This window comes from Salmo salar, chromosome 02 (genome assembly GCF_965601325.2).
Source record: "Salmo salar chromosome 02, fSalSal1, whole genome shotgun sequence".
NCBI classification, from domain to species: Eukaryota; Metazoa; Chordata; class Actinopteri; order Salmoniformes; family Salmonidae; genus Salmo; species Salmo salar.
The window spans coordinates 36,134,151-36,256,046 of record NC_138292.1 but is presented as its reverse complement, the minus strand read 5'-3'; the positions used below and the strand labels follow the sequence as shown (position 1 = coordinate 36,256,046).

At 42.4% G+C, this 121,896-nt stretch overlaps 1 protein-coding gene and 1 long non-coding RNA gene across 11 annotated transcripts in view; one reads left to right on the top strand and one right to left on the bottom strand.

The window, feature by feature from the left end:
* Positions 1-6,147: 6,147 nt before the first annotated feature.
* Positions 6,148-83,901, bottom strand: LOC106580711 (myocyte enhancer factor 2d). 10 transcript variants are annotated; one of them, XM_014162045.3, is made up of 13 exons: positions 83,669-83,901; positions 45,614-45,957; positions 43,498-43,701; positions 28,426-28,563; positions 24,278-24,485; positions 22,102-22,158; positions 18,144-18,316; positions 17,211-17,240; positions 15,091-15,202; positions 14,586-14,766; positions 13,322-13,390; positions 10,767-10,817; positions 6,148-7,868 (listed from the first exon to the last, which is right to left on the bottom strand). In XM_014162045.3, exons 2-13 carry the CDS (start codon positions 45,665-45,667, stop codon positions 7,445-7,447), a joined length of 1,701 nt encoding a protein of 566 aa, XP_014017520.1. In that variant the 5' UTR covers positions 45,668-45,957; positions 83,669-83,901; the 3' UTR covers positions 6,148-7,444. The 10 variants fall into 10 exon arrangements, with proteins under 10 accessions (XP_014017520.1, XP_014017532.1, XP_014017526.1 ...); XM_014162057.3 differs by having other exon boundaries at positions 17,220-17,240; XM_014162051.3 differs by lacking the exon at positions 83,669-83,901 and adding an exon at positions 61,788-62,087.
* Positions 83,902-115,720: 31,819 nt separating this feature from the next.
* LOC106580741 (uncharacterized) overlaps positions 115,721-121,896 on the top strand; it is a 14,908-nt gene continuing 8,732 nt past the window's right edge. The window contains exon 1 of the long non-coding RNA XR_001322961.3: positions 115,721-116,000. This is a non-coding gene — a long non-coding RNA (uncharacterized LOC106580741). The remainder of the gene's footprint in view (positions 116,001-121,896) is intronic.

The window sequence follows — 121,896 nt, the reverse complement described above, 5'->3', positions numbered from 1 at the left end:
ATCCCATGGGAAGACCGAGGGAAAAAATAGGCAACAAGGAACAATGGATGACCTCCCCTCACCTCCTCCTCTTCCCGCCTCACGGCCTTCTTTCCCCCTTTTTTGTCATTCATTAGTCAGTTTTCAGAACAATGGTGTCTATTTTAGCTGCCGGTTGCCTGCTCACTGCCCAAATCTGTGCAATGACTGATTGAATAAAGGGGGGAAACCACAGCCATTCACAGAGAGAAGGGCTGGGTGCTGGAATGGCATTACGGCAGCTGTCTGGCATGCTCTTATTCTCTAACGTCTATGGCTCCTACTCAGCCTTGTAACTAGCTATGACAACACAACTTTATCTATTCAGTTCGGGGAATAAGAATAAACTAACTAGGTTACTAACTAGGTTATATAGGCACAAGATGATCTACAGTATATGAAATAACAATACTTATATAAAGAGATGTTGTGGATGGACAAGCTATGTCTATCCCAGGAACACATGCCCAGTGCTGTTAATAGATGAATAGTTTCCTGACAAACAGCCAGGATGACCACATCTGATGCAAGAGGCTGAAAGTGCTTGGTCACTATGTCCGGCTGCGACCAGACGCTCCATTTCAGCTGGGCCATTCTGGCTACCCTGGGGGGAGGGGCTCAGCTGGAGGGCTGGGGTGTGTGTGTGTGTGACTTTGACACAGGAGGGATGTAAAACTATACCAGCTCTCTACAGGGAGTGTGTTTGCTCTCCTTCGACAACCATCTGTCATCCATTATTCCCTTTCTATTGATTTACTCCATGTGATGGAAGACCTGTAAAATCAGACAGAGGAACGGGTGGCTCCTTGACTGGCCTTCATTTTCTCTTTTGTTCTAAATTTACGACTGGTCCAGCCCAAGTAAACAATGGGCTATAAGGAAGAGAAATATGTTATACGTGCTATGTTGTAAACAGAATATAAAAATATATTCAATCAGTGCAACCTGATGCATATACAGTATGTACTCGTTCTATTAGACTCAAATAATTGTATGAATATATCACTAAGGACAAGTGCCACTTACAGTACCAAGGACAGACAAATGACAAAGCACTTTAGACAGAGTCGCTTCTGACAGGGTTTCAGCTGCTATCTCACAACCACATCAGCTGCTCCAAAGAATGTGTGAATCATTCTCACAAAGAAGGTCCCCTTATGATGAGATAAGGTCATGTCTGGCAATCAGCAACAGGGTAACAGAAATAATCACACGCGCGCAGCCAATGACCTTGATTGTAAATAGAGTATAAGTTGTTCTAAAATGTGCAGTGGTCTAATGGTAATGCTGATATGTAGGAAAGAGACAGTCAGGCTCTTCAGGGTGTATTTATTATGGTTATTATGGCCTCACTGACAAGAATCTGAATAATGACAAATATGTTTTCATATTGAACAGAAATGTAAACGCAACATGCAACAATTTCAAAGATTTTACTGAGTCACAGTTCATACAAGGAAATCAGTCAATTTAAATAAAAGTCTATGGATTTCACATGACTAGGAATACAGATACGCATCTGTTGGATCAGAAAACCAGTCAGTATCTGGTGTTTCCACCATTTGCCTCATGCAGCGCGACACATCTCCTTCGCATAGAGTTGATCAGGCTGTTCATTGTGGCCTGTTGAATGTTGTCCCACTCCTCTTAAATGGCTGTGCGAAGTTGCTGGATATCGTACATGTTGATCCAGAGAATCCCAAACATGCAGTGGTGGAAAAAGTACCCAATTGTTATACTTGAGTAAAAGTAAACATACCTTAATAGAAAATGACTCAAGTAAAAGTGAAAGTCACCCAGTAAAATCCTACTTGAGTATAAGTCTAAAAGTATTTTGTTTTAAATATACTTAAGTATCAAAATTAAAAGTATAGATCGTTTCACATTCTTTATATTAAGCAAACCAGACGGCACCGTACATTTTTTTTTTTTTACGGCTAGCCAGGAGAACACACCAACACTCAGACATTTACAAATTACGCATATGTGTTTAGTGAGTCTGCCAGATAAGAGGCAGTAGGGATGACCAGGGAAGTTCTCTTGATAAGTGCGTGAATGGACCATTTCCCTGTCCTGCTAAGCATTCAAAATGTAACAAGTACTTTTTGGGTTTCAGCGAAAATGTATGGAGTAAAAAGTACATCATATTTTTAGGAATGTAGTGAAGTAAAAGTAAAAGCTGTCAAGAATATAAATAGCAAAGTAAAGTACTGATACCCCAAAAAACGACTTAAGTAAAAATACTTTAAAGTACTACTTAAGTACTATATACCAATGCAAACATGCTCAATGGTTGACATGTCTGGTGAGTATGCGGGCCATGGAAGAACTGGGACATTTTCAGCTTCAGCGATATGGGGTTGTGCTTTATCATGCTGAAACATGGATGAATGACAAGACCAGACAAGACAAGCCTCAGGATCTCGTCACGGTATCTCTGTGCATTCAAATTGCCATCGATAAAATGCAATTGTGTTTGTTGTCCGTAGCTTATGCCTGCCCATACCATAACTCCACCACCATGTGGCACTCTGTTCACAACTTTGACATCATCAAAACGCTCGCCTACACAATGCCAGACAGAGGAAACAGAGGAGCCTGTGGTTGTGAGGCTGGTTGGACGTACTGCCAAATTCTCTAACACGACATTGGAAGTGGCTTATGGTAGAGAAATGGACATTCAATTATCTGGCAACAGCTCTGGTGGACGTTCCTGCAGTCAGCATGCCAATTGCATGCTCCCTCAAAACCACAATCTGTGGCATTGTGCTGTGTGACAAAACTGCACATTTTAGAGTGGCCTTTTATTGTCCCCAGCACAAGGTGCAGCTCTGCAATGATAATGCTGTTTAATCAGCTTTTTGATATGCCACACCTGTCTGGTAGATGGATTATCTTAGCAAAGGAGAAATGCTCACTAACAGGGATGTAAATACATTTGTGCACAAAATGAGAGAAATAAGCTTTTTGTGCGTATACAACATTTCTGGGATCTTTTCTTTCAGCCCATGAAACATGAAACCAACATTTCACGTTGCATTTATATTTTTGTTCAGTGTACATATTCGGATGCATATTTTGTCCACACTGTGATGCAGGAGCCAGTGGATTATTTTATCTTGCCTCGAGACAGCCGGATTGTACCAGATGCCCACTCTAATCCAATCAAAGATGGCCCCCTGTGAATTCACTCCATCAGTTATATACAAGCAAATGTGGCCATGCATAATAGTAGAGCCACACCCTGGCTCATCCCTGGCCACGTGATAGGCATTAGGGTTAGCAGTGTGGTTAAGGTTAGGTTTCAAATCAGATTGTATGACTGTGGTTGTCCAAGCTAGTGACCACTCTGCAGAGCTGCCTCCAGAATAAGATTCATGACAAAAAACGCTAACCTGCGAGGTATACTGCCACAGACTGAGTGGTCTCGATTATACATTTTTACTAGTTGGCCATTGTCACTGGAGACAGAAGTGTGTGTCTGTCTGAGACATGAGCTACACAGGACAGAACAGCTGCCACTATGGTCAACTGTCTGGAGGAGGGGACAATACACCCCCACCTCATCGCTCCAATCCTCTTGGTTTTATTAGTATTAATCTCTGTCGTTATGTCATTCAAATACCGTGGCATAGTCTCACATAACATGCAGTTTATGTCAATTAAGTTGATCACTTTGCTTCCGAAAAATGTAATGCTTTAAATGTGATTTGATATAGTAAATTATTTCTAGAAACATTTCCATTTTTGAAAACTAAAGAAAAACCAAAACATATTTGGCTTAGGTTTATGGGCTGTAAAATAATTCAGTAGATCTGAACATATGATAATGATGCCCAAAACATTACCAGCACATGTGGTGACATCTTATGGTAAAAATAGATCACTCCACTTCACATATCTCTGGCAATTAATGAGCAACTCTCTCAACAGTCCCATATTTTATGTCACTTACCAAACATAGCTGATACATCATGTTTCAGAAAACTTTTTTCAGAAAACAAGTTTGTATTGATAAATTATCAAACTGTTTTGATAGTTAACACAAATCCACATTCTAATGTAAATCATAATAATAACAAACCAAAACCTCTTAGTAGGTCAACTTGTCTATTTAATATATAAAATACGATAAAACATACGCAAAAAGGGAAGGGTAAGAAGGGACAAATGGATACTTTGGTACAATAACAAACACTTTTTTTGTAAAAGCAGTATAGAATTTGTAATAACATATCAGTGCATACTTTATTTATGAAAATATACACAAATTGTATATCATTCTCCAAAAACAACCAAAAAGTTTTTTTTCGTTTTTTTTTTTACAACAAAAATCAGACTAGCCGAACACAATATATTAACTATAATTTATTAACTTTTTTCTTCATTTCTATTTTATTTCTGTGTGATGTATATTCTTATTGATATTACATTTCATATTTATTTCCTATAACATGATTAATTCTTTTGTGTGTGTTATGCCCATGCATTGACATCTTTGTGTCTGGTCAGAAATAAATTAAATGTGTCTTGTCCCCACTTTACTATGTGTAGACTAAGTTTTATACATTTGAAAAAAAATTGCAGCATTGAACTGGTCATTATATTAAACTTGTTCACCACCTTCCATGATCTCACATGTACTAATATTACTACAGCCGTTTTGTGTTATGTCATAAATCGTGCAATATTTGTACACCCTTTGAAGAAAAAACTAAACAAAAAATGAAAACAAAAACAAAAATATATTTATATAATATTTATATATAATAAAATAAAATTCAAATAAAACAAGATTCCTAACCTACACAAAACCGCAAAAAATAAAATTGTCTTTTCTATATCATCATTACAATTACCATCGATGGTCACAATAATGATAATATTAACAGTAATAATAGCAATTATCATAGAACAATTATAATAAAAACAGACAATAGAACTGTCACCAGCACAAATTAACACTGGAAAGTGAGATTCTCTAAACATCATTCATTATACATGGGGAATATGGGGGCGCAGCTTAACTATTGTCATGACGATTGTCTTTTCATTTGTGATTACAGTGACCCTTAGTGTTGTTCTGAGATAATGTCAGGGCTTTATGCAACACCTCGATTGGCCAACGTCCAGAGTACTAACCAACCATCTCCCCATAGTCTGCTTCCACTAGTCACCATTTAGTCTAGGTATGAAACATTGCTTCATGGCGTGTGGCCCTATTCAAGACATAGCTACCATTTTTATGAAGAAAAACATCAGGGTCAACGTTTTGTTCAAAACTTAGAACACAACAGTCTTACAGTCTAAGGGTGTGCGAACATGCCGGCAGGCGTGATCGCTCTCTCTCTGCCATCCGTCTCTAGACGATCGTCTAGACTCCTGAAGAGTCAGACTGCACAATCCCTACGGCAACAACTACAACGATATAAAACAATAAAGAGCCAATGGGAGGTCATTTGAACCTGTTCTGGAGTACAGAGTATATGTGAGTATGGTGTTTGATTGTGTGGAGCAATGAGCCGTTTTGGCAGAAAATTGATAGTGGTGGAGGTCAAATGAGAGTGAGATGGACTTGTCTTTTAAGTCACTGGTAGGGAGCGAGTGAAATGCTGTAATTAATTCATGTGGCCAGGGAGGAACTCTCGACTAACAGAAAGCACAAGGGATACTTGTCTGGCTAATGTGTGTGAATGTGTTTGTATGTGTGTGTTGGATGAGTTTGATGTGCCTGAGGACATGCAGACATGACTGTCCCATTCTGGAGGACACCTGGCTTTTAAAGAGAGGGGGCATTTTGGGGGCGGAAGGGGTTAAAGTGCGCTCCGTCAGAGTACTAACCACTGCTCACTCAAACAGTCCAATCCACTGCTACTTCCCTTTCTGTCCCTCTAGCACCGTCACTTGGCTTTGCAACGTAGTACACTTATGTACACACAAATAGAAAGACAGATCCACTTAGAATCAACACATTGGCTTTTAGGGATATCCTGCTGAACATATGTGAACATATATTTCTATATACAATCCCTGTCGTCTATCGTTTTCTCTGCATCGTATGCAGTTCATCACTTACTCTCAAAATCTACTATCGCTATATATATATATATATATATATATATATATATATATATATATATATATATATATATATATATATGGTCTATATATTTACCCACAAAAAACAATATCCCTGCTATACAAAAGCCATACAGAAGGAAACAGAACAAATTACTTATATACACAGTTCTTTGCTTTTTCTCCCAGTTTACATCTCTTATTCAGAGCCTTCTGAAACACTGGCATTGTTTAACAAAAATACTTTTCGTGTGTGAGTGCGGATGGATTTGAGCGTGGGGAGAATCGAAAAGTCAAGAAGGTAGTAACAAAAAAACTTAACACAAAAAGAGCATTTGAAATAAATATCAAAAACAGGAACACACACGTAGCATCTGAAGTTGATCTGTAGGTATCTGTAGCATGTGTCATAGAGCTAGTGCAGCCCATCCCTGATAAAACAGTATTTGACCTAGATAAGGTATCGATGTTTCAGATTAAACAGCTATTTGCATGGTTCTGATTAAATACCTGGCTAAAAATAAACAAATCAAGGATCGTCCACTTTAGAACAGTGAATCCTGTCTTATAAAATGGATAGCTAGTAAGTTTGTCTTGGTGAATTTTGGGTTCTTAAATCTAAATTAGAAATGTTTATAGAAATGTAAAGATGGCTGATGGACAAGTCAGACAGAGAGAGGACGTAATAGTCCAAGAAAACAGTTTAAATCTCATTCACCAATCTCATACTCTTTACAAAAACACCAAAAGCTGGATATAACGGTGCCACTGGGCAGATACAAAGAAGTGGATTCATTTTGGTTGTCGTACTGTTTCTCAACAGAGCAGTGCAGCTGGACTAGAGACCTACTGTGGATAAAAGACAGGAGCATACCAGATGTGTATTATGTGATGTAGAGGGTAAACAGAAAACCCAGCAAAGCCAATAGTCAGTCAGTTTTCTAGCTGCTCTCTCTCTCCCTTTAAAACAAAAAGGAGACAGAGCCAGCTTGAACAAAAGAGAACTCATTCATTCCAATCCTAATCTTGTCCAACACACTATGTTGACATGTAATCCCTGGTTCGGTTACTCTGCCCCTATAGAGGGTGCTTGTGTGAGAATATGTGTGTGTGTGTAGTACAATATAGGGTAAAACAGTATGCAGCTTGTGTGTCAACGCATACATTTGTGAGAGAAAATGTGTAAGAGCATGCGCAAATGGGCGTGTCCGGTGCATGTGTGTGTGTTTGTGTGTGGTGGAGGCATGTGTGGAGGTCAGCATTTACTGTACATACGGTAAATAGGTGTGGGGTGGGGGGGTGAGAGAGAGGGGGGCATCTCTCCCCTTCACTCCCTTGTTCTACACATCTATGTGACCCAAGTGTCCAGTCTCATTCTCTTCACATTGGCCCCCTCCTGCTCCTGCTGCTCTTGCGTGGACGAGGGCCTCAGGAGCCCCATGCCCGAGGAGGCCCCTACCTGGTGGTGGAAGTCCTGGGCCCGCCCCTGGGCCCCATCGTCCCGGTCCCCCTCGTAGGAGCTGCCGTTGCTGCTCAGGCTGCCGACGGGCGAGCGGCCCTGCAGGGTAGACGGCTCCAGGCGCAGGGCCCCTGGGTACTGGCCTGACATAGGGGCCCCTGTGATGGTCACTAGGCCCCCTCCTCCGCCACCCCCGGCTGTGGAGCACGGGGTGCTGCGGTCGCGGTTGGGCGACACGGGCTCCGACTTGATGCTGATGTTGGGGTTGGTGTTAATTGTCAGCATGGTGCCCTGAGGTAAGTGGCCAACCGGCCTGGAGGGACCGAGAAAAGAGAGAGAAATGGTGAGACGTGTGCTGACATCTGCTGGTCAGCCAGGGTAACTGCAACACTCCTTACGAACACACATATCAACATCACCATGAACATCACTTTTAACACAGGAGCCCAGACAGGGACCTGCTCAACAGCACACAGTGCAGTAAGCGCTGATGGAACATAGAGTCAACACCTCCACACACTAGGTGGAGGGGGGGATCCTAGAAAACAAATGTGTCAGCAAATTGAGTAGCGGAAAAACAAACAGAACCTTGCAGAGAGAAAGAATATAATTGTTTATGGGAGTGGTAGATAAGTGTCCCTTCTATGAACTGCGTAGGTCTTAATTTCTATGTGCAGTGCTCTGTGTTCCACCCTACTGTTCATACACACCCTGGACTGACAGCTCATGTTTGGCTAATTGCTAACGACAGGTAATGTTTCACTGCTAATGTTTTAGGGAACAAAGTGTCATGACGAAGCTTTTACAAGAGACTACAGGTTGATGGACTGAGGTTAGACACATGAACAGATACGCAAACAGACTGGATGAAAAGGCCACACGGAAGCGCACGGTCCACAAGCCATGCAGACTGACTCTGGATTCCGAAAGACCATGCCTTGTGCCATGTGTCCACAGTCACTTTTATCTTTCGCATTTAGTAACTCATGCAATTGTACCCAGACACCTCCAACTACACACCCCTCCAACAAGTCCCATCTGTAAATTCACACAGCCCTCAGCACCCTCCCCCTCTCTCCCACACCACCCCCCTCGATTGGAAAAACCAACAATCACTTCAATCAGGTCACCCTTAAAAAGGTCCAACGCAGCCGTTTTTATCTCAATATCAAATCATTTCTGGCTAACAATTAAGTACCTTCCTGTGATTGTTTTCAATTAAAATATTCAAAAAGAAACAAAAATAGCTTCTTAGCAAAGATACATTTCTCATGAGTGTGGAGGGGAAAACTGAAAACTAGCTGTTATTGGCAGAGAGGTTTGGAACTCTTTTATTGGTCTATTCACTAATTTACAGCCTGGTGATGACACCAGGCAGGCCAAAACTCCAACCCACAAAAACAGGCTGCCATTTTCTTCCAAAGGTATTTTCAAACAGCTCTTACACTAAAAGGGCATATCATAATTTTCACAGTATAATTTTCACAGTATTATTCCAACCTCAGTGTTGAAATATTCAGTGAGCTCCAAAAGTATTGGGACAGTGACTCATTGTGTGTTGTTTCGGCTCTGTACACCAGCACTTTGGATTTGAAATGATACCATGAGGTTAAACTGTCAAGCTTTAATTTGAGGGTATTTTCATCCATATCGGGTGAACCGTTTAGAAATTACAGCACTTTTTGTCCCCCCATTTTAGGGGACCAAAAGTACTGGGACAAATAAGAATAGAATGTATTTGTAAACACTTCTACATTCATGTGAATGCTACCATGATTACGGATAGTCCTGAATGAATCGTGAATAATGATGAGTGAGAAAGTTACAAACATCATATCCCCAAGACCTGCTAACCTCTCACCATTACAATAACAGGGGAGGTTAGCATTCTTGGGTATGATATGTGTGTCTCAGTGATAATTATTCACGATTCATTCAGGATTAACCATAATCATGGTAGCATCCCCATTAATGTAGAAGTGTTTAGAAACGTATTCTATTCTTATTTACAATAAAAGTGACTCAAATTATTGGTCACATAATAATGTGAAACACAACCAAAACAATGATGTAATCATTGCATGCTAGGAATATGGGACCAAATACTAAACTTTTGACTTCTTTAATACACATAAATTAATTTGTCCCAATACCTTTGGTCCCCTAAAATGGGGGGACTATGTACAAATAGTGCTTTAGTTTCTAAACGGTTTACCAGATATGGATGAAAATGCCCTCAAATTAATGCTGACAGTCTGCATTTTGTCACTGTATCATTTCAAATCCAAAGTGCTGGAGTAAAGGGCCAAAACAACAAACAAAAAAAATCACTGTCCCAATACTTTTTTTGCTCACTGAACATAAAACATGTTTTTGACTGCACTGGGCCTTTAAGCTAGTGTACTTATAGAGCACAATGACCCATTCATATTATTTTATATTATCACAATTGTACAACAAAAGATGCAAGAACGTGATTCTTTACCCTACAACACACACACATACTCTCGCTCATGTGCACACTCACTCCCTAAACCCTTGACTGTGTTACTCTGCCTCTATGTGCCACTTTATCAAGTGTAAGCCCGGCCTTATGGACTTGTACAGGTAGATGGATTATAGTGCCACATTATAGTGCTATGGAGAACAAAACGGGCAGAGTCAGCAGGCCGGTGACAGTGATGAAGGCTCGCTCTTCAGGCTAGCTCAGGGCGCTAACACAGCTAGCGTAGTCAGCACATGGTTACAATACAGTACAGTATAGCGCCGTTTCCCAAAACCTAGTCCAGAAGGACCATTGTGTGCACAGTTTTCACATTAAACCAATCTCTCAATAAATTTGCTTAAACTGAGTTGATAGTGAGTTTCCTGGATGACTATTACCAGTAGCTTCTGTCAAATAATGATTGGATCTGGTTTTAAATGAAAACCAGCATGCATGGGGGTCCTCAAAGACCAGGTTTGGGAAACAGTGCCATGCTGTGTGGCTAGTTATACACTGAAGATAGAAGAGGCTGGTGGGAGGAGCTATGGGAAGATGGGCTCATTGTAATGTCTGGAATGGAATGAATGGAACGGTATCAAATACATCAAACATTTGGAAACCACATGTTAGACGCAGTTCCATTTATTCCATTCCAGCCATTACGATGAGCTCATCCTCCTATAGCTTCTCCCACCAGCCTCCTCTGACTGAGGAGATATACAGTACCAGCAGAGACCCTCTTCCCTGCCAAATAGCAAGTTTGATTGAGAGGCCATGCTGTAAAAGGAGGGTAAAAAAAGAAAGTTTGAGAAACTAACACAGGGAGGGTGATTCAGAAACCTGCTCTCCATTGATGTACATAACAGACAGCCCAACAACTTGGCTAAATCATTTTACATTCAAAATTAGTCAAACATTGGGTATTCATTTACTAAATAAAATGTAATTATAGACTTATCATTTTGAATGTACTGACCAAGACATCAATCTAGTCCCTAAATAAATGTTATTTTATCGATTCTATTATTTTTCCCTTTCCTGCAATGTAGTGTAATCAAGCTGGAGTGGATGTGTTGACACAATGATTCCCTATCCGGTTGTCTATGCAAACAAACTATTCCTTGAGGATAAAGGAGCTTTTTCTGAACTAAATAGGATATTATGTGCACAGCACACAAATCAGCAGTGTGTACATAAACAACTATTCGTTACTGTGTACATTGTAAAACATGCGTAAGGTAGAGACATAAAGGTAAGCCTTTCTCTGAACAAAACAGCTGGAGACAGACAGACGGACGGACGGACGGACGGACGGACGGAGGGAGGGAGGGAGGGAGGGAGGGAGAGAGACACAGAGAGAGCTAGAGAGAGAGAGACACAGAGATAGACACAGAGAGAGAGAGTGAGACAGAGAGAGAGGGAGATATTGAAAGGAAGAGACAGACAGAGTGAGTTAATAGTGAGACAGATAGCAAGGTAATGGCAATAACTGCCACCTGTAAACTTACTGAGGTAGCGAGTTGTGTGTGTGCACCATTTCTCCAATGCAAAAGGACATGTCCTTAATGCAAGGACAGACTGACTGACAGACAGACAGACATGTTCCCTAAACAGGAACCATTTCTCCAATGCAAAAGGACATGTCCTTAATGCAAGGACAGACAGACAGACAGACAGACAGACAGACAGACAGACAGACAGACAGACAGACAGACAGACAGACAGACAGACAGACAGACAGACAGACAGACAGACAGACAGACAGACAGACAGACAGACAGACAGACATGTTCCCTAAACAGGAACCATTTCTCCAATGCAAAAGGACATGTCCTTAATGCAAGGACAGACAGACAGACAGACAGACAGACAGACAGACAGACAGACAGACAGACAGACAGACAGACAGACAGACAGACAGACAGACAGACAGACAGACAGACATGTTCCCTAAACAGGAACTATTTCTCCAAAACCCCTTAAAACTCCTCAACTCAGACCCTTTCTCTCCTGAATGCATCAGCTGGGTTCTTCAAACACAGAGACCAACACATCCTGCAAGATTGAAGGCAGCAATTGACGTGTGGAAAACTATTCAATAAACAAGTAAACAAGTCAACGCGGGAAGGCTAGCGGGACACCCTTGACACAGCATTAACATTTAGATTGGTGTGCTAGTCAACAGGTGCACGCTAGTTGCAGTGAGTCTTTACAGGAGGCTCTGGAATGACTGGCCACTCAGTGCAAGAGAAGGAAGGGGAGGAAAAAAACTGCAGAAATCATTTCCCCGTCGCTTCTCACGGTGAGTAACCAGGGCTGACAGGGAACACGAGGCTCGCAGTGCAAAACCGTCAATCACCTTTGATTGGAAGTGTCTGCTCACTGCGGCTACCGTGCAAGGGAATAAATAACAAAAACAGTGGGACTGTACGCATAGCCTATGTAATCAAACGCTTGTGTGAGAGAACAAATCGTGGGAGGAACGTGCTCTTCAGGGCAAAATGAGAACGGTTTGTTCAAGTGCCTTACTTTGAAGTAGCAGTTTCACTGATCTATATGAAGTATGGATGGGTGAAATCTGACTATTGATCTTACTGTCAGGCCATCCAGGTGATATAGAGATAAATAGACCTGTGCTTCAAGACAAAAAAGGAGGACTACATTACTCATTCTTGGTGTGTGTTTGTGTGTGTGTGGGTCAGTGCTGTCCTGTGAGACTGACACACACAGCGCGGGGCGACTGCCATATTCCTGCATATTTCTCTCTTTGGTTCCAACACTCAAAGCCTCAGAAACAAGATATAAAAGGGTTTGGCTGGCCGGGATGTCCTTGTCCTATCGCACCCTAGCGATTCCTGTGATGGGCCGGGCGCATACACGCTGACACGGTCGCCAGGTGTATGGTGTTTCCTGCGACACATTGGTGCGGCTGGCTTCCGGGTTAAGCGAGCAGTGTGTCAAGAAGCAGTGCGGCTTGGCGGGTCGTGTTTCGGAGGACGCATGGTTCTCGAACTTCGCAACTCCCGAGTCCGTACGGCAGTTGCAGCGACGGGACAAGACTGTAACTACCAATTGGATACCACCAAATTGGGGAGAAAAAGGGCTAAATATTTCAAATGTAAATGTACAGTGTAAGTTACATGAAATCTAAACTGTTATACCTTCATTATGTTCTTAAGAATTGAACCCAACCTGAGAGCCGCACAAACTTAATTTGATACGACAGACAGGAAAAGCATGACGATAACCACACATGTAGCGCTAGATGCTAATTCGTTCACCTCAGGTTAGCAGCGAAATTGGAGATGCAGTTAGCCATCTCCCCGTTCTGTTTCTCTGCGCCCCACATGCTGTGGACAAGAGGGGGAGAACAAACAGGCGGTTACATACAGCTACCCCACGGCTAGCCTAGCCGCCATGATCACAGAAACCTGCACTTAGCTCTAACAATGCCAGTAACGAGACAAAGCTGACGGCTAATGAGGATCACTAGCTAGCATTAGCCTTCAGCAGGTGGTCAATGCACACCTAAACCTAAAGTGCTCTTGGATTCACGTGGGGAGATGGGAGTTATTTAGGTCAGCCTGTCAGACATACTCAAACTCGAAGTGGAGGTACATGCATACCAGAGGAGGCTGGTGGGAGGAGCTATAGGAGTACGGGCTCATTGTAATGTCTAGAATGGAATCAATGGAACGGAGTCAAACGTGGTTTCCATATGTTTGATATGTTGGATACCGTTCCATATATTCCATTCTAGCCATTACAATGAGCCTGTCCTCCTATAGCGCCCCCCACCAGCCTCCTCTGATGCATACTATACTATAGCTAGCGGATACCAGTGACGGTCGGAGGTGTTCACAGTTTGGGTCTTTATTGTAGCTAGCAACCATGCTAAGCTGCTCTCGAGCAAAAAATCCCTCATTTCATGTCAAATGCCATTGATGCACGGCTTTGGTGAGTCAGAATTGCTGATGAAATTGTGTGCATACAGTAAGTGGATGTGTGTTTAAGGGATATAGAATAGGTAGGTACAGAGGGATGGCATGGGAGAGGAGTTACTACTAGATTGGTCACATAGTTTTGGGAAAGGGTTTTGGGTTAATTTTCTGAATCTCACTGCCCTAAACGCAGATATCGGTTTAGGGCAGTGGGGACCCAATTTTTTCAGCTAGAATTTCTGGGGATCTCATTTTTAACCCAAGAATTCCCCCCATCCCACCTCAAATCTAGCGACACAATGTTAAAATCTAACGACACAACCTTCAATGAATTGCATTTTCATCTCTTATCAAAATGAAAAGAAACTAATAAATACATTTACTCAATAATAGTTTTTTTGTATATTGTTACACACAATAATTTGTACTCTTAATTGTATTATTATTATTTACATTTTTTGGGGGCGAACCCACTACAGTACCCCCGTGAGCCCACAAGGGGTCGCGACCCCGACTTTGAATACCACTGGTTTAGGGTGCAGCTAGCCACACTTATGTAGCTAGCTACACTCATACAATAGAGTGACCGGTGAAGTGTACTTACACCAAGTTACTGAGTGACGCCAAGCTAATCTGTTGTTGTTGTTGATGCTGCTGTTGTTGTTGCTGCTGTTGCTGCTGAGACACTGCTGGTTGCTGTTGCCAGGTGGACATGTTGCTAGGCAGCAGCCCTGATGGTGTGAATGTCTGGAGCGCTGTGAGATCCGCACTTGTCAGCTGGTACTCTGAGATGGAGGGAGGGGGAGGGAGGGGGAGAGAGAGAGAGAGAGAGAGAGAGAGAGAGAGGGAGAGAAATACTCACACATTGTTTAAAGTGAATATGCATAGGATTCACTTATAGTGGTAAATTGTGCTCCTTTCTGCCTTTGCCAATTAGGGCAATTACAGAGCAGACTGACAAAAAGAGAATAACTGAATAAACTAATCAAAAGTATTCACCCTTGTGTTTCTATCATCCACTGGTCCTAATACACTTGCTTCAAGACACACTACATACAGTGTGTGCCCAATTGCCCATGAGCAGAGTACCCTTGTCCTCTTTTACTCACCAGTGTTGTAGGTCGTCTGCATGGCGGAGAAGGGGGCTAGGAGACTGGGCGTCGCCACGGAAACCACTGGCGTGGACAGGTTCCCTTGAGAACCACCTAACCGCTGAGCATTCTGGGAAGACAGAGGACACAGGAAAGACGCTTGAACATCAGGAAGTAAAGACTTATCTTAAAGCAAAAATGTTGTGTCCACGCAGTACCATGACATTCACTAACAGTATCAAATACAAACAAAGGTGGGAACATCCTGGCCTGTACGGTTCTTGACTTCTCTATGACACGGAAACACCAACATTCACGGCCATGTGAAAGAATAGTTGGTAGAGGTGTTAGGAAGTGTTCCACTCAATGGAGAGTCATGCGGATTGAATGAGAGGCATGCATCGAGCAGAACAACCAGAGTGAGCGATAAAGTGATTGTGTTTATGTGTGTGTTGGTGCGTGGTGTTAAGTGTGTGAGTCGGGGCTCAGACGCTCCAGGGGTGGAGGTCATTGTGCCATTGGTGTCACCTTGTAACAGTTTGTCCTAGTCAATGGATACACACACTCCAGAGAATACTGTAGACTACACACAATGACCTCCTCCTGCCCAATCCGACATGGATTACACACACATGGAGTTGAACCATGCACGTGCCAAGATACATACAATGCATTCACAGAGAGCTTTTGCTCCATTTTGGATTTACCACACATAGTATGTATACATGGCTACACACTATTCTATAACATACAGTACCAGTCAAAAGTTTGGACACACCTACTCCAGGGTTTCTTTATTTTTTCTATTTTCTACATTGTAGATTAATAGTGAAGACATCAAAACTATGAAATAACACACATATCAAAATATATTTGTGATTCTTCAAAGTAGCCACCCTTTGCCTTCATGACAGCTTTGCACAATCTTGGCATTCTCTCAACCAGCTTCATGAGGTAGTTGCCTGGAATGTATTTCAATTAACATGTATGCCTTGTTAAAAGTTAATTTGTGGAATTTCTTTCCTTCTTAATGCGTTTGAGCCAATCAGTTGTGTTGCGACAAGGTAGGGGGGGGTATACAGAAGATAGCCCTAATTGGTAAAAGACCAAGTCCATATTATGGCAAGAACAAATCAAATAAGCAAAGAGAAAAGACAGTCCATCATTACTTTAAGACATGAAGGTCAGTTAATCCGGAAAATGCAGTCGCAAAAACCATCAAGCGCTATGATGAAACTGGCTGCCACAGGAATGGAAGACCCAGAGTTCTCTGCTGCAGAGGATACATTCATTACAGTTAACTGCACCTCAGATTGTAGCCCAAATAAATGCTTCAGAGTTCAAGTAACAGACATCTCAACATCAACTGTTCAGAGGAGACTGTGTGAATCAGGCCTTCGTAGTTGAATTGCTGCAAAGAAATCACTACTAAAGGACACCAATAAGAAGAAGAGACTTGTTTGGGCCAATAAACACGAGCAATGGACATTAGACTGGTGGAAATCTGTCCTTTGGTCTGATGAGTCTAAATGTGAGATTTTTGGTTCCAACCGCCGTGTCTTTTTGATACACAAGAGTAGGTGAACGGATGATCTCCGCATGTGTGGTTCCAACCGTTAAGCATCGAGGAGGAGGTGTGATGGTGTGGGGGTGCCTTTCTGGTGACACTGTCAATGATTTATTTAGAATTCAAGGCACACTTAACCATCATGGCTACCACAGCATTCTGCAGCGGGACGCCATCCCATCTGGTTTGCGCTTAGTGGGACTATCATTTGTTTTTCAACAGGACAATGACCCAAAACACACTTCTAGGCTGTGTAAGGGCTATTTGACACTTTTTGGTTACCACATGATTCCATGTGTGTTATTTCATAGTTTTGATGTCTTCACTATTATTCTACAATGTAGAAAATAGTAAAAATAAAGAAAACCCCTGGAATGAGTAGGTGTGTCCAAACTTTTGACTGGTACTGTACATTGTACTGTGCTCCTATTCGATACTACACTGTAAGTACTGTATACTAATGATTTACTAATATACCAGTATGACAGTATATCAGTATGACACTCATGCCTGTGAGACCACAGTGTTGACACAGCAACCACAGTCAAGTCTAGGAGGAGTTTCTATTCACCTCACTCACCAACTCCAGCTCCTCATCGGTCTGCAGGGGGCAGTAGGACAGAGAACACGGGTTACAGCTCTGTACTAACCTGCTGATCCAGGATCAGCCCCCAATCCTAACCTTAACCATTGGGCTCATTAAGGGGAAATGCAAAACTGAACTCAGATCAGCATCCAGGGGGCTATTTCCTCACGCACTCCCGAAAATATCAAATTCAGAACAGTAATTATGATGAGATGCATGGATGCATTTTGACGTCAATCCTTCTTTAGCACAGTCTAAAGCCACACTCAGTTTGAGTGCCAAAATCAACCTTTGAATTTAATCTTACTATAATTGCTGTCCTATTAATTGTTCAATTACTTTATAAACTAATAATGACTCAGCATCTGTTTTGTAGACAAATATGTGAACTTCCGAGTGACACCACTCTGAGAAACAAAACTTTGTTGTTACTGTAGACATCCCAACCTCCTAAAATGTGTTGAGTTCAGTCACAAGACACAATAATAAATAAATACATCTCATATTTCAACCGTTTACAGATCAAACAGCGTACGCTTCGTTTAGGTATTAAATGTTTATCTCAGAAGGAACAGAGATTTGACCTAGATAGTTTGTGTGTATGCATTGATATGTAGACTGTGTGCCCTTTTAAAAAAAATGTATGTAGTTCTGTCTTTGAGCTGTTCTTGTCTATTGATGTTCAGTATTATGTCATTCTGTATTATGTTTCATGTTGTGTGTGGACCACAGGAAGAGTAGCTGCTGCTTTTGCAACAGCTAATGGGGATCTTAATAAAATACCAAATATTCATAAAGATTCAGCACCCCATTGTTTTGTGACTGGCGGGACACCAATGAAGCATTTATCAATGTGAGAAAACAACAGACTCAGTTTGGGCCAGTAGGGCTCCCGTAGTGGATCTCTCTGTGGCTCACCAGCTGCATCAGGCTCTTGCCGCTCTGGGAGGTGATGACCCGGAGATCAGGCTTGCGGCTGTTCACCATCTGAGGGCTGGGCGGAGGTGGAGACTTGGCTACTTTCCCCAGGCTGTTGCCGTTGGAGACGGAGAGGAGGCCGGGGGAGGCCCTGGCACTGATGTAGCCGTTCGCTGGTTGAGAGGGAGACGGAGAGGAGATATTAATATGGTGTTAAGGAATGTATGGAGTGTTTGTGTGGTGTGTGTATACCTCTCACTTAATGTAGGACAAATGTAACACTGTGAATAATAGCATGAATCTGTAAACATTACTCGTTTGACCCTTTCACGCATTACACTGTAACACTACAAAACGTCATAGCTTTTCTCTACAGGAGCAATGTCAAACCTATGTCAACCCTACGGGATGTCAACATTCAGACAGTCCTCTTTAGTTCATGTCAGGTGACACACCCCTAAGAGAAACAACCTTTTGTTATTACTCAAGACATTCCAACCTCCTAATGTGTTGTTGTCTCATAAGACACAATAAAAAACAAATAAATACCTCTAATATTTGTATCGTTTACAAATCAAACTGCGTATGCTTCGTTTTGGTTTCACTCATTATGAAGGTCTATCCATCAACGGCTCAATGGTGAGCAGTGTTAATCTGGGACAGCATCAAGCTACTCAGACAACAGCATTCCTTCTTGCCATGGGACAGACCGTCAGACTGATTTCCCCTTACTTGGTTAAAAGGAGCCGTTGACTCAAAGAAAGACAGGCTCACTGTGTGGATGGGGGAGCTGGGGACTTTCCCAGCACTGTCAGGAACACAACCAGGCAAACACAGACAGACACACACACACAGACAGAGAGAGAGATACAAAGAGACATACGCACATACTGTGGGCAGACGCACAGTCAGACGCACAACTACGCACGCATGCTCACACACTCCCTAGAGCTGGGCAGGGTTCTGCGACAGCAGATAAAAGTTGCTCCATGACGTGTCCCAGATGCTACCAGAATGTGACACCGTTTCATCTCAGTCACACATACTTCAGTTCACACATACAGACAGACAGACAGACAGACAGACAGACAGACAGACAGACAGACAGACAGACAGACAGACAGACAGACAGACAGACAGACAGACAGACAGACAGACAGACAGACAGACAGACAGACAGACAGACAGACAGACAGACAGACGGCAAGGAGAGAATGATGTTTGTTCCAGACTCATTTGTGGCAGCAGTATCAATAACACACTACCTCCATCAAACATAAAAATGCGTAACAGTTATCATAAGTTTGCTCACGCCAATCACAACTGGATAGAGAACTCTGGGCAGCCAGTGAAGGTTACTTTGTACTGAGGTGTTTAGGGATGGGAATATGGGAATTTAGGTGAGTGTGAGCCACAGCCGAGGGAAAAGTGGAACAGGGCGATGGTGGCTTTTTGTGTTGTACCCAACCTAGCAGACACAGACACTCGCTCAGTCCTTCCTCTAAGAAACTGGACACTCACTCATCTACCCCAGCAACAGAGGGAGAAGAAGGAGGAGAAATAACGTGTGTTAGTCAGATGTTGGCCCCAGGCCCTGGGCTCTTTGAACAACAGGGCTCTAGTGTGTAAGAATTCACACTCATTATGTGTCTATGTGAATGTTTATCCATGCATGCGTTTGTGTAAGTATACAGTTGAAGTCAGAAGTTTACATACACATTAGCCAAATACACTTAAACTCAGTTTTTCACAATTCCTGACATTTAATCCTAGTAAAAATTCCCTGTCTTAGGTCAGTTAAGATCACAACTTTATTTTAAGAATGTGAAATGTCAGAATAATGTTAGAGAAAGTTATTTACTTCAGCTTTTATTTCTTTCATAACATTCCCAGTGGGTCAGAAGTCTACATACAGTCAATTAGTATTTGGTAGCATTGCCTTTAAATTGCTTAACTTGGGTCAAACGTTTCGGGTAGCCTTCCAACAAGCTTCCCACATATTCACAAGGTCCTTTTCTGTTGTTCTGGGATTGATTTGCACTTTTCGCACCAAAGTACGTTAATCTCTAGAAGACAGAATGCGTCTCCTTCCTGAGCGGTATGACGGCTGCGTGGTCCCATGGTGTTTATACTTGCGTACTATTGTATGTACAGATGAACGTGGTACCTTCAGGCGTTTGGAAATTGCTCCCAAGAATGAACCAGACTTGTGGAGGTCTACAATTTTTTTCCTGAGGCCTCCAATTGACTCAAATGATGTCAATTAGCCTATCAGAAGCTTCTAAAGCCATGACATCATTTTCTGGAATTTTCCAAGCTGTTTAAAGGCACAGTCAACTTAGTGTATGTAAACTTCTGACCCACTGGAATTGTGATACAGTGAATTATAAGTGAAATAATCTGTCTGTAAACAATTGTTGGAAAAATGACTTGTGTCATGCACAAAGTAGATGTCCTAACCTACTTGCCAAAACTATAGTTTGTTAACAAGAAATTTGTGGAGTGGTTGAAAAACGTGTTTTAATGACTCCAACCTAAGTGTATGTAAACTTCCGACTTCAACTGTATGTTCATGTATGTTTCTAACTGTTTATATGTTGTATGTATGCATCACCATATGTGTTTTAGTGTATACCTTTGTGAGTGTGAGTGTGTGTGTTCTCTCTCCCAGGTTCTACTCCTATTACACCCAGTGCCGGGTGTGGGAATCTCAGGAATGCCGGGTGACGTCAATGGTGACATTCCCTGAGCCCAGAGCCTGGTTCTGTGTTCAACAGCTGAGAACGACAGAGCGAGGGGGAGGAGGACGGGATGTGGAGGGAGGAGGGGGAAGAGAGAGAGAGAGACAGTGGGCTAGCAGGGTGAGTCACTTGAGCTGCGTCTTGGGACCACTGCACTGTTTACTGCACTGGAAGGTTACTGAGACAACCCCAGTTTAGAGCGAGAAAGGCATCGTGACTACTGTGGTCCCTGTTCCATGACTTTGTGACTTGGGTCTGATTCTGAAACTTCAGATATGAGTGTGTAACTCATTGTCGTACAAGTCTTTCATTGATATCAATGTGAAAGCCGAACCTATGCTCACAAAATGTAAATTAAGATTTGGTGCTTAGTGCCTTAAGTCACAAATTGAAAAACATATTCTTCTCAATACAATAATACAGTCATTCAGTTTTGGGGAAGATATTGTAGCACAATATCTGATAATATTGTCATCTACCTATGACTGTATGCCGAGAGGAATTAGATTAGAAGTGAGGCTCTGGCTGGTGTCAAAGTCACCTCTGAGGAGATGGCTCTGCCAAGACAAGGTACAGTTTGAACCAGGAGGGATTGGAGTGTGTGTGTGTGTGGAAGGGTGGGGGACATGGGGGAACAGCTGTGATATAGAGGGAGAAGGACAGAGAGAGGGAGGGTGAAAACAGGGTCAGAGTAGACAGAAGAAGGGGGGTGAGGAGACGGTGGAGATGCTAGGCCAGAGTGTTCATGTCATTCATGTCTCTCTCTACCCCTCTTTCTCCCTTTTTTCCTCAGTCTTTCATTCTCTCTCGTTCTCTTTCCTCAACCCCCTGGGCTTTTTTACAAGTGGCTTTCCTGTGACCCTCAGCTGTCGCTGGCCAACAGGTGTGTGTGTGTGTGTGTGTATGTGTTTGAGTACATAAGTGTCAGTGTTTGTGGCGGTTGCCATCGACCAGCTATCCTGACATCTTTTTCTCTTCCACCAAACAGTGGAGTCTGTCCCAAAATGTAATCCATACACCTTTTATGCTTTACTATAACCCACAACTCCATTCACGTCAAGGAAAGTCATGAAGGGTAAAAACTAACAAGCTAATAATCTATTGTCACAACTACAACAGAGAGACGCAGTTCACTGTGTATACGGTATCATCTTATTTGCTAAGTAAAAACTACTCAAACACAACTAGGTATTTTAGCAGAAGTAGACGTCACTTACGAACTGGGCTCGGGCATCCTCCGTTGGAGTTGTTCAGTTCACCTCCTAATAGAGCACCTGTGGAGGGAAGAACAGAAGACGGTGGCCATGTTGAAAAGGACAAGTTGCACATACGAGTGGATGTGAATGGTAACAATTGCTAAGAAAACATGAAGAACATGAACAATGCTGAATCCATAACATTGATGCTGTTCATCGACTACAGCTCAGACTTCAACACCATAGTGCCCGCCAAGCTCGTCACCAAGTTCAGGAACCTGGGACTGAACACCTCCCTAGATCCTGGACTTCCTGACGGGTAAACTTCAGGTGGTAAGAGTAGGCAACAATACCTAAGCCACGCTGATCCTTAACAGGGGGCCCCCAGGGGTGTGTGCTTAGCCCCATCTTGTACTCCCTGTTCACCCATGACTGTGTGGCCACGCACAACTAACTCCATCATTAAGTTTGCTGATGACACGACGATGGTAGGCCTGATCACTAACGGCGATGAGACAGCCTACAGGGAGGAGGTCAGAGACCTGGCAGTGTGGTGCCAAGACAACAACCTCTCCCTCAACGTCAGCAAGACCAAGGAGCTGATTGTGGACTACAGGAAACCGGAGCAGGTGCACACCCCAATCCATATCGACGGGGCCGCAGTGGAGAGGGTCAAGAGCTTCAAGTTCCTCAGTGTTCACATTACTGAGGACTTAACATGGTCCTCTGACACCAGCACAGATGTGGGTGAAACGATTTGGCAGAGCCCCTCAGATCCTTAGGAACATTTACAGCTGCACCATCGAGAGCATCCCGTCTGGTATGGCAACTGCACCACCCTCGACAGGAAGACCCTACAGAGGGCGGTGCAGACAGCCAAGTGCATCATTAGGGTTGAGCTCCCAGCCATCCAGGACGTACATGCTAGGCGGTGTCTGAGAAAGGCCTGAAAGATTACCAAAGCTTATATCCCTTGGCCATAAGACTGTTCAATGGCTAACAACTACTGCTCCCCCTCACACCTCCCCTGCTGCTAAAATGATTATTGATTAGGTCTATTACTACCACTACGCTGCTGCTCATTGATTATTGATTGTCATTACCATTTATCCAGTTTACATGTATATATTACCATTAGTATATTACCATAAGTATTTATATATTCCTGCTACCAGTCACTTTTCAGCCCTGTTTACATGTACACTGAGTATACCAAACATTATAAACACCTTCCTAATATTGAGTTGCACCCCCTGTTGCCCTCAGAACAGCTTCAACTCATCGGGGCATGGACTCTACAAGGTGTCGAAAGCTGGCCCATGTTGACTCTAACGCTTACCCCAGTTGTGTCAAGTTGGCTGGATGTCCTTTGGGTGGTGGACCGTTTTTGATACACACGGGAAACTGTTGAGCGTGAAAAACCCAGCAGCGTTGCAGTTCTTGACACAAACCAGTGCGCCTGCCACCTACCGGACCCCGTTCAAAGGTACTTAAATATTTTGTCTTGTCCTTTCACCCTCTGAATTGCATATATAAACACTCCGTGTCTCAAGGCTTAAAAATCCTTCTTTAACCTGTCTCCTTCCCTTCATCTACACTGATCGAAGTGGATTTAACAAGTGACATCAATAAGGGATCATAGCCTTCACCTGGATTCACCTGGTCAGGCTGTCCTAGAAAGGGCAGGTGTTCTTAATGTTTTGTATAATCCGCCTATCACGCCTTCATTTACACTCTTGAGTGTGTGCACACACACACACACACACACACACACACACACACACACACACACACACACACACACACACACACACACACACACACACACACACAAACTTATGCTGCTGCCATACTGTTTACTATTATTATTATCATCATCATCATCATCATCATCATCTATCCTGCTACCAGACACTTTCTCCTAATCCCTGCCTACATATACAGTACATCTCAAATACTCCAGTATTCCTGCACATGTTGTATTGGCACTGCCCCCGTATATAGCTTACTCTCTTATTTCTCCTGTTTTTATTTAGTATTATTAGTTATACTATTTTGATAATGCATTTTTTCAAAATTACTGCACTGTTGTGTATGGCTTGCAAGTTAAGCATGTCACTGTACTTGTGCATGTGACAAATAAAACGTGAACTTGTGATGAAGTCAACCATTAACCACCGTCCACTCTGTTCCTTACCTGCGCTGGCCGGTCGCTGTGGTAACCCTGGAGACCCAGTGTTCCTCTGGAGAGATGGTTGTTGTGGCGACAGCAGGCGGGGGTCTGTGAGGGTGGAGGTGACGAAGGAGGTTGTGACCAGACCGCCAGAGTTACTGAACTGGAGAGCGTTTTGATTGGACACTGGCACCGTGACGGGCATGGAGAAGGTGGGCTGTGGGACGGCTGACTGGAGGAGAGACAGGAAGAGGAGGGGCTTAGAAATGTAACCGCACGATGGGCACATGTATAATGTTAAAGACACTAACACACTCTCAGAAGCATGTGCACGCACAAGCACACACACATACTAATGCACAGGATTTGTTAGCATGCAAGTGACTTGTGGAAACAAGAAGCTGAAAAAGTGTTTGCTTTCAGATCACATGCAAGGTTATGTGTACATCATAAAAGCTACATGGGATTGTTATTGCATTGGTTATTGGTGACATGTCATATTATACATCTCATGACCCCACATAGTATCTTTAATTGCAGGGAAAATTGAAGAGAAACTATGGGGGGGAAAAGTCTTTGTTTTGTTTTTTGTTTTTGTTTTTTTGCATGGAAATTTGAGTATCTGATGTGTAGCCTCTACCTGAGAAGTTGACTGCTAATTTTCTTACTTTTACCTTGAAGTAAACGTTTACCCTTAAAAATGTATATAACTAGTCCCTAAAACGTTCTCTAAAGTATCAAGGACTGCTTTCTCAAAGTATAAGAAGTGTAGTTAGCAAATAGCTTTGAACAGGTCCTGAGTCAGCTAAATAATACTAGCCGTGTGACCCAGCCCAACACCTGGTCCTAATCAGAGACAGGACCCAGGCCAGGGTTGTCCACTCTTCTGCCTATAACCCATTTCACCCTGTTTTCCTCATCATGGCAGAAAGCCGGCAGGGCCTCTATATATAGAATATGGGCCAAGCGTGGCCTGGTACTGTATGTGCTGAGTGGGACCCAGTTTAAAAAGAGAGAAAGAAGATGCTCTACTCTGTCCATCATATCGACCTTCCTTCCCGTTAGCCTATAGCGTATTCCACAAGTTTACATCTGGGATGTATGTGTGATGCTATACAGGGGAAGAAAGGAGAGCAGAGGAGACTAAGTTCTTTTGATATTGTGTGTTTTGTATTGTATCTGTCATAATCTGATAAGAGTCCTGTCATTCTTGTGACAAACTATTTGTCAATGTGGCGAGACTGAGTGTAACCTTTTCCTTTCTTTATAGCATTTTAGTAGACTGAGTATTAGTCTGTGTCTGCATTATCCTGTTCTAGTTACGAACAACAACAGTGCTAGGTAACGTAAAGACAGAAAGGCATCCTTGCTGTCACTAGTGCTGTAGCTCCTCTGACCCATAAGACCTGCGAGGGTGTCATGTCGCGTACACAACTTCACTCAATATGCTGTATATGGCAAGAATGTTCAGGGGACTATGGTGACAAAACCAATCTGCCTTGGACTCCACAGTGATAGAGATGTCTCAAATCCCAGAGCACCAGAAACTGAGAGAGAAAGAGGCAGAGAAAGAAAGAAAGCGCAAGTGAGGGTAGGGGAGAGAAGAAAGAAAAAAGAGAAAATAGAAATAAAGAGAAAGACAAAGACAGAGAGAGAGAGAGAGAGAGAGAGACAGAGAAAGCCCAAATGGGTAAGCCTACTGGGCATGCTGGTGGGCAGGTCTGGCGTCTGGAGAGGTAGTCTACAATATAAGGCAGAAGGTTAAAGCACTGCAGAACTGCACACTGGCCAGGCAGAGAGGAGGGAGGGATGGATGGATGGATGGGTGGAGGGATGGAAGTGGGGTTAGTGTGAGGGGGCAGAGGTGTGGAAACGTGGAGCATACAACACTGGGACAGCACTTCCTACATACACTTATCGTACACTCATTAAAATACTGTTTAGTACTACACTGATGTACACTAAACTGTGCTGTGCCATTTGGACAGATATCTCTTGGATAACAAGTTATTCAGTGGTATTGCTAAGTTAGGTCAGATAACTGTCAGTGTGCATAATGTTAATACTAGAGTAGAGTGACTCTTCATTGTGTCAAGTACAAGGCATTATAAAGGCCCTAAAATGAATCATATTGGATAAATAATAGTCTTTCAGCTTTTCCTTGGGCTAAGTGGGTTCATTGAAGGCAGCTCAAGGCCTTCAACAGCATAATAAAAAACAAACCTATTTTTCTCAGCGGCGCGCTACATTGGTGTATTTCCTAGATGCGAGGGTATCAGAATGAATTAAACTCATGCCCTACTTTCCTTCCCTCCCTCTTGTCCTAGAAGCCTTTGAAAGTTTCCCTTTCAACTTTAGGGAACGTCTCATCCTATTTGTTAGCAGTGATGGATTAAAACCACAAAAACAACTTTCAAACAACATTCGGTTGACCTTTAAAGGTCCTTGATATTTGACTACAATGTTGATCTCACCAGTGAATACTCTGTATAATGCAATTAGATCGAATCGTTTCACAAAAATAATGCTCAGCTTTTATCTTAGTATTGTTGGAATACAGGAGGGAAAACAAGTGCTTTAAAGATTTCTAAAATAACTTCAAATGACAGAGAAATCAGGAAAATTTGTCTCTCTTTTTAGTACAAATTTTCTGACAGTCACAGTCAATTTCAAACAAACACAACACATAACATTGCAAACAATATTAAGGAACATCACTTAAATCTGAAAAGCTAAATCAGCTGTGTCACCAATTGGCAAGTTCCAGTCTTGCCTTAAAATCCTGTACATGCCTATAGCCTGCCTAGCCTCCCTATGCTCCCTAGCACTTTCTACTCGACTCCGGGGATTGCAGTACGAGTGGGATTAAGCGTGTATATCCCAGCCCCCTAGCTGTCATGTTGGTAGATTATGATGCTGTTGAGGGAGATTGGTGCTGTATGCTTCCGTTTGCTACAGTAGGCCCTGTGAAAGGTGTGCCGGGCAAGGTGGGGGATGGGGGGCCAAAGCCAGTGCAAACTTGCTTCCAATCGTCTGGGGTGGGAGCTACACGCTCCAGGGGGTGTCAGATAGAAGAAGAATAGAATTCATTCTAATCAGAAATGCTTTTAGGAGCTATTTCAGCTCACCACAAACACCAAAGTGTTGGAGATACGGCTTAGGTTAAATGCAGGATAAGTGGTATTCACTGAATTCATTCAATAGAGAGAAACGTTTTTTGCTGAACCGCTGCTTTAATGTAAGTGAGTGGTTGGGTGTGTGATAATATTATCAGTTTTGGAGAACAAAACCTTTCCATCACCATTGGGTTTTTTGTCTTAGTGACAATATTCTGCATAATACAGATTACGCAATACATTGTAGTACATGTTGTATAATACATTCTAAAAAACCAGGGTTTAAGTCAGGGATAGGTGTGTATATCTTCAGTTCAGCTCATCGTGTGAGCAGTAAAGTCCTTCACATTGGCCCGACGGGAACTCGATAGACAAAGTCCCATTCCTCGTGACCAATAGGGAGGCCAGATCAGACAGGAAGCCTGGTTGAAATTGAGTGCTCCTCATTAAACTGACGTTAATGGCATTATTGAGCCCTGGTGGAAAATAATGAATCATAAAAAAATTGGCACCGTAGAGAGGAATAAAAGAGGCAATGAACCGTGGCAGCGTGCCAATTACGAGGCAGCCCTGGAGAGTGTCTGACAAACACCCTGGAAAATGAGGAACAGCCTATCCGAACCTAGATGGTCACACTTTATCTGTAAAACTAACGCCCTTGAAAAGCATTCATTTGTACGATTCTTCTCACACTAACAATGGGGTGACAATGAATAATGAGAAGTATTGCTTTGAATGTGTTATGCCCCGTTTACCATGGCATCCTCATATGCCACTTTTATGTAGTCTTTATGAAATCTGTCAATAGCTTATGAATGATTCCTGAGACCTGTGACCACTCTCCATTCAGACTGTTGAGCTCCGCGCCCCGACATCCTTGCCCGGGCACACACGATCAGAGGGGGATTGTTTGTACAGAGGTGGGTGAGAGATGGAGAGGAGTGGGGGGTGGTGGGGTGCTCTGTGAGTATTTGGGTTGCTGTCTGCAACCGGATCTGGGTAAAATCCAGTCCGGTCCGGTAACACAGCAGTTCTGGTACAGCTCACGGTACTCACTGACAGCCTATAGCTCTGCATCATTTTATCAAACTCCTCGTCAATTTTTTTGTATTTCTCCTCAGTGTGGGGGGTGAGGGAGAAGGGCTCCTCGGGGTCTGGGCTCTCTGAGTCCCGGTGCTCTTTCTTGTTCAGAGCCTTGGTCCGTTCGTTCCCACAACAGAGAGAGGAGAGGGGAGAGAGAGGGAGGTTAGAGAACGTGACAAGAGGACGATGGTACTCACGCCATAGCGCTTGAACAGGATATCCAGGTCCTCGTTCTTGCGGTACTTGTCATCGTTTAACGGGCTTTGGTCGATGGAGTCGTCCCCTTCCGGCTCGGGGCTGTTGCAACCGTTAAAGCCTTTCTTTCGCAACGTCTGAAGCGGTTAGAGGAGGAAGAAGAAGAGGAAGGAGGAAAACATTTCATTTTCATGCACAATTATGTCAACAACACCCATTAACCAGACTGTACCACCATTTAAATTCTAATAATGATAAGGAAAAGAACAGCAATGGCATTCGAACAAAACCAGTAACATGATTCTGAGCCTCAGATAATATTTAAAGTCGATCCATTCCAGGAAGGTCAATGTTCACAACATCTATGACCGTTTCGAAGCTAACCACCTTTAAAGGTCTACTCTACACAAATCAACAAAGATGTCTGAAATAAGGAGTTATCACTGGACAATGACTAACATTTTCAACAACAATTTTCATCCACACACACACACACACACACACACACACACACACACACACACACACACACACACACACACCACACACACACACACACACACACACACACACACACACACATTTCAAAAGTTGAGGTCAATTAGAAAATTATGAAAGAAAAGCACATTTTTTGTCCATTAAAATAACACCAAAATGATCAGACACTTTATTTTAAGAATGTGAAATGCCAGAATAATAGTAGAGATAATGATTTATTTCAGCTTTTATTTCTTTCACCACATTCCCAGTGGGTCAGATTTTACATACACTCAATTAGTATTTGGTAGCATTGCCTTTAAATTGTTTAACTTGGGTCAAATGTTTCGGGTACCCTTCCACAAGCTTCCCACAATAAGTTGGGTGAATTTTGGCCCATTCCTCCTGACAGAGCTGGTATAATGGAGTCAGGTTTGTAGGCCTCCTTGCTCTCACACGCTTTATCAGTTCTGCCCACAAATTTTCCATAGGATTGAGGTCAGGGCTTTGTGATGGTGTTACATTCCCCAGTTTCTGTGTTTTGTGTTTGTATGTGTTTGGATGTGTATATGTTTCAGGATGGCTTCCTGGATTCCAAGCAGCTGATTGGTCGGCCCCATTTAACATTTTTTATTTCACCTTTATTTAACCAGGTAGGCTAGTTGAGAACAAGTTCTCATTTACAACTGCGACCTGGCCAAGATAAAGCAAAGCAGTGTGACACAGACAACAACACAGAGTTACACATGGAGTAAACAATAAACAAGCCAATAACACAATAAACAAGTCAATGACACAGTAGAAAAAAAGAAAGTCTATATACAGTGTGTGCAAAAGGCATGAGGAGGTAGGCAATAAATAGGCCATAGGAGCGAATAATTATAATTTAGCAGATTAACACTGGAGTGATAAATTAGCATATGATGATGTGCAAGTAGAAATACTGGTGTGCAAAAGAGAAGAAAAGTAAATAAAATAAAAACAGTATGGGGATGAGGTAGGTAGATTGGGTGGGCAATTTACAGATGGACTATGTACAGCTGCAGCGATCGGTTAGCAGCTCAGGTAGCTGATGTTTAAAGTTGGTGAGGGAAATAAAAGTCTCCAACTTCAGCGATTTTTGCAATCGTTCGAGTCACTGGCAGCAGAGAACTGGAAGGAAAGGCAGCCAAATGAGCTGTTGGCTTTGGGGATGATCAGTGAGGTATTCCTTGCTGGAATGTGTGCTACGGGTGGGTGTTGTTATCGTGACCAGTGAACTGAGATAAGGCGGAGCTTTACCTAGCATAGACTTATAGATGACCTGGAGCCAGTGGGTCTGGCGACGAATATGTAGCGAGGGCCAGCCGACTAGAGCATACAGGTTGCAGTGGTGGGTGGTATAAGGTGATTTGGTGACAAAACGGATGGCACTGTGATAGACTGCATCCAGTTTGCTGAGTAGAGTAATGGAAGCTATTTTGTAGATGACATCGCCGAAGTCGAGGATCGGTAGGATAGTCAGTTTTACTAGGGTAAGTTTGGCGGCGTGAGTGAAGGAGGCTTTGTTGCGAAATAGAAAGCCGATTCTAGATTTGATTTTGGATTGGAGATGTTTAATATGAGTCTGGAAGGAGAGTTTACAGTCTAACCAGACACCTAGGTATTTATAGTTGTCCACATATTCTAGGTCGGAACCGTACAGGGTGGTGATGGTAGTCAGGCGGGCAGATGCGGGCAGCGAACGGTTGAAAAGCATGCATTTGGTTTTACTAGCAGTTGGAGATTGGAGCTCTGACCTCACCCTCTCGTCAAGAGATACAGCTGTCTGCAATTACCAACTCCTTCTGCAGCTTGAAAAGCCAGTGTTCCTTTGTTAGGAGAGAGAGCTTCTTGGTATGTGCTGTGTTGGTGTTTTGTAGCCGGTCCTGCAGAGGTATGTGTATGCCAAAGGAACTCAGTGTTTTTGATTATTGAAATTGTTCACTTTACGTTAGTAATTATTCTGTTTTTGTTCCCAGGGGGGAAGGGGAAGGCACCTTGGGAGTGTTTAGGCAAGAGGCCTGCGGGCATACATATATACCCGTAGTATGTACTCTGTCTATGCACACTAGGTAAGACCTGGGCGGACCACCCCCTGTATTTTGGTTAGCACGCCAGGTGGCGTTAAGAATAAGTAAGTAGGGGGTAGGTAAGGTAGGAGAGGGGGCTCTTTAACTTTTACTTTCTTTGCTTTGGTTCCGTCCAGCCCCTTTTCCCCAAATTACCATGTGAAGGAAGAATAAATTCCCTGTAAACTGTAATATTCTCTGCCTCTGTCATCCTTACCCGCACCTACAGTCACATACTTCTTTCACTCCACGGGGAGTTGAGTGTAGCAGGGTGTTGCGTTCCCTCTTCCAAGAGGCGTACGTAACATAATGGGGGCTCATCCGGGATCATTAAACCCACCGGACCCTGCTGCTCTGAGCTCTCTGTGATTGAGGTGTGCTGGTAGGTTGTGAGTTTGGATGACTTGTTTAGTTACGCGTGTTCAGTAGGCTGCTGTGTACCATGGCTGCCTCAGCAGTCTCCCAGTTTATTGAAGCGCCCTCTGTTGATCGGTTGGTGGGGTTGCGTAAAGTGGACCTTTGCACCATAGCTGATCATTATGGACTCTTCGTCCCTGAGAAAGCCCGAAAGGCTGAGCTTTTGGTGCTAGTCAGGGAGGGTTTAGTGAGAACTAATTTTCTCGTTGAAAGATGAGGAGAGGGAGGCTTCAGGAGAGGAGACGGTTAAACCTTCCGATGCCAAGTCGGAGGACGGCGCGGAGGAAGGAGTTGCTCGTACCCCCTTTACATTGCCCCGATATGACCCTTTATCTTCTGCTTCGGGTCGTTCAGACAGGACTGCAAGGCTAAAGGTGAGGCTGGCCTGTTTGGAAATGGAGCAAAAAGATAGACAGATGAAGTTTGATTTAGAAATTAGGAAAATGAAAATCAACAAGGAGGTGAGGATCCGACAACTGGAGCTAGACGCTGGCTCCAGCGCGATTCCACAACCTGCCTGTCATCAAGCCCACTTCGATGTGAGCAAAAATATTGCTTTAGTCCCTCCATTCCGGGAGTCGGAAGTTGATTAGTATTTCTCTGCGTTTGAGCGTGTGGCCATTGCGCTGCATTGGCCACTCGAGGTTTGGCCGCTCCTGTTACAATGTAAATTGTCTGGGAAAGCCCAGGAAGTAGTAGCTGCTCTCTCCCTGGAAGACAGTTTACAGTCCGATATAGTTAAAACAACCATGTTGCATGCTTATGAGTTGGTGCCTGAAGCATATAGGCAGTGCTTCAGGAACCACAAAAAACCCTCACCGTATGTTTGTTGAGTTTGCTAGGGACAAAGAGTCTCTGTTTTAATCGCTGGTGTTCTCCAATACCTTGACTTTGTCCTTAAGCCATTTTGCCACAACTTTGGAAGTATGCTTGGGGTCATTGTCCATTAGGAAGACCCATTTTCGAGCAAGCTTTAACTTCCTGACTGATGTCTTGATGTTGCTTCAAAATATCCAAATAATATTCCTTCCTCATAATGCCATCCTTTTTGTGAAGTGCACCAGTCCCTCCTGCAGCAAAGCACCCCCACAACATGATGCTGCCACCCCCGTGCTCCACGGTTGGGATGATGTACTTCGGCTTGCAAGCCTCCCCTTTTTCCTCCAAACATAACGATGGTCTTTATGGTCAAACAGTTCTATTTTTGTTTCATCAGACCAGAGGACATTTCTCCAAAAGGTATGATCTTTGTCCCCATGTGCAGTTGCAAACTGGAGTCTGGTTTTGGAGCAGTGGCTTCTTCCTTGCTGAGCGGCCTTTCAGGTTACGTCGATATAGGACTCGTTTTACTGTGGATATAGATACTTTTGTACCTGTTTCCTCCAGCAGGTCCTTTTCTGTTGTTCTGGGATTGATTTGCACTTTTCGTACGTTCATCTCTAGGAGACAGAACACGTCTCCTTCCTGAGCGGTATGACGGCTGAGTGGTCCCATGGTGTTTATACTTGCGTACTATTGTTTGTACAGATGGACGTGGTACCTTCAGGCGTTTGGAAATTGCTCCCAAGGAGGAACCAGACTTGTGGAGGTCTACAATATTGTGGAGGTCTGGCTTTTATTTTGATTTTCCCATGATGTCAAGGAAAGAGGCACTGAGTTTGAAGGTAGGCCTTGAAATACATCCACAGGTATACCTCCAATTGACTCAAATTATGTCAATTAGCCTATCAGAAGCTTCTAAAGCCATGACATCATTTTCTGGAATTTTCCAAGCTGTTTAAAGTCACAGTCAACTTAGTGTATGTAAACTTCTGACCCACTGGAATTGTGACACAGTGAAATAATCTGTCTGTAAACAATTGTTGGAAAAATTACTTGTCATGCACAAAGTAAATGTCCTAACCAACTTGCCAAAACTATACTTTGTTAACAAGAAATTTGTGGAGTGGTTGAAAAATGAGTTTTAATGACTCCAACCTAAGTGTATGTAAACTTCCGACTTCAACTGTACGTAGGCGTACCAAGGCCCATTTTCAGCAACCATCACTCTTGTGTTCCAATGGCACGTTGTGTTAGCTAATCCAAGTTTATCATTTTAAAAGGCAAATTGATCATTAGAAAACCCTTTTGCAATTATGTTAGCACAGCTGAAAACTGTTGTTCTGATTTAAGAAGCAATACAACTGGCCTTCTTTAGACTAGTTGAGTATCTGGAGCATCAGAATTTGTGTGTTCGATTACAGGCTCAAAATGGCCAGAAACAAAGACCTTTCTTCTGAAACTCGTCACTCTATTCTTGTTCTGAGAAATGAAGGCTATTCCATGTGAGAAATTGCCAAGAAACTGAAGATCTTGTACAACGCTGTGTACTACTCACTTCATAGAACAGCGCAAACTGTCTCTAACCAGAATAGAAAGATGAGTGGGAGGCCCCAGGGCACAACTGAGCAAGAGGACCAGTACATTAGTGTCTAGTTTGAGAAACCGACGCCTCACAAGTCCCCAACTGGCAGCTTCATTAAATAGTACCTGCAAAACACGAGTCTCAAAGTCAACAGTGAAGAGGCTACTCCGGGATGCTGGCCTTCTAGACAGAGTTCCTCTGTCCAGTAACTGTTCTTTTGCCCATCTTAATCTTTTCTTTTTATTGGCCAGTCTGAGATATGGCTTTCTCTTTGCAACTATGCCTAGAAGGCCAGCATCCCGGAGTCGCCTCTTCACTGTTGATGTTGAGACTGGTGTTTTGCGGATACTATTTAATGAAGCTGCATCAAATGACCTGGCTCCAATCACCCGACCTCAACCCAATTGAGATGGTTTGGGATGAGTTGGACCGCAGAGTGAAAGAAAAGCAGCCAACAAATGCTCAGCATGTGTGGGAACTCCTTCAAGACTGTTGGAAAAGCATTCCAGGTGACTACCTCTTGAAGCTGGTTGAGAGAATGCCAAGAGTATGCAAAGCTGTCATCAAGGCAAAGGGTGGCTACTTTGAAGAGGGTGGCTACTGTTTAACACTTATTTGGTATGTTATTTCATAGTTTTGATGTCTTCACTATTATTCTACAATGTACAAAATAGTAAAAATAGAGAGACCCTGGAATGAGTGGGAATCCAAACTTTTGACTGGTACTGTATATAGTAGTAATATGGCGCTCCTGGAGCAAATTAAGATGAAGTGCCTTGCTTAAGGGCACATCAACATATATTTTTTTCCTCTGTCGGCTCGGATATTCGAGCACCTCTAAATTGGTGTGAAGCTCCACGCCAACAAAAGCCATTGAGCAAAGGTAAAGGGTAGGGGGTGAAACAGAAGCACACCGCGGTGTTAGCCAGCCACAGAGTTGGGCAGTCAGGCCATTTCAGCTCTAATGCACAGTGGAAAGGGTCTTATTTTGACATGATTCTGGAAACAAGCTTAACTGTAAGTAGCTTTGCCAGTGGGATCTGGACCAAACAGCAAACCAGATCCCTACACTAGCAAAATGGATTCCCACCTAGAGTGTGGCAAATTCTTCCACATGACAGATGTACTATTCAGTTCTATTGTATATGGAAAAGGGGAATGTGTATTTAAGTAAAGCAACATAAATAAATGGGTATCTACAGTATTGTGTGGCAGAGAGATGACTGTATTATCCGCCATACAGTGAGTGCTGCCTGATGGAGATTTGATTAGTAGATAAGTGGATGTTCTCTAGGACACCCACTAGGGACGATCACTGTTCTCTGTGTAGTGAGGATGACTCAATAACATGAAATTCAATGCCAAGCTGAGAGGCAGAGAGAATAAAAGACGTAAAAAGACTAATGCAGTCATTAGCTACCCAACTGTGAAGTTAAATCCAGGTTTACTGAGCTAAACCCCCCAATACAGATCAAATTCACTCTAAATATTATTATCCATAATGTATAGTGTGATATCCATAATATATAGTATATCCATATTATTACACACAGTGTGAAATACATTCCACCCACATAGAGATTATTCTTTCATCTGCACCCGGTTTCTCTGTTCAGGCATATCAATTCAAATCAGTGCACTGATCAAATTAGAGACTTCCTGACACTGTTTAGCCACCATGCTGTTTATTCTGCACCGTTCATGGAAAACATGATCCGTGTGTCTGTGCTGACCTAAAAAACTAAACTGACAATGACAACATCTGACAAAAGTCTGTGCAGGGACGTGGTAGAGTCATGGACATATGCAGCCGACTGTCAACAAAAACAAAATCGCTACATACAAAACTGCCCTGACAATAGGACATGGCAGTCCTATATAATGGTACACACACACACGCAGAAGTCGGTCAGCTGATCAGCTTGTCTCAGTCAGCTCAATCTGTTCACCGGTCCCTCCGCACCTCTCCCCCGCTGGCACACTCTTTCAAGTGCTGCCCTCTATTGTGTTGCCAGGGTAAGATTCCCCTGCAGAGCAGCACACAGTCTGACTGGCTGGGCTGTGAGCTTCCCTGCCCCTCCCCCTCCCCCTCTGGCACTCTCGTGCTCTCTCTTTCATTCTCTCGTGGTCGCTCGGTCCTTGTCTTTCTCTCTCCAGCTGTATCTCTCGCTTTCCTTCACCTTTCACCTTCTTCTCTTTCATTCTATCCATTTATATTCATTTCTCTATCTTTTTCTCTCAGGATCTCAGAATCGATCCATACAGTCCTCTCACGTCATCCTCCTACATGTTCTCCTGTGCTGCTCTCCTTTATCCTCTTATCCGGTCGGCCTTCACTTTTCCTCCATCTCCTGTCTATCCATCTCTCACTTCTGTCTTCTTTTGACCTGCTCTCCCCCTTCCTCTCTTGACCTATTCCCACAGCTTCTCATCCTACTTTTTGCTCTCAAAATGCCATCCATCTCTCCTTTTCTCCAATTCTACCTTCTCTCTTTAGAATGCAAGTATGTGGTGAGCAGTACAGGCCGGGGCCCAGGACCACAAAGGCAGAATGTAATGTCACGTCCCATTTGCAGTTACCCGCATTCAGGTACATTGTGCCCTCCCAGGGCATCCTGTAAGCCTCTGCTTACTACACTACAGGGCTGCCAAAGAACACTAACGTGGCAGCATCGGGGAAACTGAGTGGCCATAGAGGCTCTGTCCGGCTCTATCCTCATTCATTCAACTAGTAGTACATCCCTGAAGAATGTCTCCACCATTACTACAATGGCCAGCGGTGGGTGTTATTACTTATACATGTGGTTAATGGACCCCTCTATCACACCATCTCAGGAGGAGATGGCTTGCTTCCTCACAGAGTACAGAGGTAGTGCACCATGCCCTCATTGGATATGGATGGTCTGGAATCTGCCGGATGACAGTGTACTTATCCCTATGAGGAGGCCCATATGATCTGTATCACAGACCGAGCAATCGTATCCTGTTGTATTTTTATTTTAACTTTATTTAACTAGGCAAGTCAGTTGGTGGGTGTTATTACTTATACATGTGGTTAATGGACCCCTCTATCACACCATCTCAGGAGTCAGTCTAAAAATTCTTATTTTCAATGACGGCCTAGGAACAGTGGGTTAACTGCCTTGTTCAGGGGCAGAATGACAGATTTGTACCTTGTCAGCTCGGGGGATTCGATCTTGTAACCTTTCGGTTACTAGTCCAACGCTCTAACCACTAAGCTACCTGCCGCCCCATTTAACAGTCTGTCTAAAATGGGAATAATGCTGCATAAACTCTTAAAAAAAATAGAGATTTATTTTAACTTAGGCATCAAATCACACTATTTATTTAGCTTGCCGTGATGAATAAATAAATGCAGCTTTCATTTGCTCTTAAATAATCAATCATGCCCCATTAATGTTCCTGGCAGTAACAACAACAAACATGATGCAGACTAAGTGCCTGTTTAACAAAAACAAAAAACTGAATCTGATTAGATGCCATTTACCATCACACCCTGATGCATCATAATAAAACCTATTACCGTCTCCATAGCGATCAAGTCACCTCCATGACCTTTGGAGGTGACTTGATAAGGAGAAGCCCCCATTGACCCTGTCCTGTCCCGATTAGGATATTGGAATATGACAGGTCTTAGGGCATGTCCCAGGAATTTGGCTGACATGGCAAAACGGGATTATTCTGATGGAGGGAGCATCGTCGGAGCAACAGAGGGAGGCCCGTCTCACGAGGAACCATCAGCGTCATGATAGGACAGTTCCGAAGGGCCCTGGCCTCTACCCATAACTCTTTTTGGTGGTGGGTCTCCATATTGGAAAGTGATGGGCAATTATATGTTCTAATTAGAATCAATTACTTATGGGGAATCTTGTCAAGTGCTGTTTTGTGGTGCGTGTCATGAGGAGCTCCTCTCACCGTGACCTTGAATCAGGACAGTGACAAAGTCTTTAAGCCATGCTATGGTAAGATCTTCCTCTTTGAGCTGCTTAAGAAAAAGGGCATCCCCTCTTCTTCCTCTCTCATCTCCCTGGCTATTCATCTCCCTCCTCATTCAGAGCTCATTCTCCATCACTTTTCCTTCCCTCGCCCCTGATTGGGATCTGCAGTGAAGCGGATTAACACGTTCTGGCAGGAGAGGCAGGCTGCCCACACACACACACACACACACTACACGTGCAGCACAGAGAGAAGCTGTGTGTGTACATATGCATCACTTCCCAGCTGTGTACTAGTGTGAAGGAATGCCCAACTGTGTGAAGAAAATGTTGTGTGTGTACGTACAGTACCAGTCAAATGTTTGGACACAACTCATTCCAGTGTTTTTCTTTATTTTTACTATTTTCTACATTGTAGAAAAATAGTGAAGACATCAAAACTGAAATAACACATATGGAATAAGGTAGTAACAAATGTTAAACAAATCAAAATATTTTAGATTCTTCAAAGTAGCCAGCCTTTGCCTTGATGACAGCTTTGCACACTCTTGGCATTCTCTCCACCAGCTTCACCTGGAATGCTTTTCCAACAGTCTTGAAGGAGTTCCCACATTGTTGGCTGCTTTTCCTTCACTCTGCGGTCCAACTCATCCCAAACCATCTCAATTGGGTTTAGGTCGGGTGATTGTGGAGGCCAGGTCATCTGATGCAGCACTCAATCACTCTCCTTCTTGGTCAAATAGCCCTTACATAGCCTGGAGGTGTGTTGGGTCATTGTCCTGTTGAAAAGCAAATGATAGTCCCACTAAGCGCAAACCAGATGGAATGGGGTATCGCTGCAGAATGCTGTAGTAGCTATGCTGGTTAAGTGTGCCATGAATTCTAAATAAATCACAGACAGTGTCACCAGCAAAGCACGCCCACACCATCACACCTCCATGCTTCACGGTGGGAACCACACATGCAGAGATCATCCGTTCACCGACTCTGCATCTCACAAAGACACGGTGGTTAGAACCAGAAATCTCAAATTTGGACTTATCAGACCAAAGGACAGATTTCCATCGGTCTAATGTCCATTGCTCGTGTTTCTTGGCCCAAGCAAGTCTCTTCTTCTTATTGCTGTCCTTTAGTAGTTGTTTCTTTGCAGCAATTTGACCATGAAGGCCTGATTCACACAGTCTCCTCTGAACAGTTACTTGAACTCTGTGAAGCATTTATTTGGGCTGCCGATTTCTGAGACTGGTTACTCTAATGAACTTATCTTCTGCAGCAGAGGTAACTCTGGGTCTTCCTTTCCAGTGGCGGTCCTCATGAGAGCCAGTTTCATCATAGCGCTTGATGGCTTTTGCGACTTGTGACGGCCCTGAATGTTTCTGAACCGTCTCAGTGCTTCTCCTTCCAATAGGGCACTTTCCCTTTTATTCCCAATTAAATAGCCAGCATCAGCTGCGCAAAAGTGGGGTTGTGATGGAAACGTGAATGAGGATGTGTTCAACCCTCAGTTCTGAAGCTTCTCTCGTCCGTTTGTTGTGTTGCTTATAAAAGTGTGCTTTGTGTAGCCTAATAGCAAGTCTACCCAGGATCGGATCCACTCTTTGCGTCCGTGGACTACACCTCTCCGTTGTTTTTCGTGGCCTTTCTCCGCTGGAGATCTGTCAGCGGATTGGCTTGTCTGACCGACCACAACCTTTTTGTATACGGTATTTCATTTGTTTTGGTGTGATGTATACCGTGATGATTTATGTAGTTAGTGGTGAGGACGTATTAAGATTTGATATGCTTTATAAGTGTGTGTGGTAAAATATTTGTTATTTTGATTGTATGATTGACACTGGGTTTACGCTACACTGGGATGAACGGACAAACATTGCGTGACTAAGGTCACTTGAGTTCCCTGAACTTGTTTACCGGGCTGGACTCTTTTTAGGTCCGAGGTATAGGACATTTCTGGAGGAATCAGAGCTGTTTAAAGCTCATTATTGTTATATTGTTGTGTGTGTGTGATCATTTATGTTGTTAATACAACCCACGCAAAAGAATACAGTTGTTTTTGAAGTTCTTTCCAATGTTTTAAGGGTTTATGAAAAGTGTATTTCCATCCTGACTTTTACATGAGTCCTTTGTATTGGTGTAGACTTGACGGACCAGATGGGACTCATTCCCTCCCAAACCAAAAGGAGAAACCAATATTTTCTCTGGTAGGCACAACCTACCTGGCACCCCTATACACGATAACCTCAAGTCAAAACCGTTACAGACTGCACTTGAAGAAACTTTCAAAGTTCTTTACATTTTCCGGATTGACTGACCTTCATGTCTTAAAGTAATGGACTGTTGTTTCTCTTTGCTTATTTGAGCTTGGACTTGGTCTTTTACCAATTAGGGCTATCTTCTGTATACCACCCCTACCTTGTCACAACACAACTGATTGGCTCAAATGCATTAAGAAATTCCACAAATGAACTTTTAACAAGGCACACCTGTTAATTGAAATGCATTCCAGGTGACTACCTCGTGAAGCTGGTTGAGAGAATGCCAAGAGTGTGCAAAGCTGTCATCGAGGCAAAGGGGCTGGCTACTTTAAAGAATCTAAAATATAACATATATTTTTATTTGTTGAACACTTTTGGTTACTACATGATTCCATGTGTTATTTTAGTGTTGATGTCTTCACTATTATTCTACAACGTAGAAATAAAGAAAAACCCTTGAATGAGTAGGTGCCCAAACTTTTGACTGGTACTGTATGTATGCACATTTCAGTGTTAGTATAAGTGCTTTTGAGCATTGGGTCTGTATATTTGTGTGTTTGTATATTAATGTTCTGTATATTTATGTGTGTGCATATTAATGTACTGTGTGTGCGTGTGTGTGTGCGCGTGCGAATAGGGTACATAATAAGCATAACGTATGACTAAGTGTGTGTGCGTGACTGCATCCAACTCCATAATTCATACACCAAAGCACTTGCTTGGAGAGACGCGGGGAGGCAGAGCGGCAAATGGACACATTTTGTGCCTATCCGCTCAACCCCTCTTCTCTCTCTCCCTCTGTCTTTCTCCTCCTCTTTCCCCACTCACCAGTGCCAACCGATTCATCTCAACTCTGCCCCTCTCCCTCGCTACACAATACAGATCAAACTAAACAAGCTAGAAGGAGCCTCTCGGTCTGAGGAATGGCAGTAGAACAGTGGTTCTCCTCTGGGCCTGAGGCTTGCTGAAGGAGATGGAGATGCATGGGGGAACCCTCATATGGATTCAGGCAGTGACACACTCCCGCGCCGATGCATCTGGCCTGAATATTGTATGAGGCATTCTCACGGGCCACTGCAGAGCGGGCGCATGCACACAAACATGAAGGCTTACACACAAATACAGGCAGACACACACACACACACACACACACACATAGCCAGTGGAGCTTAAGCTAATGTGGCCTGGAGCGGCCCAAATCCCTGCCACAGCACACACACTTAAGAGCCATCTGCAACTGGAGCTCCATGTAGCTCTCCCACTGAAAGCCCTCACCTCTGCCATCCACAGACAGAAAGACATAGGAGACAGAGGAGAGAGAAACAGCGAGAGAGACACTCTGAATGCCATCTCAGTTATTCCACGTGGTAATGGACAGCTGCAACGGCTGTACCACGATTTTCATGATCCAGTGACATGGTCTTTATAGAGCGAAAAGGCTTCACTGTATATGAAGTATAAGTGGTAAGTTACATTTTAACTGGCTATTTAAATATTATCTGCCCATTTGTTATGAATCCATGAGAAGACCCTTTTATACACAGGTTAAGGCAGATAAATGATACCGCACATCCATGTTGGTGAAAAAAAGATACCACTTGAGCGCACATTCGCTCAATGTAACCTCATTCACACTCCCTATCTAGAAACTCTCTCTATGCTCCTCCTCCTTCGTGCAACCCTCCATTTTGTGATAGCGTGGTTCCAGGGGGACTGGAGGCTTTTTGTTGGAGTGGCCTTGGAACCCCGGCCAAGGCTAGGGGGTGGTGACAGCAGGTCCAGCTGTCCCTACCTCTGCCCTCCCACCATGATCCCAGGCACCAGGCAGCCGGCCAGGCCTGGATGGATGGATACTGGAACAGGCCCCACACAAGCCTGTAATCTGGCCACAGCACACTGGTGTACATTTAGGGCCTTCTAGAGCCAGCCTATGTTAGTTAGGGGCAGCCATGCTAGGCTAACTGCCCTCAGTCTCTCTCTCTCTCTCTCTCTCTAAACTGTTTCCTTCTTGGTGTCTCTGAGGTAATGTCATGGAAGTTACTGTACCTGCCCTCTCACTCCCTCTCACTAGACATTTGCTTTAAGAGGAATTAAGGCTTGTAGCTTGTGTTTATATTTGTCTACTCTGGCTATGACAAACACAACATCCAAACAACTCTGGATTCAACCAAGGATTCAGAAAAGCACACACAAAAAAATGAAAGCGATCTTGAATACTTTAAAAAAGAAAAGAGAAAGAAAAAAACATACCTTTCTCTTGCTACATAAATAAAGACCTGATGGCTTTGGATTGAAAGCACTCATCCAGACCAGAGTGGTGGTAGTCAAAAATAAAACAGCTCTTGATATCAAGAAAACATAACACCAGGCCACGTGGGCCTATTATCAAATATAAATCATGAACAGAAATACTGCCTACTTAATTTATCAACAAAATGTTAAAAAAATATAATACAAAATAAAACAATCAACAGGTTATAGGCAAACCCTAAAATAAAGTGTTATCAAATGTAAATGACCTTCTAAACAAGCATATTATGACCATATTACGACCAAATTACAACTATATTACAACCACGGATGTAAAAACTAAATGAAACACAGCAAGCCATTTCATTACCGCCTCTCCTCCATGGCACTGTACTAAAATACCATATTGTAACACCTCTCCCCTCCCCCATCTCCCCCTCTACCTCAGAACACACAACCACCCTGTTCACCCTCTCCTGCAGGGAACTACACAGTAACACCTCTCCTCCTCCTCCTCTCCCCCATCTCCCCCTCTACCTCAGAACACATAACCACCCTGTTCACCCTCTCCTGCAGGGAACTACACAGTAACACCTCTCCTCCTCCTCCTCTCCCCCATCTCCCCCTCTACCTCAGAACACATAACCACCCTGTTCACCCTCTCCTGCAGGGAACTACACAGTAACACCTCTCCTCCTCCTCCACTCCCCCTCTACCTCAGAACACATAACCACCCTGTTCACCCTCTCCTGCAGGGAACTACACAGTAACACCTCTCCTCCTCCTCCTCCTCCTCTCCCCCATCTCCCCCTCTACCTCAAAACACATAACCACCCTGTTCACCCTCTCCTGCAGGGAACTACACAGTAACACCTCTCCTCCTCCTCCTCCTCCTCATCTCCCCCTCTACCTCAAAACACATAACCACCCTGTTCACCCTCTCCTGCAGGGAACTACACAGTAACACCTCTCCTCCTCCTCCTCTCTCCCTCCTCCATTACCTCCATGATGTCGACGTTGGTACGGCTCTCGTGGGGCTCGTTGTACTCGGTGTATTTGAGCAGGACCTTGTCCATGTCGGTGCTGGCGTACTGGAACAGCTTGTTGGAGTGGTTGAAGATGATGAGGGCGATCTCACAGTCGCACAGCACGCTCAGCTCATATGCCTTCTTCATCAGGCCAAACTTCCTCTTGGTGAACGTCACCTGTGAGGGGAGGGATGGTGTGTGTGTATTGGGGGGTATATTAGAGGGTGGTAGGGAAGGGATGTTGTGGGGGAGGGTATTGGGAAGGAGAAGGGGGGATTGGCAGGTGATATTGGGAAGGGGAGGGGGATATTTGGCATAGAAGGGAAGAGGAAGAACAATAACATTAGCGATACTGTAAAAGTGAAGGAATTTGTAGTACTGTATAATAATAGGTTAAACGTAATAAAAGTGGGAGGGACTATATCAATAACAGTAAATAATAGTCTCTTAGAGAACAGCCAATGTGTGAACAAACAACACATTACAGACAGCTAATTAAAGGTGACAACAGGGATGAGGTCCTGCAGTGTGTTGTGGTTGTGTTTAATACCACTCCCTTGGTTTTGAGGCATTTATGCAATGGGGGAATTTGAGTTTGTTTGTTTTGTTGTAGACAGGATCAGAGAGGAGCGCGAGGAAGCAGACGCACAGAAAGGAACCACACAGGCATATTCTACAACTGCCATGTGAGACCTTCAATTGCTCGCTCTCTCTTTCTCGCTCTCTCCATCTCCCCTCTCTCTCTATAATTGCTTGAGCACCCCCATGTTACACTGATTCCTCTCTGTGGGGCAGGAGCCAGCTTGTGCTCTCTCCTTGTTCTCCCCACGGTCTCCGTCTCCCTCTCTCACTGTCTCCGTCTCTCTCATTTCCTCGCCCTCATTTTCTTTTCTCTCCCCTTTCCTCTCTGCGTCGTTCTTGCTCACTCATTGCTTCCCGCTGCCACAAATCAAATTATATCGGGGTCGTATCCATGGGCAACCGCCTACCACCTCCTCCCTCAAACCCCATCACACACACTCCCACAATCATCTCCTCAGACAAACACACACACACACACACACACACACACACACACACACACACACACACACACACACACACACACACACACACACACACACACACACACAGGGGAAGAAAGTTCAGCGAGGACAATGGCAAGCCAGGCTCACAGAGCTGATAAACAATACTATTACAATGATTCTCATAACCAATTACAAGATGGTTTATCATGAAGAGAAATGCTCTGAATTGTTGGAGGCGTGAGGTACACCGAGTCTTCAACAATAATTAGTCTTGATCCTTCCTTCGACATGAATGCCAAGATAAACAAGCTGAACATAACTGACATTAAGAATAGAATTGCAAGTAACCAATGGCAACAAACGACAGAACAAGACATCCGCCATGAGAGGGATGAGTTGTTTCATGGCCGTGTCCTGATGAGTGTGGTTGTGTGGCGAGGAGGAGGAGGAAGCCACAGTGACAACCACAACCTCCCCAGCTGCTCTACTTTCTGCACCTGCAATGTTTCAGGAGTGTTCATGGTCTCTGTAGCATTCGGCGTTCAGTTAATAATCCATTACTATGTCAACTATTTGTGGTTCTCAAGCTCTCTTTTCACAACATGTATTTCACATGCTGTTGAATTTCCGTCAGAGTCTATAGCCTTGGGGACGGGGCCAATCCATTAGTGCTAATGACAGTATCTTGTGATCAACATCTAGTAGGATGATGGTTCACCAATATTTCTATCAACTTTTGATGAATCAACTTAATGCTTGAATGCCTGAAGCATTTTGAGTCTGTGTGTGCTGCTCTATGAAAATGGGCACCTATAAAGAAATGATTTCAGGACCTTGGGCCACCTAGTGTCTAAAACACTCTGGTTCTACTCAGCTAGGGGCATTTTGGGGATGGCAGACGCATCACATCCATTACTCAATAAGTTCAATGAACCAAAGCCCATTAACCAGTTGACTCATTTTAGAAGGATCATTTAGCCTTTCATCGTCTTGGAAAAATACCGGTGTAGTCATAGGCATGATAGAGTTTTTACATACAAAGAAACATTATCCACACACACCTGTCTGTTCCGTTCATCTGTGATCCTCTGTATTTGGATCTTTTTCCTTCCCATGGTTCCGGTCTGGCGGTGGGAGGGGCAGGGGGCGTGGCGGGGTCGGAGGGCACGGCTGTCCTGTGGAGGTGGTTGGTGGGCACTGTTGCCGACTAGGCACTTGGCTGTCACACTCTATCTCCCTCCGCTCCACCTGTCTGAGGCAGCTGGTCTAGGAGCTCTTACCCCTGCAGGAAATAAGGAAGAAGAATGGGGCCACGTGGCGGGGCCTTCAGATCATGGTCTGTACAGCAGGCAGGTCATCCACTGGTCCTCTGAATCGTCCCCTCTTTACTGCAGGCGTGTTACTCCTGGAAAACAGAGAGCATCGGATCAGTATGAAATTCAGGAGAGGTAGAGGTATCGTTCATGTACCATTCCTGCCAACATCCTTCAGAATCAACAATTGTCTTAGCCTTTTAACCTCCACAGTACTCGACAGAGAAACCAAAGCGATGCATTTAAGTCAGGGTTCCTTTCGGACAAATTAGAAGCACGCTTCGAAAGAGCAGCCGCAGCAGCAGCGGGGGGAACTGAAGGATGGGGAACCCTTCTCTTGGGGTTAGTGTTTCCATGGGGGCAAGTGTGCCTGGCGCACTGCGGAGCGGGAGCCCCTCAGGGGGGCCACGGGGAGGGAGGCTGTGCTGTGTCAGCTTTATTAGAGGCATCACCGCCACATAACTGATCTTTTGGTTGTCCGCAGCAACTCGCTGCCTGCCCGACCTGACGTGCTGCATGTGATTCCCAATCGAAGGCAGAGCCCGGCCCCATGGCCCAGTGAGGCAGCTCGCCATGTGTGGGCGGGATGCTAGTGCTCAGAGCTTCTGTTGCGTTTTGAAGTAGGCTCTAGGATTCTGTCACTGAACTCGTAATGTTATCATTACCACTAGGTTTTGTTATCTAAACTGTGGTAATTTGGCACAGTTCCATGTTAGATAACACACTGTGTTCCTTTAATATAAGGAAAATACGTGTATTTAAAAATTAATATTTAATTGAAGACAGAAAAGTCAAGGTCAACTCTGCAGTTGAATTAATAACAAAGCTGGCCACCCCATCTCTGTTTTGGTAAAAAGCTGAGGGATGGGACTGGAAAAATGTAACCACTCTCAAATTCATAGAAAGAGCTATGGACCGACCATCTATAAGAATCTAAATTATCGTTTTAACTATGTTTTGAGGCTATATAGTGTTTGTTTATATTTATAATGTTTACAAACATTGGAGTAAAAACAAGCTTTTATTTTGGGGTGTGACAGTTGAACTAAGCTCATGAGGCATTTCTAAAGTTATATTCTTTTAAGAATCATTAAGTAAATATCATTATTTTAATTAGTTCAAAAGTGGGTACAGCAACTGCAGATTGCCCCTTTAACTAAACAGGGTTTAATTATTTATTTTTTGCAATGTACAGCAATTTCTAACAACAAAAAGAGAGGGGGCAAATGAGAGAGTGCAGAGTACATGTGAACATATGAATTCATGAATGAATGAACGAACGAGCAGACAGCAACCCGGGAATGGCAACAGAGGCATGGACCATTTTAATTAAGCCCCACTACTACTACTATTTGTGGTTCAGCCTTAAAAATAGCTCTCTATATATACATCCAGACTGTGTACTGTTCACACACACACACCAGCATTACAGTGGGAGCCGAGTCATTGCATTAGAGAGAGTGCATCTGGAAAGCCTTGAGTGCAGTTTCAACACTACATCACCCATTGTTTACCTGAGAGAATAGTAAAACCACCCCCTGATTAATGCCTGCTCTGCTTCCATTACCATAAAAAACAAAACAATGACGTAATAGAATGGGTTCTGTGTGTCGGTGTGTGCACGTACCACACATTTGCTTTTAGTTGATGCAATTGCCTTCACTATGGCAATGCATTCTCCATGAATTATTCACTACGTATTTGGCTTGGAGGCAGGACAATGGGAGAAGTCTGAGAAAAGGGTGTTATGCATGTCATAGTTGTTCTCTTAAAAATAAAGCCCTAACAGAAGAACTAGAGGTAGCGTCAGCTCTCCTTTTACATGGAAAATATGGAGGGGGTTGTATTAGGGCATTTCCGCGGCAATGGAATTACGCTTTGACGCTTTTTAACTTTGACATACATTTTCAACAAAAACAATTGATTTCAAAGTTTAACAAAGCATACAACTCAATGCACAAGGACTACTTTGAACAATTTACACAGAACATTTCACAAAAACACATTTACTGGAAGAACTGTGCAGATGCAAATTTGGTAACATAATTACTGTAAAATCTCCCTCAGTTTTTTATATGACCACATTTTAGAAAAACGTAAATATCTGCTCTAATTAAGATTAAAATATGTCTGCAGAAAGAACATTCGACACCTTTAGTTTGAAAAATAATATTTTGGTTATTGAACTACAGTAGGTGAAGTGAATTTACATCTGGTAACAGAGTTACGGTAACAGAATTACATCATGAGTCCCTGATCTGTACTATATAGAAATGCATAATTATGGCTATTAATATAATTCTCTTCATGGTGATGTATCCTGAATAGGTACACAAAAAAACGTAGAAATATGCAACATCCTTCTTTTGGGTATTATTCTACACACTGGGTATTATTGTAATGAGCTCCGCCCCCAAACAAGACCACATTTGGTTGGTCCGGACCAGACCAAATCTGAAACAATCATAGACGTCTATGTTTCACAAGATTGGACATCACAGTAGAGTCGAGTACAGTACAGCAGAGCACAGTAAAGTAGATATGTTCAGTATAGTACATTCAATTATACTGTACTTTACTAGTGTACTGTACTACTTTACTCTACTGTCCAAACTTGTGAAACATAGACTTCTATCATTGGTACAAATTTGGTCCGGCCAGGGCGGACTGACCAAATTTCAACCTACATGGATGTGCGATGTTGGTCAGTGCCCAGTGGGTGAGGATGCTTGTTACAGTAAATGGAAAGAGGGTTGGTGTCAGTAAGAACCGGGAGAGGTGACATTAACGAGAGAGAGAGGAGAGAGAGGCAAGAAGAGCCTTCTATGCCATCAAAAGGAACATAAAATTCGACATACCAATTAGGATCTGTAAAAAAAACACTTGAATCAGTTCTAGAACTCATTGCCCTTTATGTTAGTGAGGTCTGGGATCCACTTACCAACCAAGAATTCACAAAATGGGACAAACACCAAATTGAGACTGCATGCAGAATTCTGCAAAAATATCCTCCATGTACAACGTAAAACAACAAATAATGCATGCAGAGCAGAATTAGGTCAATACCCGCTAATTATCAAAAACCAGAAAAGAGACGTTCAATACTACAACCACCTAAAAGGAAGCGATTCCCAAACATTCCATAACAAAGCCATCACCTACAGAGAGATGAACCTGGAGAAGAGTCCCCTAAGCACTGCTGGTCCAGCAACACAATTAGGCCCAACCAAATCATAAGAAAACAAAAAGATAATTACTTGACACATTGGAAAGAATTAACAAAAAAACAGAGCAAACTAGAATGCTATTTGGCCCTAAACAGAGAGTACACAGTGACAGAATACCTGACCACAGTGACTGACACAAAATTAAGGGAATCTTTGACTATGTACAGACTCAGTGAGCATAGCCTTGCTATTGAGAAAGGCCGCTGAAGGCAGACCTGGCTCTCAAGAGAAGACAGGGTATGTGCACACTGCCCACAAAATTAGGTGGAAACTGAGCTGCACTTCCTAACCTCCTGCCAAATGTATGACCATATTAGAGACACATATTTCCCTCAGATTACACAGACCCACAAAGAATCCGAAAACACACAATTTTGATAAACTCCCATATCTATTAAGTGAAATACCAGTGTGCAATCACAGTAGCAAGATTTGTGACTTGTTGCCACATGAAAAGGGAAACCAGTGAAGAACAAACACCATTGTAAATACAACCTATATTTATGTTTATTTATTTTCCCTTTTGTACATCATTACAACACTGTATATAGACATAATATGATATTTGAAATGCCTTTATTCTTTTGGAACTTTTGTGAGTGTAATGTTTACTGTTAATATTTTATTGTTTATTTCACTTTTGTTTATTTCACTTGCTTTGGCAATGTAAACATATGTTTCCCATGCCAATAAAGCCCCTTAAATTGAAATTGAATTGAATTGGAGAGTGAGGAGGTAGAGGTTGTCGAGACTGTTTTTACAGCGTTGCTTTGACCACCAGATGACAGAAAGAGAAAAAGCAGTTATGAGCTGAACATAACAGTATACCAGTGGAAGGGAGGACAGTAGCAGGTGACCCAACTGTGGTTTGTGACTACTATGATTTCCCATTGTCGGCAATTCAATTGCAGCAATTCCCTTACAGATTTTTCAGTAATTCGATTAATGATTTGGTAACAGAATTACGAGTTTCAATCACTTAATAATTAATTAACAAACTTGATATTAGTAAAAACACTACAACTATTTGGTTGGTCTTCCTTTACTTGTTACTTTTGTGAACTTTCATTATCCTCCCTCCTCATGAGGGAGATAAATAAGAACATATCTTCAAGATACGAGGGTTTTTGGTAACGGAATTTCAAGGCACAAGTAGGGCTGTTGCGGTAACCGTGTTACCGCCACACCGGTGGTCACGAGTCATGAAGGCAGGCAAATTCCATGTGACCGTTTAGTCACGGTAATTAGGCTTCTCCAAGCTCTGATTGTGCTAATGGTCATTAGTAGCCTACCAAACTTGCTAACTGCCTGGTACTCAGTACTCTATTGTCCCTCTAATCACACTGTCATCAATGATGGCCTCTACTAAAAAAGAGGAGGATCAGCTTTCTATAGGCTAGGTTTACTATACTTATTTCTCAACTTTCTTAATATTAAGCACATTGCTTATATTTACAACAGGATTATAGCCCACCTGGCTGGCATGAAAATAAACCACGGAGAAAAGCGCCCTCCATTCGCTATTTAAGTGCATAGATATAATTTTTCCCACTGCCCCCGGTTCGATACAGGTGCATGATAATAGTCCATTCTAAATCAAAACAAATTTCACACATATATTATTTAGTATATGTAAAGACAAGATTAAATCAAGAATAGCCTGATGGGTGACAATATTAGCCTATCACTTGTGAATTATATATTAACACTTGTGAATGATGCCGAGCATAAGAAACAATAGCTTTTTTTTGTGCCATTTTCGAATCATAGTCGCACACCTCATGTAGCCTAGCACATGGACCTATATGTTTTAATAAGGTTTGAATCACAAGGGGTGTAGAGCCTAACTGGCATACATAAGCAGCACGTGAGTTTCAAATGTGGGGAAGATCATTTTCACCATAAAACTCACCTTTATAATAAAAGCATTACATGCATAATTGCATTTGCAATCAGTTTTGATAATGGTGCTTTCCGCTAATTGAACATATGCGCTTATAGCCTACTACCATGTGCGCATTGCTGCGCTTATAATGTGAAGAAATAGCCTAATAGTTGAGCAACATTTTAAGCTAAACGTTCTGATCTGTTGCGTCAGACACATCGCGTAAAAGGTTTTTGGGATGAAAGCGAAGGTAACCTGCCTAAGAAAGCGAAGGTAACCTGCCTAAAAGATTTCCGCCCTGTTGCACTCACGTCGGTAGCCATGAAGTACTTTGAAAGGCTGGTCATGGCTCACATCAACACCATCATGCCGGAAACCCCAGACGAACTCCATTTTGCATACCACCCCAACAGATCCACAGATGACGCAATCTCAATCGCACGCCACACTGCCCTTTCCCATCTGGACAAAAGGAACACCTATGTGAGTTCATTGACTAAAGCTCAGCGTTCAACACCATAGTGCCCACAAAGCTAAGGACCCTGGGACTAAACACCTCCCTCTGCAACTGGATCCTGGACTTCATGACGGGTCACCCCCAGCTGGTAAGGGTAGGCAACAACGCATCTGCCATGCTGATCCTCAACACTGGGGCCTCTCAGGGGTGTGTGCTTAGTCCCCTCCTTCACTCCCAGTTCACCCACGACTGTGTGGCCAAGCACAACCCCAACACCATCATTAAGTTTGCTTACAGTGGTAGACCTGATCACCGACAACAATGAGACAGCCTATAGGGAGGAGGTCAGAGACCTGGCAGTGTGGTGCCAGGACAACAACCGCTCCCTCAATGTGAGCAAAACAAAGGAGCTGATCGTGGACTATAGGACTACAGGCCCCCATTCACATCGACAGGGCTGAAGTGGAGCGGGTCGAGATGTTTCAAGTTCCTTGTTGTCCACATCACCAACAAACTATTATAGTCCAAACACACCAAGACAGTTGTGAAGAGGGCACGACAACACCTTTTCCCCTTCAGGAGACTGAGAAGATTTGGCATTGGTCCCCAGGTCATCAAAAGGTTCTACAGCTGCACCGTCGAGAGCACCCTGACCGGTTGCATCACCGCCTGGTATGGCAACTGCTTGGCATCTTACCTTAAGGCGCTACAGAGGGTATTGCGTATGGCCCAGTACATCACTGGGGCCAAGCTACCTGACATCCAGGACCTATATAATAGGAGGTGTCAGAGGAAGGCCCAAAGAAATTGTCAAAGACTCCAGACACCCAAGTCATAGACTGTTCTCTCTGCTACTGCACGATAAGCCGTACCGGAGCGCCAAGTCTAGGACCAAAAGGCTCCTTAACCGCTTCTACCCCCAAGCCATAAGACTGAAGCAGGTTTTCCTCTAGGATTTTGTTTGTGCTTAGCTCTATATGTTTATTTTTATCATAAAAAACTCCTTAGCCTTGCCAATGACAAGTATACCCATAAAATGATGCAGCCACCACTATGCTTGAAAGTATGAAGAGTGGTACTCAGTGATTTTTGTGTTGGATTTGCCCCAAACATAACGCTTTGTATGCAGGACATAAAGTTCATTTCTTTGCAATATGGCACTGTCTTCCTTCTTTTCACTCTGTAATTTAGGTTAGTATTGCGGAGTAACTACAACGTTGTTGATCCATCCTCAGTTTTCTCCTACCACAGCCATTAAAACAAACTGTTTTAAAGTCACCATTTGCCTCATGGTGAAATCCCTGAGTGGTTTCCTTCCTCTCCGGCAACAGAGTTAGGAAGGACGCCTGTATCTTTGTAGTGATTGGGTGTATTGATACACGATCCAAAGTGTAATTAATAACTTCGCCATGCTCAAAGGGATATTCAATGGTCGGCTTTACTTTTTTCCATCTAACAATAGGTGCCCTTCTTTACGGGGCATTGGAAAACGTCCCTGGTCTTTGTGGTTGAATCTGTGTCTGAAATTCACTGCTCGACTGAGGGACCTTACAGTATGTGTGGGGTATGTGTGGGGTAATCATGTTAAAAAACATTATTTTTAATCATCTTAAAACACTATTATTGCACAAAGAGTGAGTCCATGCAACTTAAGCTAATCTTTACTTCTGAATTAATTTAGGCGTGCCATAACAAAGGGATTAAACATTTCTAAGACATAATTCCACTTTGCCATTATGGGGTATTGTGTGTAGGCCAGTGACACACAATCCACATTTAATACATTTAAAATTCAGGCCGTAACAAATGTGTAAAAAGTCAATGGGTGTGAAGACTTTCTCAAGTGTTGATATTAGTTGGCAGGGGTCTTTACTTCAACATTATTGTGTTTTGATGTAAATCTAATACCTTTCAATCATTTTTCTGGTCAATGTTGTCCAAGACCCTTTTTTCCATATGTTTGACCAGAAATGAAAGCCTTTCCTTATTCCACATTTTTTGGATGGAAAATCGTTGCAAAATGTATATATGCCTTCATTTGTAAAACATTTCATTTGACACCCAATTTGACATGCTCCTATGAACTTCACATGTGTGTGCTCATGGGTCCTTTTAGATGTAAATGCCCATTATATACTAGCAAAGAAGAGAAACTCTGGAGGGGGTTGTTATATTTGCCAAAGACTGTAGAAGTAACAGGTTTATACTGAAAATACTCAAACTAAAACAGAAAACACTTTTGAGTTTTATGTTATACACTCAAATAGTAGAGGACTAGTGAGTGAGCAGAGCACTACTCCTGCCATAGGAACATTGGTCTACAGTTCAAAGGCAGCGGTCAGTGGGATTTGTTTTGGGCTGCGGGCCGGTCACACATGAAAAGGCTGCTTTATCTGCCCGGGTGTTCAAACCTCGACCTTTTACCCTTCATGCTGCGGGAGTCAGCCTCCCATGTCTGATGTCAGGTAGAATCTCTCTTCTCACATTGAAGGCAGAGGGCCTGGAGAGTGTCTACTGACTGACTGAACTAGGGAGTGTGAGACACTTTTACAAGGAACAGATTAACACTGATAAAAGCAATTCTGCAGTGGTCCTTGCATTGAGCCCTGAGGAAACCCCTAAAATATATGCAATTTTTATCTGTATTGTTGAAGATATTTTAGTGTGCAGTATACCATCAACAGCTACACTACATGGGGAAGATCTTTGATCTTTGCATGTAAGGTCAGAACCGTAAGGCACTCACGACAGAATAATCCATAAAAGAATGGTGCATCATTTATGTGTAAATTCAGAACATCTGTTGCTGTTCTTTCAACCATTTCAGAGGACCACCTCCTATTCAGCCTATGAGGGAGCAGAGTCATTGGCTACAAGGTGGTGCAACACAGTAGGAGCCACAGTGTCGCATAGAGTTGCCACCACCTTATCCATCCTGCATCATTTGTCATAGCCTACAGTGCAGAGGCACAGGGGTCACGACTGAGTCATAACATATAGCACAAACGACAATTGCATGCCACAGCAGCAGAGCACATTTGTGTTGGAGAGGTTTTGTGTATGTCCTTCTGTCAATGCATACTGTATATACGTGTATGTATGACTGTGTGTCAGCCTGTCTGTGTAGTCGGCTATACGTGTCAAGCTGTCAATTGTGTATGTATGCATGCATGTATGCATGCATGCATGCATGCATGTATGTACGCACGCACTGTCACACACACACACACACACACACACACACACACACACACACACACACACACACACACACACACACACACACACACACACACACACACACACACACACACACACATATCTCTTTGTAAGTTGGATCAGAGCACCCTGGGGTGCAGAGACAACAGTCAGAGGTGGAGGCTGCTGGAGTCAGGCCAAAGCACTGCTGAGAAATCCATCACCTTTCCCACTCAGCAACAGAGCCTACCAGGACTGACAACAGTCTGCTCATAACAAACACAGCTATACCATAGTTAGGAAACTGTTACTTACACCAATATCAGGAGAAAACTAACATTTACAATTAAATTACCTCTCATTGGCAGCTAATTCATGGTTTTGTTTTATGTATCCAGATTTGTTTGAGAGCAGTTACAAGCTTCGCTGTGTATATGCTTACGCTGCCTTGTTGGCAGACATCACCAATATCAGGGGAGTCACCTACAGCTCTGCTGAGGACTCAGGTTTCATTGGGAGCAGCCAGAATCTCCCCTCTCTGGTTGCATGGGACTACGGGCTCTGGGGAGGCTATCAACAAGACAGATCTCTCTCTCAGTTTGTGGTCCAGGCAAATCAATACTTATATTCAGTATCACCATGGTCACCCTAGCTAGGGTAAAGGTAAAATCCCTTCTCCCTGTATGAACGCTGACAGTCTGGCTGCTCCATACAAATGAAATTGCTACTCAGAATCGAATTTAATTCAATCAAACCAGAGTGCCACCACGGTATTGCGTATAATCATTGCAATCCACACCTGAGGCATGGAAGCCACCTGAACAGAGGGGCAGGAGTCTGATTAGTTAGCCTTTCATTGGGGAAGACGTATCTGCAAACACAGGCAGTAACTAGCTACTGATCTCTCTCTCATCCTGCCCAGTGGGACTCTGTGCTTTCACCCCAACCTTAGGCTGTAGTCCCAGCACCAGCTGTGGGATATTTACAGCCTGTTGCCTCATGTTCCAGCACAGCCATTCCGCTCGGCTGGCCCGCTCCACTCTGCCTGTTGACTGACCGCTTGTTTGGTTAGACGGGTGTGCATTGTGCCTTATTAACCGAAGTATTCAGTGTGAAGGTGAATCTGTGTGAGTGATATGGTGGAGAAATGTATGGTGGTGGGCTTGGATTCTTTTGAGGAGAGGAAGGAAGGATGGGGGCTGGACCTGGGTTTGCTGTTTGGCTTGTGACTGGGCTTGTGCCTGTGTGCATGCTGCCAACACTGGCAGTGGAATATGATCCAACCCCCCTCCTCCTCTTCACCAATCGTAGAGTGGGTTTTTGGTGAGGGGGTAGCTGCAGTGCAAGAGCAGCACTTCTAGAAAGGGTTGGGAAATTGGAGGAGGTTGGACAGGTTTGGGATGGGCGGTAAATAGATCTGCGCTACTCGGCTCGTGAATCACGCCCCCGCTGCCAGTCTTGTCAATACTGCAGTCTACCCCAACAACACACACACACACACACACACACACACACACACACACACACACACACACACACACACACACACACACACACACACACACACACACACACACACACACACACACACACACAAAGACATCGTCAAAGCACCCAACTGCCACGGAACTACCGTCACTACACATACACTGCCGGTCAAAAGTTTTCAAACACCTACTCATTCCAGGGTTTTTATTTATTTGTACTATTTTCTACATTGTAGAATAATAGTGAAGACATCAAAACTATGAAATAACACATATGGAATAATGTAATAACCAAAAAAAGTGTTAAACAAATCAAAATATCTTTTTGATTCTTCAAAGCAGTCAGTCACCCTTTGACACACTCTTGGTATTCTCTCAACCAGCTTCACCTGGAATTATTTTCCAACAGTCTTTAAAGTAGTTCCCACATATTCTGAGCACTTGTTGGCTGCTTTTCCTTCACTCTGCGGTCCAACTCATCCCAAACCATCTTGTGGAGGCCGGGTCATCTGATGCAGCACTCCATCACTCTCCTTCTTGGTCAAATAGCCCTTACACAGCCTGGAGGTGTGTTGGGTCATTGTCCTGTTGAAAAGCAAATGATAGTCCCACTAAGCCCAAACCAGATGAGATGGCGTATCACTTCAGAATGATGTGGTAGCCATGCTGGTTAAGTGTGCCTTGAATTCTAAATAAATCAGACAATGTCACCAGAAAAGCACCCCCACATCATAACACCTCCTCCTCCATGCTTTACGGTGGAAAATACACATGCGGAGATCCTCCGTTCACCTAAACTGCGTCTCACAAAGACACAGCGGTTGGAAACAAAAATCTTGAATTTGGACTCCAGACCAAAGGACAAATTTCCACCGGTCTAAATGACCATTGCTCGTATTTCTTGGCCCAAGCAAGTCCCTTCTTATTGGTGTCCTTTAGTAGTGGTTTCTTTGCAGCAATTCGACCATGAAGGCCTGATTTACACAGTCTCCTCTGAACAGTTGATGTTGAGATGTGTCTGTTACTTGAACTCTGTGAAGCATTTATTTGGGCTGCAATTTCTGAGGCTGGTAACTAATGAACTTATCCTCTGCAGCAGAGGTAACTCTGGGTCTTCTTTTCCTGTGGCGGTCTTAATGAGAGACAGTTTCATCATAGCACTTGATGGTTTTTGCGACTGCACTTGAAGAAACGTTCAAAGTTCTTGAAATGTTCCGCATTGACTGACCTTTATGTCTTAAAGTATTGATGGACTGTTGTTTCTCTTTGCTTATTTGAGCTGTTCTTGCCATAATATGGACTTGGTCTTTTACCAAATATGACCATCTTCTGTATACCACCCCTACCTTGTCACAACACAACTGATTGGCTCAAACGCATTAAGAAGGAAAGAAATTCCACAAATTAATTTTTAAGAAGGCACACCTGTTAATTGAAATGCATTCCATGTGACTACCTCATGAAGTTGGCTGAGGTGAGGGCACTCAGAGTGTGGTGTCAGGAAAACAACCTCTCATTTAACAACAAAACAAAGGAGATGATCGTGGACTTCAGGAAACAGCAGAGTGAGCACCCCCCTATCCACATCGATGGGACAGCAGCGGAGAAGGTGGAAAGTTTTAAGTTCCTGGGCGTACACATCACAAACTGAAATGGTCCACACACACAGAGTGTGGTGAAGGCGGCGCAACAGCGCCTCTTCAACCTCAGAAGGCTGAAGAAATTTGGCTTGTCACCCAAAACCCTGACAAACTTTTACAGACGCACAATCGAGAGCATCCTGTCGGGCTGTATCAGAGCCTGGTATGGCAACTGCACCGCCCTCAACCACAAGGCTCTCCAGAGGGTGGTGCGGTCTGCACAACGCATCACCGGGGGCAAACTACCTGCCCTCCATAACACCTAAAGCACCCGATGTCACAGGAAGGCCAAAAAGATCATCAAGGACAACAACCACCCGAGCCACAGCTTGTTCACACCGCTATCATCCAGAAGGCGAGGTCAGTACAGGTGCATCAAAGCTGGGACTGAGACATAGAAGCTGTTTTTCAATCTCAAGGCCATCAGACTGCTTAACAGCAATCACTAACTCAGAGAGGCTGCTGCCTACTCATATTACATGTATATAGTGTATTTTATACCATCTATTGCACCTTGCCTATGCCGCTCGGGCCATCGCTCATCCATATACTTATATGTACATATTCTCATTCACCCCTTTAGATTTGTGTATATTAGATAGTTGTTGGGGAATTGTTAGATTACTTGTTAAATATTACTGCACTGTCGGAACTAAACTCAGCAAAAAAAGAAATGTCCCTTTTTCAGGACCGTCCTTCAAAGATAATTCGTAAAAATCCAAATAACTTCACAGATCTTCATTGTAAAGGGTTTAATCACTGTTTCCCAAGCTTGTTCAATGAACCATAAACAATTAATGAACATACACCTGTGGAACGGTCGTTAAGACACTAACAGCTTACAAACGGTAGGCAATTAAGGTCACAGTTACGAAAACTTGAGACACTAAAAAAGAGGCCTTTCTGCTGACTCTGAAAAACATCAAAAGAAAGATGCCCAGATTCCCTGCTCATCTGTGTGAACATGCCTTAGGCATGCTGCAAGGAGGCATGAAGACTGCAGATGTGGCCAGGGCAATAAATTGCAATGTCCGTACTGTAAGACGCCTAAGACAGCGCTACAGGGAGACAGGACCGACAGCTGATCGTCCTCGCAGTGTAACAACACCTGCACAGGATCGGTACATCTGAACATCACACCTGCGGGACAGATACAGGATGGCAACAACAACTGCCCGAGTTACACCAGGAACGCACAATCCCTCCATCAGTGCTCAGACTGTCCACAATAGACTGAGAGGCTGGATTGAGGGCTTGTAGGCCTGTTGTAAGGCAGGTCCTCACCTGACGTCACCGGCAACAACGTCGCCTATGGGCACAAACCCACCGTTGCTGGACCAGACAGGACTGGCAAAAAGTGCTCTTCACTGACGAGTTGCAGTTTTGTCTCACCAGGGGTGATGGTCGGATTCGCGTTTATCGTTGAAGGAATGAGTGTTACACCGAGGCCTGTACTCTGGAGCGGGATCGATTTGGAGGTGGAGGGTCCGTCATGGTCTGGGGCGGTGTGTCATAGCATCATCGGCCTGAGCTTGTTGTCATTGCAGGCAATCTCAACACTGTGCGTTACAGGGAAGACATCCTCCTCCCTCATGTGGTACCCTTCCTGCAGGCTCATCCTGACATGACCCTCTTGACAGTTTTTGTTCAGTTTATGTCTCGGTTGTTGAATCTTGTTATGTTCATACAAATATTTACACATGTTAAGTTTGCTGACACGCAGTTGTCAGTGAGAGGACGTTTCTTTTTTTGCTGAGTTTAGAAGCAAAAGCATTTCGTTACACTCGCATTAACATCTGCTAACCATGTGTATGTGACCAATAAAATTTGATTCGAGAGAATGCCAAGAGTGTGTAAAGCTGTTATCAAGTCAAAAGGTGGCTATTTGAAGAATCTCAAATATATTTTGATTTCTTTAACTCTTTTTTGGTTACTACATGATTCCATATGCGTTATTTCATAGTTTTGATGTCTTCACTATTATTCCACAATGTATAAAATAGTAAAAATAAAGAAAAACCCTTGAATGAGTAGGTGTTCTAAAACTTTTGACCGGTAGTGCACAACGAATCACAAACACAAGTCTGTCGCAGAAGGCACTCTCACTTAACTGTGCACAAACACACACATTCATATGCACAAAGAGGGCCACAAGACTGGTGTAGTCAGGTTTGTTGTTGACAGAGGCTCGTCTCCGTCACGCCATTCCTGTGGCGATGTGGTTTGACCTGTCAGGTGACATCACAGACAAACAGGACCACACCCACTCACCCAGCCCTGGGAGTTGGCAACTGCTCCCATTCACCTGGAACGCTCGTGGGGCCATGCCAGAACAAAATAATAATAGGTGCCTAGGTTAAAGTATCCCTTGCTGCTTTCCACAGGTTCTTCCCCCAATATGTCTAATGGGAACACTCAACCCATCCTCTTTCTCTTTATTTTCAGCCTTTCGGTTAGAGAAACCTAATGGATGCCCCTCCCCCAAACATCCCTTTTTTCACCTCGCATCAGATGAGGGCCAACCAGTGCTGAAGGTCTGACAGAAAAACACCCTCTAGACAAAACACTGATGACATCAATGTGACATTAGAGGAGAGGGTGTGTGTGCACAGGTCTGTGTGTGCAAACGTTGGTTGTCACCAGTCGAACATGTTCTGTCAATGAGGCCTCACAAAAGAGCTAGCCAGACAAGATCAAGATAGTTGACTGGCACTTAAGTACCGCCATCTATCATTATATAATATCACATTTGTTTATTTTTAAGACTACAGTCATTAGTGAATTAAAGCTAATGTACATAAAACCGTACCATGTTTCTATGACATAAACATGATAATGAGTCTGAAAATACTCAACGGCGCAACAAACCTTGTGATGTTGTTTTCAGGAGATTACCCGTGTTTTGCACAACTCTAAGTATAGAAGGAGCTTGCAATGCGTTTGCCAAACGTGTAATAATTGTACATTTTTGGTTAGACAACCAAGGTTCTTTCACTAACCTCATTTGAAGAGTTCAACCTACTTCCATTGTATCCTGCACATCTTCTATGCACCTGCAGTGACTCTCACAAGATTTCTCATCATGCTGTTATTCTTTGTAGGAGCATTTATTGAGGCTGTATGATCATTAGCAAGGCCTTTTGCTCAAAAGTATATGATCAGTGACTTTATTAAGCGTGCTACATGAATATAATTAAAGGAAGTAGAATTGACATGTCTTGAAAAACTCAACTCCTTCTCAGTTTGAGACACTAACGCCTACTGAAAACACAGCCTTGCAGTGAGCAGCAAATTGCAATGGAAATGTTGAAAATTGGAGTTAACTAACCATACTTCACAGATCAGTAGCTTGAAAGAGTTATTCGTCTCACAGTTATGCGAGTCACGAAAGAACAGACAAAAATAAACAATCATGTAAGGCCATATTTAATAGCATATTAGCACAATGCTAACATTTAAAAACTCTCAAAGTGAAAAAGCATACCCTTAGGCTATTACTGTATGTAGATGGCACTTGGATGAAAACTGGCTACCAAAACTCTATCAAATAAACCATATGTCACTTAGGCCTACTGAGCCACATGAGCTGATGTAGAAGAAGTGGGGAACTCAAAGTTGGCTTTACCAAACCACCAGTGTGGAAACTGTTAGTGAAACTGACAGTGAAGCACAAGCCACACAGTAAGTCACCTCACAGTCTTTGACATCTGCCATCACTAGCTTCCTATACTGATTACTAAACCACAAAAGCAAAACATAAAAACACAGTAACTACCCTGAACGTGTGGCTGTTCTGTGAAAGAATATGCTGAAAGCACAGTCTTACAGTAATATTATTCCACCAAGACAACTTTTTTTCATTTGAACTTAAGCTAGAGCGGCCTCAGACTATGCTCAGGAGGGACATTTTTCTGTTAAAATTCATTAGGCATTTAGCTGGAGCAACATTTGAGTTAATGCACAAGTCACGTTGTAAGGAAGTAACAAATCTTATATGAAAATGCAATGCCAGTATTGGTTGCCCTTACCCTTGGCTGATCAGTGGGCCGCAGTCAAAAAACAGAAGCGCAAGTTTAAAACGACTCTTTAAAAAGCAGAAAGCACCAGCAAGCACTCTGAATTGAATCCAAAAGACTCTCAGTTACAGTGGCACCCAGAGCATTCTAAGTCAAAGTTCAGGGATATTCCCAGTGACAGGGGTCCAAACAAAGTGTGGTGTGTCCATCCTGCACACAACTGGTAGAAATGACAACTGCAGCAGAGCCCCTCACGCTGGAGACCCACTCCCCAGGCTCGCTTTCCCTCTGGACAACCAACTCCCCTTCTATCCCCTGGTCAACCCCCCCCCCCGGCCCCCCCCCCCCTCGGTCAAACCCTTATCATACTCTTCCCAGGTCACCCTTTGCCCTAATATGCAGTCAGGCTGTGTAGTTTATCAGATCCTCTATACCCCCCCTCTATTCCCTGGCCTGTACACGTGTGTGTACATTCTCCCTTCAGATTCACAAGCTGCTGTAAGTGCAGTGGCAGCTGCCCCTACATACCTTTTGTTCCAACAGCCCCTCTCCCCCTACCATCTCCTCACACATGCTCAGCTGTTGAAAGGTTGGGCACACCGGACTAGTGCTTATCTATGCAGCCCCAAATCTGTAGATGTTCTGAAATGGTCTTTTGACCTATCGTTTCTTTTACACATGTTGCGTGTAGTCACATATTTTGCCTCTAAAATTGCTATTGTGTCATGCAAGAAGGCAAAACTTTCAAGGGTACAACTGGCTCTGACTTGATTAGGCTCTGACTTGATTAGCTATAATCTCACAATCAAGCCCAATTAAAAGCTGGAAAACGGAGTCTACACGAGAGTTGAGAAGTAATGCCTATATGTACAAGTTGTCATTTGTGTCTGTTTTCAAGAATGACTCCGCTTCCCAAGGAGTAAATCTCAGGCTGTGCCCTATCATGACCTTCAAATCTCTGAGGGGTTCGAGAGGGTGTGGGAAATGGGAGGCCAGGAGTCTGTTGGACAGTTGTGTCATTGAGTTTCCACAAAATACAGCAAATATCTTTATTGGTAAAGGCACGTCTATGTCCAGAACCCAACTGGTTAACAAAGGGTTGAAATTCCGAGGAGCAATCTCATCTTGAAGCAATAACTCATATGGATACATCTGAGGGAGGGAAAAGAAATGGCTCCCTTTGAGTATCAGAGAAGAAATGTGAACATGGATGGGAAAAATGCACAACAGCCCTAAACACAACACGACACTTTGAGGACACAATTACTTCCACAACAAACACCAGTGATTGGTAATGGCCTTATCTCGCTGCCCCTCTCCAGGTTTTTCCCTTCCTCTCCTCTTATCATCTATGTGCTAGCAAGGCAGACTGGGGCTCTCCATGTTAAACACATTGTGTTGGCCCAAAGCCTAATAAGGGGATCCATGTGACTGCCTCCTCTCTTCCGGTGACTAATGTGAACGCTGCCCAGGACTATGTGGTGCTGCTGGCCCACGTGTGGTGGTGGAGTATGGGCATCAAGAAGGGAGAGGGATGGTGGTAACGCTGCAGTATGGAGAGTATGGAGAGAATTAAAGAACGAAGGCATTTATTTTTTTTCCCTGAATAAAGTCACATACCAAATGTATCATTTAATTATTATGCTCGAAGATAGTGATGGGGGAAAAATAGAGTTACATATCGTGATATTATTTTTGGCGACATATTGTATTGTCTTGACAATATCGCAATATTATTTTTGCGCTAGTTGGCTGTACCTGCACCAAAACTCCAGTATTTTTCCTTTTTCCAAAACTCTCTCTTGTCCCTAGGTCGAAGACATCTGGTGAGCAATATGTTTGGAACATCGAATCTCAATAAAGTCACAGAATGAAATAGCAATACATAAAGAATTGTGAGAATCAAAATACATATTGTATCGGAACCTAAGTATCGTGATAATATCGTATCGTAAGGTCCCGTGAGAACGGCAGAATGGTGAACTTACTAAATGAAATGAGAGTTTGACTGTGTGATAATAGGTTGCTTCTTGTGTAAATATTTTCTGTCTGGATTTTAATGATTTGTATGTATACTGGAAGTATACTGATATACTGGAAGGGACATTTTGTTTTAGAAAAGGACATGCAAATAAACATCCATAGAGCTCTTCCACCTCTCTGTGCTGCTTACCCTAGGAGTCCAGATTCACTTCGTTCAGGGTCTACCTGAACGATGATTGAAAGGATCAAGTCTGTCTATCAGCGCACTGAGCGCAGCCCCTGTAATAAAGCAGGTTCTTTGCTCTTTGCGCTATGGCTTTAGAGCACGCAGAGTAAAGCACCTGCTCCACTTATTCATTGCTAGAGCTGTCTGGGCTGCATTAGCTCCCCACTCATGTTGCACAGAAGTTAACACACTTGAAAAATGCAACACAGCATGTAGAAATGTTGAAACTGTTCATTACTGTTCATAAAACAATGTCCATACAGGCTAGAATACCTTTACAATGCAAGAAGACACCAGTAGAATCCAGCTTTAAATTGTAGGTTAACTTTCCTTGCTAGCTTAGGCTACAGCTGAATTCAGTACCCTAGTAATTTGTTTGTGATAACCATAATGCAAAATATGCTGATTTCAAAGCTGATTGTCACCAAAAAAAAAACTTTATTAATTCACTTCGTCTACCTCGCCACCAAAAACTCATTCACTTCTTCGTCTCCCTTGCCTCCCGTCTGGTTTACACTAGACTCCATAGCTATAAAGTCAGATTCCACAGCCACATTCTGCCTCAGCAAATGACCTCATTACATTTCTTAAAGAGGCAGCGCACACATTTATAAAAGGTTAGATTGCTTCTATGCAAATGTTTGTTTTTTTCACCCCTTTTTCGTGGTATACTAATTAGGCTTTGTGTCAAGAAGCAGTGCGGCTTGGCTGGGTTGTGTTTTGGAGGACGCATGGCTCTCGACCGTCGCCTCTCTCTCTCTCTCTCGTCTGTACCGGAGTTGCAGCGACAGGACAGGATTGTAACTACCAATTAATGTGTTGGAGGAAACACCATACACCTGGTGACCGTGTCAGCGTGCATTGCGCCTGGACCACCACAGGAGTCGCTAGTGCACGATGGGACAGGAACATCCCTGCCGGCCAAACCCTCCCCTAACCTGGATGATGAAACCCAAATCCTCCCCTAACCCGGATGAGGCCGTCTGCGGCAGAGCCTGGACTCGAACCAGGTTCTCTAGTGGCACAGCTAGCAATGCAATGCAGTGCAGTGCCTTAGACCACTGCATCGCAGAGCCCATATGCAAATATGGATGATCAGTACAATAAAGTAATGTTCTCCTAGCAGTTGCCAAGAAAATAAGTCTGTAGCCCCATGAAATCAGCTAAAACAAGCTCAATAACTCAATGCATGCACACAGTATTGAATAATATGCATTCACCTGTATAGTGAAGATCTATGCTACATGTTGATTTACCCTGTTGTTTTGTAGTTAGATTGGTTTTACCAAAGTCAAATTGATTGTGTTTACCAAAGTCAAATTGATTGTATCATTGTATAATTGATTCAATTAATGAATACATGGCAAAAAAAATGTTTACAAACATTTGCAAATATAATGATACTGAACTCAAAAGATGCCCAACAATTGAACAGAACAGTAGCTGAGTTTATCTGTCTGAATCAAGTGCCATTCTGTGACTTGCTAATATGCAATATTGTTTTTGCAATGGTACCGTTTTGGTATTTAGTATCATGATGGTATCGAGAATTGTGATACTAAACCTGGTATCGGTATCAAAGTCAAAATTCTGGTATCTTGACAACACTAACTTACAAAGTACACTTTTAAAATAAAATAAAGGAATAGAAAATTAACCATGAAAGGTGTGTCTTTAGAAGGAACTCTCTGCTCTAACAGTATAACAGGAAATTCACAGATGCTTTGTTCAATACAAGCCCATTTGGTACTCTCTTTGTAAGTGACTAAAAGATTTGTGAACAAACATCATATGCTTTCAAGTGTTTGACAATGAATACCCTAATTATGCAAATCTGCTTCCTTCTCAGGGACCGCACAAAAAAAAAAAAATGCAGTACAGCATTTTAATTTCGTGACAATTGATATTACAATTGTGTCAACTATAACAATAAGTAACATGTGAAAACAATGTACTCTAATGCATTATTATAGGGGAATAATCTGCAGGGTAAAAGTAGTAAACCCTGAAACTCTGACCTGAGGTGAGACTTGACAGACATTCCTTCAAGGTTTGACCATTCAGAACAATTTTCAGTGCTAGGCGGCAACAGCTGCCACCAAGATATTTATGGATTTTCAAAAGAAAGACGCCAACACATCCGACCCACTTTACCCTAAACAGCCTTCCAACATCATTAACATTTAGTAACTAATATGATCTCATTCATGAATATCAACAGTGCTTGGAGAGACAACCAAAGGACTTGACCCAAATTCTCTGAACAAGACTACTGTCCAACAACAACAACATGGATTTCTGTTAGTGTCCCTCCCTGAGAGCCTTGCCTCATTCTCCTAATCAGGGGAAATTTGGTATCTCCCAGCCCTGGGAGCAGTCACAGCTAAAGGGTAGAGGTCAAGAGCAGCGAGACGAGTCCTAACAGACATGTCAACCTGTTCCCTTCAGCCACGCCTCGCTCAGCTGCCACCACAAAGGTCCCCTGCCTTCACACACTGAGGCAGTCGCCAGCCATGACATTCGGAGACTACCACACACCAGAATGACCAACCTGGGAGGTGACAGACATTTAGTCTAGGCTGAGACAGAATGAGACATAACATTTATACGCAAAGGTTTATCAACCGCGTCCTCAAGAAGTTGTTTTGATTGTGAACAGAGTAGGATATTTCAATAAAACCAATGCCTGTGGTCTCATTCTTTTGTAAAGACAAATAATGGAATCAATGTAAAAATAGAATCATGATATCGGCTTAAATTGAGCATATGTTGAAATCCAATTTCAGTATACTTGATGTTGAATATCTGTATGAATCTACTACAGCCTTCAGATTATACATGATCACTGGATAAAAAAATAAAAAGTGCCGAAAACAAGAAAGGATACAGAGTCCACATTCTAATCTGTGGTGATGGGTATTAGGCTTGGGTGGTATACCTTATACCGGGGTATTTGCAAATAGCCACAAGGTGGTTTTTCAATACCGTTGAAAAATGATTTATTTTAAGTGTTTTAATACTTTTTAATATTTGTAGCCATTTTTGTTTTGTAAATACCTGCGGTCAACTTGTGCAATGCGTTAGGAAATAAAGCAGATTGCGTTCTTCATTTCACCTTATTTTATATTATGAAGCTTACCTTAAGTTCCCCAGAACAGTTGAGACAGTCATGTGTGTGTTTGTAAATAGCACGGGAGAAAGCGGGAGCAGGTGAGTCCAGCTGTGCATTGACAGGGGTCGCGTTTTATATTGAAAGTCAGTGTTTTTTTACTTCACATTTTTACTAAATACATTAGTGCAACACATTCAGCAGAAAATAGCATCATTTTCATCAGATGACAAAAGAAGTGCAAAGCTATTTGGCTGGCAGCCACACAAGTAAATGAGCTTACAATGAAAAAGCAAGGTTTTTTCTCCAAAACAATGCATGGCCATTATATTTCTAATGTTTAGGCCTATCATAGAAAGAATGTACACAGCTACATTTCTTAATGTTTTGCTTAAAGATAATCTTGCATTTTACCAGAGAAAAATTGGTTGGCTACACTGGGAAAATTATGGAGAAAAGTAGCTACACATCAGTCAGGGTGCTGTCTGCTGATAAAATGCCCGTCCGTGAATTGTCATCCGAGTTTAGAAATGGAACTGAAGCACAAAATTTGTCTGATGCCGAACAGAAATTACAATAAGAAACATTTTAGATCAGCGTTTACAAAACACAGCAAAATATTTATGCGTTTTATATTTTTTCCCTGCGTGAAAAATGCATAATTATGTTTTAGCAAGTTAAAATTTAGGGTCCTGTTATCTAAGTAAGTGGCTGAATTAATAAGGTGACGGGTCATCATATTGTGTTAGCTTTCTGCCATGTTCGAGAAGTCAAAGCCCTTTGGATGAGGTATTTGTACATCTGCCACTGCCATCTTCATTTCCTTTGCCCTAGCAACTCCAGACAGACACAGTGTATAGACATGCTGCTGGAGAGCCAGTACTGTTCTTCCTTCAGACAAGCATGCATCAAAACTTTGTTCATTTTGCAATGTCTCTCGTTCACATTCACTTGTAAAATGCCCAAACTCGCCAAAAACAACATGTGGTAGCTCCTACATATATATGTATAACTTTATGAGCCATTTTGCTTGTCTTTGCAATTCGTTTATTTTCATTTTTCGCTCATTATCAAATTTAGCTAGCAGCCTTCATGGAAATTCGCCATTACTTGTTAGCATTCTGGGAATAGACACCCAATGTGCTTTTTGGTGCCCTCTTGTGTACTAAGCCTGTAATACCATAAATCTCAGTGAGAGAAGGACGGTATGAAGATATGACAATTTGGATACCGCCCAACCCTAATGGATATTTCTAGCCATTAGATTCAAGGGGAAAGTATTGTCCTAGAAGATTCAAAATAGGATTTAACAGAAGAGGAAACCAGTGTAAACCTTTTTCATATTGGGTCCAGAAGTCTGTCCTTCAGAGCACCATGGACTGGTATGGACCACAAGAGCTGTGCTAGATGACTACTTCGGTATTTAAGATGGAGGCAGCTGACCCCAAGGGAAAATAAGACTGGGGGGTATATGAGCTGCTCGGCATGGCACGGCGAGACACGTCCCAACTGTCATTGCACACAATGCAGATGAGGCGCTGTGTTGTGCACAAACAAATCACACAGGCAACGAGACGTTTGATGTACACACTGGGACGGAGAGGCCTCCACACAAACACCTCCCATCCTTATCCCCCATCTAGCACGACACACACACACACACACACACACACACACACACACACCCCCCCCCCCCCCCCCCCCCCTTCTCCTCAGAAACAGCTGACGTTTTAACAGACTTCTAACAGCTGACAGGCTACAGGTGGGTCAGAGGGGACCCTTTATAACCCCCCTACCTCTCCTCTTCTCTTAGTCCCCAGCTCCATAATTCTTCTGAGCCGCACACACACACACACGCACACACACACGCACACAGAGTCCCAATTCCACACCTGTTGTGACTCCATAGGAATTGTACTGCATGAAAAACCCAGCTTTACCAGTAACCACCCGTCCAACTCAGTTGACCTCTCCATTTCTAACCCACCTATTCTCTGGAACTTTAAGACCTGACAGCATGTGTTGGAGAGGCTTGGTTTGACCATGCGGCTCAGTGTGTGGGCACTGTGTACAGTATGTGAGAGCAGCAACACATGCTACTCTGGTGTCGACTATAACTATGGTACAAGCAAACCCGCTAAGCTCCTTTTCTGCTTCCCTTACGGATGTCCTCAGTGGTATTACCAAACAGCAAGACTACAATGGAAATAAATCATTGACTACGGTTTTAATCCACAATCATTTCTCAATGTTTTTATGTAATCTGTAGACATAATGTTACATGACGTCCAATTTTGTATTACATTTTTGCTTTCAATTATGAAATAATACATGAATTACAGGTATACAAGCAAGATGTTCTTAACCTTCTCAGGAGCATATTAGACTGACACACAATGAAGTTCACATTCAAAAGAGAATGGACAACAGTGGCCTTATGAGAAAAGAATGTCCAAAATGAATTGCAGCAAGATGCCAGTTTTACAGGTAGTGGTAGGTCAAAGCAGCTGAAGAGGCCTTTGGCTGCAGTTAAACTACCAGTGGTTGCAGTGCTCTTCTTACAGGGAGCTGTGATCACAGAGTATCTAGGGTGACAGACTGACTGAAAGACTCGTGAAAGGTTGAATTGTGAGGGAATGCTGTCTTCATATTTAGGACAAGTAGACAGTTTGTAAAGGGGTAAAGCTCTAGAAGAGGGGGGATTTGAAAGCACAGCACTTCTTTGGATTGGATGGGAAAACCAGCCATGGGGTGAAAAAATAATTTAGGATTTAGGCATTCTTGCTGTGTGTGCAAAACGGAGCAGAAAACTCTCTCACTCGTCACTTACCTTCTCACCCTCCAATTTCTCTATCTATCCTTGCTGAATCTCTTCCATCTTCCCACTATTTTTCTTCCTCTCGATACTTCTCTATTTCTCTTTCTTTCTGAAGGAAATGAGTCTGTTGGCTTTTAGCTGTAATGTGATAACCATTTCAATTATATAAACAATAGCCAGACTCCTCCAGAGGAAGGAGTGGTTAAGATTCACTTGGAGTGTCGAGGCCAAAGCGCATATGGAAGCTGACTTGTAAACACATAGTGTGTGTGTGTTAGAGAGTGAGTGAGTGTGTGTGTGTCTCAGTGGATAGATGTCTCTGTGTGTGAACATATGACTGTGTGTGGGATGAAGAGCATAAAGAGGCCTGGGAGAGAGAGAGGTGAGGGCGATTCAGTCAGCAAACACGCTGAAATGAAATGTTATCTAATACATGGAGAGGAACGGTGAGGCTGACGGTTAAAAATAGTGTATTTTTCTCACCATCTATAACGTCACTGCATTTGCCCCATGGCAAACTAACTGACCACCTGCATTGCTATAGTCTGGATGCCTGTCGAATTAGAATTCAATGGATTTCCTGTGGGATTACATTGTGGTGAATAGGGGAAAGGTTTTGAGAGTCATAAGCTAGGTTTCCATCGAACTGGAAAAAGATTTTCATAAGAATATTTTTTTTAAAGTCTGCATAAAAACAATATGCACCAGAGATGTGTTTCCATCAAATTGACTATTTGTGGATAAAAGACTGTGTGATGACGTAGCGCACATAAAAATTACTTTTGCGGTTATACTCCCATGTACCGGATTTAAAAAAAAAGTTAAATGGGTTTCCATCGCATTTTCTACTCTACTGACGGTTTTGTCACAACAAATGTAGCGTTATATAGTGAATGTGCCAACTCTGGTATTGGCATGTGCGCCTAAACCAACAGCTCGCAAATACAGTGTGGGTATAGCCAACATGATGAGATTATTATGGACAAAAGAGCAAGATTATTGTATTTGTCAAACGGCAGCCAAACATCAAACTTTATTTGTCACTGTCACGCCCTGGCCATAGAGAGGTTTTTGTTCTACATTTTGTTTAGGCCAGGGTGTGACTAGGGTGGGCATTCTATGTTCCGTTTTCTATGTTTTGCGTATTTCTTTGTTTTGGCCGGGTATGGCTCAATCAGGGACAGCTGTCTATCGTTGTCTCTGATTGGGAGCCATACTTAGGTAGCCTTTTCCCACAGGGTTTTTGTGGGTAGTTGATTTCTGTCTTGTGTTTTTCACCTGACAGAGCTGTGCGTTTTGTTCCACTTTGTTTTTGATTCAGTGTTCAGATAAAATAAATACCATCATGAACACGTACCACGCTGCACCTTGGTCCTCTCCTTGCAACAGCCGTTACAGTCACATGTGACGAATACAGTGGAGACCTTAATTAAAAATGCTTACTTACAAGCCATTAACCAACAGTGCAGTTCATGATGAGTTAAGAAAATATTTACCAAATAAACAAAAGTAAAAAATAATTTAAAAAAGTAACAAAATAACAATAACGAGGCTGTATACAGGGGTACCGGTACTGAGTCAGTGTGCGGGGGTACAGGTAGCGGTGAAGTATTAAACATCATAATAAACATTCATAAAACATACAAGTGTTATACATCGGCTTAAATATTAATTTCTTGTTAATCCAGCCGCTGTGTCAGATTTCAAAAAGGCTTTACGGCGAAAGCATACCATGCGATTATCTGAGGACAGCGCCCCGCTTACAAAAACATACAAACATTTTCCAGCCAAGTAGATTAGTCACGAAAGTCAGAAATAGCGATAAAATTAATCACTTACCTTTGATGATCTTCATATGATTGCACTCACAAGACTCCATGTTACACAATAAATGTTCGTTTTGTTCGATAAAGTCCATCTTTATATACAAAAAACCTCTGTTTTGTTGGCACGTTTTGTTCAGTAATCCACTGGCTCAAAGGCGGTCACAACAAGCAGACGAATAGATCCAAATAGTACCGGTAAAGTTCGTCAAAACATGTCAAACGATGTTTTTTATTAATCCTCAGGTTGTCTATTGTCTTTATAAATCGATAATATTTCAACTGGACAATAGCGTATTCAATACAAAGGAAAAAGAACGGAGGGCGCGCTCCCGGTCGTGCGGGCAAAAAGCTCTGGTTCATTCGACCGACCACTCAGAAAATGTTGTCATTTTTACTCATTTTTCAGAATAAAAGTCTGAAATAATGTCTAAAGACTTGACATCTAGTGGAAGCCATAGGAACTGCAATCTAGGTCCCATCCATTTATATGGATTCAATGGAAAAACATTAAATTCAAAAGAATGCCACTTCCTGGATGGATTTCTCTCAGGTTTTCGCCTGCCATATCAGATCTGTTATACTCACAGACATTATTTTAACAGTTTTGGAAACTTTAGAGTGTTTTCTATCCAATACTACCATGCATATGCATATCCTAGCTTCTGGGCATGAGTAAGAGGCAGTTTACATTGGGCACCTCATTTATCCAAAATTCTAAATACTGCCCCCTACCCAAGAGAGGTTAATCCTGTATTGACGTTTTGCTTGTTTGATGGTTCGTCTGAGGGCATAGCAGAATTCCTTATAAGTGTCTCGCTTCTTGAAAGCGGCAGCTCTAGCCTTTAGCTCGATGTGGATGTTGCCTGTAATCAATGGCTTCTGGTTGTGATATGTAAAAAAATGTTCACCTTTATTTAACCTGGTAGGCTAGTTGAGAACAAGTTCTCATTTACAACTGCAACCTGGCCAAGATAAAGCAAAGCAGTGCGACACAAACAACAACACAGAGTTACACATGGAATAAAGAAGCGTACAGTCAATAACACGGTCACTGTGGGGACGACATCGTCGATGCACTTATTGATGAAGCCAATGACTGAGGTGGTATACTCCTCAATGCCATTGGATGGATCCTGGAACATATTACAGTCTGTGTTAGCAAAACAGTCCTGTAGCGTAGCATCCGCGTCATCTGACCACTTTCGTATTGAGCGAGTCACTGGTACTTCCTGCTTTACTTTTTGCTTGTAAGCAGGAATCAAGAGGATTGAATTATGGTACATTTGCCAAATGGAGGGCAGGGGAGAGCTTTGTATGCATCTCTGTGTGTGGAGTAAAGGTGGTCTAGAGTTTTTTGGTTGCACATGTGACATGCTGGTAAAAATGTTGTCAAAGTGATTTAAGTTTGCCTGCATTAAAGTCCCCGGCCAGTAGGAGCGCCGCTTCTGGAAGAGCATTTTCTTGTTTGCTTATGGCCTTATAGAGTTGGTTGAGTGTGGTCTTAGTGCCAGCATCGGTCTGTGGTGGTAAATAGACAGCTAAGAATAATATATATAAGAACTCTCTTGGTAGATAGTGTGGTCTACAGCTTATCATAAGGTACTCTACCTCAGGCGAGCAATACCTTGAGACTTCTTTAATATTAGACAGCTGTTATTGACAAATAGACACACACCTCCACCAGTCGTCTTACCAGACGTAGCTTCTTCTCTGTTCTGCCGGTGCATGGAAAATCCCACCAGCTCTATATTATCCGTGTCCACAACTCGGTGAAACATAAGATATTACAGTTTTTAATATCCCGTTAGTAAGATAATCGTAAGTCATCAATTTTATTTTCCATTGATTGCATGTTAGCCAGTAGAACAGATCGCAGTGGGAGTTTACTCGCTCGCCTACGGATTCTCAGAGGGCAGCCTGACCTGTGCCCCCTTTTCCTCCATCTTTTCTTTACGCAAATGACGGGGATTTGGGCCTGTTCCCGGGAAAGCAGTATATCCTTCTCATCGGACTTGTTAAAAAAAAGCTTCTTCCAGTTTGTGGTGAGTAATCACTGTTCTGATGTCCAGAGGTTATTTTCGGTCATAAGAGACGGTAGCAGCAAAACTATGTACAAAATAAATACAAAAATAAGTTACAAACACAGCAAAAACAACAACAAAATAGCACAGTTGGTTAGGAGCATGTAAAACGTCAGCCATCCTCTTCGGCGCCATCTTTCAACAGAATAAGACCCTAGATATTTATTGGAAAGGAGCATCAAGCTCATCACTGTGCACCATCCTGTGAAATTCATCATCATTTATTTCATCTGTAGAGTAATAAACTGCATGCTTTCCCAAGTCGTAGTTGGAGGACCACACAGACTTGCCACCGCCATTTCACACATATTTAATTTTATAGACAAACAGATCCCACCTTATTAAAGGTTTGGTCTACATTTGGAAAGTTGACCAACAAATTAGCTGTTTCCATCAGGCATGTCATGACATGTACTTTACTCGCATAAAAAGGTTGGATGTAAATCTGATTGTAGACTGTATTTCAGTGTTCCAAAGGCTGTATTATGACAAGTCGTCTGCCATTTCAACACTTGTTCCATGGTAACATCAGATTGGCCTTCCCAGTTGTTGTCCACACTACTCAGATTGCTGCTGGGGATCAGTACCAGACCAGCATACTCTCACACACACACACACACAAAATGGGAAGTGTGTCACTTTGGAAGGGTGGAGAGGGGATTTTTTACTCTCCCTCTATCTCTGACTCACTGGAACCATTCCCAGCTCTGGGTAATGGCTGCTTCACAAGAGAAAAGGAATAAGCCAGTCATCTTCCCTCCCAACGTATCCTAACACACCCTGCATGGAGCGCACAGCTAACTCAATGAGCCCTGTGCAGATGGCCCCATTATTGTACAACCATAAAACTATACCACGCCCCAGTGAGGAAAGGGTGATATACATTCAATTGAGGGCACAACTTACAGCATATGCTGTAAATCAGTGACATGAGAAATGTAAGACACAGGTTTGGGAGGAATAAGATGGGAGGGGAGTTTGGAAAAGATGAAGACCAAGTAATGGCAGGACTTGAGATCAAAGGGAAAGAGGGAGAGAAGAAGGAGAGAGGTGTGTGAGAGGCGGAGGTGTAGTGTTTCAGCTCCTGGGCCGGGCGCTTGCCGTTTCAGCTGTGCCGAAGTGATGGCCAGCCCCTGCTCTCGCACCACGGTAACCCCGTCAGCACAGCAGCATAGCTGGCGCTTGGTCTCACTTGCTCTTTTTCTCTTTCAGTCTCAAAATTGGGATTATTATAGTTCTCTACAGCTGTGGAAGTCTCTTCTCTCCCTTTCTACTTTTGTCTCTCTCCTGGATGCTTTTGAACTCTCGTAACAATGACAGACCTTCCCACTGTGCTTTACGTTTTCACATTGTCCAATGGATTCAGCTGTATTTTCCAAAGAACACAGGTTGGTTTTCCCAAAGGCTTCATCCTATACTCTGATTAAATACAGTTCACTGGTGGTCACTGATCCTGATCCACCGTCCTGTCCCCTTACATTACATCTAACATTACCTGAACACACTGGTTCAGGTTAGTTATGAACCATGTTTGTTAGGGAGCCGCAGTGAATAAAGGGGACAAGACCATCACCATAATTACTCTGCATTGAGGGAAGATGGCCTCTTTCTGATTCCTCTAAAAAGCTCCTCCATTTGTGCACAACTCAATAGATTTTCTAAATACTATTCTCATTACCTTGTTTCTTTGACATCTTTTATGTAGAAAATAACAGATAAAAGGCTTGCCTGATTTGAACTGAATGAACACAAATGTAATTACATTGACACCAGTCAAGGTCACGCTGGCCCCAGTGTGGTGTAGTGTAACACTTTGAGTTCCAAATCCTTGCTCATCTCAGACTCATTTGTTAATGATAATCTTGGATATGTGTACAGCTAAGTTGCATTTAGCCTACATAGGTTGTGATGTCTTGATCCCACCGCCCCTTGATCCCACCAAAGACCCCCAAAAAAGCCCATTCGGTTGGCTTTATGCAAGATTACCCTTTCTATTCGCAAAGAGTATATTAAGAGGGAAATTTGACTTAATCTGGATAAAGCCTCTGGCAAAACAACTGAGTGATAGAGAAGAAGAATGAAAACAAAAGGATATGGACACCGTCATGAAACGGAATGAGGGAGTTTTAATATACTCCTACAGATTCCATAATCCCAGATAAAAATACATGTTACGTGCATTCACCATTTTGATTTATTCATCTGTTTCTACCTACTAGCCAAAAGGAGGTCAACCCAGATTTCAATGTTTTGCTCCAAAGCTGTATATTTCAAGCAATGTCTTTAGAGGCAGATTGGATAAATGTAGTGCCCTGAGCAGAGTATTTTTGTTTTGAGAAAAGCAACAACTGGGTGTAAGGATTTACCATTCATTTTTTTCACTTCAGCTATATTTTTACGAAACAGATCCTCATGGATTGATCACTGTAAGCTATAACCTAATGCATGATTGACATACATATAGAAACATGGTGCGCAAACCAATCACAAGACAATGGTATCTGATAATAAACCAACTTTTGAAGACCTGTTGAGATGGGTCATTTCAGTGAATTTAGCTGCCCTTACAAGAACCACGGAAGATCTCTTCATCTTTAGGAGTCCATCTAATCAATGCGAGATGTTAACATGCTAACTAATGCCATTACCGCAATAAGGATCAAGAGTGACCATTTAGAGCAGAGACATACATAAAAAAAACATGTTATTTTAGCTATGGCTCCAGTGAGAATTTATGAATGCTACAGTATATCAAATGAATAGGGAATCATTGGTATGCTTTTATGACCGGCAGTTCAATGGAACGCTAATTGCTATACCATTTATGGCTTTAAGTCTATGGTTGAATTATAACAAGCAGAGATGTGGAACCTAACTTCCCCTTCAAGAGGCGAGCAGCTGCTATTTTTGCTGTAAGCTGACACCGGTGGTCGCACAAAAGCAACCACCTCGTTTCAGGGAACTAGTTTTTCAGAGTGACACCAGTCAGTTCTCATAGTTTTTCAGTTTGGAGAACGGATGTAACAGATTCAAATGCTCATGAGATTACTCTTTGGTGTGTTGGAGCCGTTTGATACATTGCGTCCTTGTACCCAATTAACTGGTGCGAAGTTCTACATGCTCAGGTCGAAGGTGTTTGAACCTCCGCTAGAGAGCAAGCAGCCGTTTCAAGTCAAATAAAATGTCAGGTATTTCTAAATAATATGAGAGGATTTCAGATGTTTCTCACTGCTATTCAGATTATTTTATAACATTCAATCACCTCTGCTTATTCGAAATGACCAAGAAAGGTGGGTGGGAATCAAATCTGAAGGGTAGTAAAAGATGCTTAATGGGAGCATCAAATATGCTACCTACAATCGTGTTGAGAATATGGCAATCCTCTCTACTTCACCTTTAGATTGGGGGTACGCCAAGAACCACCCTTGGGTACTTAAAATAACACTCTACTCCATCAGACCTCAACTCTACCAGGCCGTTACCAGAATTTTGACTTCGATACCAATACCAGGTTTAGAATCACAATACTCGATTCCCAAATGATATGTCAAAGAAATAAGGCGTATTAGCCAAAGTCACAGAATGGCACTTGATCCAGACCTTTGAGTTCAATATCATTACATTTGATTATTATAATTTTTTTACTTTGTTAACCACATAATTTGAACACATTTATTTGAATGGTAAATCTCTAGTCTATCGATAAACTGGATAAATCAAGATGTAGCCTAGGCCTATTCACAATATGGGCTAATCATATTCAATAGGAGTGTGTGTATGCATTGAATTATTGAGCTTGTTTGGCTGATTTCATGGGGTTACAGAAAAGAAAAAAAATATGTTCACCTTCCATTTGGAACTTATAAATCACTGATCTGGCTTTCAAGTCTGTCTATGAAAATGCAATTTTTGTTAGATTTAACTAGAACCACACATAATGCACATTCACTAATAATGACTAACTTCTTGTAGCAGGCATTATAGATTAACACAGGTCTCATAAACAATCTCTCAAGCACAAGCCCAGGTGCTAGTAAGTTAGTGATGGGGTGGAGACAAATCGATAGTTACATATCGGGATATTATTTGACAATATATTGTATCGTTTTGACAATATAGCAATATTATTTTACGCTAGTTGGCTGTACCTGCACCAAAACACAAGTATTTTCCCTTCATAGCTCGTTCTCCATCTTATTTCTAAATAGGAAGCCAATTTGTTTCCAGCACTTTTATTTATATAACTGATCAAAACAACATGTTTGGAACATCGAATCGCAATAAAATCACAACATTAAATCGCAATAAATATTAAAATTGTGAGTCGCAATACATATCGTATCGCCACCTAAGTATCGTGATAAAATCTTAAGGTCCCTGGCAATTCCCAGCCCTATATATAGTGAGTAGCCATCTAATCTTTATACTTTAAGTTTAGCCAACTTGGATCTATTTGCTAGCTAACAAGGTAGAACAGTTGAATTGTTATGAACACACCGTTCTGTCTGTCTCCAACTGTTTGGACAGCATGCTAGCCCGTCCACTTTGTTCAGAAGTTGAAATCAAGTGACCTACCCTTTTCTCATAATGAGAACGAGTTGCCAATTCCTTACATAAATTGTGCTTTTTATGGTTATTGCACATTTATAAAAAACAGACTAGACAGCTAGCATAACAGTCATTGCTTAAAATGCTGCTAGCAGTACGTGTTACCGTAATGCCGCATGCGACAAACTGAGCATACATTTTCCTGAATCAATGTTCATTGATACTCCCATTTGAGTAGTGTCTGCTCTGCATGCAAGGAATTGAGACATACAAATGGTATCGTTAGAAAAGTTCACTTCTCCTCTATTACAGTACAATAATCTCTCAATGTGTTTCGGTGTACATATGACCAATTCTGTTGACCAAACCTCAAATGCAAATAGCGAGTTGAAACCGCTTGTCAGAGAGGAAGAAGTGATCTCTCATTTTTGTTGTTGTGAGTGGCAGGGGCTTGGTATGTAAGTAAAAGGTGCACACAGCACAGAAGGAGCAGAGGAGGCTAGGCCAAAAAGACAACATGAGAACAAGCAGACAAACACTCATCAAAATAAAAACTTGATTCTTGCGATATAGGCATTTGAAATATTTCACTAAAACCTAAATTAGAATTAATCTAAGCCCAGCCCTAACTGATCAACAACATTTGAATAGAAGAAGCAATCTCTTCTTCTATAAAAATAAAAGTGTGCGCTGTCTCTGTAGTTAAGACCCATGACGTCACACACAGTCAGTTCAAGGCTCCAGCAAAGACGATATTGACTGGGAGAGACACGAAATGAATTAATAAAGTTTTTGGTGAAAATCTGCTTTCTGCGTTATGGTTTGCATATTACCACAAACAAGGCACTAGGTAAGTGAATTGATGTTAGCTTCAACTGTAAGCCGGCAAGGAAAGATAGTCTACAAAACTGGAAGCTACTGATATCATCTTCTTGCATTGTAAAGTGTTCTCACCTGTAATGGACATTGTTTTGCGAACAGTAATTAACAGTTTGAACATTTCTAAGTGTGTAAACTTCTGTGCAGCATAAGTGGAGATGCAGCCCACACTACCAGTGAGAACAGTGGTTCCGCAGGACAGGCTAAAGCTGGCAAAGAGTAAGTGGAGCATGCACGGTGCTCTCGTGCTATAAGGGGACATCGGCTGTGCTGATAGACTTAATCCTCTCTCAATCAGTAGACAACGGGAGACACATTTGACAGAAGTACCGAAAGCAACAAATTCTAGTACTGAACCGTTTTTCATGTTCTATTATCGAAAAAGTACTTTAGTTTCAGCATACTGTGCAACACTAGTTACCACTGATCGGTAGAGAATCTCAGGCTCTAGCATTATCACCATCAACCTGCTCCACTCCATTGTCCAAACCACTCATCCCTAAGGGGCACTTCAGATCTCCACCTCTCCCAGAGCATCCTAACCCCTCCACTGGCCCACTCCATCCCCCTCTTTCCTTCAGGGACCGTAGGGCCTAGTTGACCTCCCCTGCCCTCTGGACTGGAGCCCTTACTCTCTCTGCTGTGCCTCTCTGCATTTTACCTTAATTGATGTTTAACCCCTGAATCAGCTGCTGATGATGGCTCAATTAAGAGCTTGCTGGAGGAGAGATTAGTCCTGGGTAAGTAAAGAGTTTTCTGCCCTATAGCCGAGGAGAAGCAGAGCTCACTGGGCTTTAATCCTTGGAGGGACGGTTGGGAGACAAAGGTTGCCAGGACTGCTTCCCACATTACACCTCTGTAGGTCTTTGCCCTGTGTGGAGATCCTCTGGCTGCAATTTCAGGATGAAGCATTGAGGGGAGGCCATTTTGAAATGACATGGAAAGAAAGGGGATGGAGAGGCAAAGCTTGCCAGTATACTTCTCACTTTAAGCGACTGTTGGTCTTAGCCATGATGAAAAGCACTGTTGGCTTGTGGCTCCATTAAGTGAAGAGAGAGGGTGACATTTCTTTCCCTTACAGTGTAGTGTGCTGGAGTAAAGTGAGGCCCTGTGATGATTGAATCACAGCCATAATGGCAGAAGGTAGGACCCTGCTGTGCAGCAGAGTTCTTCCTGCTCTCCACACACAGTGTGGGAAAAGCAGTTGGCAAAGCTGCCTTGGAATAAATGAACACAAAAGAGGCCATGAAACGATCACGGCGAAAGCACACACTCCTTATGTGACACTTGATATAACTAAAATGCTCTCATTCTTTCCAAAGCTGTTGGTTTGTTACAGGTGGAACAATTGGGTTCTTCGGCATTACAATAAGCAGAGGCTAAACTTATCTGACCTATACTTATCTGACCTGACTGAAGTGAAGATAAGACGTCTTCCTTCGCGATAGAGCGAGATAACATGAGGTCAGCTGTAAGACAGTGTATGGGGGGGTCAGACAGACATTTAACTTGAACTATCCAGGCATTATTTCAGCCTAGGGTTAGGCAGTGATTAAATCATATTGATATTTGTGTCAGGCAAGGGGTGGCCAGTACACCATTGATTGTCCCAGAGATTAATACTTAATTGAAATTACACTGTAATTGGCGGAGAGAAGGCTTTGACCAATTGAATGTTCTGGGCAGCAGATTTAGGGCTATGCTGTTCACTTGCTCTTTAGTCTAATCTATAGATTTCTAGACCACCACTTCTATCCCTTCTCAAGTATCCTTACTCTCTCTGTGTCTCTGTTATTCCCCTCCCTCCCTACACAGATGCTCACGCCAAAACAAATATTTTACAAACACACACACGTACCACACATAAAAATACAGTCATTGTATGGGCACATACTCAAACACTTTAATGAAAACATATTCAGACATTATTCCATACAGACTGCCACATGAGATGTCTGAAGAGCACAATAGCTGACCATCTGTGTTTGCAATTCAGAAGGACGCTGCAGCATGAGAGGATGATTGTTATTCCTTGGAGACTAAGTTAACAAGAGGAATCTTATTTTTTTGACTGGAGCCACCATGTGCCATGTCTATTCTAAGGGTGCCATATAAACATTGTTTTTACTTGTGTAATTACAGTGTTATTACATAGGTATAAGACCAACTTAATCTAAAGTGTTACCCATTTGCCTTAATATAACTTAAGTTAGATTTTTGAGTGGCCCGTTATTAAACAGTAGGAGACTTCTCTGGCAGAGGCTAGTAGGATGCACCCTTGCTTGCAGTCACGCTTCTCAAGCACACAAAAGGCTTTTACTTTGCTGAGCATAAAAGTTATTTGTCGCTAAAGCCTTTTCTTTCACTGTATGAGGAGAAAGTACACTAGTCTACTTACACTCAATCTGCCAATTTAGGCCGTGTGTAGCCTAGCAGCAGGTAGCCTAGTGGTTAGAGCGTTGGACTAGTAACCGAAAGGTTGCTAGATCGAATCCCTGAGCCGACAAGGTGAAAATCTGTCGTTCTGCCCTTGAACAAGGCAATTAACCCACTGTTCCTAGGCCGTCATTGAAAATAAGAATTTGTTCTTAACTGACTTGCCTAGTTAAATAAAGGTAAAAAAAAAATCTAATTAAAAGTGTGTGTGCGTGTTGAGAAAGAAAGAGCAAATCATCCAATTGCAATACCCAAATACTTTAAACTATTTCATGACATCCTACTCTGTCCTGTGGCACATGCGGGAATGATGGCGGGAGCCTCTAATGATGTCAAAATTGAGGCCAGCACAGGAGACTCATGAGGGCCAGTGTCTTCCAGAGAGACAAGAATAGATAAGGTGGGGGGAGCTGTGAGGGGGAGGGGTGTAAAGCTCCCATTAGCTCTGACATCTTGACAATGTCAGAGAGAGCAGAGTTATTTTGTATTGGTTGGAATACCCAGTCCATGGCACTGGTCCTGACCCATACCGTCTCAACGATGAAAACAGATTGGCCTTTAGCAGGGTGAAAAGTATAATTTACCTTTTGTTATTTGTTTCTGATCGTGTTCCCTGTCTTACCTGTAAGTACTCCTCAGCGGGAAACACAGGGGCATGTCCTTACGGGGACAGCTCATTGTCCTGTAATCTCCTACTCGGTCTCTGACTGCTCTGAGGCTTGCCAGGGCTGGTGAGAACCACTATCTGGACTGTGTCCCTGAGGATCCTGTCTCTGCCATGTGACACCCTGACGGGAATCACGACTTGCACTATACCTGCCTGCATAGCTGAAACACTCATCAGTTTATGCCCCTCATTTATGGGGGGAGGGGAAAGACATGAATACATTTAATCCCACAAGTGAGACACTAAACTCTCACATATTGAGGTTTAGGCAGAGCATTAATTCAAATCACTAGACTTCCTATGTTACTGTAAAAACAACATGCCAGGGTAATGGAAAAACTGACAGAATATAATTTCTCCCTCAAAGAATATTGGGAAAGAATTCCTATTACAACACGCTAGTTACACTGAAGGTTTAGTGTACACATCCTATCTCCAACACTTTCACGCGCAAAATGGATTCCGGATTTTAGAATAAATCAATAGTTTGTTGACACTTTTCCCTTGAGAAAACAGCAATTATACCACAGGCAACCATTTTTATGTCGTTAAATTCATATACAGTCAGGTCAAAAGTGTTTTGCCAATGTTTACCATTTGATGAACGCAAAACATTTAAATTGGCTTACATGCGCATTCCGTTGATAGCAAAGGTTCCTTAAATTACTTTTTTTCTGACACATTGATGCTCTCTCTGCGCTATGCTATGCTGTAACTCTCTTGCCGATGGAGAAAGAGACCATCGAATTGCGTGTCTGCCATGAAGGAACAACCAACAATAGCCTCTCAATAGGAATAAAGTATGCAGTAAACTATTCATTCTACTCACTTAAGTGAAATCAATTCATAGAAATTAAGAGTAATCGTGTCAAAACCTCGGTGACACTTTTCATAAATCGTTCTGACAGCTCCTGGTGAACGGTCACCACGGCTGTTGCGCTCATGAAGGAAGAGAATCCCAGCATCCATACAATCACCAATTATTAGCGTTTATTAACTGTGCCAGTATCATACCATTGAGGAGACATAAAGTAATCCCTAGTTTGCAAGTAATACAAACCAGCAAGCAAACTCTCCATCATGTAGTCTACCCTTGACACTCAAAATAAAGCACGAGACAGCGCGCGACCACCACACCGAATTATGGTTGCTTGGAGTTGCCCTCAGTTCAATGACATCAGAAAGTGGCCATTCGAAAGCAACATGTTGTTAAATATAAGTTATTCAAAGTAAACAGTTGCCTAATGTTACTGAACAAACATATTCAATAGCAGGTAGCTAACCTGGGTAACGTTAGCGAGCTTGTGAAGAGTGACTTACCCTGTAGAACTGTATCCACATCTGTCTAGTGAAACCGGAGATTCAAAAATATATGACTATGTATTTAAAATGTTGATTGAGGAATAAAAATTATGTAAACAGGCTGTCTACCGACGTCAGTATAAATTTAAAAAAAATCATTCCTCTTTAAGTACAAGGTAACTATTTAGTTCTGTCAAACGATGCAATGTAGCTGCTGCTGCCCAATCTATCATGATTGGCACTGCTTCATGATTGACACTAGCCGGACCAATAGGCAAGAGATTTTCGTGTTGTTTAACCAATCACTGGAGACGTCAGAGAATTTGACTCGTCAACGTGAAGTTAGTAGAAGGTGATCCGTGAAGTAGGAAGGACTAATGGTGAGATCATGTGTGAGTGTATCCCTCCGCCTCTTATGTTTTACTGTAAGAAATAACGTCTCTATTTGAATCATGATATCCATTGTCAATATTGTCTTACTTCTCGAATTTACGCACAGCGTTTGAAACAATGCAGTGTGTCATTTCAATTGTGACGCCAGTGATTTTTATGTGTTGGCCTTGTAGCCTAATAGCAAAATAATTGTTCTCTTTCCTCTTGTAAGGCTATTGAATATGGCCAATAATCTGACTTTAAAAGTGTCTGTTTTCACCCAATACATTTATCTTGCATTTAGTCTTATTATTTGGCTATATGCTGTTGGACAAAAGTGCATCCATAAGCTCTATAAAGTAGTATATAGGTATAGCATAACCTACGGAAAGTAACATACAAATCCTGTACAATGGGTATCACCCAATGAGGTCGAATTGGAAACTTCGATTTCTGCAGACTTCAAGGGTCGGTTACGCACTGAGCGAAAAGCACAGCAGCGTTTCAATGATGAACTACTTTATCTCATGGCTGCGGAAGAAAATGTTGTTTACAGTGAGGAAAGGTGTGATGCTGGTCTGCATAGAATGAAAATGTACGGATGTAGTGTGAAGCGCGTGACACGCTTGAATGTTCATTTGCTCATAATCATCTGTAAAGTTTTAAGGCTACTTCACCAGTATAAACACGTAATGTTATTTATTCCAGACTAATGAAAATATTAATACAGTATTTCTATCTTATTTAGTTTCATATTACAGTCTGTCGCACATAGCCTACGTCACCACCTAGTCAGTAGCCTATGAAGCAAATGGTCAGGGCTGTCAAATGTAAAGTCACAGGACATGGTTTCACAGAAATATTAAATTATATTGTATCTGGAAGTAGCCTACAGTATCAGTATCTCCATAATTGAAACAAATGTGTCTGTTTATTATTAGACAGACTGATGACAGACTGATTTACAAGGGCAATATCATACGATTTGATTTGATTTGATGACACAAAAATTGAAGAAAACGTTTAATGGGCCTACTTTAATCTTTTCCCACATTTAGCATTTTATCAAACAGTAGATGAGGTTCCTCTTATTAGATCAAATGTGCCTTTTTTTGCCTGCTGTAATATTTCCAGTCACATTTGGGGGCTCTTCTTAACTTCCCATCTCTCTCTCTCTCTCTCTCTCTCTCTCTCTCTCTCTCTCTCTCTCTCTCTCTCTCTCTCTCTCTCTCTCTCTCTCTCTCTCTCTCTCTCTCTCTCTCTCTCTCTCTCTCTCACACACACACACACACACACACACACACACACACACACACACACACACACACACACACACACACACACACACACCAATAATGTGTCGTATTTCATTCTGCGCTGCCACAGTCGATGCAGAGCGACATATGGAAACCCCCAGCCAGGGATACTCGGTAAATGGACTATTTACTTGCCTGACACTTTAATCTGTGTATCCCTAAATGTACATTGAACGTTTTGTGATCCATCAACAAGCAGTCAGAGAAACAGAAAGAGAGATTATTGGGGGGTAATCAAGCAACAGTAGTAGTAGTAGTGGGGAGGAGTAGGCTGTAGGTAGAGAGATTACACTGTTTTATGCTTTGTGTAAGGAGCTTACGTAGTGGGGTTTTGCAAAGGATAATTAATGCAAACAGATGGGCACCCTGTTGGCCTCTCACACTGGCCTGTTCCTAGACGTTCAACCAGTTGGACTTGGAGCCAGTTAGGCCCTAATTTCACATGACTGGGAATACAGATATGCATCTGTTGGTCACAGATACCTTTAAAAAAAAAAGTAGGGGCATGGATCAGAAAATCAGTCAGAATCTAGTATGACCACCATTTGCCTCATGCAATACGACACATCTCCTTCAGAGTTGATCGGGCTGTAGATTGTGCCTGTGGAATGTTGTCCCACTCCTCTTCAATGGCTCTGTGAATTTGATGGATATTGGCGGGAACTGGAACACGCTGTCGTACACTTCGATCCAGAGCATCCCAAACATACTCAATGGGTGACATGTCTGGTGAGTATACAGGCCATGGAAGAACTGGGACATTTTCAGCTTCCAGGAATTGTGTACAGATCCTTGTGACATGGGTCCATGCATTATCATTCTGAAACATGAGGTGATGGTGGTGGATGAATGACACGACAATGTGCCTCAGGACCTGGTCACAGTATCTCTGTGCATTGAAAATGCCATCGATAAAAATTCAATTGTGTTTGTTGTCCGTAGCTTATACCTGTCCATACCTTAACCCCACTGCCACCATTGGGCACTCTGTTCACAACATTGACATCAGCAAACTGCTTGCCCACATGACGCAATACACGCTGTCTGCCATCTGCCCAGTACAGTTGAAACCGGGATTCATCTGTGAAGAGTACACTTCTCCAGCGTGCCAGTGGCCATCAAATGTGAGCATTTGCCCACTGAAGTCGGTTACGAAGCCAAACTGCAGTCAGGTCAAGACCCTGGTGAGGACGACGAGCACGCAGATGAGCTTCCCTGAGATGGTTTCTGACATTTTGTGCAGAACTTATTCGGTTGTGCAAACCCACAGTTTCAGCAGCTGTCCGGGTGGCTTGTCTCAGACAATCCCACCGGGGAAGAAGCTGGGTGTGGAGGTCCTGGGCTGGCGTGGTTACACGTGGTCTGCAGTTGTGAGGGCGGTTGGATGTATTACCAAATTCTTTAAAATGATGTTGGAGGCAGCTTATTGTAGATGAATTAACATTAAATTATTTGGCAATAGCTATGGTGGATATTCCTGCATTCAGCATGCCAATTGCACGCTTCCTCAAAACTTGAGACATCTGTGGCATTGTGTTGTGTGACAGAACTTCACATTTTACAGTGGCCTTGTATTGTCCCCAGCATAAGGTGCACCTGTGTAATGATCATGCTGTTTAATCAGGTTCTTGAAATGCCACACCTGTCAGGTGGATGGATTATCTTGGCAAAGGAGAAATGCTCATTGCTAACAGGGATGTAAACTTATTTGTGCACAACATTTGAGAGAAATAAGCTTTTTATGCATATGAAACATGAAACATGGCACCAACACTTTACATGTTGCGTTTATATTTTTGTTCCGTATATGTTATTATTTTGGTAAGAGGTTCACTTGCAGTTAGAAAACTTTGCTTATTCTGAAACATATGTAATGTTATGGAAGATCAGGTAAGTGTCCAAGCACATTCCACACAATAGTTACTTCTCACGAATAAGCAATGTTTTCAAAAGTCACTCATAGTGTCATTGTGGAACCCTTTTTCTTTCAACTAAAAACATTAACCTCATGCAACAATATGATCATATACGTGTCCCCACAATCAGGATCCTCCACATAGTGCTGCCTGCGTATTGTCTACAGAACTAATATTATGGTGTCTCTGTCTCAGTTGATTTGGCGTTCAAGCTAAATGCAGTGTCCCTGGTGACCTAGCTGCCTCTCTCAATTTCTAGCAGTTCTAGGGGGGGAGGCCAGTGCCCCTGTGACAACAATTTTGGACCCCCTTGTGGCCCCCCTAAATGTGCAGTATGAAATAATCTTTACATAACACATTTTTGCTATCGTTCTTTTTTTACATCCGTTATTAGACAGTGGCAACGATGATGATTATGAACATGGTCTTTTGCCTGCAATGCAGTGAAGAAAACGATATGACAACAATAACGTCTAATGTAACTGGCCCCTCTAACAGTACAACTGTTGAAATGGTCTAGAACCGCCACTGTCTCTCACCCAAGACTTTCGCAGGCTAGAGACCCCTCATCCCATCCAAACACACACATTAGCAACAAGAGGCTTTGAGGGATGGAAACAGGCTGTTATAGTGATGTAACCGGATTGCTCTTTATCAGAGCTATTGTGTCCAGCAGACCAGAATAAGTACCAATCAGTGTGTGTGTGTGTGTGTGTGTGTGTGTGTGTGTGTGTGTGTGTGTGTGTGTGTGTGTGTGTGGTGCCCATATTTATTTTTTAGGCATTGGCTACAGCTAAAACTTTTCAATAGATGTTGTGAGACATGGATTTATCTTGATATTGGACCACTTTTGAGGTCAGACATTATCTGACATACTTGTAAACATTGTTTTTCACTTCCTCACCCTTGCTCTCTCCTCTCGCTCCCTCTTCATAAGCCAATCTTTTCCTTTCTTTTTTCCCTTCTATTCCTCTCTCCCTCTCTTTCTCTTTGTGTGGAGAGTGTGTTAGTCCACGTGAAAGGTGTGTGGGTGCAGCTCCCTCTCTCTGCAGTGACCTGCTGCTCCGCCGCACTTGGCTTCCAAAGCATCCTGTCGGCTGCCTAGCAACGCTCAGTGTCCATGGCAACGGAGCCAACAAACCCTCCCACCTCCATCAGCTGTACCCCCACAATCAGAGCTTAAATGTGGCAATCAGGAGCAGGACTAGAATCCTGTATCTGGGCTATAGTGAACAGGTGGAGTCAAATGTTACAGTAAAGCAATCACCATGTCTTAATACTAGTTGTTTTTGGGGGATGAGAGCCCACCAATTTTCAGCTAAGACTACCAAACTGCTGAGGGTTCAAAAAGGGTGATAGGTTCTCGAGAACCAGGATGCCCAAATAAGAGACTAGAGGGAGGCCAAGTAATTGCACCAGTGTAGAGTTTCCAAAGTGCAGAGGTTGTATCTGTTATTTTGTAAAGAGAATACAACATAAAAAGTAACTAAGCCAGGGTCAAATTCGTTTTCAACTTTTACCTTTTTGTCTTTCATTCCGATATGAAAAAAATGTAATAAGTTATGATTGAGATTGTCTTAACAGATGCTACAGAAGCCCACCTGAGTTTTCGTTCTGATTAGAGACAGACATGGATGCATATAGGCCTATTACAGTTTTTCTCAATTGCTAAAACACAATTTCTGAAACCTTGCTCTGTTTCCTGAAAACATTAAACACAAAACCTCATCTTCAAGCACTATTTACATAACCTCTGACTCCTCTCACAAAATGAAACATTCGCCTCAAAACAGTTTTACCTGTGTTCAAAATCAAACACTGCTCTCAAATCATAAACAAAGTGATCAAAATGATCAAGCAGTCAGTAAACAATACACAAAAAATTTGAAAACACATTGTTCAAAACATACAATTCTCAGGGAAAAGTACATTTTTAATCTAAAAAAATATTCATATTTTTCCGTCATTGTCTTTTGATGAACGAAAACATGTTCTATCATAGTAGTTCAAAATTGATCAGAAATTACTACTCTGCTTTGCCCTTTGCAATTTTGTTTTTTGTTCTTCCTCCTCCTTGTACCCCTATTTTTACAGTACTGTACCCTGCATCTCAAAAACTTGTCCTTTGTCTCTGTGATACTGTAACTCTTGTTTTTTGTTGATATGAACCTGCAACCAGTCAAAATCTATTGAGCAGTCAGTACTGTTAATAAATGGAAAGCACAATGTTCAGGGCCATACAATTTGTCCATTGTACAGTATACAGCCTACAATGCACTGTACTACAGTATACAATACTAAAAGGGACAAAAATCAAAGGAGTAAACATGTGATCAATGTGCTTCTTCTTGTCTTTGGGCTGGGTCAGGCCAGAGCACTTCGTCGACATCACAAGCAATATTGTCCCTCCTGAGGCAACGGGGGAAGAAGCCTCTTGTGTGCCGTATCCAGCCCTGACATGATTCCTCACCTATATCACCACAGGCTAAATCCATGGCTTGCAGCAGATTTACTCTGGTGTAGGGTTGTCTATCATACACTTTCCATCTCCAAGAGGAGAAAAACTCCTCAATCGGATTCAGGAAAGGCGAGTATGGAGGGAGGTACAAGTTCATAAACTGCCCATTGATGTTAAACCATTCCCTTACCTGAGCAGCTCGGTGGACACTGACATTGTCCCACAGTATCACATAGGTGGGAATGGGATTCTCATTTAGCTCTTGACCCTGCTGCTCTTGAACCTGCTGCTCAAATAAAATATCTCTTAGATTGGCAATAAATCTTAGAAGGTGCTGGGTGTTATATGGCCCGAGTGTAACATGGTGATGTAGAACACCATGGTTGCTGATAGCAGCACAGATTGTGACATTGCCACCTCGTTGACCAGGGACTTCAACAATGGCCCGCTGTCCAATCATGTTTCAGCCTCTCCTTCTCCTCTTTGTTAGATTGAAGCCTGCTTCATCGACAAAGATGAACTCATGGGGTTTGTCCAAGGATTCCAAGTCAAATATTGTCTGTGTAGAAATACAATATACTGTATGTAGGATTTTGTAAGTCGTACAGAGACAGTGCTATACTGTAGAGTACAATTAGGCCTACTGTATGCACTTCTGATTCACATACATTGTATGTACTGAAGAGTAATGTCATTCACATATAGTAGTATGTGTTAGTACTGTAGACAATCTGGATTACAGTAAATGTTTCTGAATGTACACTTACTTGCACATACTGAGCTCGCAGTTCTTTCACCCTTGGTGAGTTGCGCTCAAAAGGTACTCTGTATACTTGTTTCATTCGCATCCTATTACGATGGAGGACACGGTCAATTGTGGAAATGCTCACACTGTCGATTCCCTGGAAGTGTGTGTTGTCTTGTATCACTCGTTCCTGGATTTCTCTGAGTCATATTGCATTATCTTGAAGGACCATGCCAACTATAACGGCCTCTTGCTCCCGAGTGAATATAGCTGTCCTTCCATCTGCATGTGGCAGCCTTGCAATTCTACAAAAAGTAGTTGTGCATTTACAAAACATATTCATGCAGTACAATACATACAGTGATTAACTTTACAAATGTCTATTAAAACAGCTGCATAGAGTGTAGTACAGTAAATTTGCAATTACAAAAATACAGTAGTATACTGTACCTGTTCTCTTCTCTGAATGTCCTTACTATGGTGGACACAGAAAATCGGCTCAAATTTGGTTGCACTCTAAGTCCTGCTTCCCTCATTGTCAGTCCATGGACAAGAACATGGTCTATAACTGTTGCTCGAATTTCATCAGATATTTCCACTCTTTGTCTTCCTCTTCGTCATCCTCTTCCTCTTTCTTGCCCTCCTCCTCCTCTTCCTCCTCGTCGCCCACCTCGCATACGCACTCGTCCTCGTCCTCTCACATTGTTTCTTCTATACATTCTCAGACTTAATCCTTCATACCTTCAACAACCTGTTTGCTCGCTGAACTGGCTTATATTGGTTGTGTTGCATCATTTGAAACAGGTTAAATCAATTTCTATTTGTATTTGAATGTTGCCACTTGTGTTTACCAGTATGGATGACATGTGCATTAGAGTGCAGAATGTGTTTTGAGAATGAGAATGTGTTTAGAGTTTTGCTGAGTGAGATCTGCAAATTGTGTTTTACCATGTGAAATGGTTTAAGGTATTGACAACAGACTGCATAATTAGCTAAATGAGTCCAGGCAACTGAGAACTTTGTTCAGCCAATGGGTTTTAGTGTTTTAGCAATTGAGAAAAACTGTAATTCATGTGAACAATACATTTATGGCTCTGGTTAGAGGAGGCTCTTCAAACCTGTCCCTGGAGAGCTACCCTCCTGTAGGTTTTCTCTCCAATCCAAAACTGATTCAGTTTATCAACCAGCTAATTATTAGAATCAGGGTAGATTAGGGTTGGAGTGGAGAGCTACAGGAAGGTAGCTCTGCAGGAACAGGGTTGGAGCGCCCTGGGTAAGAGGTAGTGTGCCCCCTCTAGTGGCTATAAGTAAGCATTACACCCAAGTGACATTTTTATTTTATTTTAAAAAAATTTATTTCACCTTTATTTAACCAGGTAGGCCAGTTGAGAACAAGTTCGCATTTACAACTGCGACCTGGCCAAGATAAAGCAAAGCAGTGCGACAAAATCAACAACACAGAGTTACACATGGGATAAACAAACGTACTGTCAATAACACAATAGAAAAATCTATATACAGTGTGTGCAAATGTAGTAAGAATAGGGAGGTAAGGCAATAAATTGGCCATAGTAGCGAAATAATTACAATTTAGCATTAACACTGGAGTGATAGATGTGCAGATGATGATGTGCAAGAAGAGATACTGGGGTGCAAAAGAGCAAAAAATAAATAACAATATGGGGATGAGGTAGTTGGGTGGGCCATTTACAGATGGGCTGTGTACAGGTGCAATGATTGGTAAGCTGCTCTGACAGCTGATGCTTAAAGTTAGTGAGGGAGATATAAGTCTCCAGCTTCAGTGATTTTTACAAATTGTTCCAGTCATTGGCAGCAGAGACCTGCAAAGAAAGGCGGTCAAAGGAAGAATTGGCTTTGGGGATGACCAGTGAAATATACCTGCTGGAGCGCGTGCTACGGGTGGGTGTTGCTATGCTGAACAGTGAGCTGAGATAAGGCGGGGCTTTAGCTAGCAAAGACTTATAGATGACCTGGAGCCAGTGGATTTGGCGACGAATATGAAGTGAGGGCCAGCCAATGAGAGCATACAGGTCGCAGTGGTGGGTAGTCTATGGGGCTTTGGTGACAAAACGGATGGCACTGTGATAGACTGCATCCAATTTGCTGAGTAGAGTGTTGGAGGCTATTTTGTAAATGACATTGCGAGGTCAAGGATCGGTAGGATAGTCAGTTTTCCGAAGCTATCTTTAGCAGCATAAGTGAAGGAGGCTTTGTTGCGAAATAGGAAGCCAATTCTAGATTTCATTTTGGATTGGAGATGCTTAATGTGAGTCTGGAAGGAGAGTTTACAGTCTAACCAGACACCTAGGTATTTGTAGTTGTCCACATATTCTAAGTCAGAACCGTCCAGAGTAGTGATTCTAGTCATGCGGGCGGGTGTGGGCAGCAATCGGTTGAAAAGCATGCATTTAGTTTTACTAGCATTTAAGAGCAGTTGGAGGCCACGGAAGGAGAGTTGTATGGCATTGAAGCTTGTCTGGAGGTTTATTAACACAGTGTCCAAATAAGGGCCAGAAGTATACAGAATGGTGTCGTCTGCCTAGAGGTGGATCAGAGAATCACCAGCAGCAAGAGAAACATCATTGATATATACAGAGAAAAGAGCCGGCCTGAGAATTGAACACTGTGGCAGCCCCATAGAGACTGCCAGAGGTCCGGACAACAGGCCCTCTGATTTGACACACTTAACTTTATCTGAGAAGTAGTTGGTGAACCAGGCGAGGCAGTCATTTGAGAAACCAAGGCTATTGAGTCTGCCGATAAGAATGCGGTGATTGACAGTGTCGAATGCCTTGGCCAGGTCGATGAAGACGGCTGCACAGTACTGTCTTTTATCAATGGCGGTTATGATATTGTTTAGTACCTTGAGCGTGGCTGAGGTGCACCCATGACCAGCTCGGAAACCAGATTGCATAGCGGAGAAGGTACGGTGGGATTCGAAATGGTCGGTGATCTGTTTGTTAACTTGGCTTTAGAAGATTTTAGAAAGGCAGGGCAGGATAGATATAGGTCTGTAACAGTTTGGGTCTAGAGTGTCTCCCCCTTTGAAGAGGGGGATGACCATGGCAGCTTTCCAATCTTTGGGGATCTCAGACGATACGAAAGAGAGGTTGAACAGGCTAGTAATAGGGGTTGCAACAATTGCGGCGGATCATTTTAGAAGGAGAGGGTCCAGATTGCCTTGCCCAGCTGATTTGTAGGGGTCCGGATTTTGCAGCTCTTTCAGAACATCAGCTATCTGGATTTGGGTGAAGGAAAAGCGAGGGGGGGGGCTTGGGCAAGTTGCTGCGAGGGGTGCAAAGCTGTTGGCCGGGGTAGGGGTAGCCAGGTGGAAAGCATGGCCAGCCGTAGAAAAATGCTTATTGAAATTCTCGATTATCGTAGATTTATCGGTGGTGACAATGTTTCCTAGCCTCAGTGCAGTGGGCAGCTGGGAGGAGGTGCTCTTATTCTCTATGGACTTCACAGTGTCCCAAAAGTTTGGGGAATTTGTACTACAGGATGCAAATTTCTGTTTGAAAAAGCTAGCTTTTGCTTTACTGACTGACTGTGTATATTGACTGTGTATAACTTCCCTGAAAAGTTGCATATCGCGGGGGCTTTTCAATGCTTATGCAGTACGCCACAGGATGTTTTTGTGCTGGTCAAGGGCAGTCAAGTCTGGAGTAAACCCAGGGCTATATCTGTTCTTAGTTCTAAATGTTTTGAATGGGGCATGCTTATTTAAGATGGTGAGGAAAGCACATTTAAAGAATAACCAGGCGTCCTCTACTGACGGGATAAGGTCAATATCCTTCCAGGATACCCGGGCCAGGTCGATTAGAAAGGCTTGCTCACTGAAGTGTTTCAGGGAGCGTTTGATAGTGATGAGTGGAGGTCGTTTGACCACTGATCCATTACGGATGCAGGCAATGAGGCAGTGATCGCTGAGATCCTGGTTGAAGACAGCAGAGGTGTATTTAGAGGGCAGGTTGGTCAGGATGATATCTATGAGGGTTCCCATGTTTACGGATTTAGGGTGGTACCTGGTAAATTCCTTGATAATTTGTGTGAGATTGAGGGAATCTAGTTTAGACTGTAGGATGGCCGGGGTGTTAAGCATATCCCAGTTTAGGTCACCTAACAGTATGAACTCTGAAGATAAATGGGGGGCAATCCATTCGCATATTTATTTATTTATTTCACCTTTATTTAACCAGGTAGGCAAGTTGAGAACAAGTTCTCATTTACAATTGCGACCTGGCCAAGATAAAGCAAAGCAGTTTGACACATACAACAACACAGAGTTACACATGGAGTAAAACAAACACACAGTCAATAATACAGTAGAAAAATAAGTCTATATACAAAGTGAGCAAATGAGGTGAGATAAGGGAGGTAAAGGCAAAAAAAAGGCCATGGTGGCGAAGTACATACAATATAGCAAGTAAAACACTGGAATGGTAGATTTGCAGTGGAAGAAAGTGCAAAGTAGAAATAGAAATAATGGGGTGCAAAGGAGCAAAATAAATAAATAAATACAGTAGGGGAAGCGGTAGTTGTTTGGGCTAAATTATAGATGGGCTATGTACAGGTGCAGTATTCTGTGAGCTGCTCTGACAGCTGGTGCTTAAAGCTAGTGAGGGAGATAAGTGTTTCCAGTTTCAGAGATTTTTGTAGTTCGTTCCAGTCATTGGCGGCAGAGAACTGGAAGGAGAGGCGGCCGAAGGAGGAATTGGCTTTGGGGGTGACCAGTGAGATATACCGGCTGGAGCGCGTGCTACAGGTGGGTGCTGCTATGGTGACCAGCGAGCTGAGATAAGACTTTACCTAGCGGGGTCTTGTAGATGTTCTGGAGCCAGTGGGTTTGGCGATGCGTATGAAGCGAGGGCCAGCCAACGAGAGCGTACAGGTCGCAGTGGTGGGTAGTATATGGGGCTTTGGTGACAAAACGGATGGCACTGTGATAGACTGCATCCAATTTATTGAGTAGGGTATTGGAGGCTATTTTGTAAATGACATCGCCGAAGTCGAGGATGGTCAGTTTTACGAGGGTATGTTTGGCAGCATGAGTGAAGGATGCTTTGTTGCGAAATAGGAAGCCAATTCTAGATTTAATTTTGGATTGGAGATGTTTGATGTGAGTCTGGAAGGAGAGTTTACAGTCTAACCAGACACCTAGGTATTTGTAGTTGTTCACATATTCTAAGTCAGAACCATCCAGAGTAGTGATGCTGGACGGGCGGGCAGGTGCAGGCAGCGATCGGTTGAAGAGCATGCATTTAGTTTTACTTGTATTTAAGAGGAGTTGGAGGCCACGGAAGGAAAGTTGTATGGCATTGAAGCTCGTCTGGAGGGTTGTTAACACAGTGTCCAAATAAGGGCCAGAAGTATACAGAATGGTGTCGTCTGCGTAGAGGTGGATCAGAGACTCACCAGCAGCAAGAGCGACATCATTGATGTATACAGAGAAGAGAGTCTGCCCAAGAATTGAACCCTGTGGCACCCCCATAGAGACTGCCAGAGGTCCGGACAACAGGCCCTCCGATTTGACACACTGAACTCTATCAGAGAAGTAGTTGGTGAACCAGGCGAGGCAATCATTTGAGAAACCAAGACTATTGAGTCTGCCGATGAGGATGTGGTGATTGACAGAGTCGAAAGCCTTGGCCAGGTCAGTGAATACGGCTGCACAGTATTGTTTCTTATCAATGGCGGTTAAGATATCGTTTAGGACCTTGAGCGTGGCTGAGGTGCACCCATGCCCAGCTCTGAAACCAGATTGCATAGCGGAGAAGGTGCGGTGGGATTCGAAATGGTCGGTAATCTGTTTGTTGACTTGGCTTTCGAAGAACTTAGAAAGGCAGGGTAGGATAGATATAGGTCTGTCGCAGTTTGAGTCATGAGTGTGTCCCCCTTTGAAGAGGGGGATGAATGCAGCTGCTTTCCAATCTTTGGGAATCTCAGACGACACAAAAGAGAGGTTGAACAGGCTAGTAATAGGGGTTGCAACAATTTTGGCAGATAATTTTAGAAAGAAAGGGTCCAGATTGTCTAGCCCGGCTGATTTGTAGGGGTCCAGATTTTGCAGCTCTTTCAGAACATCAGCTGACTGGATTTGGGAGAAGGAGAAATGGGGAAGGCTTGGGCGAGTTGCTGTGGGGGGGCTGCAGTGCTGTTGACCGGGGTAGGGGTAGCCAGGTGGAAAGCATGGCCAGCCGTAGAAAAATGCTTATTGAAATTCTCAATTATAGTGGATTTATCAGTGGTGACCATTTCCTATCCTCAGTGCAGTGGGCAGCTGGGAGGAGGTGCTCTTATTCTCCATGGACTTTACAGTGTCCAGAACTTTTTTGAGTTTGTGTTACAGGAAGCAAATTTCTGCTTGAAAAAGCTAGCCTTGGCTTTTCTAACTGCCTGTGTATATTGGTTTCTAACTTCCCTGACAAGTTGCATATCACGGGGGCTGTTCGATGCTAATGCAGAACGCCACAGGATGTTTTTGTGTTGGCTAAGGGCAGTCAGGTCTGGAGAGAACCAAGGGCTATATCTGTTCCTGGTTCTAAATTTCTTGAATGGGGCATGCTTATTTAAGATGGTGAGGAAGGCATTTAAAAAAAATAACCAGGCATCCTCTACTGACGGGATAAGGTCAATATCCTTCCAGGATACCCGGGCCAGGTCGATTAGAAAGGCCTGCTCGCTGAAGTGTTTCAGGGAGTGTTTGACAGTGATGAGTGAAGGTTGTTTGACCGCTGACCCATTACGGATGCAGGCAATGGGGAAGTGATCGCTGAGATCTTGGTTGAAAACAGCAGAGGTGTATTTAGAGGGCAAGTTGGTTAGGATGATATCTATGAGGGTGCCCGTGTTTACGGCTTTGGGGTGGTACCTGGTAGGTTCATTGATAATTTGTGTGAGATTGAGGGCATCAAGCTTAGATTGTAGGATGGCTGGGGTGTTAAGCATGTCCCAGTTTAGGTCACCTAGCAGCACGAGCTCTGAAGATAGATGGGGGGCAATCAGTTCACATATGGTGTCCAGGGCACAGCTTGGGGCTGAGGGGGGTCTATAACAACAAAATTGACAGCAAGGTCGTAGTTTACCTGTTCCAAAGATATCATGAATTCACTGTTGAGGGCTTACACCATTTATGTCATTTTTACATTACTTTTTAACTGGTTTGATATATGCTCACATTGAGATGAGGACATGACTGTGTGTGGGCTTCATTCAATTGAATCCGCATGCAGTATTTACACACCTGTAAACATGCCATTTCACCCCTGTTGTTTAGGGTTTGATTGATTCTGGTTCTACACAGTCAGTACATTATGCCTACTCTCTCAGTTGCTGATGTTATTTGAAGTATCCCATTTTAAAGCAGCTGATGGATATAGAATGGCCATATAGTGTTAGGCTTAAAGGCCTATACCATTTAAACAAAGTCTATGAGCCCATACATTTTTTTTATTACAATGCTTGGATACTGCATGCAAATTAATATCATGGAAATCGGTATAATTAGGCCTATTTTTTTTTTAAAACACTGTTTTTTGGAAGAGACATTATGTAATGATCAAATAAAATCACTTGGTGGCGACCTCTATCAAGGAATTGGCCTATCCTGCACAAGCAGTTTTTTGCATCAAGGATGGGAGCTACATTTCTCCACATTCAACACCCCTAGGCTCAAACCATGCTTACAATAACCACGGCAATTAGGCTATGAAGAAGTTATAATTCATTAGAAGCATATTAAAAAAAGTTAGAAAAATGACAGATATACATTCTTTATAATATTATTCCATGTTGATATTAGGCCTATCAATAAGATTTGCCTACAGGTAGATCCATAACAGAACTAAACCTCAATATGAGGTTTCATTATCTGCAGCATTATGAATACTTACAAATCTTTAGGCAGATGATGCCCAATAACTGAAACTTATAAGACATATCCATATAGGGTTGAGTCTATAAGACCAACTTTTATATTTACCTTGCATTGTCATTTGTGAATAAATAATAGATGCTGGTCAATGAGTAAGCACTTCATATACAGTCACTACACTCTTAGAAAAAGTTATATCTAGAACCCAAAAGGGTTCTTTGGTGGTCCCCATAGTAGAACCCTTTGAAGAAACCTTTTGGGTTCCTTGTAGGACTCTTTCTACATGGAACCCCTGGAACTAAAAAGGGTTCTCCTATGGGGAGTACCGACCTACTCCACATTTTCAAAGTGAAAGAATTATGAAAAATGTTCCAAATTATTACAAAAAAATAAAATATTACCCCCGAGTTAATAATTGGTAGCTGGGAATAATTTTGAATAGGATTCTACCAACCTTGCTCAACTCTCAGGGCAACAAAACATTATGAACACCCGCCTTAACTCGTCGGGGCATGGTCTCTACAAAGTGTCGAAAGTGTTCCACAGGGATGTTGGCCCATGTTGACTAATGCTTCCCACAGTTGGGTCAAGTTGTCTGGATGTCCTTTGGGTGGTGGACCATTCTTGATACACACGGGAAACTGTTGAGCGTCAAAAACCCAACAGCGTTGCAGTTCTTGACACATTCAAAATGGTCTACCTGGCACCTATTGCCATACCCCATTTAAAAGCACTTAAATATTTTGTCTTGCCCATTCACCCTCTGAATGGACACATACACAATCCATATCTCAATTGTCTCAAAGCTTAAAAATCCTGCTTTAACTTGTCTCCTCCCCTTCATCTACACTGATTGAAGTGGATTTAACAGGTGTCATCAATAAGGGAGCATAGCTTTCACCTGGTCAGTCTATGTCATAGAAAGAGCATGTTTTGTACACTCAATGTGTATCCATTGTTTTTGTAACAATTCCTCAAGCTCAGTAAATTTGTAAATATGCAAACCTTGTTTCTGATTTTCAAGCTTATTTAAGTCAGGACTGAGACTGGAACATTCAGGAACACTAACATTTTGAAAATCCATTCTGGTGTGTCTTTGCCATTAAAATGTGTGTAATTGTCCTGCTGAAAAATAAAACTGTACCCCAGGATTAGGTTTTCAGAAGTCTATGGATGGTTTCCTACATTTTTTTAGCTGGGCTTTATTCCTTTCATATTTATTTTGATCCTGGTGCTGGTGACAAGCATACCATGATGCTGCCACAACAATTCTTGAAAATATAATCAACAACACTGAATTCACTCCACATTACTGGCCTGTATGACAAAGAAGGAAGCCTGTATTTTAAAAATCCACTCCATATCATCCATTCTGTTTGCAACAAGGCTGTTAAGGAATATTGCAAGATAACACGGAAATTAACTTTTTGTCTTAAATTAAAAACGACAGATTTGGATCACATTCAATACAGCACAACACAGAGTGAAACCTTCTGTATATTAAAGTATAGAGGTGGCAAGCTAAAAAGTTAGAGGAAAACACTCTTAAGTTTTCTGAAAACCTACCACAGGGATAGTTCTATTTTTCAGCGGGACAATATCGCAATGACACAAATAAACCAGAATTGCTTTCCAATAGGTATTGAGTGTCCCTTAGTGGTCCAGTCTCAGTCCTGATTTGAATATGCTTGAAAATCATAGACAAGGTTTGAATATTGCTGTATTTTCGATTCACAACTGTAATTAATGGCCGCAAAAAGTGCTTCCACCAACTGTAGGGAAAAAATCGAATGTAAATTCAATTTTAAGACAGCAAAATGTGAAGACTGTGAAAAGGGTGTGTAGACTTTCACTAGGCACTGTATGGGGTAATCAAAAAAATGTTTTTTGTAAACCTTTATCCATACAATTATATACGACATAAGGGGTGGGGAAATATGTCAAACTTAAATGGACCATCTGAACATTACCATTTATAGTGCAATAACATAACTGCAAACAATTTCCATAATTATACGTTTTTTAATATAATATTGTTTATGGAGTGGTTAAGTGGAAACGCCCACCTTTATAAGGAGCTAGGTATTCTGCATATCGTCATTTCATCGATAGGCCTACTATTGTCCTTGGGAAGACTGGTGGGGGGTGGTATAGGGCTGATGTAGTCTACTTGCAGAAACACTTTCCTCCCTCCTTCCCTAATTTAGCGTGTGAACACTCTGCTTGTTACTCCGCCAACGGAGGCCTTTCTCTTCCTCTAGGAAGACCGCCTGTGCCTGGAATTTAGAACTCTCTCACTTTTAATTTATGTGCATATTAATTGAACGCCATTGTAATTTCCACCGTGGGATACAACATGCAAATGAACAGTGTGTGTTTGTCTGATTTTTCTCTCCTCTGTTAATCCGGCACTACCGCAAGAGAGGAATATTTCTAAAACCAACCCACATGCCCATAATTATGAAACATCGTAAGTAGCCCGCATACCCCTGCCAATGGACATAAAACAAATTCTGAATTATGACTGCAGTTGGTTCAATTAGCACGTTTCTGCCATGCTTAGTGGTGTTTTCTTATCGGTCTTTGGTTGCATGGAAATGTCATGAAATTAATATTCCCATCAATGAAAATTGTGCAAATTACGTTTTTTTTTTTTTATACAAATATTAGGAATAATTATAGGCATAGGTAAGCAACCAGAAGGCAATGTTTATTCAATAGGATCCAAGGTAATTGAAAAAAGCTACCTGCTGATTTTTTACATAATGTTAAAATAGTAGGCCTAAGTGTAGAGAGTGCTATAGGCTACATCAGCATGGGATGTTTCCATATTTTCATATTTGAAATATGCTATTTAAATTCCATTATTTCTGCTAAATGTAGCGTTGGCAGCACAACGGAGTAAAGCCAATATGGAACATGATAGGCCCACTGAAGACAGTGTCTTCGTTGAAAACAACTAACAAAATATTTGATATCAAGGGAGAAGCTGTAATTGACTTCTTCCAAGTCAAAAATTATGGACATTTCATTATTTAAAATGTTCAATGGAACACTTTAAGTGACTAGTTTATATTTGTTTATTCTCAGAATGAACATACAAATAGCCTTAAAGGTCTAATGCAGCTGTTTTAATTTCAATATCAAATCATTTTTGGGTAACAACCTTATTGTGATTGTTTCCAATTAAAATGGTCAAAAAGAAACCAAAATAGTTTCTTAGCAATGGACAATTTCACAAGCAATAATTTAGCTAGGAGTGGTCTGAGTGGGGAGTGGGGAGGGAAATCTGAAAACGAGCTTTTATTGGCAGAGAGGTTTGGAACTCTCTTTACTATTGGTCTATTAGCCTATTTACTGCCTGGCGATGTCACAAGGCAGGCCAAAACTCCATTCCACCAAAACAAGCGGAAATTTCAGGCAATCTTTTCAAACAACTATTACACTAAAAGGTCATTATCATCATTTTCACAATTTCACAATATTATTCCAACCTCACAGTATGGAAACATATAGAACATATAGAAAAATCACGTTTTTGACTGCACTGGGCCTTTAAAGAAAATATGCAGGTAAATTCCAATCCCAGAATTATGTATAGCCATATATAGGCCTATAGTTTACATTCATGTTTCCTTTAAATGATCGTTGAGGTTTCCGTTTAACAATATTGGGGTTATCTTTCATAATTTTTCTATCTATATGGAAGAGTTTTAAAGGACATTATTAACGTGTATGGCCAACATGCGATTTTTTTCTCATCCTCATAAAGTAGGTAACCTATGATCAACTACCATTACTGGAGATGGACTACTTTTAGTCCTAATCCTAATAAGTAAGTATGTAAATAAGTAAGAAGTAAAATATCAATATGCCGAATGGAGAGACGAATACACGTTATCAATGTTGCTCTAGACTATATTAATTATACATGGTGCATGCAATATGTGTAGGTTTTCCCTGTTGAAATTCCTCTGTTCCATTTGGAATAGAGCCTTCTATTTGGAATAAAACAATTAAGTGCCCTGGTTACCACATATGATACTTGATTCAAAAAGAGCATGTGGGATACACATAAACTCATTTTTTTTAATATATAATAGGCTTTACATATGTATAACCTAATTGGAACTTTGGGTTGCCTTTAAGTAATGCCAAAAATATTAGACCAATTCTAGTTACAAAACAATAATTGAGCACATGTTACATGTTTTTTGTATTTTAAAGGGGTGCAGACTGTCATGTGTGATGAGGGTTCAGTAAAAAAAAAAAAAAAAAATGGCCTCAGCATCCATTTACTTAAATGTGATACTAATAATTGCCACTACTCTATATATTCCACAAATTATATTTAGATCCAGGACAAGAATAAGTTTACATAAAAAATACCAACACTGTGCTCTAGGGCTGAAGTTTTAGTGACGCGTAACTTCAGGACCATGCATGGGGGACAGTGCCTGTTGACTGAAGACTATACAGGTGCGGTGGCGCACTCAGTTACATACTTCGTATTATACAATCTTACCTCTTCTCCAAGAATATGCCTATTTGTTGAATGCAGGAGGGGACGTTTAATTCCTGCAAAGAAGGGACAAACAGTCCATATAATTCCATTTACTTTTATTCAGGAAGATAATGCAGCTGGACGTTGATGTATTGTCAATAGTAAACGGTTTGTTTTCTCAATAGACGAGACATTGAATTTATTTAATAATATAGCATCGACAAATAAAGCAAGTTGTGATGCGCTCCGCCGATTAAAATTATGAAAATACAGCCTTGCATTTTTGCTCTGATCTCACAAGGCACCGCATGGATTTAATTCAAATTAGGTTGTTGATATCCTATCCATTTGAACATACAGGCGATAAAGGCTAGTCTACTTGTTTGGTTAAAACCTTTTGTCCATTGAGATCTATTCAGTCCAATAGCAGTCCTAGTTAAGACTATAATTAACCCATATTTTTTTTATTTAACTAGGCAAGTCAGTTAAGAACAAATTCTTATTTACAATAACGGCCTACACCGGTCAAACCCCGACGATGCTGGGCCAATTATGCGCCAACCTATGGGACTCCCAATCATGGCCGGATGTGATACAGCCTGGATTCGAACCATGTACTATAGTGACGCCTCTTGCACTGAGATGCAGTGCCTTAGACCGCTGCGCCACTCGGGAGCCTGAGAGCCCATAATCCCATTGAATTCCATCATTAGTTCAGTTAAATCTGAACGGTTTAACTCCCATTGATTCTCACACATGATTCCCAGATTAATATCATAATCAAAGTGCATCTCCACCCCCTTCACTTAGGGCTACCGGCACTTAAACTAAACCAGACCAACTGGTGCAGGCACATAGGCCTAACCTCTTTTAAATGAGGCCATATTCAAAGGATAGGAGGGGGTTGGTGCTAGGAAAATATCTCTAACGTTGTCTAAACGCCCCCAGGCATACATTCAATAAGCGCTCAAAAACCCCACGAGCCCAGAGGTCCAACGATGAAAATGGTCCCATCTTCACGCTCGCGCGTCACCTTAATACGAATAAGCTCGGTTTTGTGCAGCCCAGTGCATTTTTATTAACACATCGACCTCCTGCTCTTTAATACTGTAGGCATACAACCACGATGACAACTCAATCGCAGGGGTGAACAGTGCTCAAAAGACCGATTTTCACCATTGTGCCCCCTGCACTTTGATCTCTAAAAAAACACATCTCGTTTCATGATGGGCGTGGTCGTGTTATTGCAAATCCTATTTTTTTCATTCGATTCTTTCTTAAGGTTATGAATGGGGAAGGGAGGCCGAGAGAAATAATTGCTACAAAGCCTTCCTGTCAGGTATGGTATAGGAGTGCTCGGTGCTGAGAAGGTTTACATCGAGCTGTCTTTTACCACTGACACCGTCAGAACGCAAAGGGTAACCTGAACCCTAATCCCCAAACCCAATTAGTGCTTCTCGCATTGGATTTACTCCAAGTAAATTCTCGGCCAAGCAAATTATGTAAGAAGATGGCAATGTGTGTTCAATATGCAGCCCATCATACATTTCTACTCTACAATAAAGCATTTGGTATCAAGTCCTAATGAGGACAGAGTAGGACAAAACCGACAGAACGAGCCTAGAGAAATGCATTAAATGTTTTGGCATTTTCCATATAGCCTGTATAACCTCAACTTCTTCAGTAAAATAAATGGAAACGGGTATGACACGCTAGAGATCGATGTAAACATTCGTAGTTCTTTCTCATTTTATGTGTTGGCACCTGTTGATTTTCCTCCTCAGAAACATAGCCTGTGATTTCTTCTTTTCACAAGTTTGTCGTTCAAAATGATTGTTTAGCCCGAACGCATACGATAACGAGGTTATAATTGTGCCAAATGCCTGTACAACAAATTCATCTGCTCAATCAAAATATTGTACACAAATCTGCACATATCCAGAATAGTGCAGGAATTCGACAATTGAAATGCGTACAGTTTACAGTACACTGGCTTGTAGGCCTATACAAATTAATCAAGTTACATTGGTATTAAAGTCGCCTCAATTGCCTGTGTTTATTTTCTTGAGCTGTGGGTACATAATATGCATACATACATATTATATTGTGTTTCTGTATTCGTTATTGTCAAAATAATTTCGTTGATTAATACTTCAGCTGAACGAGGGGTATTCGGATTTAGCAAAGCTCATGCAATTCAAGATTGGAACGTTAGAAGGCTTGGATCGCCCCCTTCACAAGACCTTCATTATTTTTACTTTGTAAAATATAATACAAGTGTAATTACTCACAGCCTTAAATGCTTGTTAGGCCTATTGTTTCTAAAATTGTAGAGCAGTTTCAAAATATGTTTTCCATTGATTTGCCATGGCCACAAACGTCTCCCTAAAATACTCAAAAAAGACTCCCACTATTCTAGAATAATTCAGGCTACAGGCAAGCAAGTGGCAACATTTTTTTTAGAACACAACATTGTAGAAACGAATATTAAATATAAACCTCCAGCCTACAATATAAGATCTGTATTGTATTATATTATATTCGACATTATGAGCAATGCCTAATATAAAGGAGCTTGGCAACTATGGACCAGGCCTACACCCTTATATTTGTGGTGAGGAAGTAAATCCTGATTTTTCAGCCACATTATTATACCATTACGAGAGTGGCATCTATAGGCTACCAGCTTTTGTAACGTTGTCATTCTGAAGCACATTGTGTTCCCCATGATGACATCGTGTAGCTACGTAAAGCTCCTACACGCATGTCAGCATATTGGGGCCTCTTTGCATTCATATTTATGAACGCATTAATTAAGCAATTAATTTGGCATTAGGGCCTACGCATCACTCTTCATCATTTCGAGAGTCCTGCTATCGGGAGGAGAAACCAGTCGCCACCGACCTGCGTGCTAACATGATCCACCAGAAAAACTACTTTTGGTCAGTGAGAGACTATCTCCAAGCAGAGCCTTCTTTTGAAATATGTCTAATGCATTGGGGAAACAGATTTTTGACTCAGAGGGACAGATTTACTGAGCGTCTGCACCAGTGCAAAGCAAATACATTTTGTTACGTAACTTTGGTGCAGTATTTACTTTCTTATCAATTATTTCTTCAATCATGATGTACCCTGCGTTTTGTGTTGTCCCACCAATCTGTCTCTTTACAAAATAAACGGGACCATTGGACTTCCATGAACACTGAACATGATTTGTGTAAGGCCTATATAAGCATTCTGCCCCGCAAGTTTTGCAACGTCAGAAGTGCATCTGGGATAGGCTGTTTCCTGCACACTTGGAGTGAAATAAAGCGCTCTCACTCCTGTAAAACCACAATACATGCATTGTGATTGTTAATAGGCTATAACGTATATGGTCCATAAACATTGTTTAATTAAGATATGAATCATGAACTAAACTTATGCATCATTGCAATGTGACCATATACATGCATTAGATTGTTCTATTTAAGATAAGGAAATCATTTTCGGAATTTGAACACACACTGACATCAGAAATATAGGCCTGGACTGCATTTTTTCTTGTGTGCAAATGTGCATTGAAGTGCAATGATAAGTAGACCTGCAGTGAAGTGAAAAGCTTACTGTAAAATGTATTGGCATTTTTCATTCTTAATGCTTTCTGAACCTTATCTTTACCGATTGCACCAAAAATATATTATGGTTTTGCTTTTGATCCACACGAAGGGCCTCCTTCTCTACTCCAATTGAGCGTCAAGATTAATGTTGTACTGATTAGCATATGCAAATGAGTTTTTAATTGCAGGCGTAATGACTCTTGCGTGTGAGATTTTTCAACACGCCATTTTTGTTCCTGCATGGTTTACAGGAAACATTTTTCAATAAACAGATCTGGATTACTTTGTTATTCATAAGACATTCCTACACTTAATACCAAATAATGTAGGCCTACTAAATGTAATTGTAAGTAGACCTGCAAGTTTGTATTTTTATCTGCGTGAGGGATGTTCGCTACAACTGAAACGCTCGGTTAGAATTATCTCAACGTAATGCTATTCACACATTCCCGAGCAGATTCAATGTTGATTATTTTTAACATTGTATATCAAAAAGTGCAGGCGCACAGGTGCAGCCCTATGGCAAATGTAAAGGTAAGAATATATGTAGGTAACATTTGTAGCCTATTTGCAATAGACATATTTGATATCCGTGTTACAGAAATGTGTAGGCGATAATATATCGCCTTGTTTCTCGATATATAAAATACCTGATGTAAAAACTTCCTCTCGGTTGATGAATGATATAGGGGGAAGGGATTGTCTCGTGTGGAGCGAGGAGGGTGTGTTCGCGCAATGGACTCCCATGGAGTCTTGACAATATGTCCAGATTTAGGGGGACAAAAGATCGTTGAGCTTTGAGTTGCTAAGCACGTCTCAGATTCTAGCTTGCCAAGACAAGGCAATTTATTAGCAGTGGTGAGAAAACTAGAAAGAGCTAAGTTGGATTTGGGAATATATTGCAAAGCGCATCATTTGAAGCCCTGACACACAAATATGATTGTTTATCGGGGAAATGTGATATCGTTAAAAAATAATTGATAAATACGAGTGGACGTATTATGGGCAAAGTTTAAAAACAATTGAGGAATTGTGGTTTTTCAATTTCCACACTCCATGTCTGTATCTCTCTCTCTCTCTCGCGCGCGCGCTCTCTCTCTCTCACACGCGCAGACACACAAACACACACACACACACACACACACACACACACACACACACTGCATAAATATTATCAAAGTTGCATTGCACTTGTAGTCAATAATTGCCACATATTTCAATTAAAAAATAGCGTACACGCCCTAAAGGGATTGGGAGTGACCTGTGCCTTTGACCCAAAGCTCTTGCGCTGGCAAACCTTGCTATTGCCGGAAACACACCTCTGCTGATTTGGGCTCGTAGCCTACAGGCTATACTTTAATGTGCCTTGAAGTGTGAATAACAAAAAGATGTTCTTTGGAGGAATAAGGCCACGAAAACATGGTCGGTATTTGTTCAATTTTGTTGCTTCATCTCCTTTTTAATTTCTCGCCGTGCAGATAGAATTTACACTGCTCTTATAAACGTTGTGCCACGTCTTACCTTTGCAATGTGGCTCCATGACGCCTCGCTGTATAGGTACGGAGCTATTCGTGAAAAAGAGTGAATAAGACTTTGGCTCTGTAATTTACGTTCAAACCGATACAAAATCATACATTGTCTTAGCATTGTATTTGACGCTCTCACATCGGCTTGAGAAGAGTCTAAAATATGCATAGAGATGAATGGATCAGGTTTGCATAATGCCCAAAGTGCCTATAATCACATCGGGAGTCTGAATCAACACGTTTCCATGCTCAGACATCGGTGACTATGAAGTCTATTGCTTCACTAGAAGCAAGAGAAAAAATGGATCTCAGGCGGGTTCCCATTAAGCACACATATACACACACACACACGCGTTCTGCAAGAGAGAGTTCACGTTTTCATGGTTTATATTTTTATGTAGGCCTATGTGTGTTTTCCTTGTATGTTTGGGTTTTTGTTGCAATATGCCTAATTGGACAATAAAGATTTTCTGAATTTTAATCTCAATCTATTACCAGAAGCAAATGAAGAAGGATACCCTAGTCTATGGATGCACGGAATCTGGATGATATAACAGGTGTTTTGTCCTTTACATAATGGTTAAGTCAGGTGTGGTGTCACACAAAATAAGTTCATTATCAAAATCCTCCCTTGGCGATCATATTCCATTTTGTTAACCAATGCGTAAAGTCCACGAATGATGACATTATGTATTTACCACAGCATTTACCAGCCCAAAAATGGGTGTTTCCTAAACTGATGGGCTAGTTGTTCACAGGAAGCTGTTCAAGAGATTAAACCCGTCAGTAGACACATCACAGAATGAGCACTACAAGACATATTCGATTTATGCGTAATTAAAGATAATTAAGAAATTACGCACGGTGAATTTCTCTCATATGTTAGCCTAAAATATGCTACGACTAATAGGCACCTATAAGAAGAGTGTACATTGTTTTGTGGTTTTAGGCTAAAGTGTGCAAACAGTGAGACTGTACTGCCAGGAGGGGGTTGGGAGACGTGCTAGAGTTGCCTGACGAGTGATAATGAATTTGAGACGTGCAAATTGCCATCATACATTTCTGAACAATCTCTTGTCCACCACGGTCCCCGGGTTCCCATCATGCGGTCGCTGGGGGGAAACGAAGCCATTGTCCCAACCCATAGCCCATTAGCCGCTACCAAAGGACGGTTTTAGGCTTGCCCTTGGTAACCTGTGCATCGTTGTGTGCTGCAGAGACGAAAACAAGCTTACCAAGCTAAGCCCGGGAGAGGAACAGTAGCCGTATTTATAGTTTGATCTCTAGTAAAGCGTCCAAAATTTGGAGAGAAAGAAATGGGGACCCCTGAACACTGGTAGAGAGAAATCAACAACAACTGTGGCTGACAAAGTTGTCTCTTTGGCAGTCGCGCCTCCTATTGAAGAAGTAATTTATTCAAAGGAGATTTTCCTCCCCACGATCTGATTATTATGATAATCAACCGACCTAGACCCCTTTCTTGGCTCTTGTCTGCTGGTCTGGACTCGGTGCTGACGGTAAAAGCTGATTTGCACGGTCTCACCCTGGCGATCCAGTGGTCACATTCCACGAGTCTTCTGTATCAAAGAGACAGACAAAGGGAATGGGGAATGCGCGCAATTGATTCAGGCGCAGGAGTTAGTCCATAGTCGCAGGGGCCTTCATGTCAAACGAATATTGGTAACTAGACAAGATTACATGGAATTCATATAATCCCACAGGAGCCAGGGTCTAAAACTCACTCCAACCAGCCATGACAAACTTTTTAGACTTTAGAGTTATAGAGTTATTTCACTCAATATTAGAAATGTATCCCAAGTGGATTATTGAAGCCCATCTCACTGATTCATATAAACTCAACCTCGTACCATTGGCATGAAATCACAAGGAAATGGACGCCATGAACAAACGTAAAGGATTGTAGTAGCTTAGCCTATATGAGACGAATATCTTGGACACGTGCACTCTTGAGGGCGATAACATTTACCGTTATACAAAACCATGGTTGGGAGAGATGTTGAATATATTCATATCGCAGCCCGTTTTCTTAATTTCAGAGGGGAGGGGACACAATAGAGCTGCATCGTGTCAGAGAGGCCCCTACTGTCGTGTCATACGGGGAGGGTCTTGGTGATGCTATATGTTTTTTGGCAGGCATGTTTAAGTTCATATGCATTGTACAAGAGGAATGGCGAGCGCGAGGCACAGCGAACGGTTCACTTCGCTCTTCGCGGGGGGAGGCGAACACCATCTCTATGGGAAATAATCTCGATTATAAACAAGGGGGACCCAGCCGCGAAAAGATGAATGGATGGGGCCAGCGCGACGTCACAGCGAGTTGCAGCCATGAAGCTCAAGACCAGGCGCGAGCCAACCTACAAGCGCTCAGTTGTTCTACATCTCTTGACTCGCTCGGTTGATTGTTGTGGAGAGCGTTTGTAACCGTGGCTGGCAGACACCGGGGTGAGTATGGCCTATATGATTAGAAAATGTATGTTCTGTTGCGTGCTATTGAAGCGGATGCGGCCAACGCAGTCGTAATTTTGCATGCATGTATAGCATAAAACAGAACAAATAAAAGAACACGCTAGCGCATCGTTTTATCCTGGTGGGTTTGGCACTCACTGTATGCTACTCGTGCATCGGCCACGATAAAGGCGTCTTTGGCACCGGTTTTCCTGTATCAATCGAATAGCTATCAATTCAAATGGTTATGCTCATTTGAAGATTGTGTATGATAATTTCTATTGCACATTAGATAGCCTACAAGACAAAAAACAACTAGCCTATCCATTACAGCTTGGCTTCATATTGTAGGCTGAAATTATGTTTGTAGCATATGGAAACAACCATTTCGAATATCCATTATTTTGGATTTGGGCTCTCTTGAATTTAATGACTGGAAGGTCAGGCTTACAATGTATTAGTTTCGACACAGCTCTCTCCTTCATTACACCCAACACTTCACCTATTAGAGTTTAATAGTTTTGCACAAACAAAGAAAGATGGGATATGGTCAATCTTAGGCTAGGGGGCTTGATAACGACCTCCATTACGCACTATGGAGTAGACTAACCATGCCTCTCACACTGCAAGGTTCCACATGCATCAACACAGACAGACGCAGACCCACAGAGGTAATATAACGCATATGTCATTTTACATACCATACCATTTCTACATACATTATTAATGTAGCCAGATGTACTTCTAAAACATCACAATAAAATGGTCTGCATGTCATCCGCCGTGTAATTTGCCACATAATGTAGTCTATTATTCAACTTCTATAGTTTTAAGGAAAAGTCGCCTATTCAAAATGTAGGCAAGGCCTTGATCAGTTGATTAATTGAGATTCGAGTCCAGATGATGAAAATGCTTAATAGCAATAGTATAAAGTACTACTGCTCACACCTATAGCGGGTGGATGGGGAATCACAAGGCCATCAAATCCGCACGTGCACGCCGAATACGCGACCTTCTGAGCACACGTGTGCGCGTTACGGAAGCATAGACCATGGATATGCACTTTCATTATGGTTTGTGAAGTAGTACTATATATGTGACATTGGTATGCCTGTACGGGACACTTATATATACGGTAATAATGCGCAATAGCACATTGCGTACACATTATTGTCATAGGCCATGGTATGATGTGTAAGTAAAGAGACTGCAGAATTATATGAAATGTAACGCTTGCATTTTGCAGCCTAAGATCAAAAAGAGAATTGGTTTTGCACAGCCAGGTTGTTGTTTGGTTTGGTTTTATAGGTCGTGCTACATCTGAAAACGTGCGCGTTTTCTTTATTAAATTGCAAATAATTTAATGTGCACATCTCTTCCAAGCACCTAGCTGGATTGTGGGTTGTGCGTAATGTAGGTCTGACTCGGTTTTTGACGAGTATTGTTGAAGGCCTTGTCTAAAAACCTGCCTATTGCCTACATGTCTTTTAAAGAGCTTTTGGAGATGTCATCTGAGGCGTGTCCTACCTCTAGACTCGGGTACCTATCTAGCTCAGGTGCCATTATACAGGTAGATTACATAATAACGCTCTCGTGAATTTTAGCCCACTATCATGGACCATGTAGTGGTTTTATGTCGCCTCAACGTCAGGCTTGAGGCCTCGCACCTGTCTGTAGGCACAATAAAATATATATATACTCAGTTCAAACGAGACTGGGTTGTTGTAATTGTTGACTTTAACCGGACAGTTACCATAGGACTGCAGTTGGGTTGGAAAATAAGCATTTCTTTTTTCTTTTTTTTTCTCCAGGTTTCAGTGGAGAGACATATAGGCGCAACAGAGCAGGTGGCATAGGTAATATAAATACACCACACACTCTTACAGTCTTAATAACTGGACAGGTATGGCTTAGACATTGATCACTTTAACTCAGTTAAATCACTTGCACAAAATCCAAATGGAAGAGACATTGTGGGACGTGTTTTGCTAAAATCGTAACTTTTTGTAGTTGGTTCGTGCTATTCGGGATCCTTGGAACGTCCATACCCCGTTGAAGTCGAAATGTAAAATGGTTAAGGTAAGGGTTAAGGTTAGGGTTAGGTAATGGGGTATGGCTATGGTTATGGTTATAGTTATGGATATGGTTAAGGTTAGGGTTAGGGTTTAGGGTAGGGATGCCCCAAGTATACTCGATAGCACCAACCTTTTGTAATTATATTAGCCTATATGATATTATTTGTGCATCAGAGTGCAGTGCAAGTACCCATTGAAAACTTAATCAATTCGATTCAATAGTTAAAATATTACAAATTGACTAAGCCTATGGATATTAATACTGAATCAATCAATCATCATTTCACAAGAGAATACAGAAATGAAATGTTATTTTACTGCTTATCTACACATTTGCGTTCATACTTGTCAAGCTCGTCATTTTTCAGTAGCAGTGGACGCTGTTGGTATAACGACGCCACACGGTTCCAGTGTGCAGCGGTAGGCTACAGTAGCTTAGGCCCTCTGCCAACAGATTGCATCGACCCCGCCAATTACATATGATGAACATTTAGAAATGACCTCAGTTCGTGCCTCGTGCATAAGCATTGAGACCTGGGCAACAGCGTTGTGCCCATACATTACGGATCAGGTTGGATTGAATTACATCGATTCACGTCATTTCTCAATGGCATACATTGATCACTTTATTATAAAGCTATAACTACTTTCTTTGTACCTAAAATACATCTACAGAAAATATGTGCATTGTGTATTGGTTCATCAAACATTTTCAATCATTCCTAAGCATACATTTGAAGGTCGTCACCAACGTCTTATCCAATGGCGAGGATTGATTAGGTTTGTTTGAATGAATGAATGAATGAATGAATGAATGAATGAATGAATGAATGGCTGAATGAGTTATACCCCTTGACAATTATGTGGTTGGCAAGATGCAGTAATAGACAGTCGAACCGGATCCCTCCTTGGCATGTTACTGCGCCATAGAAGCCTATCTGAATTTACCAATGGGTAGGCCTAGGTTAAACTGTTAAAACAAGAAGACAAATGCAGTTATTTTTAACAAAGTGATTGTATGATAGTTAATATGCTTATCGGGGATTTTGGTGTTGAAATCCTGGCACTGAAGGCTTCTAAGAGACAAGGCCGCTGTCCACTGTTGTGGTGCTGAATCTGAGATGAGCTTCGTTACAGATGCGCAGTGTGAGTTCTTTGTAATCGCATCTGGCGCAATGTAGGCCTAATATCAAACATATTATATCTTACTTTATTTCCTTAAATAATGTATATTATTATTACTTGAAATAAAGTTGGTCAAATGCATTGACATTATCAGAAGGAATCGTCACAACTGCGTATCAAACTATTTGGAATTTGCACAGTATAATAATAGCAGTAATAATGATAATAATATAGGTTAATAAAATAGGCTGATAAAAACAACAACTTTCCAATTCCAACTCTCCACTGCAAACGATGAAATACATGTTAAATGTAATTTCTTGAAAATTACATAAAATACATGTTTTTGATTGTTTTCAATATAATGTTGAGAATATAATGTTACTTATCATTGGAGGTAGTATTATGAGTATTTATTTTATCTAATAACTTAGCAATTTCAACACCAAAAAATCACACAACTGTCTTACATACTGTGTACAGTATCACAAAAACAGTAAATTCTTATTACTATTTTGTTGAATTTCAAATATTAATCCTGGGACAGTATAATTCAAAATAATTTCATGCATTATAAGTACAATCAAATTAATCACTGCTATAGATGTACTGATAACCCGTTATGCTTATATAATCAAGTCTTATTTTAACAAAGTTTATCCAATATCCATGTCAGATATAATTTCAAATGATATTGTAACATGTAAATTCTCTCTCTGACAAAAAACCCGTAGAGATCGGGACATTCTGTAACTGCATCAGTATTTTGTTTTGATGGCATTTTGTCCTTGGCAGGAAGAAATACCTTTTTGAGTGAATAGTCACTTTTTCAGGAAAGATAGTGGCATTCTTATTTCCAGCATGTGTGCATGCTTTTGTTTGGTTTGCACGTGTGTGTGTGCTTACATGCATGGGTGTATGTGCATGCACTGTATGGAATATGCATGTTTGCGAGTGCGGATGCTATCAAAGAGCCTTGCTTTGTCCTTGTGTATCATAATGTAGTAAGAAATGATAAAGGTGGTTAGAAATCCTTATGGTGACTGGTAGATTATGAACCAAAATAAGATAGAAGACATTTTCGAGCTTGAATCCTTGTTCTAGCTGACAGTAAGGAGAGGATGTGTTGTCTGCCAACAGCATGAGACTACAGGTAAAGATGTGAACACTAAAGGTGAGAATGTTCTCTGTCTTTCTCGCTCTCCCTCCATCTCTCTCCTGTCAGTCATTAGAACATGTATAGATGGGAGGAGCCTCGTTGTGGGGCTGGGCACACAGAAAAACTTTTAATTGGCCCTTGTGCATGTGCCAGAACTGTGTGTACTCTGTGTGTGTGTGTGTGTGTGTGTGTGTGTGTGTGTATCTGTGTGTGTAGGTTTGCACTTGTGTGTGTTTGTGCTTTTGTGCCGTATTCTGACCCCAACCTTGAACATGCCCTCTCCAATTTAGTGTGGAATCTCTGATAGATATGCAAACGCAAGAGACAAACCCTTCTCTCTGTATCTTACAGTAAAACAGTTTTCATTTAAAAAATACATTTTTGGACATGGCGGGGGGCGGCGTTTGAAGACATCACCCTCCTATGGAGCCAGTCCTTGTGAGAGACTGCCTCACCATAGGGGTGGGCGCAGGGGCAGAGAGGGGTGGTCTGGGAAGACTGGCGCCGTAACCAGTTTGGACTGGTGTTTTGATCAAGCCTCACGCTGATTATTTCATTTGGAGGAGTCAAGGCTTTGGCTGCCATGTTACGGGCTGGCCATCCAATCAAAGGCTTTGTAACAGCAGAACAGTGAGGGTGGATTGGCAGGGAAATGTTACAGTTAGTAAGTGGCCAATTGCTGATGAGTACTTTAAGCAGAGGGTCAGGAGGTTCTGGTATGTTTGTGAACTGTTAGTACACATTTGATTAAAGTTGATTAATTTAAAATAATCAGCATTTCTTACATTTTAGGTACTGCATGAACGTGACCAGACCTCTATAGAACTGCTACAGTTTACTCACTGTGCACTTAAGTTTGAAAAGGGAAATTCAAGTCTTAATTTTTCTGATTGTTTATACTGTCTTTTTCCTGATTATAGGTCAGAATCTGGCCTGTGCGTATCACCTGTGGCACAAGAGGATGGGCAGCCTTAGGGGTTGGTTGTTATCTTTGGTTATCTAGCTGTATGAGTGATGTACATTCTTCATAAAGCTAGATAACCGAAAGTAACAAGAATCCCATTACGCTCCTGAAAGGCATCAAGATCCCCAACACATATCCCCCATGCCGCACCACCCCATTCTACCATTCACAGCAAAACAAGCAACGAACATGGCCGACATCATAGGACACGGGAGCAGAAGAAAAAGTCAAGTAAGTCGTGTGATGTCATCCAATTACACAGGTTTATGTGTGTATGTGTACATGTGTGTGTCTTTTTAACTCAGCTTGACAATTACAACTATCTGGTCTCTGTTATTGCGTGAAATATATCACAATTGCCTTTGAGAATTTTAGCAGTAGATTTGAGAGTTTGAGTATTTGTTGAGTTTCTTATCAATTTACGTCTTTGAGTATTCACATTTTTGAGGCATTGAGATTTTCCCCTGAGCCATATAGTTGGGAAATCCTGATCGCTTTGAGATTGATCTCTAAAAATAATGAGTTATACACAATGCCATACACATATTTCCTCATATTTGCACATGGCCGGTGGCATTGGTCCCTCGCAAGCTGGTTGGTCCAACAGGAGCCCTTGTAATCTAATAAGCCCCCGATCCCTCTGTGTGGGGCTGCATGCAGTAGCTTATCCTTCCAATCACATGGCCAGCAGTGGTGGGCAGGTCCCAAATAACCAACACCAACCTGAATGGTGCTGACTGCGGACTTTGCCGAAATGCTTAACAAATTGGCCAGTCAGTAGCTGCAAGTAACACCATCCTACCATTGTAGCAATTCTGTACTCGGCTAATGGGTTTTTAGTTAAGGCTGTTGGAAAACAGGTGAAATGAATAGAAAGTATGGTTGCTGATTATAGCCTCTAATGTCATACGTTATTTGGATTGTGGAAGTTTACAATGGACTTTTTAAGTTAATCCCATGATCATGTCCCCTGCCAGCGCATAGTCGAATGGACAGATTTGTTTGAGGCCAGTTTTGTTAAGCTAGACGGTTGTTTATTTGATTTCTCCCCCTCTTTCTTTCATATGGGAAGGAGTTTGATTTTGGTTTTGTTTGGGTGTTTGATTTAAGGTGACAGTTGGCTTGGTTGTGAATGTGCCATGGCGTAGCCTCCATTGCATGAGCTCCTACCATGTGGAAAGGCCTGATGGATCTTGTTGAATGCCACTGTGTGGGGCTCTGTGGGGGAGTGGTCCGAGGGCAATCAACCAGAAACTGCCCCCAGTGACAGAGCCATGAGAGAGGGAACAATCTGGGCCTCAGCCCATAGTGGGGAGTAATTGGTCAATCAGATCTTCACACCTTCAATCAGCCATCAAGGCAATGACGTTGATTTCTTTTCAACTAGAAAAAGAATCATGTCGAGTGAAGCCTCTAGTATGATTTTTCTGTCTTTTGGCCAAATCAGCCTTCCATAGCTTCAAGACATTACAGAGAAATTGGAGAGTAAATTGTATACTATAGCACTAGTATGTTTGAAAAACATGTTATTCATATGGTGATCAATGGCCTAAACAGGGTTTCAATCACATGCACTCGGCTAAATTTATACATTTGAATTCTCGTTTGATAACAAACACAATATTGACTCCAATATGGCAAGTTGGACTAGACTGAAACTCCTGTTGGAGCGTTTGTATAGCAACAACACTCACAATGTCAATCTTAGCGGGTTGTGCAGCGGTCCCTGCCTGCTGCATTGCAGATGCTGAGTGTGACATTTGAGCTCAGGGCTCAGCCAGGGAGCGAGAGAGACGAGGGCCTTGACAGGAAGTGACAGGCGGTGATGTCACCTCCTCCGGTGGCACAGTGGTACCTGGCTCTTTGTCTGTTTTCCCTAGCTACTGTCATTACCAACGGAAGAATCCAGGGAAACTGGAACAAGGCCCCAACGACTGTTCTTGGCTGTTATCTGTGGTTGTATAGCTATATGCATGCCGTTGTGGCTGTTAATGTGACAAATTGGCTTTTACAAAGTGTTATGCAAGTAAAATTTGATTGATTGACAACATTTCTAGGTAGAGATTTCAGCAAAGTTAGATTAGCTTTCTGACATCAGTTTGTATTTCTTTTTCAGGCAGAATTTTTTTTTTCTTCTCTCCAATTAGCTACAGTTTGTACAGTGAGGGGGAAAAAGTATTTGATCCCCTGCTGATTTTGTACATTTGCCCACTGACAAAGAAATGATCAGTCTATAAATTTAATGGTAGGTTTATTTGAACAGTGAGAGACAGAATAACAACAAAAAAATCCAGAAAAACGCATGTCAAAAATGTTATAAATTGATTTGCATTTTAATGAGGGAAATAAGTATTTGACCCCTCTGCAAAACATAACTTGGTACTTGGTGGCAAAACCCTTGTTGGCAATCACAGAGGTCAGACGTTTCTTGTAGTTGGCCACCAGGTTTGCACACATCTCAGGAGGGATTTTGTCCCACTCCTCTTTGCAGATCTTCTCCAAGTCATTAAGGTTTCGGGGCTTTCGTTTGGCAACTCCAACCTTCAGCTCCCTCCATAGATTTTCTATGGGATTAAGATCTGGAGACTGGCTAGGCCACTCCAGGACCTTAACGTGCTTCTTCTTGAGCCACTCCTTTGTTGCCTTGGCTGTGTGTTTTGGGTCATTGTCATGCTGGAATACCTATCCACGACCCATTTTCAATGCCCTGGCTGAGGGAAGGAGGTTCTCACCCAAGATTTGACGGTACATGGCCCCGTTCATCGTCCCTTTGATGCGGTGACGTTGTCCTGTCCCCTTAGCAGAAAAACACCCACAAAGCATAATGTTTCCACCTCCATGTTTGACGGCGGGGATGGTGTTCTTGGGGTCATAGGCAGCATTCCTCCTCCTCCAAATACGACGAGTTGAGTTGATTCCAAAGAGCTCCATTTTGGTCTCATCTGACCACAACCCTTTCACCCAGTTGTCCTCTGAATCATTCAGATGTTCATTGGCAAACTTCAGACGGGCATGTATATAGCTTTCTTGAGCAGGGGGACCTTGCGGGCGCTGCAGGATTTCAGTCCTTCACGCCGTAGTGTGTTACCAGTTGTTTTCTTGGTGACTATGGTCCCAGCTGCCTTGAGATCATTGACAAGATCCTCCCATGTAGTTCTGGGCTGATTCCTCACCGTTCTCATGATCATTGCAACTCCACGAGGTGAGATCTTGCATGGAGCCCCAGGCCGAGGGAGATTGACAGTTCTTTTGTGTTTCTTTCATTTGCGAATAATCGCACCAACTGTTGTCACCTTCTTACCAAGCTGCTTGGCGATAGTCTTGTAGCCCATTCCAGCCTTGTGTAGGTCTACAATTTTGTCCCTGACATCCTTGAAGAGCTCTTTGGTCTTGGCCATGGTGGAGAGTTTGGAATCTGATTGATTGATTGCTTCTGTGGACAGGTGTCTTTTATACAGGTAACAAGCTGAGATTAAGAGCACTCTCTTTAAGTGTGTGCTCCTAATCTCAGTTTGTTACCTGTATAAAAGACACCTGGGAGCCAGAAATCTTTCTGATTGAGAGGGGGTCAAATACGTATTTCCCTCATTAAAATGCAAATAATTTATAACATTTTTGACATGCGTTTTTCTGGATTATTTTGTTGTTATTCTGTCTCTCACTGTTCAAATAAACCTACCATTAAAATTATAGACTGATCATTTCTTTGTCAGTGGGCAAACGAACAAAATCAGCAGGGGATCAAATACTTTTTTCCCTCACTGTATGATAAACATGAATACTATTTCAAGAAAAGATTATATGATGTCAGTAACAGATGCCCATGAAGATGTGTGCACTGGTGCAGCTGTTTTGTTGGTGGCGATAAGGGGGATAACTGCGTGTGGCACAGTCATATCAATAACAGTCCACACTAGGGACCCTAGAGTACAGTTGCAAAACCAGGATTTCTGGAACACCAGGGAATTCATTGAAAGTTCCTGGAATTTTGCAACCCTACCCCAGAGGAAAGACGGCCTTAGCACTGCCTGCCTGAAAATGACACAAAAACAGGAGTTCCACAAAACCTCAAGGACTCTACTGTAGCCCTGTCTGGAGTGGAGGGAGGGAAAGAGAGAGGGGGATAGAGAAAGGATGGAGGGAGGGAGAGGAGAAAGGAAGCGAGGCAGAGGGAGGGTTTGCTGGATTTGTCTAAGCTTTCAGGCACTCGGCAAGCAGATTTAGACTCCAAGTGTCAAGTAGAAAAACAGGCATTGTGGCTGGGCCCTGGCGGCCCCACACCAGTAGACTTTACAGTCAATAGAGCTAGTCCACTTGTCACAGGTGAGACAATGGCCTGGCTCCTTTACCACCATTTCAGCACCTCGGGTCCTAGCAGCCAGATGGGTTTCTGAAAAAGGCCCAGTGATTCTTACCCCTTTTCTCTGCCTCCCTTTCTCTCAACAGAACACACCAACAGAGTTTGGAAAATGGCTTCACTGTTGGGCTGGTACAGAGGGGCAGACTTTGCCATTTCTAAAGTGGCCCCCGCCTCCCTGTCGCTCACAGAGAAATTCATGTATTTCAGGCGTTTACAGAAGTCAATGGGCCCACCCAGACAAAGGAGATCAAGTTTGGTAACTTAGCAGTAACAGGTGTGTTTCGGACCACACCGGAGTTGGGTGCTATTGTTGGACCCGTTGTTCTGTTTCCTCCCTGACAGTTTCGACTTGTGTGGAGATAAAGATGGAACTGCTTTATGGCCTTTGACAATCTGCTTTATATGTTTCCTCTTGGAAGTTAGTGCTGGGAGTTTGTTTGGCCTAGCTGTCCAAGATCAGTCTCTTATCATTTCTCGGTCTTTGAAAATGCTTCTCAGTTTTGCTACAATTCATCATTGATTTGCCAAGAAGTCTCCAAAGGGAGACAGGAGTTATGTTTAGATCTCCCTCCACTGTTGCCCCAGGGAACTAGTGAAGGGTAAACAATCCAAATAGAGAAATATCAGAAGGATTACAGAACACTATACATTCTAGAATTTAGAACAATGTGCTCCACTGGAAATGCTTTAACATAGGATGCATTTTTTGAAAAAGCTAATAATCTTCTGTATATTTTAACATTTAGGAAAAAGAGCCTCTCAACAAAAAGATAAATATTACATTTTCAGAAGTTTGGCAAATATTGCACAAACTGAAACAAACTATTTCAGTCTTGAACAAAGATTTTGGACAGAGCCTGACAGAGCCCCAGTCCACAGAAGGCCATTCTGGTGAAATGACTTGTCAGAACGTTATGTGAAGGGGCTGTTCAGACCAAAGCTGCTTTGGCAGCCATTGTCTTGTTCTCGCTCACACACCTACGAGTCCAGAGTAAGCACACAATTTCATTGTTCCCCGAGCTGTTAATATCAGAGGCTTCATAATGGAGCCCATTCGCCATATTTGCATATGGCACTTTTCCAACAAGGACTCGGAGCGGGTTTGAAAGCAGGCCCACTTTAGTGCCAATGGCAGAAAAATGTCAAGTGCCAATTAGGAGAGGTTTGCCACCATTCAGTGGTACCCCACCCCCTCTACTATTGCCCCTCCCTTCCTCCTAACCTACTGTCTCATACTCCAAGGCCCTTCCCTTCACCCCTATCCCTACTCCCCCATTACAGCCTACAAAATTGTGCCTCCCTACTGGTACCCTGAAACAAAAGCTTCCTCCTTCCTCTAGCCTGAGAGTGAAAACAGACAGCAGCTCTCTCCTCCTCGATTAGTCTGCTCTCTTCGTTGGTTCACCAAATGTCATGTATAGGCTAGGCTGGTAGCTAGTTAGTAGATTCCAACCCAGATTGGTGGAGTTAGTTTGTAGCTCTTGGGTTACTTGCATGTGTAGCTTGGCTGGAGAATGACATGGAAAAGCACCACTACAAAATGCTTGACTATTTTGTGCTAAAAGAATGTGAAGGCTAACATAATATCTCCAGCAACCTCTTCATCAACCTAGCATGTTGATACAATAGCTCCAGCAACCTCTTCATCAACCTATCATGTTGATAAAAATATCTCCAGCAACCTCTTCATCAACCTAGCATGTTGATACAATATCTCCAGCAACCTCTTCATCAACCTAGCATGTTGATACAATATCTCCAGCAACC

Excerpts from the sequence above, each read along its gene's own strand:
- LOC106580711 (XM_014162045.3), bottom strand. The coding sequence starts at position 45,667 with ATGGGAAGGAAAAAGATCCAAATACAGAGGATCACAGATGAACGGAAC. Across the intron at positions 43,702-45,613 it reads CAGATGAACGGAACAGACAG|GTGACGTTCACCAAGAGGAA; the intron begins GTGTGTGTGGAT and ends CTCCCCTCACAG. Across the intron at positions 24,486-28,425 it reads TGCAGAGCTATAGGCTGTCA|TCAGCCGTCCCACAGCCCAC; the intron begins GTGAGTACCGTG and ends TCTCTCCTCCAG.